Source organism: Nicotiana sylvestris, chromosome 1, assembly GCF_000393655.2.
Source record: "Nicotiana sylvestris chromosome 1, ASM39365v2, whole genome shotgun sequence".
Taxonomy (NCBI): Eukaryota; Viridiplantae; Streptophyta; class Magnoliopsida; order Solanales; family Solanaceae; genus Nicotiana; species Nicotiana sylvestris.
The window spans coordinates 188,275,680-188,419,858 of NC_091057.1; the positions used below are offsets into that span (position 1 = coordinate 188,275,680).

Below are 144,179 nucleotides of genomic sequence, written 5' to 3' on the forward strand. Positions count from 1 at the left end.
GGTGCGTCAGCTCGTATTATTGTATTTGGATACTTGAGATAGATCTGCTAGCGTCCGTAGACCTTGGAGTCCCCTTTCTCTTCCCTTTTTTACTATTCATTTCCTTCGAAACAGTTGTAAATATTTCAGACTCTGTTTGTAGAACTTCTTGTTGCTCGTGTATTTGTGACTCCGGATCTTTGGGAGTAGATATTATTACATGACTTATGCTGGTGTTGTAGTAAATCGAATTCCTATCTCTCGTGTTTTATCATCATTTGTTTAAACTGTTAAAATTTGGCTATTTGACTACCTCACATCGGCTTTCCTAGCAAGTGGATGTTAGTGGTATCAGAGCACTAGGTAATCTATATCTCACGAGTCACGAGCAAGCTTAGTAGAGTTTGAGGGATCGGTACGGAGACGTCTGTACTTATCTTTCAGAGGCTATGGAGTTTAGGAATAAATCTTACTTGTTTTCTTCTCTATCGTACGATTTTATTTTATCATTAGTAATTGAACCCTTCTATTCTTATTCTCTCGCAAATGGCGAGAACCCGCACAACATTGGTAGCCGGAAAAGAGCTGGAGCCCCCAGTGGCAGCTACAACCAGGGGCAGAGGTCAAGGTCGCGCTAGAGGCCGAGGCAGATGCAGAGCTCAGTCTAGAGCTCGAGTAGCAGCACCCACAGTGGAGGCTCAGGTAGATTTTGATGAGGAGGTTCCAGCTCAGACCGTACCCGCCGGACCAGCTCAAATTTCGGAGGGGTTCATAGCCACTCCAGTGCTTCAGGACTGCTCTAATCTGTTTAGTGGGCCTTATGGAGAGTGTGGCCCAAACCGATACATTCCTGGTGGCACCAGCCATCTCTCGAGCTAGGGGAGGAGCACAGACTCCCGTTACGCACACCCCAGAGCAGATGACTCCCTGGTATCAGACTCTAACAGCCCCGTCAATTGGGGTGGCTCACCTAAGGGTGTTTACCGAACAGGCACGATCGGGCTGGACACGGAAAAAAAATATCCCGTAAGATTAGTGGGGTAGGCTGGTAATGGGCTGAGATATTTTGGGTTTTGGTGGGCCCGTCCGGGTTCGAGCTTATCGGGTCTGGACCGGGCCAGGTTTATTTTTTTATATTTTTTTAGTGTTTTATGTTTCCTTATTCAATGTAATTGTTACTAAAGTGTTTGCAAACTTTTAAATAATAAAATAAGTATTTAAGGCATACAATTAAATTTTTAAGCTTTAAAATTTAAAGTTTTAAATTTGAAATTTGAATTATAAAATTTGAAAATTGAAATTAAGTGGAGACATAAAATTATTTAATAAGACCAATATGTAAGGATCAAACTTCAAATGTTTTTATTTCATATTTTCATTGCGTAATAATACTTCAAATTAACTTGTCCAATACACTAACACGTTAAGCTTAAATAAGTTTAACAAATTCAAAATAACACAAATAGTCTCAAATCAACTTAAAATATAAATTGATAGAGGACACTCAACACAACCCTTGATATGCCTCCTTAAACCAGCTGTGCCCTGCCACTTTTGATGAATATTAAAGACTAGACCACAGTTCTTGCACTAAACTTTACGAACTTCTTCATTTTCTTCTACCGTCTCAAAGTATTCTCAAATATGTGGGCGCACTCTAGAAGCACGAGGCATGATTTAACTTGAACCTAAAAAAATGGTAACCACATTTCACTTGATAATTGTAATATTGTAGTGGCTACTATAAATAACTGATAAACTTGAAATATTAATTAATTGAGAACTTGAGATCAATAGGCAATTCAATAGTCAAGAGAGAATTTCAAGAGAATTAGAGTAAACAAAGAGAACGAATTGAGAGAAAAAATAAAGAAGAAGGCGGGCTATTATAGTTTTTAAAGGTTAAAAATGTAATTTATCAATTATTAGGGGTGGGGGGTCTATTTTGTTAAGGGGGTAAGCCGAAATGGCCAAATTTGCAAAAAAATGGTTGTTACCCAACGATAATTATTTGAAAATTTCCAATAGTAACCGAGCTGGACCGGGTTGTAGCCCGGTAAAAATCCGGTAGTGGGTAACCGGGCTAACCAGGTTTTGGGGCACCGGTTACCAAAATATATTCGTTCCCATCTGGCTCCCCTAACCCGTCCCACCCCCTAGTGTACCGGGGTGAACCGGGTCGAACCAGACTGTCATTGGGCTGGCCCGACCTGATTAACATGCTTAGGTTCAGCCGGTTGTTGCGGCATGCTTCGGTGATAGGTCCACAATGTCTTCTGAGGCTTTGTTGAGGTTGGACATTTTTACCAACACTCTGCGAGAGGATTACCGCAGGCAGTTTGAGCATCTTCAATATGGTAATATGATTGTTACCACGTATAAGACTCGTTTTGTGGACCTAGCTCACCATGCTATTATCTTTCTCCCTATTAAGAGGGAGAAAGTGAGGAGATTTATTGATGGGCTCACTTGCACTATCAGGCTTCAGATGGCCAGGATGTCATGTTTCTCAAATTAAAAAGTAAAACTAAAATATTAAAAAAAACAAATACAACAAAACAAAAATAAAAGTTCAAACTTGCAACCTATTTATATGTACACCTATAGCTACACCGTTAGTTTCCGGGCAACTATGCCAAAATTTGATCACGCCCAACTCTAGTCCTAAAAAGTATAAGCGGTCGCTACAAATATAATTAGGTCTAAAAGTCTGGAGTCGAATTCCACAGAGAACTAAAGCTTAGCTATATCTGTTTAATATCACTAAAAAGACAAGTTTGAACAATTTTCTAAATTATAAAGATTGAGATTTATATTTCTAACTAATTAACTAGCAAATACTAGAAAGCGGTAAAATTATCAACTAACTAGACAAAGGGTTGGAGACTAAATTAAGGAGGTCTAGAGTTATGATTTCCCCAATTGTCGGAATCTTTCTAGCTATGTTCCCTACAATTGGGCCAATTTCTCTACTGATCGTGAGCACTTTAGGTGTCGTAATTCTCTATCGAGCAACTACAATAATTTACTAGACATATTCTCTCGAACTATGCTAGTTGGATTTATCTAACCGCTCATTATGACCACGTCAAGGCTTTGTTATTTCTAAACCTGCCTTTAAACCCACTGTATTAATTTCTTGCATACGTTAGGAGTGACGTTGTTCAACAACTACCTAAATATGTACTCTCTCTTGAGTAGTACACATTAAATAGGCAGAGTCAATTGATGATCATCCAATCAATAACAACAAACACATAGTTGAACAAGTAGAGAAATCCAATAGCTCAATTATATAAAAATATAACAAGTATTTATCCTACAAAAGGTTCCATCAAAACCCTAGAAAACGAATTAGCTATTCATAATAGTATGCAAAAATATAATATTATAATTCATAACCAATAATGGAAATAAGAAAAAGGAAGTGAAAAACTCGGGGAAGAATTTCCGTCTTACTTTCAGTGTGTTCCTGCCTCCTTAGGTCGAATTTCCGGACTCCTTGGCCTCTTTCGGTCTAAAAACAAGCTTCTCCTTAACTTGGGCGAGTTTTTTGAGTTTGTACAGGGTTAGGATAAGTTTCCCACGCTTTACACTTTAGCCCCTAAACTTCTCGACCTTCTCCAGATCGACTGCGGTCAGACCGCGGTCGTTTTAGACTATTATGTTTTGCGCCTTTTTCCACCGCGTTCTAGCCGCGGCCCTACCACAGTCGCGGTGGACTGTTGCCCAGTTTTTCTTCGCCTTTTCTTGCTCGTCTTCATCCGGGCTCTTCTCGATTGGTCTTGTATCTATATATTTGACCCCAAAACCCTCTATATCCTCCTCCTAACTCGGAGTAGCTCCTGCAAAGCATAAAAACCTCAATTAGAGCATTTTGTTATCATTTAACACTTAAAACATCAATAAAATATGGCTAACTTAGAGCATAAATAGCATCTACATCGCATAATATATGCTACTATTAATGCCAGTCAGCTAGGGATCGTCCTAGAGACATAGTTCAGAGTGGTGGGGCCCAACCCCGATTTTATGCTTTCCCAGCTAGGCACGAGGTTGAGTCATCTGACGTTGTTATCACACGTATTGTTCTAGTTTGCCATAGAGATGCTTCAGTTCTATTTGATCAGGCTCTACTTATTCCTACGTGTCATCCTATTTTACTTCATATATGGATATGCCTCATGATTCTTTGAGTGCTCTTGTGTATGTGTTCACATCTGTGAGAGATTCTATTTTTGTATATTGTCTCTATCTCTTGTGTGTAGTTACTACTAGAAGTCTTGAGACTAGTGTAGATCTCTTACTTCTTGATATGGTAGATTTTGATGTCATCTTGGGTATGAATTGACTGTCATCTTATCATACTATATTGGATTGTCACGCCAAGACGGTGACCTTAGCCATGACGAGGTTGCCTCTATTAGATTGTAGGAGGACTCCCCGCCATTCTACCAGTAGGGTTATCTCTTATGTGAATGCTCGTTGTATGGTCGAGAAGGGGTGTATAGCTTATTTGGCTTATATTCGCGATTCTAGTATAGAGGTTCCTTCCATGGATTTAGTACTAGTTGTTCATGAGTTTCTAGAGGTATTTCCTACAAATTTACTAGGGATGCCACTCGACAGAGATATTGACTTCTATTTTGATTTGGCTCCGGGCACTCAGCCCATTTCTATTCTAGCATACCGTATGGCCGCACTGGAATTAAAGGAATTGGAGGAGCAGTTGCAAGATTTGCTTGATAAGGGATTCATTAGACTTAGTGTCTCGCCCTATGGTGCACCTGTGTTGTTTGCAAAGAAGAAAGATGCCTCAATGATGATGTGTATAGACTATCAGTAGTTGAACAAACTCACGATTAAGAACAAGTATTCATTTTCGAGTATTGATGACTTATTTGATCAGCTTTAGAGTACCAAGGTGTTTTCTAAGATTGATTTGAGGTCTGACTACCATTAATTGAATATTAGGGCATCTGATGTCCCTAAGACGGCTTTTCGGGCTCGGTATGAGTTCCTATGATGTCATTTGCAGCGCTCTTCGCGAATGCGTCATGTGTCTTGCGAACACGATGAACACCTGACGTCCAGTCATTTAAACTTCCAAAAATCAGGATTACACCCATATCTCACCATCTTTTCATTAGAGCTCGGCCTAGAGGCGATTTTAAAGAGAAAATTCATCATCATTTCATAGGTTAGTATACTTAACTTGTTTTCTTCCATTTTTCATCAACACTATTAATTTATAACCTTAATTTGTGTCCTTTCATGGTAGAAAACTAGGGATAGATTTGGGAAGAATTGTTTTTTTTTTGTTTGTAAATTTGAGATCGGATTTTAAAACTAATCACATAACCGGGCTCGGAGGTGAATGGATAATTAAGTTTTGGTCCGAATCTCGGGTTTTGACCAAGTGGCCCCAGGATTGACTTTTGTTGTCTTTTTCAGAAATCACTAAAGTCTGAATCTTTTTCACTCGTGGGTAGTTTCTAAAGTTTATTTTGAATTTTTTGAACGATATTTGGTTAGATTCGAGCGATTTGGAGGCTAATTCTAGAGGAAAGGCCCCAGTTGAGCTTTGATTTGATTGCAAAGCGAGGTAAGTGTCGTGGTTAACCTTGACTTGAGGGATTATGACTTGTTGTCTATTTTCTACATGATTAAATGTGTGAGTACAAAATATATATGAGGTAACGAGTACTTATGCATTGTTGTTGGGTTAAAGCATGCGGATGGAACTTGTTTACTTGTGTTTTATTGCTTCTTTAATTACGATATCTATGCTTAGGATAGGATATTACTTATTTGATCATTCTTTCTATATTTATTGCTTATTTGGTAATTGCTGAGTATTTTGGAAGTTGAAGTTGGTACCTTAGCATCATATTTGATGTTAAATACAAATCTCCGCATTATTTACTCACCGAAATTATATTATCTTTGTTCCATGGTAAGAAAGATTATAAAAATTGAAGGGTGATGTCGTGCCATTGTACTTACCTCATTTATTGATTTATACATAGTGAGGAAGAGAGCTAAAGCACGAAGGGTAATGTCGTGCCATTTATATCATTTATTCATTATATTGTGGTACAGAATATAGTAAAGCACGAAGAATGATACCGTGTCATTTCATATTACTTATGTCATCATTTCATGGTATGGATGAGAGTAAAAGCACGAAGGGTGATTGATCACGCCCAACTCTAGTCCTAAAAAGGATAAGTGATCGCTGCAAATATAATCCGGTCTAAAAGTCTGGAGTCGAATCCCACAAAGAACTAAGGCTTAGCTATATCTGTTTAATATCACTAAAAAGACAAGTTTGAACAATTTTCTAAATTATAGAGATTGAGATTTATATTTCTAACTAATTAACTAGCAAATACTAGAAAGCGGTAAAATTATCAACTAACGAAACAAAGGGTTGGAGACTAAATTAAGGAGGTCTAGAGTTATGATTTTCCCAATTGTCGGAATCCTTCTAGCTATGTTCCCTACAATTTTGCCAATGTATTCTCTACTGATCGTGAGCACTGGGTTGTTGTTGTTGTTGTTGTTGTTGTTGTTGTTGTTGTTGTTGTTGTTGTATGTAGGCAACCTCCGAAGCAGGATGCGGTCAAATTTTTCAAAAAATGCTTCGCATGGGATTTTCAAACGGGCAAAAATCGCTCGTATTTGCTCACTTGTCTTTGCCCGAAAACCTTTCGCGTTTTCGAGCAAAGAGGGGCAGCTGTGAGCACGTGATTTTTGCCCTATATATGAATAATTCCCAAAATTCCAACAAAATAATTTTTCTTTATTTTTACAATTCTTGTGAATTTTGGTGGCATTTTGTGATTAATTATTGGCATCTTATTTGCGCATGCTAATTCATATAAAATACAAAGAGTATGCATTTGCATTTATGTTTTAATTTTTATATTTAGTATCAATTAAGGGATAATTTGTTTAGAACAAAGCATGAAAATCACAAAAAAAATAGTTCACTTTTGCATTTTTAAGGATTTTTATTGTGAATTTGTCACGAAATAGTTTTTGAACAATTTTAGAAATTAATTAATCTTTGTTTTAAAACAATCAGGATTTCATGTTAGTTTTACATCTGTATAAAAATTAAAAAAAAATTAAAAAAATTGTAAAAGCAAGAAAAGAAAATGAAAAAGAAAATAAGATTATAAAAAGTGGTCTTATTTAAGACCCAAAATTTGGGCCCAACGCATTGAAACATTTCAGGCCCAAACGCCTCAAAAACATTTCAATTCAGTCCAGCCCAAGTCCCTACCCAGTCTGCCCCCCCTCTAGACGAAACGGCATCGTTTCGGGGTCCCTGGATCAGGACTGTTGGATCTCATCAATCCAACGGTCCGGAACTAACAAGGTTCTTAGTATTTAAGTGTCTGAACCTTTCCCCTACCCCTATTTGCCTCATCTTCCTCACCCCACCCCTTCTCCTCAAACCCTAATCCGCGCCGCCCCTAAATCCCTCGCCGGCGGTGAACACAAACTACGCCGTTCACTCCGAGGTTAACACCACAGATCCCCCTCACTCTCCTCTTTCCATTGCACCCATTGGTTAACCTCGAACAAGGCCGGAACTCCTCAAATCTTAATTTGAAGTTTTCCGGCCAAGTAACAAGTTCGTCCAAATCAGCCCAAAATCATACCCCACAACCCCCGACCCTTCCTCAACACTAATCCATGGTTGTTTTCTTTCAAATCACTGTGAAACGGCCCGAATCTTAGATCTAAGAATTTCTGGCCAAACCCTAAAACCAAATCCTTTTGATTTCGAACCGTAGTATCCTTAACCATGTGTTCTCTTGTAAGAACACATGGTTAGGGATGTTACGCGTCAAAAATCTGAACGGATTCAGATATTTCTGACTGGCCGGAGTCCCTATTGCCTCTGTGAGTTTTTTTTACTGCTTCTTTTTACTCGCATGTTTGAAGTATTCTTTATGGTTTTGTTTCATTAATTGTTCTGTTAATTTTATGGTTTAATTGTATTAGCTTAAGTTCTGCTAATTACTGTTGATTCTGAGTTTGATATTTGGTTGAATGATTGTAAGTTCATGGTTTAAGAATTAGTTTAAAGTTCACTTAATATTAATCATGGTAGCTTAAGCTCAGTTCAATCTCGTTTAGCCTGTTTGAGTTAGTATAATTGAACAGAATTGGTTTTGGTTAGTCTAATTAGTTAGTTTCTGATTGCTAGTTAATTAATTTCAGTTAGTTTCAGTTTGGGCTAGGGTATTGGGTATAGCTGTTAAGGATGAGGGTAGGTTCAGTGATTTTGAAAGGCTTTCAGGGGTAATCTGGGTATGGAAAAGGGTAGTTCTGATAGGAATAGTAATATCAAGGTATAGGGAAGGGCAGTATAGGTATTGTATGGGTAGAGGAATACCTTAGAGCCTTCTAGAATGGGGTACAAGTGTAGATTTTAATAATTGTAGTGCAGTTACTTGTTTATCAAGATAAAACTAGAGGGACCAAACTGAAAATAGGGAGGGACTGATTGGCAAATCAGAACCTAATCTATTCTCTTTGGGGTTGCTTATAAAAGGGTATGAAATGCCTTGGGAAAAGGGGTCTGCTCTCCATTTTCTGCCTTGAGCATTGAGTTCTCAATTTCAGTTCCTCCTTGCTTTTTTTTTTATTTCAGTTAGCATTTTAATTCTAAGATTATTCAGAAAAACAAAAACATCAACAATGGAGAAATCCGAAATAACTTCACAGTTTCATCACTAGTCTTGGATTTCAATTTTGGGTTTTGGGTTTAGCCTTACTCCAAAGGTGCTTGAGTGCAGCTGTGAGGGTCAGGGGTATGTTTGAAGTATGTTAAACTGATCTGTGGAAGTCTGCTTATATTTCTGGTTTTTCAAAGCAATCTGTCTGTATTTCTATGGTATAACATTGCTGGGTTTGTTGTTGCTGCTGTTGAAAGTAGCTGATTCCTCTCCTTTTCCCTATTTCCATTTCACTTCCCAGGTATATTTCCTTGACTGGCATCTATGTAACTCCAAGTTGAAGTGGAGAAAATGAGAATGCTACTGGAATTTTGTTGCCTTTGGAAACATTGTCTGTTGATTGCCTTTTCATAGTTTAGATTGTTTAAATTGTTTGACTATTAATAATTGATTTAGTTGGTGTTGATTCGAGCCAATAACTGATTTGTATAATCGAGACTGATGAACTGTCAAGCATGAGTTTGATCATTTTAATTAGTAAGTGAGCATTTGGTATTTAAATTCATGTATGTAGTCAGGGCTGTGGACTGTTTAGACTGTGCACTTCATGTTTATGAAATTGTAGTTTTCAATTTGTTTAAGTTCCACAGTCTGCTGAAGTTAAAACTGCAAAGTTGTAATTGATTTTGAGTTCAATACACATGACTGCTTTTAATTTTGGACTAATATGAATTGTACAACCAACAGCTTCATACTGGGCCATGTTTGGGCCAGGCGTACTAGCAGGCAGCCCAGATTTGGGTTAAATGATAAATCGAACTAGGGCCTAGTTGCATCAAGGCTTGAGAAATTAAGTTTAATCAAAGGGTGCCCAAAGATTCGATCCCTGGGCTGTACGACTGTTAATTAAAATTTTGGGCCTGCCTTATACCTAACGCCTAGCGTTCTAAAGGCCTGTGCCTGCAGCATGTGCAATGGCAAGATTTTGGGCCTTAGGGGCTCAGATTCCACTTGTTTAGCATTTCTTCTTGGGTGTTCAAATTCCAATTCGACAAAGTGCTGGCTTTAATCAATAACAATTTAGATTTGGAAAGGTTTGTTTAATGAATTTCACCACCTTCCCCAAAATAACAATACGTTAGAATCTTTAAGCACGACTTACTTAAAGTACCTTCTTAAACTCGGGTGCGCATTGATGCGACCCAAATCCAAATCTCGACGAAGTCAAAATGCGTGGACAATCACGGGTGCATTGATTATGACGTGGTTTGAAACGTGTTTTCATGACGTCGTAATTCCTAAAAATAAATAATGATAGAAAAAATGTTCACAAATTGAGACGAGCCTCACCGCACAAATAAATAAATGTGGGGCCCTTAATAAATGGTTATTAAAAATGATTAGAATTTGGGAGGGCCATTTAGCGAACTTCACGGCTTTTCCCCAAAATAATATTACGTTAGAATCTTTAGGCGCGATTTTAATTAAATAACATTCTTAAACTCGGGTGCACATCGATGCGACTCAAATCCAAATCTCGACGAAGTCGAAATGTGTTGATAACCACGGGTGCATTGATTGCGACGTGGTTCGAAACGCGTTTTCACGACGTCGCAATTCTTTTTTAAATAAATAATTATAATAAAAGCGGTTCAAAATTAAATAAAAGGCACATAAGCTAGCATGTATTGAAATTGGATAAAATCAAATACGACAATTAAGCGACCGTGCTAGAACCACGGAACCCAGGAATGCCTAACACCTTCTCCCGGGTTAACAGAATTCCTTACTCAGATTTCTGGTTCGCGGACTGTTAACAGAGTCATATTTTTCCCCGATTCAGGATTCAACCGGTGACTTGGGACACCATTAATCTCCCAAGTGGCGACTCTGAATAATTAATAATTAAATCCCGTTCCGATTGTCCTTTAAATGGAAAAATTCCCTTACGCCCTTCCGGGGGTGTAGGTAGAAAAAGGAGATGTGACAAATAGTATCTACAACGCATAATATAGGCTACTATCAGTGATGCCGTGTCATTTTATATCATCGGTTCATCTGTCTTCATTGTTGATGATTTATTTGGATGTTACGTGATGTTACTCCTACTGTAGTTATCGTATCCTTCCCCTTTTGCACGTCCCCTCCTAGTTTGTACATTATTAATCTCTCTGTTTGTTATTGCTTCGTATATATACTTGCACATGTTTATTTACGTAGGTGTCCTTCTGCACTTCTTATGTAGATTTTGGTATTGGTCCGATTGGTGCGTGAGGTGTGTCAGTTCGGATCATTGCATTTAGAGACTTCAGGTAGATCTGTTGGCATCCGCATACCTTGGAGTCCCCTTCCTCTTTTACTGTTTATTTCTTTCGAAATAGTTGTATTTATTTCAGATGTTGTTTGTAGAACTTCTAGTTGCTCGTGTATTTGTGGCTCCGGATCTTTAGGAATATGTATTACCACATGACTTATGCTGGTGTTGTAGTAAATTGAATTCATATCTCTCGTTATTTATCATAAATTGTTTAAACTATTAAAATTTGGCGATTTGACTACCTCACGTTGGCTTGTTTAGCAAGTGGATGTTAAGTGTGAGCATGTAATTTTTGCTTCACGAAAACTACTCCTAAAGAAATCAAAAAATAAAACAAATTGCCTTTGGGTCCAACTTTCCCTTTTTGCAAAAATAACGTGAATGAGCCCTTTTCAATAATGACCAAAGTCCCTTTTGAGCTGCAATTATGGTGGAATGACTTAGGCAAACAGGGGCAAGATGATGTGAGAAAATATTTGAAAGACCTTCCGGATTTATTAAACATTTAGCCTCGGGGGGATATTATCAGGGCATTGGTCGCCCATTGGGATTCGACACATAATGTATTTCATTTTTCTGACTTTGAACTCACCCCAACATTAGAAGAAATAGCGGGGTACATTGGAAGTGATCAAGCTCCATTGAGATTCAAATACTTGATTGCTCCTAGGGCCATTACTGTACACCGATTCCTGGATTCCTTGAAAATACCCCGAACAGTTTATCACCCAGATTTTGCAAAGGGTTTCTGCAGCTTCCGCTTCATGTACGATAGATATGGCCATGTGGGCGGGTTCAATAATCCAGACTTTAAGCTTTGCAGTAGAAATAGCCGACAAAAATGGGAGGAACACAGACGAGTGGCATTTATGATAGCTTTTTTGGGCCTCGTAATATTCCCGAGGAAAGATGGTAATATTGATTTGAAAGTAGCGGGCGTCCTCAGTACTTTGCAAACTATGGGGAAAAGCACTTTAGCACCTATGATCGTGGCTGACATTTTCCGAGCTCTCACTGCGTGCAAAGCTGGGGGCAAATTTTTTGAGGGATGTAACGTGTTGTTACAAATGTGGATGACTGAGCATTTGTGCCCACGCTCTTAGTTATTGAGTTATGGTTCGGTTGAGAAAACTTGTATAGGAGAATTTTGTACGAGAATCAAAGGGGCTAGTCTACCTGAAGGAGTCACGGCTTGGGCATTATTATTTCGGAACCTCAAGGCTAGCCAGATACAGTAGGTGCTTGGATGGTTGTCTGTCGAAGAGGTCATATATATGCCAGCAGCCCAACTGCATTTTCTGTTGATGGGACTCAAAAGCATACATCCTTATGCACCATATCGGGTTCTGAGGCAACTCGGGAGATATCAAGTAGTACCAAGAGATGAAGATCTGAGTACCCAGGTGGTCGAAATTAGTCCTGATGGTCGATTCCCCGAGGAAGAAGTTCGTCAAATTTGGAGTGAGTGTCAATATCTGATGGCAAACACTTGTGTGTCTGATAGGGTCAAAGGGGAAATTGCTCCAGGGTATCACGAGTGGTTCAGAGGTGACATGGCATGTGGGAGACCGGCTAAAAGACCTCATCTCGAAGATTTCGCCAAGTCATCCCAAGAGCAGTGGGACTGGTTAGCAAAAGAAGAAAGCTATCGAGTTGAGATTGGTAAACTAAAGCAGCAAGTTGAAAGTTTAAAATTCGAAAACAGTGTACAGGTTGCCGCAGATCAAGGGGAAAAGAATAGACTAGCCCGAGAAAATGAAGCACTTAGGGCCCAAATCCGACAGTTGAAGATAACCATCGATAAGCAACCGAGGAGCCGATCCGATGAACAATTGGTAAAAAGATTGGAAAGCGAAGTCAGAGAATGGCGGGATGAGTTAGAAAAATCTGAAAATGTCATGGCAGAACTTAAAGCACAGTGGGCAACAAGAACCGAAGAGCGTCGTCAATACTTGAATCAGTTGAAAAGGGACCATGAGAAAATTGTTGCCAATTTAAAGAGAAAAGTGGTTGCCCTTGAGGGTAAAGCGGTTAGGCAGGCTAGAGATTTTGAAACTGAAAGTGGACATTGTTACAACTTGTTGGCCCAAATGGAGGCAGAAGTGCAGCAGCTGCAAGACCAGCACTTGCAAGACTCACGAGCTTTAAAGACGTGCAGCGATCAGATAAGACGCTTGCTCATAGAAAAGAAGCAAACAAAAGACAGGATTAGAGCCATTGCTCATGCTATTGTCAGGAGATGCCGGGTTTGTGAAGACATGACCCGTACTACTTTTATCTCAGCAGTGATGATCTATGTGAAGCGAACCATGAATGAGTTAGAGCAGCTTGAAAGGGATTTGGATCCTAGACCCGCGGCGAGGCCGAACGACGCCCCGCGGACACCTAAGTTTGAAGCACTAGAATATGCATAGTCCGTGTCTGTAAGTTTCTACCGTTTCGAGTCAATCTTTTGCACGTCCGTTATCTTTCTGGATTGAGTATGTTTGCAGTCTTAGAGTCTATTGGTTTGCTTTTAGGTTGCGTCTGTTAGCTTCTTTCCAAAAAAAAAATACGTTGAGTTTGTAAGAATTTGTTTTATTAATGAAAGTTGACAATTTTATTTTCACCCTTATTGTTGCATTTATTTGCACGAACTATGCTTGGTCTGATTCGTGCGGGGTCACGATACGTATGCAATCTCCATAGGATTCGACCATAACCGTAAAGAAAATAAAAAAAAATGATGAAAAGGAAAATAGAAGGAAAACCGAGAAAGAGAAAGAAAGAAAAAGAGCGGAAAAACAGAGAGAGAAAAGAAAAGCACAAGAGAGGGATAAGGTGAAAGAATGGTAAAAAGAAACAAGGAACGAAATGTCAGGATGACGCATGCAATCGAGCAAACGCATAATAGAAATGAATAACTGTATAAGTGCATTCATGCCAACGTGCGGTTATTAAATCTGATAAGACCTAATCGCTAACAAAGTGGTTGTCTAAATGTGTGAGCCCAGGCAGGTGGTTAGTTGATTGGCAATTCTGGAAACTCACCCGTACAACACACGGTCGAAAGATCAAGTAAAAATGACAGGGCAGGATTCGGAAATCAGCATCGTAGACCCTTCGAATGAGGTTGAGGTAACAGATGTGGGTGCTATGAAAGAAGAGATGAGGAAATTAAAGGCACAAATGGCTAAAATGCATCGGGCATGGTCTCAAGGACATCCGGCACCACTATATCCTGCTAACCCATCTTACATTCCACCCCTAGCTCAAGCTCAGGAGCCTACCACTCCCCACGCTTCTTTAGCTTTCCCTTATCAGGCCCAGGGTTATGGTACCACTTCATACGCTCCCCCAGCTCCACCTCTTAAACAGAACCCTCCACCACCCATGGTTCCCGTCTTTGTGGCACCTCCCCTAGCTCCACTACATAGATCATCCAGTGAGCCGTTATTCCAAGCTCACGACACCCAATATTACCCTCCCGAACCCACGTTCAAAGCGCCTGAGCCATATACCTATTCTCCCCATTTTGAAATCCCGGGAGAAGTTGAAAAACTAGTTAAAAATGCAGAATAAGAGGAAGTGATTCGTAAAGTCAAAATCCTGGAGCAATCCTTCAGGAACATGCATGGTTTAGGTAACCAAGTTAGCGTCGCATACAAAGATTTGTGCCCTTTTCCTGATGTCCAGTTGCCTGTGGGGTTTAAAATGCCAAAGTTTGACTTATATGAGGGGCACGGTGACCCAGTAGCCTATCTGCGTGGTTTCTGTAGCAAAATGAGAGGTGCTGGGGGAAAGGATGAATTGTTGATAGCATATTTCGGTCAAAGCCTGAGCGGGTCAGCGCTAGAATGGTACACGAGGCAAGACCCCGATCGATGGTATACATGGGATGATTTGGCACAAGCATTCATTGGCCATTTTCAATATAACCTCGAGATATTCCCCGATCGTCTGTCATTGTTGAAACTGGAAAAGAAACCTGGGGAAAGTTTTAGAGAGTTTGGTTTCCGATGGAGGGAACAAGCTGCAAGGGTTGATCCTCCCATGAGGGAGAGTGAGATGGTAGATTACTTCTTGCAAACATTGGAACCTACCTATTTTGGTCATCTAGTGACATCTGTCGGAAAATCGTTTAATGAAGTGGTAAAGATGGGAGCCATGATTGAAGAAGGATTGAAATCTAACAAGATATTGAGCTACTCGGCGTTGAAAACAACCACCCAGGCCATCCAAAACGGTACTGGTGGTGTGCTTGGGAAGAAGAAGAAAGAAGAAGTTGTTGCAGTTGAAGCTAGTGCTTGGTCCAGGACCAATAACCCTCCACTCTACTACAACCAACCCAGACCCCACCACCCAAACTACCAATATACACCATATGGCCCACCGCAACACTACTATCCACCACCAGAACCACACTTTTCTATTCACCACGCCCAGACTTACACTCAACCCCCAGTGCACTCGCAGTGGCGTACACCAAGTCCCCAAAATACACATCCACCCTCACAAAATGCCTATCCACCGCCCAGGGCAAACAAACCAGGAACCAGCTTCCGCCCGAACCAAGCTTTTAGAGGTGAGAAGGCCCCAAACAGAAAAACATTTACTCCATTGGGAGAATCTTACATTGCTTTCTTCCATAGATTGAAACAGTTGGGAATGTTAACCCCAATTGAATCCAAAACACCAAATCCCCTTCCCAGAAACTAGACCATTCTGTTAGCTGCGAGTACTACTCAGGGATGCCGGGGCACGATACTGAAAAATGTTGGAAGTTGAAAAACGCAATACAAGAGCTCATTGATAATCGTCGTATTGAAGTACAGGCTCCAGAGGCCCCGAACATCAATCAAAATCCGTTACCAGCGCATTATGAGGCCAACATGATCGAACTGATACATAAGGGAACAGAGCCTAAGAAACCTTCGCATGTGGTTATGGTGATTCGTTCTACGGAAGCCAAAGAAAAGACAATGAGTGCAATACCGTGGTACCAGTGGTTCAGTTAAAAGCAATAAAAGATAAGCCAGTGTTGGTAATGGGAAAGGGACCGTTTGTGGCTGCGAAAAAGCAGGAGCCAGTCAAGATAGTGGTACCAGGGTCAGTATCTGCGCCCGTGGTGGTTGTGAAGGGAGCTTATGTAGAACCGGTTGTCATAAAGCCGGTAGTCCAGTTATCCATGGTTGATAGCAAAGCCGTACCGTGGAGATATGACAAGGTAGTGGTGACATACAAAGGAAAGGAAATTGAGGAAGAGAGTTGTGAAGCACAAGGACTAACCCGGTCGGGGCGTTGTTTCGCTCCCGAAGAGTTGAGAAAGGCCAAGGGCTCTAAGGACAATCCAGTGCCAATCAAAAAAGCTGTGACGGAAGAGGAGGCATAAGAGTTTCTGAAGAAGATGAAAGTACAAGATTATTCCATTGTTGAACAATTGTGAAAAACACCGGCTCAAATCTCGTTGTTGTCGTTACTAATTCACTCTGATGAGCATTGCCGAGCTTTGATGAAGATATTGAATGAGGCTCATGTGCCCGACAAAATTTCAGTGAACCATCTAGAGACGATTGCCAACAAGATCTTTGAAGTGAACAGGGTAGCATTTTCTGATGATGAATTGCCTATGGAAGGCATAGAACACAACAGGGCTCTCTATTTGACGGTCAAATATGAAGGTTCAATGGTTACTCGGGCACTAATCGATAACGGGTCGAGCGCTAATATTTGCACGTTATCCACATTGAACAAGTTGAAGATCGATGAGGATAGAGTCCGAAAAAATAGCATTTGTGTTCGAGGGTTCGACGGAGGGGGAACAAACACAGTAGGGAATATTGTACTCGAATTGACTATTGGCCCAGTCGAGTTCACTATGGAATTTCAGGTGTTGGATGCTGCAGTATCCTACAATCTTTTGTTGACCATGGATTCATGCGGCCAAAGCCTTGCCCTCCACGCTGTACCAAATGGTCAAATTCGAGTGGGACAGACAAGAAATTGTGTTACATGGGGAAGATCCCACATGCGCCATGAATGATGCCCTTGTACCCTTTATAGAGACTGAAGATGATAGGGGGCCATGGGTTTATCAGGTCTTTGACACGGTTCCGGTGAGCAGGGTGCCCGAGGGGAAAAGCATGCCATGTCCCAGGGTGCCAGCTGCGACCGTCATGGTAGTGTCAGAAATGCTGAATAACGGGTTCGTACCCGGGAAAGGTTTGGGGGTCGAACTTCAGGGCATTACTCAACCTGTGTCTTTGCCCAAAAATCTGGACACCTTCGGGTTAGGGTTCAAACCAACAACGGCAGATGTCAGAAGGGCCCGTAAATTGAAGAAGAAAGCTTGGGTGCTTCCTAAACCAATTCCTCGATTGTCTAGGTCCTTCGTCAGGACGGATATCAAGAAACAGTCATTGGCAAAGATGTCAGGTTCGTTAATTGGGGAAGAGGGGAATTTGGATAAGGTGTTTGAGAAAGTATTTGCTGAAGTAAACATGGTTGAGGCCGGGGAAGGGTCAAGCAGAGCAGACATACAGTACATCGGACCACATGCTAACATCAACAATTGGGAAGCTACTCCTCTTCCAATTCGGAGGGAGTCGTGGTAGTGGGTTTTGTTTTCCTTTTGTCACCTGGATTATTCCAGGGTTTGTAATCCAGTTGCTATGTTCCGTCCGTTTGGACGAGTTAAAACCTTGTTGTCTTTACATTTAATGAAATGCAATTTTCTTCGTCCCTAATTCTCTTTCCATTTTCTTTTCTTTTCTTTTTGTACAGTTCTTTTTATGCTGATATCAATGATATGACGTGCATGAGGAATCTTTGGCCCAGTTCTAAAAGCTAATCTAGCTCAGAAGTAATAATACAAGAGATCGAGTGTGATGATGGGGTGGATCATAACAATGATGAAGCTTATGAGGAAATTAGTAAAGAATTAAGTCATTTTGAAGAAAAACTCAAACTTAACCTAAATGACACAGAAGCAGTTAATCTAGGGGACCAAGACAATGGGCGGGAAACTAAAATAAGTGTTCATTTGGAGCCACAACTCAAGGAGGAGATAATTAAAGTATTGCATGAGTACAAAGATGTTTTTTCATGGTCATATGATGATATGCCGGGTCTAAGCACCGATTTGGTGGTTCATAAATTACCCACTAATCCGGCACTCCTACCTATCAAGTAGAAGTTGAGAAAGTTCAAAACGGACATAAGTGTGAAGATCAAAGAAGAGATTACCAAGCAGTTTGAGGCAAAGGTCATTCAGGTTACACGGTACCCCACTTGGTTAGCTAATGTCGTGCCTGTGCCAAAGAAAGATGACAAGACCAGGGTGTGCGTCGATTATCGAGACCTTAACAAGGCAAGTCCAAAAGATAATTTTCCATTGCCCAACATCCATATATTGATCGACAATTGTGCCAAACATGATATTGGCTCTTTTGTGGATTGTTATGCGGGTTATCATCAGATTCTAATGGACAAGGAAGATGTAGAAAAGACGGCATTCATCACACCGTGGGGAACATATTGTTATCGGGTCATGCCGTTTGGTTTGAAAAATGCTGGGGCAACTTATATGAGGGCCATGACAACTATCTTCCATGATATGATACATAAGGAAATCGAGGTATACGTGGATGATGTGATCGTGAAGTCTAGACAGCAATCCGACCATGTCAGAGATTTGAGAAAGTTCTTTCAAAGGCTTCGCAGGTACAATCTTAAGCTCAATCCTGCAAAGTGTGCTTTCGGGGTGCCATCCGGGAAGTTGTTGGGGTTTATAGTCAGCCGGCGGGGTATTGAATTAGACCCGTCAAAGATCAAAGCTATTCAGGAGTTGCCACCTCCAAGAAACAAAACCGAGGTGATGAGTTTGTTGGGAAGATTGAACTATATCAGCAGGTTCATTGCTCAGCTCACGGCAACTTGTGAACCAATTTTCAAGTTGTTGAAGAAAGATGCCGCAGTCAAATGGACTGACGAATGTCAGGAAGCTTTTGATAAGATAAAGGGGTAATTGTCAAACCCACCCGTGTTGGTTCCGCCAGAACCAGGGAGGCCTTTGATTTTATATCTGACAGTGGTGGACAATTCATTTGGCTGCGTACTGGGGCAGCATGATGTTACGGGCAGAAAGGAGCAGGCTATCTACTATCTCAGCAAGAAGTTCACATCTTACGAGGTTAAGTATACTCATCTGGAAAGGACATGTTGCGCCCTAACTTGGGTGGCACAGAAGTTGAAACATTATTTGTCATCTTACACTACTTATCTTATATCTCGCTTGGACCCGTTGAAGTATATTTTTCAGAAACTCATGCCCACAGAAAGGCTCGCAAAGTGGCAGATCTTGCTTACCGAGTTCGACATTATCTATGTGACCCAGACTGCCATGAAAGCACAGGCATTAGCCGATCATTTGGCCGAGAACCCCGTCGATGAAGATTATGAGCCTTTGAAAACCTATTTCCCTGATGAAGAGGTGATGCACATTGATGAATTGGAACAAGCTGAGAAGTCAGGATGGAAACTTTTCTTTGATGGGGCTGTAAATATGAAAGGCGTGGGAATAGGAGCAGTACTTATTTCGGAAACAGGTCAGCATTACCCTGTTACAGCTCGACTTCGTTTCTACTGTAAAAACAACATGGCAGAATATGAGGCGTGCATATTGGGATTGAGATTAGCTGTGGATATGGGTGTACGGGAAGTCTTGGTCATGGGTGACTCGGACTTACTGGTACACCAAATTCAAGGGGAATGGTAAACACGGGACTTGAAGCTTATACCGTATCGGCAGTGTCTGTATGAGCTTTGCCAGCGTTTTCAGGCCATAGAATTCAGACACATTCCAAGGATTCATAATGAGGTTGCTGACGCTTTGGCGACTTTGGCGTCAATGTTGCATCATCCAGATAAGGCTTCTGTCGATCCATTGCAGATTCAGGTCCGTGACCAGCATGCTTACTATAATGTGATAGAAGAGGAAATCGATGGAGAGCCATGGTTCCATGATATCAAAGAGTACATTAGAGTGGGAGTATATCCAACGCAGGCCACCGGTGATCAGAAGAGAACGATTCGGCGATTGGCCAGCGGGTTTTTCCTTAGTGGAGGAGTGTTGTAGAAAAGAACTCCAGATCTCGGGTTATTGAGATGTATAGATGCAGGGCAGGCCACAACTATCATGATTAAGGTACATTCCGGAGTTTGTGGACCGCATATGAGTGAGGATGTTCTAGCAAAAAAGATTCTCCGAGCGGGTTATTATTGGCTCACGATGGAGCGGGACTGTATCAGTTTTGTGCGTAAGTGTCATCAATGCCAAGTACATGGAGATTTGATTCATTCTCCACCATCAAAATTACATACGATGTCCGCACCATGGCCTTTTGTTGCGTGGGGCATGGATGTTATTGGGCCAATTGATCCAGCAGCCTCAAATGGGCACAGGTTTATCTTGGTAGCTATAGATTATTTTACAAAATGGGTGGAAGCTAAGACGTTCAAGTCTGTGACTAAGAAAGTTGTAGTCGATTTCGTGCATTCAAATATCATCTGTCGGTTTGGGATTCCAAAGGTAACCATCACAGATAATGGGGCTAATCTTAATAGTCATTTGATGAAGGAGACATGTGAGCAGTTTAAGATTACTCACAGGCATTCTACTCCGTACCGTCCCAAGGCAAATGGTGCGGTCGAAGCAGCCAATAAGAATATAAAGAAAATACTCCGGAAGATGGTTGAAGGATCTAGACAGTGGCACGAGAAATTGCCTTTTGTGTTGCTAGGATATCGCACCACCGTTCGTACCTCGGTGGGGCGACTCCTTACTCATTAGTATACGGTACCGAGGCAGTAATACCCGCAGAAGTGGAAATCCCATCCCTGTGAATCATTGCGGAGGCTGAGATCGATGATAATGAATGGGTGAAAAGCCGTCTTGAGCAGTTGAGTTTGATTGATGAGAAGAGATTGGCATCGGTGTGTCATGGCCAACTGTACCAACAAAGAATGGCAAGAGCCTACAACAAGAAAGTACGTCCGAGGAAATTTGAAGTCGGGCAATTAGTACTGAGGCGGATCTTGCCTCATTGGGCTGAAGCAAAAGGAAAGTTTGCTCCAAATTGGCAGGGACCATTCGTAATAACCAGAGTGTTGTCTAACGGAGCATTGTATTTGACAGATGTGGAAGGAAAATGTATAGAAATGGACATCAATTCCGATGCGGTCAAGAGATATTATGTATGATTTCTTTATTTTCTGAATGTATCTGTTTGTATTTGGCATATCTTAAAGATTGAAATTATGAAGGCATTTTGTCCTGCTATCCAAACATTATTATCCCTTGTTATCCCCTTTGAGCCTTACTTATTTTTCATACCCCTCTTTCGGAATCAACGACACTATCAGGGAGCACAGGTGCCGAACATAAAAGAAAGAAGAGAAAAACAAAAAGGAAAAGAAAGAAGAGAAAAACAAAAACATAAACAAAGGAAAAGAGAAACAAAGGAAAGGGAAAAGAAAGAAAAGAAAAGGAAAAGGAAAAAAAAGAAAGAGAAAGAAAAGGAAAGAAGGAAAAACACAACAACAAAAGTTAAATAAAATGAACTACGTTTGACTTGATCCCAAAAGGGTACGTAGGCAGCCTTACTCTGAGGTTCAGTCATACCAAATAGAAATCCAAAAATCCCCAAGCAAGAAACTGGGGCAGAAGTTGTGATTGTTATGAAAGTTGGATTCCGAAAGTTGTAATTTGAACCCATTCGAATTGTTTTGAGCCTTTTATACCTTTCTTTCTAACCCAATCCAAAAGCCTACATTACGGTCCAAAGAAAGACCTTTTGATCAATTTCTAAGAAATGCCAGGTCGAGCAGGTGACGGTAATTCGTATCAGTGGCGACACTCTAGTTCAAGCAAGAAAAAGCAAAAGTAAAATGAGAGAGTCTTATTGGTGAAAACTTTCACGGGCACCGTAAGGCGACGGGAGCTGAGAGAAAATAAATGAGAGGGCCTTATTGGTGGAAACCCTCGCGGGCACCTTGAGGCCAAAGTGAGTTGGAAAACGTTTGAATGGCAAAAGGTATGTGGGTGGAAAATGTTTCGAGGCACCGTAGTGAAGCAAAGTTAAGATCTGGGTAATCCAAACAAGTTCGAAAGTTTTAGGCAACAAAGTATGGCGATTGAAAGCCGGTTACTTGGACAGATTGGGCCGATCAATTCGAAATGCATGTCATAACCATTGGTACTAGCTGTCTCGCTCAGATAAGTTTCTTTTCCTTCTCTTTTTGAAATAGTCATCTGGTTTTGGATTCTTCTTATCCTTAACTCAAAAATCGTCGCATTTCATTTTCTGTTGAGGGTTTTATCTAGCTGAGATATTCCAGCGCTAGTTTTGGTCAAAGCAAGTAGAAAGGACTTCAAAGCTCACTACCGGTTTCTAGAATTGCAAAACACAACGTGGTCAGAGCATGTCAAAAACAACTTGATGTCAAGTGGAACACGGGGAATTAACGGAAGTTTCATCGGTGAAATGATTGGGAAATGTCGGGGGAAAGGCAAAAGCTTAAACAAAAGGTCAGAAAATGAAATAACGGCATGGGTGTAAAACATTTAGGTCACCGGATGTTGGGAAATTTAAAAGTTGGTCAGAAAGTCAAGCGGTTCAGGGACAAGGCGTGGAAGGCAGTCAACACAAAGCAAGCCAGTGGAAGGATTTTTCAGCAAGAAGGCCATCAACTAACCACCATTTTAAACTGACAAAATTTTCTTTGATTGTAACAGGGGCAGAAAGTTAGTCGTCGAAAAGGAATTCTCCAAGAAGGAAAACAAGCAGTAATCAGGTTTGATCGCAAAGTGTGGTTTGATTAAATACGAGATAATTTTGAAGTGCATAAGGGGAATGGAATTTGATTGCAAAGATGTCATGATTAGAATAAGTGCAAGTTGTCAGGACCTTCCGGGATAATAGGACGTAGTTCATATACCCGAAAGTCAGGAGTCCGCCTGGAGAATAGAGACATACAATTTAATTTTGGTAATCAGGAGTCCGCCTGAAGAATAGAGACATACAATTTAATTTTAGTAATCAGGAGTCCGCCTGAAGAATAGAGACATACAATTTAATTTTAGTAATCAGGAGTCCGCCTGAAGAATAGAGACATACAATTTAATTTTAGTAATCAGGAGTCCGCCTGAAGAATAGAGACATACAATTTAATTTTGGTAATCAGGAGTCCGCCTGAAGAATAGAGACATACAATTTAATTTTAGCAATTAGGAGCCCGCCTGGATAATGGAGGAGTAGTTTCAATTTTAGGTTCAAAAGTCAGGAGCCCGCCTGGAAAATGGAGGTGTTAAATATTTTAGCAGTTGAAATCAGGAGCCCGCATGGAGAACAGAGGTGATATAATTCAATTTTAGTTTTCAATCAATCTCTTTGTTTATTTTGAAGACAGGAGCCCGCCTAAGGGAATGACAATATGGATTTTTATCGAGAAAGCACAAGACAATGAGGCGACAAAGAAACACAAGACAACAAGGCAACAAGGAAGTACAAGAGCAAGTTTGAAGAATTTAGATAGGATTTTTGGTAATTCATAGAGCATAGTTGGTTTAGTTTCTTTTATCTTTGACATGATGTAATGAGGGAGGTCAGCAAGCAGTAACAGCAGCAAGCGCAGTGCAATCACAGTTCTTGGTAGTCCCAGCTACCAGACACTCCTGAACTACATTGACCTGATTCCTGTTTAGCCCGGGATATGTAGGCAACCTCCGGACAAGAGGGGTTGTTTTGATGGTAAGCAACCTCCACTTCCAACCAAGAGGTTGTGAGTTCGAGTCTACCCAAGAGCAAGGTGGGAAGTTCTTGGAGGGAAGGATGCCGAGGGTCTATTTGGAAACAGCCTCTCTACCCCAGGGTAGGGGTAAGGTCTGCGTACACACAACCCTCCCCAGACCCCACTAAGTGGAATTATACTGGGTTGTTGTTGTTGTTGTTGTTGTTGTTGTTGTTGTTGTTGTTGTATGTAGGCAACCTCCGAAGCAGGATGCGGTCAAATTTTTCAAAAAATGCTTCGCATGGGATTTTCAAACGGGCAAAAATCGCTCGTATTTGCTCACTTGTCTTTGCCCGAAAACCTTTCGCGTTTCCGAGCAAAGAGGGGCAGCTGTGAGCACGTGATTTTTGCCCTATATATGAATAATTCCCAAAATTCCAACAAAATAATTTTTCTTTATTTTTACAATTCTTGTGAATTTTGGTGGCATTTTGTGATTAATTATTGGCATATTATTTGCGCATGCTAATTCATATAAAATACAAAGAGTATGCATTTGCATTTATGTTTTAATTTTTATATTTAGTATCAATTAAGGGATAATTTGTTTAGAACAAAGCATGAAAATCACAAAAAAATAGTTCACTTTTGCATTTTTAAGGATTTTTATTGTGAATTTGTCACGAAATAGTTTTTGAACAATTTTAGAAATTAATTAATCTTTGTTTTAAAGCAATCAGGATCTCATGTTAGTTTTACATCTGTATAAAAATTAAACAAAAATTTTATAAAAATTGTAAAAGCAAGAAAAGAAAATGAAAAAGAAAATAAGAGTATAAAAAGTGGTCTTAGTTAAGACCCAAAATTTGGGCCAAATGCATTGAAACATTTCAGGCCCAAACGCCTCAAAAACATTTCAATTCAGTCCAGCCCAAGTCCCTACCCGGTCTCCCCCCCCTCTAGACGAAACGACGTCGTTTCGGGGTCGCTGGATCAGGACCGTTGGATCTCATCAATCCAACGGTTCTAAACTAACGAGGTTCTTAGTATTTAAGTGTCTGAACATTTCCCCCCTACCCCCATTTGCCTCATCTTCCTCACCCCACCCCTTCTCCTCAAACCCTAATCCGTGCCGCCCCTAAATCCCTCGCCGGCGGTGAACACAAACTACGTCGTTCACTCCGAGGTTAACACCACAGATCCCCTTCACTCTCCTCTTTCCATTGCACCCATTGGTTAACCTCGAACAAGGCCGGAACTCCTGAAATCTTAATTTGAAGTTTTCCGGCCAAGTAACAAGTTCGTCCAAATCAGCCCAAAATCATACCCCACAACCCCCGGCCCTTCCTCAACACTAATCCATGGTTGTTTTCTTTCAAATCACTGTGAAACGGCCCGAATCTTAGATCTAAAAATTTCTGGCCAAACCCTAAAACCAAATCCTTTTGATTTCGAACCGTAGTATCCTTAACCATGTGTTATCTTGTAAGAACACATGGTTAGGGATGTTACGCGTCAAAAATCTGAACGGATTCAGATATTTCTGACTGGCCGGAGTCCCTATTGACTCTGTGAGTTTTTTTTTACTGCTTCTTTTTACTCGCATGTTTGAAGTATTCTTTACGGTTTTGTTTCGTTAATTGTTCTGTTAATTTTATGGTTTAATTGTATTAGCTTAAGTTCTGTTAATTACTGTTGATTCTGAGTTTGATATTTGGTTGAATGATTGTAAGTTCATGGTTTAAGAATTAGTTTAAAGTTCACTTAATATTAATCATGGTAGCTTAAGCTCAGTTCAATCTCGTTTAGCCTGTTTGAGTTGGTATAATTGAACAGAATTGGTTTTGGTTAGTCTAATTAGTTAGTTTCTGATTGCTAGTTAATTAATTTCAGTTAGTTTCAGATTGGGCTAGGGTATTGGGTATAGCTGTTAAGGATGAGGGTAGGTTCAGTGATTTTGAAAGGCTTTCAGGGGTAATCTGGGTATGGAAAAGGGTAGTTCTGATAGGAATAGTAATATCAAGGTATAGGGAAGGGCAGTATAGGTATTGTATGGGTAGAGGAATACCTTAGGGCCTTCTAGAATGGGGTACAAGTGTAGATTTTAATAATTGTAGTGCAGTTACTTGTTTATCAAGATAAAACTAGAGGGACCAAACTGAAAATAGGGAGGGACTGATTGGCAAATCAGAACCTAATCTATTCTCTTTGGGGTTGCTTATAAAAGGGTATGAAATGCCTTGGGAAAATGGGTCTGCTCTCCATTTTCTGCCTTGAGCACTGAGTTCTCAATTTCAGTTCCTCCTTGCTTTTTTTTTATTTCAGTTAGCATTTTAATTCTAAGATTATTCAGAAAAACAAAAACATCAACAATGGAGAAATCCGAAATAACTTCACAGTTTCATCACTAGTCTTGGATTTCAATTTTTGGGTTTTGGGTTTAGCCTTACTCCAAAGGTGCTTTAGTGCAGTTGTGAGGGTCAGGGGTATGTTTGAAGTATGTTAAACTGATCTATGGGAGTCTGCTTATATTTCTGGTTTTTCAAAGCAATCTGCCTATATTTCTATGGTATAACATTGCTGGGTTTGTTGTTGCTGCTGTTGAAAGTAGCTGATTCCTCTCCTTTTCCCTATTTCCATTTCACTTCCTAGGTACATTTCCTTGACTGGCATCTATGTAACTCCAAGTTGAAGTGGAGAAAATGAGACTGTTACTGGAATTCTGTTGCCTTTGGAAACATTGTCTGTTGATTGCCTTTTCATAGTTTAGTTTGTTTAAATTGTTTGACTGTTAATAATTGATTTAGTTGGTGTTGATTCGAGCCAATAACTGATTTGTATAATCGAGACTGATGAACTGTCAAGCATGAGTTTGATCATTTTAATTAGTAAGTGAGCACTTGGTATTTAAATTCATGTATGTAGTCAGGGCTGTGGACTGTTTAGACTGTGCACTTCATGTTTATGAAATTGTAGTTTTCAATTTGTTTAAGTTCCACAGTCTGCTGAAGTTAAAACTGCAAAGTTGTAATTGATTTTGAGTTCAATACACATGACTGCTTTTAATTTTGGACTAATATGAATTGTACAACCAACAGCTTCATACTGGGCCATTTTTGGGCCAGGCGTACTAGCAGGCAGCCCAGATTTGGGTTAAATGATAAATCGAACTAGGGCCTAGTTGCATCAAGGCTTGAGAAATTAGTTTAATCAAAGGGTGCCCAAGGATTCGATCCCTGGGCTGTACGACTGTTAATTAAAATTTTGGGCCTGCCTTATACCTAACGCCTAGCGTTCTAAAGGCCTGTGCCTGCAGCATGTGCAATGGCAAGATTTTGGGCCTTAAAGGCTCAAAGCCCACTTGTTTAGCATTTCTTCATGGGTGTTCAAATTCCAATTCGACAAAGTGCTGGCTTTAATCGATAACAATTTAGATTTGGAAAGGTTTGTTTAGTGAATTTCACCACCTTCCCCAAAATAACAATACGTTAGAATCTTTAAGCACGACTTACTTAAAGTACCTTCTTAAACTCGGGTGCGCATTGATGCGACCCAAATCCAAATCTCGACGAAGTCAAAATGCGTGGACAATCACGGGTGCATTGATTGTGACGTGGTTTGAAACGTGATTTCATGACGTCGTAATTCCTAAAAATAAATAATGATAGAAAAAAGGTTCACAAATTGAGACGAGCCTCACCGCACAAATAAATAAATGTGAGGCCCTCAATAAATGGTTATTAAAAATGATTAGAATTTGGGAGGGCCATTTAGCGAACTTCATGGCTTTTCCCCAAAATAATATTACGTTAGAATCTTTAGGCGCGATTTTAATTAAATAACCTTCTTAAACTCGGGTGCGCATCGATGCGACTCAAATCCAAATCTTGACGAAGTCGAAATGTGTTGATAACCACGGGGGCATTGATTGCGACGTGGTTCGAAACGCGTTTTCACGACGTCGCAATTCTTTTTTTAAAAAAATAATTATAATAAAAGCGGTTCAAAATTAAATAAAAGGCACATAAGCTAGCATGTATTGAAATTAGATAAAATCAAATACGACAATTAAGAGACCGTGCTAGAACCACGGAACCCAGGAATGCCTAACACCTTCTCCTGGGTTAACAGAATTCCTTACTCGGATTTCTGGTTCGCGGACTGTTAACAGAGTCATATTTTTCCCCGGTTCGGGATTCAACCGGTGACTTGGGACACCATTAATCTCCCAAGTGGCGACTCTGAATAATTAATAATTAAGTCCCGTTCTGATTGTCCTTTAAATGGAAAAACTCCCTTACGCCCTTCCGGGGGTGTAGGTAGAAAAAGGAGGTGTGACAAATAGTATCTACAACGCATAATATAGGCTACTATCAGTGATGCCGTGTCTTATATCATCGGTTCATCTGTCTTCATTGTTGATGATTTATTTGGATGTTACGTGATGTTACTCCTACTATAGTTATCGTATCCTTCCCCTTTTGCACGTCCCCTCCTAGTTTGTACATTATTAATCTCTCTGTTTGTTATTGCTTCGTATATATACTTGCACATGTTTATTTACGTAGGTGTCCTTCTGCACTTCTTATGTAGATTTTGGTATTGATTCGATTGGTGCGTGAGGTGTGTCAGTTCAGATCATTGCATTTAGAGACTTTAGGTAGATCTGTTGGCATCCGCATACCTTGGAGTCCCCTTCCTCTTTTACTGTTTATTTCTTTTGAAACAGTTGTATTTATTTCAGATGTTGTTTGTAGAACTTCTAGTTGCTCGTGTATTTGTGGCTCCGGATCTTTAGGAATATGTATTACTACATGACTTATGCTGGTGTTGTAGTAAATTGAATTCATATCTGCCGTTATTTATCATAATTTGTTTAAACTATTAAAATTTGGCGATTTGACCACCTCACGTCGGCTTGTCTAGCAAGTGGATGTTAAGTGTGAGCATGTGATTTTTGCTTCACGAAAACTACTCCTAAAGAAATCGAAAAATAAAACAAATTGCCTTTGGGTACAATTTTGCGAACTTTAAGTGAGATTTCGGATAATTATTTTTGTCTGTGTATGTTTAGTTTATTTTAATTAATTAAAAATACAAAAATATATGTTGCATGCACATTTAAGATTAAATTGTGCAATTCAAATTTAATTGAACCATATTTTGTTTTTAAGAGAAAGAAAATCACAAAATAATGTATTTTTGCATTTTAACATTTCATGTCCAAGTTATGTGATTTTATTTGATTGTGTGTGTTAATTGTTATTAAAAGTTAGTTAGTACTTTTATAAATTAATCTAGTCCTATAAATTAATTTAGGATTTTTGGAATTTTTAGTTTTATTAGTTTAAGAAAAGAAAGGCAAAATAAAAGAGTGTTAAGTCATATTTGGGCCAAATCAATTTAAAGTCCATCATCCCAAATAAAATTTTTCTTCCCCTTTGAAATTGAAACACAGATACCCAGCCCATACCCCATCCCCAATTTGGTCTACCCCATAGCCCAAATGACCACCCCTCTTCTCCATTTTCATTTTCATTTTCATTTCCAATCCAAAAACCCTAAACCACCCGCCCCCTCCTTCTTCTTCTTCTTCGAACCAACGACCACCCCACTGCCATCTCCAAGCTCCCTCGACATCTATGGTTGCCCTCCTTCTTCTTCGAACCAATGACCACCCCACTGCCATCTCTAAGCTCCCGTCGACAACCTACAGCCCAACGACCCTCCAGTCGCGAGCTCCAGCCTTCTCCATCGACGTTGTTCGACCACCTGAAACAGCCCGCCTCACCTTCTCCATAGCCACCCTCCAGTCCAAAACGAGACCAACCATCTGAGGTCGTGCTCAGTCATACGTCGAGGCAGTGCGTCGAGGTTCCATCTGAGTCCGTGCTTGTTAGTCAAGCGTCGAAACAGTGTTGTAAATGAAGCTGTGTTTCATCGGAAGTTCAGCATTGTTCGACGTCAGATCGTTAGCATAAAGGTCAGCTATAGCTCGTTCACAGATTTTTTTCTTTTTCTTTGGAGTTTCGTTTTCAGTGTGCGTACCGGAGCAAGAAAGTGCAGTAGTAAAGGTCATATCTCTTACCTCGAATCTATGTTATTCACGGATCTATTTATGGTTTCATTTTAATGTGGGTTCATTTTGATAAAGTTTTCGCATGAAGTATCCTAATGCATATTCGTTGAAATTATATGTGTATGCGTTTTGACGACTTTCCTACTGTTTTGAGTTCAATTGATGATTGTGTTTAGTGATTTGGATATACTTGTTTGTTCTGTTAAGTTTGTTCTGATATGAATCTGGCCTTGTTGAATTGTCCTAATGTTGTTGATTGGGAGTTAGTTTCATGTGTTTAATTAGTCAATTGTTAGGATTTCTCAATTAAAATTGGTTATAACTGCTATAGTTTGGTTAATTGATTAGGGGGAATGGATATAGCGGATGGGGTAGAATGGTACAATAGTTTTAGGGGTATTTTGGGATTTAAAGTTTAAAAAATGATTAATTTGAGTGCTCTGTCCACTAAGCACTAATAATATTAAAATAAGGCACTGTTTAATACATAGTGGGGGACAAGACATTTGCTAGTGGGGAACAAGACATTTGCTAGTAGGAAACAAGACATTTGCTAGTGGGGAACAAGGCATGCAAGTGTGGGGAACAAGGCATGCAAGTGTGGGGAACAAAACATAATGGTATGAAAAGCTTAAAAATGATTGATTAAAATATGTTGCCCATACCTGTTTTTGGATTATAAATAGGGTCATTTCAAGAGAGAAAGGGGGCTGATTTTTGGAGAGGAAAAAATTAGTTCTCTTTCAATCTTTTTTTGAGAGAGTCTAGGTTGGATTTTTAACATTTAAAAGTTCAGTAATCTGAGAGTAAAAGACAGGCTGGTTTTTAATCCAAAAGGTTCAGTGTTTGGAGAGCTAAGAAACTGAAAAGTGGGTCTTTTCTTTTACTGCTGAATATCATAACTAGTACTGTTGTTGTTTCATTGGTGTTGTTGTTTGGTATTTCTAGGGTTTCAATTGGTTCTTCCTGAGTTTGCTATTGGTTATTGGCTACTATTTTCATTGGGTGTTGCTGGAACTTTGCTGGTTCCTTCCTTTTTGATCTGTCACTGGGTTGTTCTGTCACTGCGTTGCTGTGTTATTACTGTTGCTGACTGCTCCTTCATCTTCTTGTATTTCCATTATCCAGGTACACGTTCTAAAGCTCTCAAATTTAATGGAAAGGAAGTAAAGAGTTGTTGGAATGGATTTCTGAATTTCCCCAGTTTCTTTGTGTTTAATTTGATGTATAAGCAGTAGTTCACTTGATATTTTATAGTATGTATTGGAATGGCTTTGGAATGCACAAGCTGGACTGATTGAATCTATTTCTACAAACATGGAACATCAATTGTACTTAATCTTAGTTGGTGATTACTAGTTATGAAATATACTGTATTTAATTATTTGTTTCTAGTAGTCGTGAAATAGTTTCAAACAGTTTATGTCACAAAACGGGTTCAAATAGTTTATGGAAATCAGCATGTTGGTTTAATAGGTCTAATTCTGAAATTGCGAGTTCACTTGAGTAAATAACATCATTTTAAATAGCAATGTAAATAATGTTAGTAACTAATGTTAGTGATTAATGTTAGCTTGATGTCAGTTTTTAAGCATTAATGCATTTTTCAACTAATCGTAAAAGAGCTCAAAATGGCTTTGTATTCCACATAGTTAATTCCAATAATCCAATTCATATAATAAAGCTAAAGTTGAACTGGATCAAAATGGTAGCTGGTTTGTTAATATTTACAACGGCTTGCGGTGGATCTTAAGTTAGGGAGCAGGTTCAAACTAGAAGGTGTTTCCTTTTGTTTGGACCCGGACATGAACTTGAAGCCCGAACTTTTAATGCTAATTGATTAGGATTTTCTTTATTCTTAGAGACAAATAAATAGAAAATCATAGTCGCTTTAGGATATCCTTGAATAAAAATGAGATGAGCCTCGCCGAATAAAAAATACAAAATTGCGGGGTCCTCAATAAATATTTGTTTTAAAATACTTAGACTTAGGGACGGGCCGTTTAGCGAATTTCACGGCCTTCCCCAAAAGATAATAACGCGCAAGTCACTTCCGGCGCGCTTTAAATAATTTACTCTCTTAAACTCGGGTGCACATTTATGTGACCCAAATCCAAGTCTCAACGAAGTCGAAATGTATCGCTAATCACGGGTACATTGATTGTGACGTGGTTCGAGATGCATTTCCATGATGTTGCAATTTCCTTTTAAAAATAATGAATGAGACGAGCCTCGACAAACAAAAATACATAAGCTGTGGGGCCCTCTAGACGTGTTGGTAAAATTACTTAGATTTCGGAATAGGCCGTTTAGCAAAATTTTACGGTCCTACCCAAAATAATGATACGCTAGTCGCTTTAGGCGCATATTTAATAATGTTATATTCTTAAACTCGGGTGCACATTTATGTGATCCAAATCCAAATCTCAACAGAGTTGAAATGTGTCAATAACCACGGGCGCATTGATGTGACGTGGTTTGAGATGTATTTTCACGATGTTGCAATGCTCGGTTAAAATAATAATAATAAAAGCGATAAATAGTTAAAATTTGCACATAGGATTCAACATGTATTAAAATCAGATAAATAAGCCGAATATGACAGTTGGGCGACCGTGCTAGAACCACGGAACTCGGGAATGCCTAACACCTTCTCCCGGGTTAACAAAATTCCTTACTTGGATTTTTGGTTCGCGGACTGTAATACAAAGTCAATCTTTTCCTCGATTCGGGATTCAACCGGTGACTTGGGACACCATAAATCTCCTAATTGGTGACTCTGAATTAAATAATAAATCCCGTTTTGATTATCCCTTAATTGGAAAAACTCCCTCTACGCCCCTGCGGGTGCGGGTGAAAAAGGAGGTGTGACAGCTCTGGCGACTCTGCTGGGGACAAAACCCAGAATCTCTGGTTCAGGGTTCAGAATTCGAGCTTAGATAATTGTTATAATTGGCTTTGTTTATTATCTGATTTTTACATGTTTGGGCCTAATGTGCTAAATGTTGCTTTTACCGCATTGATATTATCTGAACAGTATATAAACTGTGCCAAAACCCTTCTCTCCTTACCTCCAGGGATGTGCTTGCTGGTCGAGACTCCCTATTCTGTTAGTGTCATACCTTGGAATAAGAAAAAGGCCGGACAAGTTACAAAACCGGTCGATCCTGCGGGTCCCCGGTACGTAGCCCCCTCCTCGACTCGAGTTGTCCGCTCGGGTACACAGTCTAGAACAAATACCCAAGTTACGAACCTAGAATAACTCAGCTTCATGACGGATCCCTAGTAGGAACGTTTGTTTGCATCATGTGCATTTGACTTTGGAGGCTCAACACAGGGGTTGGGTCTGTCTAGGATAGGTGTACCAAAACGACAAAAGACCATCCTGATGCATCCAACTTGCTAACTGTGCATTTGTTTGCTTCGGACTCGCATGCTGACCAGCTTTTGAATACTTTGAGGAAAGAGAGATAGAAGTAGCTAATCGCCTGTTTTGAAAAAAAAAATAAAAAATCAATGACCAAATAGCATCGAAACTCTGTCGAATTTTTGAGAAAATGAAAAAAAAGGTTTTGTTTATGAAAAATGGTTTTTCATTGAAAAGTCTTGTTTTCAAAAGAAGTTTGTTTTATCTACCCGTACTACGCTGGTTTGATTCTCACAGGGTGCGAGATACGTAGGCAACCCTCATCGGATCCAACCTTCCCTTTTGCAAAAATAGCCAAACATGTCAAATTTTAATTGTCAACATAAATAGTGATGCCGTTTTTGGCACAAATAGTCGAATGTTCCCGAAAGGGACGCCAGAGGGCTGACTTTGCATAAACGGACACTTTTATTCATTTTTGAATTTTTGACCGGTTGACTCACCCAGCTTTAAAATCTTCGTTCCCGAAGTGCTGAAAAGCCGTGTGCAGAGCCGGATCTTCCTTTTAAGCTGTGAAAAATTAAAAAAATAGTCAATTTGTTGAGTCAAATGAATTTTATTTCTTAATCACCTTAATAAATGTGCAGGATGAGCATGATGCAAAATGAACCTTTTTTAATAGTGACTAAAATCTCTTTCATGTTGCAGCTATGGTGGGATGATTTAGGTGGTGAAGGGCAAGATGAGGTCAAGAAATATCTAAAAGGTCTTACGGGTTTACTAGAAATCTAGCCTCGGGGGGATATCATAAGAGCTTTGGTCACCTGCTGGGACCCGACACACAATGTCTTCCACTTTTCCGATTTTGAGCTCACCCCGACTTTGGAGGAAATAGCCGGGTACATCGGAAATGCTGAAGTTCCGTTAAGGCAAAAATACCTGGTTGCTCCAAGAGCTGTCATTGTTCATCGGTTTTTAGATTCGTTAAAGATACCCAGGATGGTCCATAACCCAGATTTGGCCACGGGTTTTTGTAATCCGCGCTTCATATACGATAGATACAGTCATGTCGGAGGATTCAACAACCCGGGTAACAAGTTATGCAGCAAAAGTAACCGTCAGAAATGGGACGAGCATAGACGAGTGGCTTTTATGATAACCTTTTTGGGCCTTTTGGTATTTCTAAGGAAAGACGGAAATATTAATCTGAAAATAGCCGGGGTCGTCAGTACCTTGCTCATTCAAGATAAAAGCACTCTTGCGCCTATGATAGTATTTGATATCTTCCGAGCTCTCACAGCCTGCAAAGCAAGAGGGAACTTTTTCGAGGGGTGTAACTTGTTGCTACAAATATGGATGACTGAGCATCTCTGCCACTATTCCCAGCTCTTGAGTTATGGTTCCTCGAAGAAAACTTGCATAGAAGAGTTCTACACAAGAATCAAGGGGGTCGGTCTACCCGAGGGAGTTATGGCGTGGACATTATTCTTTTGGACCCTCACCGCCAGCCAAATCTAGTGGACACTAGGATGGTTGCCTGTGGATGAAATCATATATATTCCAACCACTGGACCCCATTTCCTTTTGATGGGACTCGAGAGTATTCAGCCCTATGACCCATATCGAGTCTTGATACAATTGGGGAGATGCCAAATAGTTCCGAAAGATGAAGATCTTAGTGGCCAAGTAGTCGAGATCGGGCCCAACGGACAATTTCCTGAAGCAACAGTCCGACAATTTTGGAGCGAGTGTCAATACTTAACAGCCAATACATGTATACGTAATCGGTCCAAAGGTGAAGTTTCCTCAGGATACCTTGCTTGGTTTAGGAAAGAAATCGAGTTTGGGAGACCGGCCAAAAGGCCTCATCTCCAGGAGTTCGTCCAGGAGTCGCAAGAACAGTGGGATTGGTTGGCTAAAGAAGAGAGTTATAGGGCAGAAATAGGCAAGCTGAGGCAACAGATTAGAGACCTGGAATTTGAAAATAGTCTGCAAGTTGATGCCGATCGGGGAGAAAAGAGCAAATTGGCCCAAAAAAACGAGGCGCTGAAAGCCCAAATCCGACAGATGAGGAGAGATACTGACAAATAACAAAGGAGTCGGTCGGATGAGCGGTTAATAAAAGGGTTGAAAAAGGAAATCGGTGAGCGCCGGGATAATTTGAAGAAATCTGAGGATACCATAGCATAACTCCAGGCACAAGGGGCAAAGAGAACGAAAGAGCGCACATAGTACTTACAGCAGACAAGGAAAGATTATGAAAAGACCATTGTCAGTCTAAAAAGGAAGGTGACCACCCTAGAGAGCAAGGCGACTCAACAAGCCAAGACTTTTGAAACTGAGAGTAAACACTGCTATAATCTGATGGGCTCGATGGAAGATGAAATACAGCAGTTACGGAAACAACATCTACATGATTCTCGGGTTTTACAGGATAGATGGGATCAGATAGAACGCCTACTCCTAGAGAAAGACCGAACTAGGAACAAGATTCTGACTATTGCTCGTGCTATCACCAGGAAATGTCGGGAGTGTGAAAACATGACCCGTACTACCTTCTTCTCGGCGGTGATGATATTTGTGAAGCAAATCATGCATGAATTGGAGTAGCTGGAAAGGAACCTTACACCTAAACCCGCGGCGAGGCCGAATGACGCCCCGCGGGCACCCAAATTTAAAACCTTTATGTGTTCATAGTTTGAATCTGCATTTTCTTTCTCTTAGAGTCTGTTGTCGGTTAAAGTCTGTCTTTATTTCGCATCAGGGTATGTCGGTAGTTATTGAGTTCGTACTTGGTTTGGTTTCGAGTCTATTATTTTCCTTTCCAAGAAGCGTCTAGTTTGTAATAGAATGTTTATTAATGAAAAATCGAAAATTTCCAAAAATTATCTTTTTGCTTTTCGCACTTATAGGGCAGAACTACGCCCGGTCTGATTCATGCGGGAACATGATATGTAGGCAATCCACATAAGATTCGACCACCACTAAAAATAAAAAGTGAATAAAAGAAAAGAAAAGAAAGAAAATAAAAGGAGAGATAAAGAAAGTTTTAGACGAGGCACAAACAAAGCAAGCCGGAATGACGCATGCGGTCGAAGCAAAAACATGTTAGAAATGGTTAAACTGACTAGGAACATTACATCCCCCAACATGAAATTACAATATGTGTTAAACTCTAACGCTAACAAATTTGTTGTCTATCCAGAGATTTCGAACCAGTTAGTTTGTTAGAACGTTCTGGCAGATTACCATTACCAAACAAGATCCAAAGGGCCCGTACTAAAAAGTATGACTAGTTTAGACCAAAGTGTCGAGGATGAAAGGACGAAGAATCAAATGCTGAAGGAGAAAATGGATAAGATGAGACGGGAGATGAAAGAAATGCAGTTGGCCTTAGCTAGGGTACAACAGGTGCCTAACCCTCCTGTTCTTCCCACTCTCCCACCCGGATACACGTCGGAATACCCTTCCCCCGGCCCTTCGACAAGCTTCCCCAGTCACCAATACTATCAGGGAAGGAATGCCTATGATCCCCAAGCTTCACAACCCAATCAAAACCCTCATCCACCAAATGTTCCTGTTTTCGTGGCACCCCTACCAGCCACGCTACAGAGATCATCCAGCGAGCCGTTGTTTCAGGCTCACGATAACCAATATTACCCCCCTGAACCAACTTTCAAAGCATACGAGCCTCATACTTATAACACTCCCTTCGAGATCCTGATAGAAACTGAAAAGCCGGCTAAGAGCCCAGAGCAAGACGAAGTGCTTCGAAAGTTTAAAAGTTTGGAGCAGTCCTTCAGGAATATCCATGGGTTAGACAACCAAGTCAGTGTGGCCTACAAAGATCTGTGCCCATTCCCCGACATTCAATTGTCGACAAGGTTCAAGATGCCAAAGTTTGATCTATACGAGGGGCACGGTGATCCGATGGCACATCTACATGGTTTTTGCTGCATGATGAGAGGAGCAGGTGGTAAAAATGAGTTGCTAATAGCTTACTTTGGTCAAAGTCTTAGTGGGTCTGCACTGGAATGGTACACAAGACAGGATCCGAGCAGGTGGTACACCTGGGACGATCTAGCACAAGCATTCGCAGGTCACTTCCAGTATAACCTTGAGATCGTCCCTAACCGTCTCACATTGCTGAAACTTGAGAAGAAGCCGGGAGAGAGCTTTAGAGAATTTGGGTTCCGGTAGAGAGAACATGCAGCAAAAGTTGATCCTCTGATACGAGAGGGGGAAATGGTGGACTACTTTCTACTGACTCTAGAGCCAACTTACTTTGGTCACTTGGTGACGTCAGTTAGCAAATCTTTCAACGAAGTAGTAAAAATGGGTGGTATGATTGAAGAGAGACTTAAGTCCAACAAAATCTTGAGCTATTCGGCGATTAAAGCAGCCACTCAGGCCATCCAGAGCGGCACGGGAGGTGCGCTCGGAAAGAAGAAAAGGGAAGATGTTGCAACAGTCAAGGCATGTACTTGGTCCAGATCCAGAGGTCCCCCCCACTACCAAGCTAGACCCCATCACTCAAATCACCCACACATTCCATACGGCCCTCCACAACCCTACTACCCATCACAAGAGCCACATTTCTCTGTCCATCACGCCCAAACTTACACCCAGCCTCCGGTTCACCCGCAATAGCATGCGCTGGCTCCCCAAAATACATATCCACCTCCACAAAACACATATCCACCTCCATAAAACACATATCCACCACCAAGGGCCTACAGGAATCCTTCAGGACCAGGTTTTCGTGGGAATCATACTTTCAGGAATGAAAGGGTGCAGAGGCAGAGAACATTCACTCCGTTGGGAGAAACCTATACTACTCTATTCCACAAATTGAGGCATTAGGCCTATTGAGTCCTGTGGAGCCCAAATTTCGAAATCCCCTTCCCAAAAATCTGGACCACTCGGTAAGCTATGAATATTGTTCGGGGGCTCTCGGGCATGATACTGAGAAGTGTTGGAAGTTGAAGACTGCCGTACAAGATCTTATTGACACAAATAGGATCGAGGTCCAGGAGCCAGAGGCACCTAATATCAATCAGAACCCGTTGCCGGCACACCATGAAACCCACATGATCGAACTAGTGCACGAAGGAGGGAAGCTCAAGAAGCCCTCACAAACGGTAATAATGATTCGTGCTAGTCCGAAAGAAAAGTTGATCAGAGGAAAAGCGGCAGTACAGTCGGAAAGGGTAGAAGGCAAACCAGTGTTGGTGATAGGGAAGAGTTCGTCTGATATTGCCAAGAATCCAGAGCCGGTCAAAGTAACGGTGTAAGGGATATCAAGCAAGCCAGTAGCCGTGAAGGGGGCATGCATAGGACCAGTTGTTATTAGTCCAGTAATGCAGTTGCCGAATGAAGCCCATGTTCCGGATAAGATCTCTGTGAACCATCTCGAGAAAATAACAAACAAAATTTTCGAGGTCAACAGGGTCACTTTTTCAGACGATGAGTTGCCCGTGGAGGGTACAGAACATAATAGAGCCCTTTATTTGACTGTGAAGTGTGAATACTCGGTAGTCACTCGAGTACTGATTGATAATGGGTCCAGTGCCAATATCTGTCCTTTGGCCACATTGAACAAACTGAAGGTCGATGGTGATAGGATTCACAAGAACAATATCTATGTTCGAGGGTTTGATAGTGGTGGTACAGACACAGTGGGGGACATCATACTTGAATTAACAATTGGTCCAGTCGAGTTCACCATGGAGTTTCAAGTGTTAGACGTGGCAGAGTCATATACTCTTCTGTTGGGGCGACCCTGGATCCACGCCGCCAAAGCAGTGCCTTCTATATTACATCAGATGGTCAAATTCGAGTGGGATAGGCAAGAGATCATAGTACATGGGGAAGACAATGTGAGCGCTGTAAGTGATGCCATCGTGCCCTTCATAGAGACTGATAATAATAAGGGACCGTGGGTCTACCCGGTTTTTGATACGGTTTCAGTGGATAAAATTTCTGAAGGCAAGGACCTTCCACTTCCCAGGATCACAGCTGCAACTGTCATGGTAGCCTCGGAGATGTTGAAGAACGGGTTTGTGCTAGGCAAAGGTTTAGGGGCTGATCTCCAGGGTATTGTTCAGCCGGTTTCTTTGCCCAAAAACCTGGATACTTTTGGGTTGGGGTTCAAGCCTACAACGGCGGATGTGAGGCAGGCCCACAAGTTGAGGAAAAGAGTCTGGGTCCTTCCCAAGCCAATCCCGCGCCTATCCAGATCATTTGTCAGAGCAGGTATCAGAAAGTTGTCGGTCCCGAAAGTTCTCGGACCACTGATTGGGCCAGATGGAGATTTGAATGAGGGCTTTGAAAGGTTGTTCGCCGATGTCAACATGATAAAAGCTGGAGAAGGGTCCAGTAGGTTTGATGTACAATTTGTGGGGCCTAGGGCAAATATCAACAATTGGATGGCTACTCCCCTTCCTACCCGGAGGGAGTCTTGGTAGTGGGCTCTGATTTTTCTTTCTTGTCTTTATGGATTATTCCAGGGTTGTAATCCAGTTTTTGTTTTGTATTCGGCAAAGTGTGAAACTATGTTATCTCGTATTTTAATAAAGTGAAAGCCTTTTTCTTCTTATTTTGTTCTAATTTTGTTTTCTTCTTTTCTTTTTTTGAACAATTCTCTTTATATTGGTTCTAATGACATGACATGCATAACGGATCTTCAACCCAGTCTAAAAAATCAATATGATTCTGAACTAATTGTACAAGAAGTCGATTATGATGATGAATTGGAATATGATGAGGATGAAGCCTTCGAAGAGATAAACAGAGAGTTAAGTCAGTTTGAAGAGAAATCCAAGCCTAACTTAAATGACACAGAAGCCATCAATTTAGGGGATGCGGATGATATCAGGGAAACTAAAATAAGCATCCACATTGCACCGAATATCAAGGAAGAACTAATCAAAGCACTTATTGAGTTCAAAGACGTTTTTGCATGGTCGTATGATGACATGCCGAGGTTAAGCACTGATTTAGTGGTTCACAAATTGCCTATTAACCCGGTATGCCCTCCCGTCAAGCAGAAATTGAGGAAGTTCAAAACAGATATGAGTGTGAAGATTAAAGAGGAAGTAACCAAGAAGCTGCAAGCAAAGGTTATTCGGGTCACTCGATATCCCGATTGGTTGGATAATGTGGTGCTAGTGCCGAAGAAAGATGGGAAGATCAGGGTGTGTGTCGATTACCGCAATCTGAACAATGCAAGCCCAAAGGATAACTTTCCATTACCCAACATCCATATCTTGATCGATAATTGTGTCGGACGTGAGATCAGGTCTTTTGTAGATTGCTATGCTGGGTATCATCAGATTCTGATGGATGAAGAAGATGCGAAAAAGACGGCTTTCATTACACCATGTGGAACTTATTGCTACTGGGTAATGCCATTTGGTTTGAAGAATGTTGGGGGCAACGTACATGAGAGCAATGACTACTGTGTTTCATGACATGATACACAAAGAGATCGAGGTATACGTGGACGATGTGATCATAAAATCCAAGCATCAGGAAGACCACGTAGCAGACCTAAGGAAGTTTTCCAAATACTTCGAAGGTACGATATTAAGCTCAACCCGACCAAATGTGCATTTGGTGTTCCATCTGGAAAGCTGTTGGGATTCATCGCCAGTCGGCGAGGCATTGAGTTGGACCCATCAAAGATCAAATCCATCCAAGATTTGCCACCGTCGAAGAACAAGACAGAAGTAATGAGTCTGTTGGGAAGGTTGAATTATATCAGCAGGTTTATTGCTCAACTCACAGCAATTTGTGAACCCATTTTTCGGCTATTGAAGAAAGATGCTGCGGTAGAATGAACGGCAGAATGTTAGGAAGCATTTGACTAGATCAAAGGATATTTGTCAAATCCACTTGTGTTGGTTCCACCTGAGCTATGAAGACCGTTAATTCTTTATCTAACGGTCCTAGAGAATTCATTTGGCTGCGTACTGGGGCAACACGACATTACAGGAAGGAAGGAGCAAGCCATCTATTATCTCAGCAAGAAGTTTACAGGCTATGAGGTTAAGTACACTCAACTCGAGAAGACATGTTGCACCCTAACTTGGGTGGCCGAGAAATTGAAGCATTATCTGTCATCATATACTACTTATCTCATTTCACGCTTGGATCGACTGAAGTATATTTTCCAGAAGCCTATGCCCACAGGGAGATTGATGAAATGGTAGATATTACTCACAAAATTCGACATCGTCTATGTGACGAGGACGGCCATGAAGTCCCAAGAATTGGCTGATCACTTGGCCGAGAATCCTGTTGATGAAGAATACGAGCCCTTGTGGACGTATTTTTCGGATGAAGAAGTGATGCATGTAGATGAGTTGGAATTATCTGAGGAACCAAGTTGGAAGCTCTTCTTTGATGGAGCCGCAAATGCGAAAGAAGTTGGAGTATGAGCGGTACTTATTTCTAAAATAGGATATCATTATCCTGTTACGACACAGCTATGTTTCTATTGTACCAATAACATGGCTGAATATGAGGCATGCATTTTGGGCTTACGGTTAGCTGCAGACATGGATATCCAAGACGTCTTGGTTTTTGGAGACTTGGACCTTCTGGTGCATCAAATTCAGGGTGAATGGGAAACAAGGGATTTGAAGCTCATACCATATCGACAATGCTTGCTTGATCTTAGTAAACGATTTCGATCAGTGGAGTTCAGACATATCCCAAGAGTTCATAATGAGGTTGTCGATGCTTTGGCCACTTTAACATCGATGTTTCACCACCCATACAAAATTCATGTTGACCCATTACATATCTAGGTTCGTGATCAGCATGCTTATTGCAACATGATAGAGGAAGAAATGGATGGCGAGCTGTGGTTTTATGATGTCAAGGAATACCTCAGGATGGGGATATACCTGGAGTAGGCCACCGGAGATCAAAAGAGAGCCACTCGGCGATTGGTAAATGGATTTTTCCTCAGTGGAGGAGTGTTATACAAAAGAACACCAGATTTTGGATTGCTGAGATGCATAGATGATGGTCAAGCCACGACAGCAATGACAGAGGTACATGCGGGAGTTTGTGGGCCACATATGAGCGGATATGTATTGGCGAAGAAGATTCTTCGAGCAGGGTATTATTGGCTCACTATGAAGCGTGATTGTATCAATTTCGTGCGAAAATGCCATCAGTGTCAGATACACAGAGATTTGATTCATTCTTCGCCAACAGAATTTCATACAATGTCAGCACTATGACCATTTATTGCACGGGGCATGGATGTCATTGGACCGATTGAGCCGGCAGCTTCTAGCGATCATAGGTTCATTCTAGTAACCATCGATTATTTCACCAAATGGGTTGAGGATAAAACTTTCAAGTCGGTAACCAAGAAGGCAGTGGTGGATTTCGTTCATTCCCATATCATCTGTAGATTTGGGATCCCCAAAGTGATCATCATGGATAATGGTGCTAATCTTAACAGCAATATGATAAAAGAGGTATGTCAGCAGTTTAAGATTACGCACCGCAATTCCACCCCTTATCGTTCCAAGGCGAATGGAGCAGTTGAGGCACCCAACAAAAACATAAAGAAGATACTTCGGAAGATGGTAGAAGGTTCAAGACAATGGCATGAAAATCTACCATTTGCATTGTCGGGTTATCGCACTACTTTTCATACTTCAGTAGGTGAAACTCCTTATTTGTTGGTATACGGAACTAAAGCAGTGATACCGGCAAAGGTTGAAATCACATCCCTCCGGATTGTCGATGAGGTTGGGATTGATGACGATGAATGGGTCAAAGCCCGATTGGAGTAGTTGAACTTGATTGATGAAAAGAGATTGGCAGCAGTATGTCATGTCCAATTGTATCAAAGGAGAATGTCAAGAGCCTACAACAAGAAGGTGCGCCCCAGAAAATTTGAAGTGAGGCAGCAGGTGTTGAAACGAATCCTGCCACATCAGGTCGAAGCAAAAGGCAAGTTCGCCCCGAATTGGCAATGGCCATTTTTTGTAACCAGAGTGTTGTCCAATGGCGCTCTATGTTTAACAGATATCGACATGGCTATCAATTCTGACGCAGTTAAGAGATATTATGTATGATTTCTTTTGATTGTAATTGTTGATTGTTTGTAATTGGCATTTATCGGAGAATGAAATAACGGAGGCAATTCTTTCTTCTATCCAAACACTTTAACCTTTGCTTCCTCCTTTGAGCCTTATTTATTCTTTCATACCCCTCTTTTGGAATCAGTAATGAAAATGAAAGAAAAAGAGAAGAGAAAAATAATGATAATAAAGACAAAAGAAAGTCACAAGAAAAACAAAGGAATTGGGAACTACGTTTGACCTGATTCTTCAAAGAGGATACGTAGGCGCCTCACGGCTTGGTCATAGTGTAACAAAAAAAACAAAAAAAATCCCTAAGCTAGAAAAATTGTGGCAGAAGTTGTGTTTATAATTTTGGAAAAGAAAGTTGATTCCAAGAGTTGTAATGTTTTACCCATCAAAATTATTTTGAACTTTTTTTACCCTTTTTCTTTTAGCCATACACAAAAACCCATATTGATGTCCAAAAAAGACCTCCCGATCAGTATCCGAGAAGTGCCAAGTCATACAAATGGAAGTCGGGAATAACACTCTGATCCCCAGTAGAGAAGAAGATCATAAGCTGGAAATGAATCGATAGCCGAAAGAATCCCCAACAGAGAGAGTCATATCGGTAACACTCCAATCCCCAACTAATAAAATAAAATAAAATGAGAGAGTTTTATCGGTGAAAACCTCCACAGGCACCATAAGGCGACGGAAGTTGAGAGAAATAAAATGAGAGAGTCTTATTGGTAAAAACCTTCACAGGCACCATAAGGCGACGAGAGTTGAGAGAAATGAGAGAGTCTTATTAGTGAAAACTCCTCGAAGGGCACTATGAGGCGACAAGACAAGATTGGCAGAAAGGATTCGCATTTGGCAAAGAGTTGAGTGCCTGTTTATCCCCAGCAAGTTGAGGCCGTCCAAAAGATTGATTGATACAAGTAGACTGGGTTGATTAATCCGGAATGCACGACATGATCGTTGGGATCGGTTATATCATTCAGATAGGTTCTTTTCTTTCCTTTTCCCCAGCATTTGTTCATAAAGACTTCTTCTTTCTATCTTTTTAAAATCATCATTTTTTCATTTTTGGTCTAAAGACTTTATCTCCCCAGCAGTTTTGTTTTTGAAAAGGATTTTCAGAGCTTATTACCAGTTGCCAAGATGGTGCAAAAGCACAATATGGATAGGACGGGCCAAAGATAATGCAATGGAACGAGAAAGACGTTCGTTGCAAGACCAAATGATGGATTGGTCTAGGATTCCAGGGGAAGTTGGAGAAAAACAGAAAAAACAACAGTGGAAAAGTTATGGATCAAACTCCAAGAGGATCCCCAGCAGATTTGCGAGATGCAGGAACAACTCCGACATATTATCGACCAAGTTCCGCGATGGTCGGACAACACAGAGCGGGGAAGGAAGAGAAAAGAAAAACCATCCCCGGCAGGAATATCATCCTCAACAAATAATATCATCCCCAGCAAGTTTTGTAATAAAGCGCAAAGCAGGGAAAGAAAAAAGGGAAAAACCATCCCCAGCAGGAGTGGCACGACCACTCACCACGTTTTAAATTAACAAATTTTTCTTTGATTTGAAGCAGGGAAAGGAAATGTTATTGACAGCGGGAAGACATGGCCACAAAGAAGATTATCAAACTGGGGCAGAAAAGTTTCTCTCATTGCGAAAATTTTCTTGAAATCAGATACTCACTTGGGGAAGATGGAAGATAACACAAGTTTTGAAGGAAGTGGAATCCCCAGCAATTTGCGGGAGAAGGCAATACAAGTTTTAAAGAAAGCAATCTTGGAAGAAACAAAATAACCCAAGTTTTAAAGGTAGTGGTCTTTGAATAAGTATCATCCCCACCATTGTTAAAAGGAGGAAAGTAACTAGTCTTAAAGAAGGAAGATAATTCCCCAGCAGTGTTATCCCCGGCAGGTTTTAGAGAAGTGAAAATACCAGTTTGAGGGAAGTAGTTCTAGTGGAAGGAAAGAGCCAGCTTTAAAGGAAGTAGTCATTGAAGAAGGAAAATAACATATTTTTGAATAAAACACCGGTGTTATCCCCAGCAGTTTTCAAAGGAATGAAACACCTGTTTAGAGGGAAGCAGTTCTAAAAAAGATAATTGCAAGTTAGAAGGAAAATGGTTCAGAAGGCAGGAAGGAGCAACAACAATAAAACGCATTTTAAGAAGTGGTAGAGTCAGGAGCCCGCCTGAAGAACAAAGGTATTATATTTTAAAGAAGTTGTTGAAATCAGGAGCCCGCCTGAAAAATAGAGGTATTATATTTTTAAGAAGTTGTTGGAGTCAGGAGCCCGCCTGGAGAATGGAGGTGTTACATTTTTTAAGTCATAATTGAAGTCAGGAGCCCGCCTGAAAAATGGAGGTGTTATATTGTTGAGTTGTAGTTGAAGTCAGGAGCCTGCCAGGAGAATGGAGGTTGTTGTCATTTCAAGTTGAAGTTGAACTCAGGAACCCGCCTGGAGAATGGAGGTGATCTGTTTTAAAGTCAAGTTGGAGTCAGGAGCTCGCCTGGAGAACGGAGGTGTTACATTTTAAGTCATAATTGAAGTCAGGAGCCCGCCTGAAGAATGGAGGTGTTATATTTTTGAGTTGTAGTCGAAGTCAGGAGCCCGCCTGTAGAATGGAGGTATTATGTTTTGGGAAGTAGTGAAGTCAGGAGCCCGCCTGGAGAATGGAGGTATTACATTTTGAGTTGTAGTTGAAGTCAGGAACCCGCCTGTAGAACGGAGGTTGTTACATTTCAAGTTGAAGGAGTCAGGAGCCTGCCTGTAGAACGGAGGTTGTTATGTTTCAAGATTGAAGGAGTCAGGAGCCCGCCTGGAGAATTGAGGTGTTATATTTTTAAGAAGTTGTTGAAGTCAGGAGCCCGCCTGAAAAATAGAAGAGTTATATTTTTAAGAAGCTGTTAAAGTCAGGAGCCCGCCTGAAAAATAGAGGAGTTATATTTTTCAGAAGCTGTTGAAGTCAGGAGCCTGCTTGTAAAATGGAGGTTGTTATCATTGCAAGTTGCAGACGAAATCAGGAGCCTGCCTGGAGAATGGAGGTATTATATTTTTAAGAAGTAGCTGAAGTCAGGAGCCCGCCTGTAGAACGAAGGTTGTTATATTTTAAGATAAAGGAGTCAGGAGCCCGCCTGTAGAACGGAGTTTGTTATATTTTAAGATAAAGGAGTCAGGAGCCCGCCTGTAGAACGAAGATTGTTATATTTAAAATTGATGAAGTCAGGAGCCCGCCTGTAGAACGGAGGTTGTTATATTTTAAGTTGACGCAGTCAGGAGCCTGCCTGTTAGAACAGAGGTTGTTATATTTGAAGTTGATGAAGTCAGGAACCCACCTGGAGAATGGAGGCCGCATTATCTTTTTTAAAGTCAAGTTGGAGTCAGGAGCCCGCCTGTAGGACATAGGAATAAATTTCAAGATTGAGGTCAGGAGCCCGCCTGTAAAACGGAGGTTGTTAAATTTTAAAGTTGTTGCATTCGGGAGCCCACCCGTAGAGCGAAGGTGTTACTTTTTAAGTTTTTAAAATCAAGAGCCCGCCTGCAGAACAGAGAAATACATTTCAAGATCGAATCAGAGGTCAGTAATGCGGAGGGTTACAACACAATACCCCCAGCATGAATCCCATCGCAAAAATCAGAAGGAAGACTACAAGAGCAAGTTGAAAATAGATAAGATGTTGTAATCCCCAGTTTAGTCTAGCTTCTTGTTTTCTTTTGGCCCGGTGTAATAAGGAGGTCGGAAAGCAGTAGTAACAGCATACAACAGCAGTAACAACAAAAATGCAGTCCCATGATAGTCCCAGCTACAAAAACTTCTCGAACTACATTAACCTGATTCCCTTCTAGCCAGAGATATGTAGGAAACCTTTGAAGCAAATGTTCGGTTAAATCTTTTCAAAAAATGCTTCACACGGAATATTCTAACAGGCAAAAATCGCTCGTATCCGCTCACTTTATCTTTGCACGAAAACTTTTTGTGTTTTTGGCCAAAGAGGGGCAGCTGTGAGCACGTGATTTTTGCTTCATGAAAACAACTCCCAAAGAAATCGAAAAATAAAACAAATTGCCTTTGGGTATAATTTTGAGAACTTTACGTGACATTTCGGATAATTATTTTTGTCTAATGTTTAGTTTGTTTTAATTAATTAAAAATACAAAAATATATGTTGCATGCACATTTAAGATTTAATTGTGCACTTAGGAATTATTTGAACCATGTTTTATTTTTAAGAGAAAAAAATCACAAAATAATGTATTTTTGCATTTTTAGCATTTCATGTCCAAGTTATGTGATTTTATTTGATTGTGTGTGTTAATTGTTATTAAAAGTTAGTTAGTACTTTTATAAATTAATCTAGTCCTATAAGTTAATTTAGGATTTTTGGAATTTTTAGTTTTATTAGTTTAAGAAAAGAAAGGCAAAATAAAAGAGTGTTAAGTCATATTTGGGCCAAATCAATTTAAAGTCACAATTTTTCTTCCCCTTTGAAATTGAAACCCAGATACCCAGCCCATACCCCATCCCGACCCGGTCTGCCCCATAGCCCAAACGACCACCCCCTTCTCCATTTTCATTTTCATTTCCAATCCAAAAACCCTAAACCACCCGCCCTCTCCTTCTTCTTCTTCGAACCAACGACCACCCCACTGCCATCTCCAAGATCTATCGACATCCACGGCTGTCCTCCTTCTTCTTCGAACCAACGACCACCCCACTTCTATCTCCAAGCTCCCGTCGACAACCTACAGCCCAATGACCCTCCAGTCGTGAGCACCAGCCTTCTCCATCGACGTCGTTCGACCACCTGAAACAGCCCGCCTCACCTTCTTCATAGCCACCCTCCAGTCCAAAACGAGACCAACCATCCGAGGTCGCGCTCAGTCGTAAGTCGAGGCAGTGCGTCGAGGTTCCGTCCGAGTCCGTGTTTGTTAGTCAAGCGTCGAAACAGTGTTGTGAACGAAGCTGTGTTTCATCGGAAGTTCAGCATTGTTCGACGTCAGATCGTTAGCATAAAGGTCAGCCATAGCTCGTTCACGGATTTTTTGCTTTTTCTTTGGAGTTTCATTTTTATTGTGCGTAACTGAGCAAGAAAGTGTAGTAATAAAGGTCATATCTCTTACCTCGAATCTATGGTATTCACGGATCTATTTGTAGTTTCGTTTTAATGTGGGTTCATTTTGATAAAGTTTTCGCATGAAGTATCCTAATGCATATTCGTTGAAAGTATATGTGTATGCGTTTTGACGACTTTCCTACTGTTTTGAGTTCAATTGATGATTGTGTTTAGTGATTTGGATATACTTGTTTGTTCTGATATGAATCTGGCCTTGTTGAATTGTCCTAATGTTGTTGATTGGGAGTTGGTTTCATGTGTTTAATTAGTCAATTGTTAGGATTTCTCAATTAAGATTGGTTATAACTGCTATAGTTTGGTTAATTGATTATGAGGATTAGATATAGCGGATGAGGTAGAATGATAATTTCAATAGTTTCAGAGGTATTTTGGGATTTCAAGTTTTAAAAATGATTAATTTGAGTGCTCTGTCCACTAAGCACTAATAATATTAAAATAAAGCATTGTTTAATACATAGTGGGGGACAAGACATTTGCTAGTGGGGAACAAGGCATGCAAGTGTGGGGAACAAGACATGCAAGTGTGGGGAACAAAACATAATGGTATGAAAAACTTAAAAAGGATTGATTAAAATATGTTGTCCATACCTGTTTTGGGGTTATAAATAGGGTCATTTCAAGAGAGAAAAAGGGTTGGTTTTTGGAGAGAAAAAAATCAGTTCTCTTTCAGTCTTTTTTTGAGAGAGTCTAGGCTGGATTTTTAACATTTAAAAGTTCAGTAATGTGAGAGTAAAAGACATGCTGGTTTTTAATCCAAAAGGTTCAGTGTTTGGAGAGCTAAGAAACTGAAAAGTGGGTCTTTTCTTTTACTGCTGAATATCAGAACTAGTACTGTTGCTGTTTCATTGGTGTTGCTGTTTGGTATTTCTGGGGTTTCAATTGGTTCTTCCTGAGTTTGTTATTGGTTATTGGCTACTGTTTTCATTGGGTGTTGCTGGAACTTTGCTGGTTCCTTCCTTTTTGATCTGTCACTGGGTTGTTCTGTCACTGCGCTGTTGTGTTATTACTGTTGTTGTCTGCTCCTTCATCTTCTTGTATTTCCATTATCCAGGTACACGTTCTAAAACTCTCAAATTTAATGGAAAGGAAGTAAAGAGTCGTTGGAATGGATTTCTGAATTTTCCTTGTTTCTTTGTGTTTAATTTGATGTATAAGCAGTAGTTCACTTGATATTTCATAGTATGTATTTGGAATGACTTTGGAATGCATAAGCTGGACTGATTGAATCTATTTCTACAAACATGGAATATCAATTGTACTTAATCTTAGTTGGTGATTACTAGTTATGAAATATACTGTATTTAATTTTTTTTCCAGTAGTCGTGAAATAGTTTCAAATAGTTTATGTCACAAAACAGGTTCAAATAGTTTATGGAAATCAGCATGTTGGTTTAATAGGTCTAATTCTGAAATTGCGAGTTCACTTGAGTAAATAACATCATTTTAAATAGCAATGTAAATAATGTTAGTAACTAATGTTAGTTCTCAAATGTTAGTGATTAATGTTAGCTTGGTGTCAGTTTTTAAGCATTGATGCATTTTTCAACAAACCGTAAAAAGAGCTCAAAATGGCTTTGTATTCCACATAGTTAATTCCAATAATCCAATTCATATAATAAAGCTAAAGTTAAACTGGATCAAAATGGTAGCTGGTTTGTTAATATTTACAACGGCAGGCGACGGATCTTAAGTTAGGGAGTTGGTTCAAACTAGAAGGTGTTTCCTTTTGTTTGGACCCAGACTTGAACTTGAAGCCCGAACTTTTAATGCTAATTGATTAGGATTTTTCTTTATTCTTAGAGACAAATAAATAGAAAATCATAGTCGCTTTAGGATATCCTTGAATAAAAATGAGATGAGCCTCGCCGAATAAAAAATACAAAATTGTGGGGCCCTCAATAAATATTTATTTTAAAATACTTAGACTTAGGGACGGGCCGTTTAGCGAATTTCATGACCTTCCCCAAAAGATAATAACGCGCAAGTCACTTCCGGCGCGCTTTAAATAATTTACTCTCTTAAACTCGGGTGCACATTTATGTGACCCAAATCCAAGTCTCAACGAAGTCGAAATGTGTCGCTAATCACGGGTACATTAATTGTGACGTGGTTCGAGATGCATTTCCACGATGTTGCAAATTCCTTTTAAAAATAATGAATGAGACGAGCCTCGACAAACAAAAATACACAAGCTGCGTGGACCTCTATACGTATTGGTAAAATTACTTAGATTTCGGGATGAGCCGTTTAGCAAAATTTCACGGCCCTACCCAAAATAATGATACGCTAGTCGCTTTAGGCGCGTATTGAATAATGCTATCTTCTTAAACTCGGGTGCACATTTATGTGACCCAAATCCAAATCTCAACAGAGTTGAAATGTGTCAATAACCACGGGCGCATTGATGTGACGTGGTTCGAGATGTATTTTCACGATGTTGCAATGCTCGGTAATAATAATAATAATAATAATAAAAGCGGTAAACAGTTAAAATTTGCACATAGGATTCAACATGTATTAAAATCAGATAAATAAGCCGAATATGATAGTTGAGCGACCGTGCTAGAACCACGGAACTCGGGAATGCCTAACACCTTCTCCCGGGTTAACAGAATTCCTTACTTGGATTTCTGGTTCGCGGACTATAATACAGAGTCAATCTTTTCCTCGATTCAGGATTCAACCGATGACTTGGGACACCATAAATCTCCTAAGTAGCAACTTTGAATTAAATAATAAATCCCGTTTCGATTGTCCCTTAATTGGAAAAACTCCCCCTACGCCCCTGCGGGCGCAGGTGAAAAAGGAGGTGTGACATTAGGCGCCATCACGACTTCGACTTTGAGATTCTAGGTCGTGACAAGTTGGTATCAGAGCACTAGGTTACCTAGGTCTCACGAGTCACGAGCAAGCTTAGTAAAGTATGGGGAGCGGTACAGAGACGTATGTACTTATCTTTCAGAAGCTATGGAGTTTAGGAACAAATTTCACTTCTTTTCTTCTTTATAGTGCGATTTTATTCTTTCATTGATAATTGAACCTTTTTATTCTTGTTCTCTCGTAGATGGTGAGAACCCGCACAACATAAGTGGCCGGCCAGGAGCTGGAGCCCCCAGTGGCAGCTACGACCAGGGGCAGAGGTCGAGGCCGCGCCAAAGGCCGAGGCAGAGCTTAGCCTAGAGCTCGAGTAGTAGCACCTGCAATAGAGCCTCAGGTAGATTTTGATGAGGAGGTTCCAGCTTAGACTAGACCCATCAGACCAGCTCAGTTTTCGGAGGGGTTCATAGCCACTCTAGTGCTTCAAAATGCTCTAGTCTGTTTCGCGGGCCTTATAGAGAGTGTGGCCAAGACCGGTACATTTCCGGTGGCACCAGCTGTCTCTCAGGCTGGGGGAGGAGAACATACTCCCGCTATGTACACCCCATAGCAGATGACTCCCCAGTATCAGATTCCGGCAGCTCCGCCAATTGGGGTGGTTCAGCCAGTTGTTGCGGCACAGGCCGGTGATAGGCTCGCTATGTCTTTTGAGGCTTTGTTAAGGTTGGACAAGTTTACCAAGCTTTTTCTAGTTCATTTCAGTGGTGCATCTTCTGAGGACCCACATGATTATCTAGACCGCTGCCACGAGGTGCTGCGGAACATGAGTATAGTTGAGACCATCGTGGTCGATTTTGCTGTGTTTCAGATGATTGGTCCACCAAGAGGTGGTGGAGAGATTATATGTTGACTAGACCAACTGGGACGCCTGCACTTACTTGTTAAACAAGATTATAAAAAACAACTCCAATATTGTATCTAAAAGCTTTCGTATCATAAATAGCTTTAAAATATCAACGTTTGATGAAAGATATTGTCATATAACCTACAATTAACTATGATGTTATTTGATTCTTGCTCTTGAGAAAGAAGTAAGGTTCTGCATATATTTGAGAAAGATGAATTGACACTTATACTTGCTTAGAATTTTGTGAGTCTATATCCTACTACTTTTAGTTTATTAGATTCATGAACTTATTTTATATTCAATACACTTCTTAAATATTGGGATAATATATTTTAGTATATTCGGATCATTTTAGGAAAGTACAGGGACAAAACGACACTAAAGTTCATCATTTTAAAATTTTTGTGTATGACATGTACATTAAACGAGAAAAAACGAGGTTTGATACTCCACAAAACAACAATTAACCTTGAGAGATAATTATATCAAGGCGTAATTGATATTGTTAAAGCTGAAGAATATGGTGAAGATAAAATTGATCAAAAAATGATTCTTCTAATATCGTCTATTGGACCAATTGAATTTTAAAATATAGAGATATACCCAAATTTAATTGATAGCATAATGGCTAAAACAACAGAGATAAAATTGGTCGGAGTATGTCTTTTAACTTTATTCATAAAACATCTTAATGTTACTTGAGAATCCTAGCATTTGGTGTATTTAAATTTACTTTATAATATGTATCCAATACCTATTTTTAATAAATCAACTTGCAAAATAAGCATGCGTGGCAGATGGCATTAAATGCACTTCCTTCCTCGAAAACCATCTTAAAATCACAATGATGCCCGCATTCGCAGAGCCCAAGGATTTTTGGGAGCGCGAAGCTTCTTGCCGTTCATCTGTCTATCTCGCTGGCGGGAGATTCAGCCGTTACTAGGGCTCTCTGTCGACATTGCCGGTGTCAATTCCTTCAAGGTCTATCAATCCCTTAGCTCTAACGTATTGCTTTGTTTGATTCTGAAAACTATCCAATCCCGTTAAGACCTCCTGACCCTCTCCTTTTTTTCTCTTCGTCTTGAACATGGCGCAACTTTAGTTGGTTTTGACATTATCTCATCTGAAGCAACTATAAAGATTTTGTTTTTCCTCATTTTTTATTTTTTCTATGCTAAATTAGGAGTTCGGCTAGTTCGAGGCTGGCAGCGGTTAAGAAGCTAGTTAAGCTGCTTTCAGGTTTGAATTCAAATCATTTTTCAAGTTAACTGTCTCACAAATCAAAACGGTGTTAACGTTATTTAAAAGCTAATTTTAGGTAAAATAGTCATTTTCTTTTTCTGGATTGAAAAGTGGCTTCAAGCCGAAGATTCACATTCGCCGCCCGGTTGTTCTTGCAGAAATTATTTTCGTTTCTTGCCATTTTCTGGGTTGTAAACAAGCATTTCGAGACAGACATGGTTGATTGTAAGATAGAAGATAACAAAGAAACCCTGCCAGAAAAGGGGGATGCCATTTCCAGTAGCGGCATCACAAATGGCACCGTGTCAAAAAAGGACATACTTGCAGAAAAAGAGAACTTGGGCGAAGAGTTGGTGACTGCAGGGAAGGAGCTGTTTCAAGATGTCGGTAGTTGCACAAAGAGGGAGACCCCAGACTTCAGCATACTTGATGCTACGAGTTCTCGGGTGCAGAATGAAGAAGGAGACTCAGCAGACGAAAATGTTTTGTTCAAATCTCCCACCGTTGCCTCCAAAGCTGAAGGCGATGTAAATGCTAGTGAATCTCAAGGTCCTCGTGGCTGCAGGGACAGTACTAATCTTGATTCTACTGATCAATTGGACTCCATCGTCCAGAATGAGAGTCTTATGGAAGTTAGAGCGGATGATGAAGAACTTAAAAAACGGAAAGATGGGGTGACTGAAGGGGAGGTAAGTGGTCGGGCAACTCAAATGGAATCATGTACGATATATGTTGCTGGAAAAAAAGAACTGAAAATTGGAGTGAAGAGGTGTGCCTCACTCTTAAACAATAAAGAAATGGAGGAGAACCTGAAGCGAGGAGCGATTCTGAAGCAGGCATCAACGGAAAATGAAACAAAGGAGGGATCGGATGATTTGTTGAAAGAGACAGAGGTGCTATCAGCCAATAAAATAAAGGATGAATTACTAAAGCCCGAATTGGATGTTGAACATGATATTGATGTGAAAACTCCTGGCAAGACCTTTCTGCTGGATATAAATCCCATGGGGGGCGATGAGTCTGGAACAGAGGAAGAGCAAGCTGCATTTATGAAAGGGCTAGAGACTTTCCACAAAGAAAGGTGCTTGGAGTTCAAGGCCCCGCGGTTCTATGGAGAGCCATTAAATTGTCTCAAGTTAGTTATTCACTTGTTTCAGAATCTCTATTTACTGTGTTTCTTGAACTTGGTCTAATTATTTTTGTTATCATGTTTGTCAGGTTGTGGAGAGCAGTGATCAGACTTGGTGGTTATGAGCAGGTCCGTATAGATTTTCAATACGCTGCTGTACCGTTACCATTTAATTGACAAACTTGTGTAACTGGTAAGAGTCAGAATAATGCAAATTTGGGGTGAAAAGAAGTGTTTTGGATTGAAAAGGATCTGTGATGGTTAATGGCTAAGTGAAGGTTCAAGAAAGGGGCTGGAAAATATTAACTGCACTGGTATTTCTGAGGGCTAGGCAAACAGTATGAGGAACTGAAGAAAGAGGAAAAGAAAAAGAATAAGCTCTAGTGGTTTCCTTCAGTTTCCCTCTCCCTTTCTCCTAGGCGAGTGGAATATTGAAAAATAACCAAGGTTTAGTCACCGCTGTAAAGAATGTATATAGAGACCTAAAGAGCGTTCCATACAAACTCATTACATAAGAAATCCCCTGCAAAATAGAGAAGTGGGCATATTAGGTTCAATTTGTCGCTGGAATAGTGGGGAAATTGGTGGGGAATTGATGGATCTTTATGGGAATACCAATTGGTTTAGTTTTGATGAATAAAGTGCCTACGTCAGAGGATAAAGACTCTAGGATTCAGACCTATATTTCCACAAGAATAAACATCTAGCACAAGGTTGTATAAGCGCCAAAGAAGTGAGAAAAAACTTCATAAATCTGTAAGAAATTAACCTTAGTAAATTGGAACTAGTTTTCCTACAGGGGTCACTATTGTTGCTCCATCTTCAGTTAGTTTCCTTTTTTTTTTCTTCCTGTGGTGAGACAGAGTTGTATTGATCTTGTTGATGGATAGTCGTGTTGACATGGGTACCAACAGGTGCCAAATGTGTTATAGTACAAAAAGTTAGGAGATTCTATGGGAACCCTTGACTCCTCTAATAACAAGTTAGCAAATATGTAAGAAACATTAAGACTTTAACCTGTTTTGTGTTTAGTCATTTTATATCGGTATTTTAGTTGTAGCAAGAATAGGAAAGTTCTGCGGAGCGCTCCTTCGCTGGTGGTAATCTGGTGTATTTGGTTGGACTATGCTTTAACCTTTCAGGAGTGGTTTCTTTTACTATACCAGTATGATTGAGATTCGGGTTTCTTTTCCTCTACGCTGTAAGAATTTAGGCCTCTTTCATGATACTTGACTTTTTTTAAATGGATTAGTGGATTGGAGGAGACTTCTGCTTATTTGATGCATTAATTTTTTACTTGGCTTTAGTAGAACTTTCGTTTCTTATTAAAGGGCCTCCAACTTTTTGGCTCATGTTTGACTTTTGTTAAGTGGATTAGTGGACTGGAGGAGACTTCTGCTTATTCGATGCATTAATTTTTTACTTGGCTTTTAATATAGCTTTCTTTTCTTATTAAAGAGCCTCCAGCTTTTTGGCTCATGTGTTCCATACAAGTTTACTGACTACAATTCTAGAAACATATTCGAGTTAAGGAAAGACTACAAGAGCTTTATCTTTGGTTCTGCATAGAGATTACTATATGGGGTTGAATTCTAGTATTTCATGCTTACAAACTTCTGTTTCTTTCCTAGCTTTAAAAAATCCATTGTTGGCTTATGATGGGGCGGCAGTGCTTTATTGATCAGTTATTTACTATTTATGGTTTTACAGGTAACATCATGCAAGCTATGGCGGCAAGTAGGAGAATCATTCAAACCCCCCAAGTAATGACAAACTCATATTTATGGTTTGCCTATATTGTTTAGAATTAGGGTTCTTTGATCGTATTGGGCAACATGGAGAGACGAGAGCTAGGCGATATCTCCAATGGATTAGGATATTTATCAGTTCAGCGGTCCCTAACCACGCGGTCAAATGCATGGCTGTAGTAGAATTTGAATTATGAGTTAGTTTAGATGTAGAAAATTAAGTTGATATTGACAAGAAAATCTGAAAGCTTTGGTTGGGCTAATGACTTGTTAGGCTACAAAAGTATATTTCAATCTTTTGCTCATTTAGGTTGCAACAGCTGTATCTAGTCAATCAGAGGAAGGTAGTTTGGTAGATAGCTCTGCTATATTGTGCTTGCTTCCACATTTGTTCAAGACAAAACACTCATTTTTTTTCCCGGTGATAAGAGTATTTCTTAGAACATCAAATGCGGAAGCAAGCAATGCGTTCTATTAAACTGAAGAAAATCTTAGATCTTATGATATTTACCAATCCGGAATGCCTTTTTGGGAGGTTGACAAATTCTTGGTGCAACTCTGTTTGCAAATGAGTTAGCAGACTGAGGCTGTCGTGCAAGCTTGACTTTGAAAAGGATCATGGTCATTTCAATTGGGGTTTTTTGACTTTGAAATGGAAAGAATGAGATTTGGAAAATCAACGAGAGTCCCACATAATTCTTTCAAAGCGCAAGGGATATACGACAACGGGATCCTTTATCTACAATGATGTTTGTTATAGAGTTCTGTATAAATAATCCTAGTCCCATATGTAGTAGGAGTAGAATATGTATTATCTATAGGGCTCATTGTATCATTTTTAATAAATCAATAAAATAATTTTTCCGTGTATTATTTCTAACATGGTATCAGAGCAGTGATTGTGAGACACATCCAGGAACCAGAATACAGCCAACAGTCACCGTGCCTTACTGTTCACTCCATTAACATTTGTTTCTTTCTGATTCTTATGTTTTATCTAGCTCTCTCCTGCATGACATTAGAAGTTTCTTTAGTAGTTGGTCTCTTAAAATGGAACTGTCTTGATGATTTATTGTTTTCAATCTTGTGCAGGACTTGTACTACTGTCCTGCACAAGATTCTTTAGTAGCTCTCTCCTGCGTGACATTAGAATTTTCTTTAGTAGTTGATGTTTCTTAAAATGGAATTGTCTTGATGATATATTGTGTTCAATCTTGTGCAGGACTTGTACTACTGTCTCTTGGACATTCCGATGTTTTTACGAGAAGGTTAATCTAAAACTGTTTCCTTGAATTTTTATTTGTCTTCAAATTCTAATTGCCGGAACTTTTTTGTTTAGATAGTGTGTTTAGGGCACTCAAGATTTGTACAAGCTCAATCCTTTTTAAACGTGATATAAAGCGAGTGATCATGAATACTTCAGTTGACTAAAGTTTTCATTTAGGTTAGGCCAACATCTAGTTGTACTATGATTATAACATCCCTGGAATCTAATTCCGATGGTTATGAATTATTGCTGTGGAAGGTTTGTTGTCTTTGGATAAAGGTTCAATAGGGAAGAACCATGTGTACATGGATTAGATTCTGATGGAGATATTCTTATTCTCCGGGCTGGGTTTGGCACATTCCCAGTGTTCAGGTGTAAAATTTTTTATTTGGTTGATTATCGGGCACATAGATAGGCATTTTAGGATGATAAAACAAACAAGGGATGTCCTATCTGAAAGAATAGGTTGACTTGGGAAAATGTTCTTTCTCAAACCAAGAACGGGAAAGAAGACAAAAAATCCTATTTTTTGTTTGCGGTTATGTCTATATTGCACCTTCATCCCTTCATATAGCTACAATGGCAACCCTTCTTCTAGTCTCTTCTTTCTCTGTCCATTATCTTTTGATAGGCAAGTATTTGTAAAAGCAGTACAAAGAAGACACTGGAGATCTACTTTACACTGATCCTTGTCGTAAACCAATTCTCTTGGATTAACTTTCTTGTATCTGGTTCTAGGTACTTCCTTGGATGTATAGCTTGGTTGCAAATGGTAAATGGCTCAGTTGAGCTGACTTTCAATGGACAAGGATTATATTGGTCCTGGCTCTATTGAGGCTCCTCAATGGATATGCCATCCTCTATCTTCCCAACTGTCATGACCCAAACCGATGGGCCATGACGAGTGCCCGAGTCCTACCTGTCGAACACCCCTAAGCATGCGTCTAAGATATAAACATGAATTAAGGGTAGGTCATGTATAATATCTGTCAATAAATTACTGAATCATGTGAATAACATACGCGGGAAAACATGTCCGAAAGACATGTACATATATATATATACGGAATACGGTTGGGCGACTCGACAAGGCCACATACTATCCATATACATGACATCTGTCTACAAGCCTCTAAGAGTACATAAATGTCATAAAGGTCGGGACAGGGCCCCGCCATACCAATCAATACATGTCCAAATCATACTGACCAAATAGGCAACTCCGGAACAAATGGAGTGCTCCAACACCTTCCGCTGAGCTGATAGCCTACTTGGAAGACTGACAACCTATTTCTCGGGACTTGCGGGCATGAAACGCAGCGTCCCCAGGCAAAAGGGGCGTCAGTACAAATAAAGTACCGAGTATGTAAGGCATGAAAAACAGTATATAATGGACATGAAAGAAACATGGAGTAAAAGACTCAACCTGTAAGTCTGAATAACTTTGTGAATCATGAAACATTTATAATGTCATGCGTATGTGTGTAAACATCATCAAGCTATTGTGGTTGATGTGTCATGCCATGCATAGGTATATGCGTACATAACATAATCAAACCTCTGGGGGCATCCCATCATATCGTCTCGGCCATTGTGGCCGAAATCATCAACGTATACCACTTGATCAGGTGGTAGTGCGTATATAACGCCATAACCTTTCCCCATACTCCATATACATATAATATACACGTATATAACGCCATGTGGTCATATGTTAATGTGCATGTATAAATGAATGCAATGCATAAGAAGTAAGTCAATAAGATCTCTCGGAATGTCATAAGATCAATATGCGTTCGGATAAACTTTATCAACTTACGTATTTTTTGAGACCCATGAACAGACGATATAATGATAGGACATATGGGGAATCAAGAACATAGGCACCCCTAGTACTTCTATGAATAGAGTCATTTATGAAAGTTGCACGTTTGCTCGTTTCATTTTTATCATATGGATCATGCCAAAAGGAAAGAAGGGATTACCTTGTCGTTTACCTAACCACACGATGACTGTCCAGCCCGTTAGTACTTCAATCCACAACAAACAACAAGGGACCATTGTTAAGCTTATGGAAGCTAGAACTCAACACAAATGTGCGACTAGCTCGTCTACGAAATTTTGGACAACACCTCCCCTTATTCTTTTCATTCTCCTCAAATCAATCAACATGTCCAGAATATCAACAACAACAACAACAACCCAGTAAAATCCACAAGTGGGGTCTGGGGAGGGTAGATTGTACGCAGACCTTACCCCTACCCTGGAATATCAACAAACATATATATATATATATATATATATATTTCTTTTTTTCTAACCTCATATTCGTTACAATACATCACCAAAACAGTCCACACCATCTCACCCAACAACCAATTTCTAACTTGCACTTTCCAAGCCTTCTCTTCTTCCAAACACATCAACCACAATAGCAATAGTATTCTTAAGTTATTTCTACTGATTTCCAGCCATAAAACATCAAGAATTCAACTCTAAAATAGTCCAGCAACTACAACACTTCAACATGAAGTTCAACCTACTTCACAAGTTTCTTTTAACAAATCAACTAGATATAGATAAATGATCTTAAATACAGATAGGAGAAGTTAAACCTTACCTTGGCAGCAAGAATACTTGTCCAACTAAGCTTTACTTCAAGCTCAAACAAGCTCTTTACCCCAAACAACAAAGCAGAGAGAGATAATTAGGTGATCTTGATCTTCCAAGAGAGAAATCACCTTACCAACTTGTGGATTTGGTCTTGAACCCGGATAACTTTGAGAGAGATCTTGGGATAAATTTTGGAGCTCCTTCACGTCGCAATAGAGTGAGAGGGATGGTGAATTGTACTTCTAAGTGAAATTGAGATATATCTATGTTTATATGGCCCCACTAATGGGCTTGGGCAAATGGGTCTTGGGCTGCCCCAAGACTTATCCATCTCTATCCTTTTCCATTCCCTTTTAATTTGATCCACAAGCTCTAAGTAGGTGATGTACCTACTTGTCACCTACTTAATCATATTAAGTAGGTGATTCATGTTGGTTCTTTTTCCATTTTGAAACATGCGTCTCATCCTCATTAAATAATTTAGACATGTGTCGAGTAGCTCAAGCAAGTAGGACGGAAAGTAAGTTGGTGAAGCAGGCACGTCAGGTAGGCAAGCATCTCGTTTTTATTTGTCCAAAATCTCCTTTCTCGCGTTTAAGTGCATTCGTCCTCAACCTAGTCATTTGTATGCTGAACGGAAATATGGATGTAATATCATTAAATCATTATATACTTTCAAAGAGAATCTCATTTTCGAGCTTACATCAATTGACTTACGGTGTACTTTCATGTACGAAACATAGGGTGTAACACCAACGATTCATGGATATGTTTCTTTGGGATTAATGAAGGGTAATAAAACACCTGTATACACACCCTTTGATGTACTAAGATCCTTGTGAGAAGACAAAGGATTAAGAGTTGTTTTTCCTCTCTTCTTCCTTGTAAATATGGGGACTACACACCTTTTGTGTAGTTATTATTGATATACAAATATGTTACCCCCCTCCAACCAAAAAAAAGGAACACTCGTACATAAGAATTTTACCAAAAAGTAGAAAGCCTCACAATAATATATTATTTTCTACGAGGCCACTTATTTATTTACTTTTTCTTCATAAAAAAAATATAAATTTTTACGAACCCAATCTTCTAGACATAAGAATTTTGTGGGTAGGTGCAGCAAAAGAGAAATAAAGGATAAAAGGCTGTTCCTCAAATGGACAAAATCCTTTGTTCTATTATCAACAACAAACAACAACAACAACAAACCAGTGTAATTCCACAAGTGAGGTCTGGGGAGGATAGAGTGTATGCAAACCTTACCCCTACCTTGTGAGGGTAGAGAGGTTGTAGACCCGCAGAAAGATGAAAAAGAAGCAATAGCAATAGCAATAGTAGTAAGCAGTAAACAACAACATGATAAAAGATTAACCGAAGCGGAAAAAACAAGAATAGGGATAAGAATGAGAAACATAAACTCAAGGTAGTAAAAGAAAACCGAGCATAGGAAAATATAAAAGCAATTTAACACTGCTGGTATGGGAAAGAAATACGCTCCACTATATACTATCTTTCTACCCTAATCCTCAACCTCCACACCCTTCTATTAAGGATCATGTCCTCGGTAAGCTGAAGTTGCGCCATGTCCTGCTTAATCACCTCCCTTCAATACCTCTTTGGTCTACCTCTACCTCTCCTCGTACCCTCCAGGGCTAACTTCTCACATGGTCTCACTAGGGCAGCTGTGCCCCTCCTCTTCACATGCTCGAGCCATCTTAACCTTACTTCCCGCATCTTGTCCACCACGGAGGCCAATCTCACATTGTACCGAATAACCAACATTCTCATTTATGCCATTTTATCTTCTGGACATGGGTTTTCTGACTGCCCAACACTCTGTCCCATACACCATAGTCGGTCTAACCACCACTTTGTAGAATTTACCTTTAAGTCTGGTGGTACATTCTTGTCTCACAAAACACCGGATGCGAGCCTCCATTTCATCCACCCTGCTCCAATACGATGTGTGACATCATTGTCAATCTCTCCATTATCTTGGATGATGGACCCAAGGTACTTGAAACTCGCTCTCTTGGGGATGACTTGTGAGTCAAGCCTCAAAGTCCACATCCGCTTCATGAGTCACGCCGCTGAACTTGCACTCCAAGTATTCCATTAAAAGCTCTTTTTTTTCTTTTCCCATACCATCCACGTCAGATAAAAATATCTTCTATGACTGTTCCTGTCATCATCAGACACTGAATACCAAACTATCTCAGTATTTCCCACCCTAAGTGAGATGCTACCCAACAATGTAAACGGAGGTGATTGACGTCTTCTCTCGAGCTTTTGCACATGAAGCATCCTCAAATTTTCAGCCTTCAATATCAACCCCCTCGTACTTAGCCAAGTGAAAGAACACACCTTTTTCAGTACTCTGCTGATCCATACTGAGAGTCAAGAGATATGGAAAAGCGGACTCCTCCAAATCAGAAGCTTCTCATAAGAGAACTTAACAGAAAAGAAGTCATTATTCCCTCTCCTCCTTCTCCAAATATCTTGCCTATCTTGTGGAATTCTTTGTTTGCTATCAAACTTTGGAATTCTGTGACATCCCAACCTTGTAAGTTCTTCCTAAAACTCAAATCCCACATAAATTCCTTGGTTGATCTTATCCAAATGACCAACAAAAATCTCAGTTATTAAAATTAAAAGATTTGATTGGCAGTCATAAAGTCCCAATCTGCACCATTTTCCTTGAGAATGGCCTGTTAGGACCTTTCAAGATTATTACTTTAAATTCCAATAATGCTGTGACCCAAGTGAGGACATTAATATGATGGGACAAAGAAGTTCCGATAATGCTGGCCTATGTGCTCAATTTCCTTGAACAAATTGTTTTTTCACATGCCTCTCCCAATTTTTCTGCCAGTTTGAGGCTCCAAACTGTCATTTTCCATGCTTCAAAACTGAATGCCTATCTCCACGTCCCCTCATCTCTTTTTCATTCATGTTTAACTAGCTAGGTCTTTTAGTGCTTGTTGTTTTCCTCCATCTCTTATTTCTAGCAGAACGAGCCTTTCAAAAACCTTGTTTATCAGGAACTCCTTAGCATTTGCTTCACCTATCCAAAAACATAAGAAAATGACTCATTGCAATATCTACTGGAACGGCTTCAAAGGAATTTTCTTTGGGATGCGGCGGATGGAACTAGAAAGTTTCATCTGGTGAATTGACAGACAGTCACTTCCCCAAAGAAGTGGGAAGTGGGGTGGACTTGGAGTAAAAGGTCTTAGGGTATTTAACAAGCTTTGTTGGGGAAGTGACTGTGGAGATTCGAGGTAGAAGAGCATGCTCTATGGAGGGAGGTCATAGTAGAAAAGTACGATTCCACGGGAGGGGATTGGAGGACCAAGGCAATCACAACACCTTTCGGGTGTGGCATGTAGAGGAGCATCATGAAGAATTGAGAAGCATTCAATGGCAACATCACTTACAGGGGGATGAGAGGAGAATCAACTTTTGGAATCATAGGTGGTGTGGAGAGGATACTCTGAGGGTCTCCTTCCCTCACGTCTTCAGAGTTTCAAACCAGAAGGAATTGATGGTCCAACAGATTCGTAAGGAGCATGGAGGGGTAGTATGAGACCTCTCATTTAGAAGGAACATGCAAAATTGGGAGATTGCGGAGCTCCAAGATTTGTTGACACTGCTATATTGGCAAGACAGGCCCCGACCATCTTGTGATTCCGAAAACCAGCTATAATACAACAGAGGCAACAGGAATATTTGGCTAGTTTTGAATCTGGACAACAACTGCAGAATGCTAACACTCTACTCCAACAGCAGCAGCAAATAGGGAACACATCAAGAGCAGCAGTCGTTTCATCAAATTCAAGAGAACAACAGGACATTACTGTAAGCAATATGACTGGACAACAACAACTTGAAAGCACACCAAGTACTGCAATAATGAACTCAAATGCTGGACAGAAACAACAGGAATCCAGTACTCCTATGATTTCTGAGGAAGATAGAAAATTGCTTGATGCATTGGCAGATTCTACACATCGAAACTCAGTAAGTTCAATGCAAATTGTTAGCACAGGAAATGTGAGTAAAAACAAGAATAAAATGCAAGTCATAAAGCAACATCACAACACGACAGCTTTGGCAAATACACAACAAGGAAATGTTTTGATGACACAGGACCTCGTCGACAACTATCCGCATCCAGTGAATGTGGATAGAGATATGTATGAGGAAGGAGAAGAAGATGCTATTTTGAAAGAATGTCGTGCACATGCAGCAAAACAAGGTGATTTATCTCCTATGCATAACGGCAAAATAATGAAAGCACATACAAGGAAAAATAGTTGGGATGAGAAGGTCAGTGATTTTTCAAATGTTAGGCGACCTCCAATGAGAGTTGCCAAACAAAAGAAGGCTGCCCCAACTACCTCAACGAGGTCAAACCGTTCAAAAAAGAAGTCATGATTTTTGAAGACATTTTGAAGAGCTGAGACAGTGATGACAAAGAATTACAAATTGAAGAATTTACAAGTTTGGGCAAGAAGGGACAACAATTTAATTCCTTCTTCATTTTATTCTACCATTATGTTAGTATACTCATTTGTAATATCATCACATAGTATGTTATAAACTCTGTGATGATCATTGAATATTTGGTACTCTCCAGTTCTTATTTTTTACATGCATGCTAGTAGGTGAGGCTATTTTACGCATCAATAGGATTAGTAAGATAAGGTTTAGCCCGGTTTGAGTTGCCTTGGTCCTATGCCTTTGGAAAAATATCCACACGGCTATGAGATTATATGCCCTCGTGAGACTTTGCAGGCAGCTGCACCATGAATCCTCTACATGAGGCTGCCATAGGCTTTGTGAGGCGCAGAGGAGTGATTATATAGCCAAGACATATGGGTAACAATACCGGTGCTATTGTCCCCCTTATTTGTACTATTCCTAATTGTTGTATTTTCTTTTCTTTTTATTAATAAAAAACTAGCCCTAGGCGCTTGCCTAGCGGATTGCGGAAAAAAAAAAGAGAGAAAAAACTAATTTTGCGGACCTGACCGGGAAAAGGAGAATCTTTTGTGCAGGTTCATAAATAATTATAACGCTTTTCAGATTTATACTGTTCCTTCTCACCTTCCCAAAGGAAAAACACTAATTTTCTGAACCTGACCGCATGAGGGAAAAGGAGAACTTTTTGTGCAGGTTCATAAATATTTATAACCTACTACTGGTTTTCTTAGTTTCCGGTCAAATACCGACTGCCACCACAATCTGGAGTATTCGTTTTTGCCACATATGCCCCTCTCTCTATTATGTCCAATGCTTTATGACGGATACATGAGTAACCTCCTAAAGAAGATCCCATGTTTATTCATGTTCCTCATCTGTACTGGTCCCGTTCGTTGGTCCTAATATGTTGGTATTAAAGAAGTGTTTAAGAGTTATTCATAACTCTTTTGTTGCTGTATTTTTATTTTACCTTACTGCATTTAGGCTGATGAGCTGTCGGCTTTTGCAGGCCCTACTAGAATATGAAAAGCACAAAATGCGTAGTGGTGAGCTTCCATTTGCTGAAGCTGCTTTTGCAGAACCGACTAGTTCTGGAATCCAGGTATTACTGTTTATCCATCTTGCAAGATGTTATTAACCCATGAGTAACCTCTTTTTTTTTCTTGGGGTTTTGGGGGTGGGGGTGGGGGTGGGGGTGGGTGGGAGGTAGGTTCACTTTCTTTAGTGGAAGAACATTCTTTTTTAATAGTAATTGGTCTAGAAAAGTAAGAGGATGACCTATAAACACCTAGTTGTTATCATCAATTTTTTTTCCTGTCGATTTGTGTGTTTAAGTGAACAATTTCTCATTTCAATCTGTAGCTATCGTTTTGATTTTTTGAAGTTGGAAATAATAGTATTTCAAGTGAAAGAACTCCTTTGCTCAATTTGGGAATTATTTTCTTTAGTCTACAACGCAAACTGCCGTGTTTAATGGTTTATTTTACATCAGCCATTGCAGAACTCTTTTCTACAATCTAGCTTTCATTGGATTAGAGATGCAACTCTAGTTATGTGCTTGAACGGTGAAGGTGTTGGTTTATGTTTAGTCAACAATGACATGCCAATTGGAAGAGTTGGTGGAAAGAGTTGGTGTGGATGCTAGGAGGAAGCTTCCTCCTTTGATGTCACCCATGACATCAAGAGGAGGTAGTTTGATGTCACCAATGACATCAAGAGGAGGTCTTTACCTCTATAAATAGATGCACTCCTTCATTTGTAGAAACCATCCCAAAAATAATACAACACATTGTAGTGAGTAGAGAGTTAAGAGAGAAATTCTCTTAAGTGTAATTGGGAACTCTCCCCTTCCTTTGTTAATATTAAAAAGGCAACTGTTCTCTGGTGGACGTAGGATTATTTTGATCCGAACCACGTTAAATCTTGTGTTCTTTCTTTTACGTTTCCGCTAACAATTGGTATCAGAGCAACAAGATTCTTTAACGATCCAAGGAGGAAGAACAAGCAAAGATGAGTTCCATGAAGTTTGAAATTGATAGATTCAGTGGACACAACAACTTCAATATCTGGAAGATCCAGATGATTGCGTTACTGCGGAGGGAAGGTTCAATCCATGCTATTGACGGAAAGTATCCTAAGGATATATCAACTCCCGACAAGGAGAAGATTGAAGGGGATGCATTGAGTGCAATCCAACTATCCCTTGCACCTAACGTGCTTTGTGAAGTGAGTACGGGTACCGAAGAGACGGCCAAACAGTTATGGGAAAAGCTAGAAGGGCTATACCAAGACCGATCAGTGACAACAAGGATGTTGTTACAACGGCGTCTTCACACATTTAAGATGGGGTCAGGTACTTCGTTACAAGATCATTTAGATGCGTTCAATAAACTTGTCATGGACTTACAGATTGCAGGAATTAAAAAGGAGGAGGAGACGCTTGCATGTGCTTTGCTATTTTCATTGACTTCAGGATATCGTGATATTGAGAATTCAATGATGTATAGCAAGGAGCCTATCAAGCTTGAGCAAGTATGACAGGCACTTAACTCTAGTGATGTGCGGAGGCACATTGAAGGAGATAGAGATGACCAGGCAAGTGGGCTCTTTGTGAGAGGCCGGACTAGCCAACAGGGAAAGAGCAAATCAAAGCACAGATCAAAGTCTCGTGTGAACAAGAAGAATACAGAGTGTTGGGGTTGTGGCAAGAAGGGGCACTTTGAACGAGACTGCCCAATGTCAAAGTCCAAGGAAAAGGCGAGTGCATCCACAGTTGAACAGGTACATGATTTTGATAATGATTATGTACTAACAACATCGTGTAATAATAATAGTAGTTATGGAAACAAATGGGTGTTAGACTCTGCTTGCACTCTGCATATGACGTTCCGAAAAGACTGGTTTAGCAGCTATGAGAAAAGTGGAGGAACCGTAGTAATGGGCAATAATGCAACTTGTGCAATAGTTGGCATTGGCTCAGTTCGGGTTCGCTGCCATGATGGAGTCGTGAGGACTATTACACAAGTCCGTCATGTTCCTGATCTGAAGAAGAATTTGATCTCCCTGAGTACTCTGGATGAACAAGGCTACAGGTACATGAGCGAAGCAGGAACTATAAAGGTGACTAAAGGTTCTTTAGTCATGCTGAAAGGCAAGCTGGAGAACGGCCTTTACACATTGGCCGGAAGCACCATTGTTGGCTCTGCAAATGCATCTACAGTGCAGTTATCTAATGATGACAAGGCAAGACTGGGTCATATGAGCGCACGTGGACTGGAGATGTTGAGCAATCGTAACCTTTTGGAAGGTGAGAAGATCAGCACACTTGACTTCTGTGAGCACTGCGTTCTAGGGAAGCAAAAGAAGGTCAGCTTCAGCACTGGCAAACACAAGACAAGAGGAGTGCTAGACTACATCCATTCAGATTTATGGGGTCCCTCTAAACTTCCATCGAAGGGCAAAAAGAGGTATCTTCTCACTTTTATTGATGATTTCTCACGAAAGGTTTGGGTGCATTTTTTGAAGGCAAAAAGTGATGCTTTTGAAGCATTTAAAGAGTGGAAGATTTTGGTTGAAAATCAAATGGAGCGGAAAATCAAGTATCTTCGCACAGACAATGGCTTGGAGTTTTGCAATGAAGAGTTTAATGAATTCTGCAAGGTTCATGGGATCTCAAGACATAGGACTGTCAGGCATACCCCACAGCAGAATGGAGTTGCCGAGAGAATGAACAGAACTCTTCTTGAAAAGGCTCGTTGTATGCTCCTACAAGCCAAAATGTCCAAAGTATTTTGGGCTGAAGCAGTTCACACTGCTGCTCATATTGTCAATCGATCTCCAGCATCGGCAATTGACTTTAAGACTCCGAATGAGGTATGGTCAGGTGAACCCTCTAACTATTCATACTTACGAGTATTTGGGTGTCCAGCTTATTATCACGTTAATGAAGGAAAGCTTGAACCAAGGGCTAAGAAGGCCATATTCGTAGGGTATGTGGATGGAGTAAAAGGGTACAAACTTTGGTGTTTGTCTTTACTCAAATTTATAGTTAGTAGAGATGTCACCTTTGATGAATCCTCTATACTTGATCCCCGTAAAGTTTCCGTGGAGTTTTCAGGAAACAAGAACGACGAGCAGGTGGAGCTTCCGGTGGAGCTTGCCAAGGAAAAGGATCAAGAGACTCAGGTTAAAGATGAGTCAGAAGATGTAGACCTTGAAGAACTTGCTGTCAATGAACCATACACAATTGCAAAGGGGAGGGAGAAGAGGCAAACACGAGAACCGGAACGCCTTATAGATCAAGCAAACTTGATTGCATATGCGTTCGTAGCTGCACAAGAAGAGATTAAGGATCTGGAGCCCTCCTCGTATATTGAAGCAACTTCTTGCAAGGATGCTGTACAATGGCGGTTAGCCATGACTGAAGAGATGGAGTCTCTTCACAAGAATCAGACATGGGTCTTAGTGAAAAGACAAAAGGGGAAGAGGACAGTTGGATGCAAGTGGGTCTACCGAAAGAAAGAGGGAATTCCTGAAGTGGAAGATGCTAGGTTCAAGGCGAGATTGGTTGCAAAAGGATTCAGTCAGAAGGAGGGAATTGACTACAATGAGATTTTCTCTCCAGTCGTGAAGCATAGCTCAATTCGCGTGCTACTAGCATTGGTTGCCCAATTTGACTTGGAGCTTCAACAGCTTGATGTCAAAACTGCTTTCTTACACGGTGATCTAGAAGAGACAATCTATATGGATCAACCTGAAGGTTTCCTAGCTGAGGGAAAAGAAGATCACGTATGCCAACTAAAGAAGTCTTTGTATGGTTTGAAGCAATCCCCTAGACAGTGGTACAAGAGGTTTGATGCATTCATGACTACACATGAATTCTCAAGGAGTGCATTTGATAGCTGTGTGTATCACAAGAAGATGTCTGGTAACTCAATGATTTATTTACTGTTGTATGTTGATGATATGCTTATTGCTGCTAACAACATTACAGAGATAAATGCTTTGAAGAAACTGTTGAGTAAGGAATTTGACATGAAGGATTTAGGAGCTGCAAAGAAAATCCTTGGTATGGAGATTTCAAGAGAAGACGGTGTTGTACATCTTTCTCAGAAGAGGTATATTGAAAGGGTTCTCAAGAGATTCAATATGCATACGTGCAAGCCTGTAAGTACACCATTAGCTCCTCATTTTAAACTTTCAGAGTTACAAATGCCTCAGTCCGAGGATGAGGTGGAGCATATGTCAAAGATTCCTTATGCCAGTGCAGTTGGTAGCATTATGTATGCTATGGTATGCACACGTCCAGATATTGCTCAATCTGTAAGTGTGGTAAGTAGATACATGTCCAGCCCAGGAAAGAGGCATTGGGAAGCTGTCAAGTGGATATTGAGATATCTCAAAGGAGCTTCTGGTGTTGGTCTGACCTTTCGAAAAAGTGGTGGAGGTATTTCAATTCTCGGTTATGTAGATTCTGACTATGCAGGAGATCTTGACAGAAGAAGGTCCACAACTGGATACATCTTTACCCTCGTTGGCAGTGCCGTTAGTTGGAAGTCGACTCTGCAGTCGATTGCCGCTTTGTCTACGACAGAAGCAGAATACATGGCAGCAGCGGAGGCGGTGAAGGAAGCTATCTGGTTGAAAGGTTTAGTAGCGGAATTGAGTTTGGTTCAGCTGGAATCAACTCTTAGATGTGATAGTCAGAGTGCTATTCATCTAATGAAAAATCAGAGATTTCATGAGCGCACTAAACACATTGATGTCAGATTTCATTTTATTCGAGATGTTGTTGAAGAGGGAACTATCAAGGTCGTGAAGGTTATCACAGACGATAATGCTGCAGATATGTTGACCAAGATAGTCCCACTCGCTAAGTTTGCACACTGCAAGGACTTGGCGGGGGTGTGCATCAACTGATGCAACTCCGAAGAGAACAGTTGTTAGGTGGAGGTGGTATGTTCAACAATGGTTTGATTCTTCTTGTTTCTTACAACGGGGTTGCCCCGTAAGCTTAGAAGTTTTGACCAGAGTTGTTCACATGCACGCTCGAAACAACCAAGGTGGAGATTGAAGGTGTTGGTTTATGTTTAGTCAACAATGGCATGCCAATTGGAAGAGTTGGTGGAAAGAGTTGGTGTGGATGCTAGGAGGAAGCTTCCTCCTTTGATGTCACCCATGACATCAAGAGGAGGTAGTTTGATGTCACCAATGACATCAAGAGGAGGTCTTTACCTCTATAAATAGATGCACTCCTTCATTTGTAGAAACCATCCCAAAAATAATACAACACATTGTAGTGAGTAGAGAGTTAAGAGAGAAATTCTCTTAAGTGTAATTGGGAACTCTCCCCTTCCTTTGTTAATGTTAAAAAAGCAACTGTTCTCTGGTGGACGTAGGATTATTTTGATCCGAATCACGTTAAATCTTGTGTTCTTTCTTTTACGTTTCCACTAACAAACGGTGTGATTCCCAACAGTTATCTTTTCCTTTTCCGCAATTTAAACCAGATTCTTGTCACTGATGGTGTAATGAACAACAGTTGTGTTTTTCTTTTCGTAAATTCAATACAGAGTTTGTCGCTTCTTTCTTCTAAACACTGCCCTTGGCTTCATTTTGGAGCCATTGCCCATCACAAAACTTTTCGACCCTTAAACATCCTGTCTTTTCTGCCATTTATCTGCACTAATTTGGACCCTGAAAGCTCTATAAAAAATTTCCCCCTGTCACTCTTTTGGATTTTTGTTTCAGCTTTATTTATTAGGAAAATATGCTCTGGGATGATTTATCAAGTGTTCCTTTGTTTGGATTTGTTGATTAGAAAGGTGAAAGCCATATACTCAAATACACTTTTTTTCCCTATGTATAACTTAAGCTCATGTTTTATGAGGAGACAAGTGCATTTTTGTATCAGATGGAAAATTTTAATTTCTTATAGGTTTGTGCATATTTTGATGGATGTATAGTTGTATACTCTTTGCCTAGAGGTGTTGCAAAGTAGTTGGTTTTGCAATTTTTACAAGATCAGGCGGGTTTCAAGTTCCCATTTCTCTTACAACAAAAGGCTTGTGATCTTCTCAGTAACCTGATTGTTGAGACAACAACAACACTGACCCAATAAAATCCCACTAGTGGGGTCTGGAGAGGGTAGTGTGTACGCAGACTTTACTCCTACCCCGAGGGAGTAGAGAGGCTGTTTCTGAAAGACCCTCGGCTTAAAGAGACGAAAAGAGACAACATATCAGTATCATCAACAGAAACCATAAAAATAATAACATCATAAAAACCAGAAAATAGATGAAAAACAAAAGCAATAACCAGTAAATAGACCCGACGCTATGAAAAACGGAGTGAGAATACAACATTAACCACTTGCAGTCTAAGACTAAAATCCTATCAGACTAGTCTCACATTGGTACGAAGTAGAAATAGGCTTAACTACCTCCTAACCTACAACCCTAATGCTCGACCTCCACAGCTTCCTATCAAGGGTCATGTCCTCTGAAATCTGAAGCCATCTCATGTTTTGCCTGATCACCTCTCCCCAATACTTCTTAGGCCGCCTTCTACCTCTTCTCACACCTCCTTACCGGGGTATCTAGGCTTCTCCTCTGTACGTGCCCAAACTATCTGAGCCTCGCCTCCCGCATCTTGTCATCCATGGGAGCCATGCCCACCTTCTCCCGAATATCCTCATTCCTAATCTTATCCATCCTAGTGTGCCCTCACATCCACCTCAACATCCTCATTTCTGCTACTTACATTCCTAACCTAATTGTTGAGAAGTATAATTAAATAAATAAATAAAAGGTACAATTTAAGTTGGGCTGCTGAAGTCCAACACATCCCCAAGACGAGCGTCGTAGAGATGCGGATGCTAAGATCGGTTTTTTGATGAGGGGGTCACACAATTCTACACTGATTTTATTTAAGTATTAGAGCTATGAAGTTATGGATGTAAAATGAATTTTTCTGGAGTAACACCATCTATGTTGCTCAAACTCAAGTGCGAGTATCCGTTCTGGGTGTTGTAGAGGATACAGAATCTATGGTAGACATGTTAGGCTTTTTGTAATTAGGTAGATCAAGATTGACCTACTATTCCCTCTACATATGGTTATGCACTGCCTTAGTGCATTTTTATTAGTACAAATGTTACCATTATCAAAAAAAGTATCCGTTCTGGGTTCGAATGTAGAGGTTGGATTCTTCATCACATAAATTTTCGGATTCGGGGGTATGGCTAATAGATGTATATTATGATATACAAAGTATGTATTTCAATTAGTTGAAGTTATTGAACTAAAACTAATAAAACTGTATTATTTATAAACACCAATATTTTATGCATAAGATGATCGCGTAATGGAAAAGCATTCTTTAACTTTATATATATATATATATATGCGCGCACACACATACATACAATACCCAAAGATCAAACCAAATACCCAATCAATCTATACTTTTCGGTCATGGAATGTAGTCACAGTACCCAAGGTAAGTTGACCAAATCCAGTATGAATCCCACACTCACACCCACACCTATGTCGTGACGACACGGATGCGGCAAAGATTTGAAAGAGCCCGCGTAACATAGATTAGAGCTATAGATGTGATATAGATTGCCCAATGCAAATTGGACTTCTTTTAATTTTCATTTCCTAGTGGAGCAGGGTCTATATTCATGAGATGGTGGAGTTGTTGTACCAATTAGTAGAGTTTTCCTTGATTTGGAACTTACAAGCTGTTGGGATAACCTGAAAAGCCTGCAGGTTGATGAGCTAATGTCATTCTGCTACGAGTCCGATATAGCATAGGACTGATCTTGCCTTCTGATTCTTAAACAACAACGACAACAATTGCGCCTTAGTTAACATCTTTCGTTAAATTCAACTCATATCATCATCATTAACAAAATAAAAGTGAACATGAACGTGAAAAATAAGATATATATATATAATAATAATAATAGTAGTAGTAGTTCTCTACCAAGTCTAACTTATTTCCAAACTAGTGGATATTATCTATATGAATCTTTGTGTTCCATTGTGATCTATCTTTAGCTAAGTTTGCATTGATTTCAAGGATTTGTAGGTCTTTTGAGCCAACTTACTTCCATGTGATTTTAGGTGTACCTCTTCCCTTTTAACACCTTCATTCACCATAGTTTCACAACTATGGACCGGAGCATCTATAGGTCGATGTAGGACATGACCAAACCACCTCAAACGACCTCTCATTTTTATCCTCAATGTGTGCTACTTGCACCTTCTGGCAAATATGGTTATTTTTAATCTTATCTAATTTTGTGTGACCGCACATCCATCTTAGTATCCTCATCTCTGCAACACTTATCTTGTGGATATGTTGGACTTTAGCATCCCAATATTCACTACCATATAACATAGCCGGTCTTATAGCTATTCTATACAACTTACCTTTCATTTCGGTAGACATCCTTCTATCACATGACACCCTAGTAGCACTTCTCGGTTTCAACCATCCGGTTTTAACCTTATGAGTAACATCTTCATCTATTATTCTATTCTCTTGGAGCAACGAGCCTAAATATCTAAATTGTTTGCATTTTGGCACCACAATCTCATCTAATTTCACCTTAACTTCACTCTTTTCAGTCTTATTTCTACTTATCCTAAAACCTTACTCTCTAAGGTGCTTCTCCATAGCTCAAGCTTTTGGTTGACACCCTCGCTAGTTTCGTCAATTAGCGCAATCTCATCGGCAAATAACATACACCTCAGGAATCCATCTTGTAATACGTTGGTTAGCTCATCCATAACTAGGTAAATAAGTGGTGGCTCAATGAAGAACCCTGGTGTAAACCCACGACCTTTTATCTCTTGTGCGTTTGAAATCTGTCTCCTACTATTCTGTGTTAACTGTGTTTTTAAGATCCAGTGTGTCCTTATTATGGAAAATAATGGTGAGACATAGGTGCATTTGGATCCTGGTTGCTACATCATAAAGGAGCTATGGCCTTCCTTCCACAAGAAACTAATTGTAGTGGCATTTCTATGTTTCCATAATTATCTCTTCATGCATCATGTACTATTAGAACTTCTGTTGTTGCAGGGGAATCAAGCCTCCGGATCTGGTAGAGCGAGAAGAGATGCGGCAGCTCGAGCGATGCAAGGTTGGCATTCTCAACGTCTTCTTGGTAATGGTGAGGTTGGAGATCCTATCATTAAGGTCTGTGAAGATGTCTATTAGTTTATTCCCCAAGAGAATAGCAAATGGGTCATCTCAAATGGTGCTGTTAATGCTGCCCTTTCCTTTCCATTCCTTGTCGCAGGAGAAGAGCACCGTGTCTATGCCAAAGCGTGAAAAGCAACTTAAAAGCATTGGTATCGTTTGTTAGCACAATCCTTTTACAGACAATCTTAGTTGCGACCTTTTTTTTTTACACTGAACTCCCTTTCTCAATTAAGGTTTGAAGCGGAAAAAGCCATCCCCCATGGAGCAGGTTGCCAAAGTTACATGCATGAAAGTATCAAAACCGCAGTTAAGATTCCGGGTTTCCTCTAGATTCTTAACGGACTCGTTGCTTACACATAAATTCAGGTGGCTTGCATAATGGAAATGCAGGTTACTAGTTTGAATGCACATTTCGATATTATTGTGAACAATTCTTTCTGTGAAAGGCATGGATAATCACATTAAGAATTATCCTTGTTTTCTCGATTTATTGATATTTTGCTGAGTACAACCATGTTTCTAATTGGAATGTGCTCATTGTGCTACTGTCGTGGAGCTTCTTTGATATCCTTGTAAATTTTTTCACTCTGTTACAGCTGCTTGTTGTGGAAGCATCTTTTATTTCCTGAAGACTAATAAACACCTTTACATCCCCAAAATTTGCAGTTTGGAGACAATGGTAGCGGATATTGGCCCTCCAGCTGACTGGGTGAAGATCAATGTGCAGAGAACTGTACGTTTCTCTTTCTCCACTGGCATGATTCGTTTTCTAATGTGGTGTCTTGTATTTTCTCCATGGGGACTAACTTCCAATGTAAAATGATTTGTACAGAAGGATTGTTACGAAGTGTATGCTTTAGTTCCTGGCCTTTTGCGTGAAGAGGTAAATCCTAACATTGTTGTTTCTCCTTATTTTTGTTGATCTCCTGTGTACCAGCTGGGGAAGCTGTACCCGATGACTGTTGGATATAAAAATGTTTGAATATTACGTTTGTCAGTGAGCGTAGTCCATAACTTGTGGTTATATTTTATCTGGACTTGCCATATCAGAACAAAGTGTATTTGTCAAATGCGTACTGTTGCTTACTGCTTTCAGTTGTGACCAATTAAGATTCTCACGTATCTTGTGTTCTGTGTCAATACTGAACTGGACTATCTCTGTAAATTTCACTCCGGGCAGTTAATTGATTGACTAATCTCCTATCACGTTTGTAATGATTATTCGATCATTGCTGATGCAAAAGCAGACAATTGCAATTCTACCATTTGCTGTAACAGGAAAGATTATGATTTTTCTTCTGGTGTTTTGATTAGTCGCAGCTGTCATTCGCAGCTTAACCATTGTTTTGATATACCTCTGGGTGTTTTTAAAAAACTTTTCAGGTTCGCGTGCAGTCTGATCCAGCTGGGCGCTTGGTTATTTCTGGCCAACCTGAACAGCTGGACAATCCTTGGGGTGTTGCTCCATTCAAAAAGGTTTGTTTTTTTTTATGAAGGAATAGGTTTTCATTAAAGGCATCAAGAGGTTGTGAGTTCGAGTCAACCCAAGAGCAAGGTGGGGAGTTCTTGGAGGGAAGGATGCCGAGGGTCTATTTGGAAACAGCCTCTCTACCCCAGGGTAGGGGTAAGGTCTGCGTACACACTACCCTCCCCAGACCCCACTAGTGGGATTATAGTGGGTTGTTGTTGTTGTTGTTGTAAAGGCATCAAGAAGATGTTTACAAAAATTTACAAGAAGGAAAAAGGTGACTGCTCAGATACAAAGATTAATCTATAACTAGAGAGCATACACCTTCCAAAAGTTGTTCACAGCTAGATACAGGAGATTGGTTAAGCCAGCTAAATAAATCCACTAAACATTTAGCTTTAAGAGCATGATTTGAAGTTGAGATCCCATCAAAACACCTACGGTTTCGTTCCTTCCATATACACCAAAAGATTGGTGGCAATTGACTTGAGCCTTGGGGTTTGCTCCCTTTCAAGGTCTCAAGTTCGAAACCCACTGGGTGCAAACAATTTCTGAGGGCCATCGGACTGGGTAAAACCTGAATTAACCGTGGTGCACTTGCGGGAAACTCCTTGCCGAGGGCCTGTGCACCCCCGGGAATAGTCGGAGCTCATAGAGAGTCGGACACCCGGTGCAAATCAAAAAAAAAAAAAAAGATTGAGGCAGGTACCATTAACCATGTCTTTTTGATGGGTTTTCCAACTTTCCAAGAGCACCAACTTTCCAAGAGCACCAACTTTCATAGGCATCTTTGATGGAGCTAGGCATGACCCAGGCTATCCCAAAAATTGACAGGAACATGTTCCAAATGTCTGCTGCTACTGGACAATGCAAAAACAGATGTCTCACACTCTCGAGGTTCGTTCTGCACATGTAGCATCTATTTACAGTCTGGATGCCTCTCTTGCTTAGATTGTCTAGGGTAAGACAAGCTTCATACAAAGCTAGCCAGCAAAAACAGATCACTTTGGGAGGTAACTTTGTCTTCCAGATTAGCTTCCATGGCCAGTTATCAATCAGTTCTTTGTTGGAGCACAAGAGAGCATATCCTTTCTTGACTGTAAAATCACCCTTGATAGAGTCGCCCCATTGAATACTATCCCTGGCATGTGGATTGATAGTGACCCCTGCTAATTTAGCATATAGCTCCATTAGTTCAGTCAGCTCCCAGTCTTGAAAATTTCTTCTGAAGAGAAGTTCCCACACATTGTTGTTCCAGTTCCGATCTACATAGGATCCCTGATTGCTTGCTATTCTATATAGGTTGGGAAACTCATCTCTTAGAGCCATAGGTCCCAACCACTTGTCCTTCCAGAATAATAATTGCGATCCATTTCCCAACTTGAATTTTGTATTGAGCTCAAATTCCCCCCATAGTTTTGAGATGTGCTTCCAAGGTCCTGTTCCATGAGGTGAGTTGCTAAGTCTAGTACACCGATTATTTTGCACTCCATATTTTGCTATTATCAGTTCCTTCCACATTCCAGTATTCTCCCTATTGAATCTCCAGTGCCATTTCATGAACATACTTTTGTTGTGCAATGCTAGATCTTTGATTCCCAAGCCCCCAAGTTTCTTTGGTAAGATGACTCTAGGCCACTTAATCAGGTGAAATTTATGTCCTTGGCTATTTCCCTCCCAAAGAAATGATCTTCTAATCTGGTCCAGCTTCTTCTGTACTGTACTTGGAATTGGAAAAAGTGACATGAAGTATGTTGGGATACTGTCCAATACACTGTTTATCAGGGTTACTCTCCCACCTAAAGATAAGTATTGCATCTGCCATGAAGCTAGTCTCTTTTCAAAATTTTCATTACTCCATTCCAAATAGCATGAGACTTGTATTTTGCACCTAGTGGTAGTCCAAGATAGACAGTAGGAAATGAGCCCACGTTGCAACACATCAATCTAGCAAACTCTTCCAATTCAGGGACTTCATTTACTGGATAAATGGTGCTTTTTAACATGTTCATGTGAAGTCCTGACACTGCTTCAAAAACCATGAGAGTAAGATTCAAATACATGACTTGGGATCTTTCAGCTCCATAGAAAATAAGAGTATCATCTCATATAACAGATGAGAGACACCTATAGAGGTCTCGACTTCATTTCCAACTCTAAACCCCTCCAGCCATTGAGGTTGAGTAGCTTTGTGTATCATTTTGCTTAGTCCTTCCATTGCTAAAATAAATAGGAATGGGGACAGAGGGTCTCCTTGCCTGAGACCTTTCTGAGGAGAGAAGAACCCCACTGCCCCACCATTGATCAAGATTGAAAACTTCACTGTGGTAATGCAGTATCTTATCCACCTTATCCAGCCTTCCCCAAATCCCATTCTTCTGAGCATGCATATAAGGTATGACCATTTAATCTGATCGAATGCCTTCTCAATGTCAAGTTTGAAAATCAAACCAGGTTGTCCTGATTTTAGCCTCCAATCAAGTACTTCATTTGCCATCAGTGCAGCATCTGTTATTTGCCTTGATTTGTTTGTTATGTACTCATGCCGTTGATGTAGTCAGATGAGTCATAAGAAATAACCTCAGCTATGCTTATCATCTGTGTATTACCCAAACAAATTTACCACTGCTGTTTAGTGTTGCTTTGTGGCAATGAAGTGTGTGCTTTAACTGCCCTCAGCAATCTAATAAACATATTCCTTAATGTTGGTGGAAGAAAGAACCTTTTATATCACTTATCAAACAGGCTTATAATGCCATTCTCCTCACCTATTTATCCGAAAAGAAAAAAGAAACTGCTTGCATGGTTTGGCACCATGTTTTTCTTTATTTATGATGCCAAGAAAATTTTACCGATTCTTATCTCATTAAATGAATTGAAGAGAACAGGCCAGAGAAAGAGAAGTTTGAGAATGCATGAGGACTATGCGTCTCAGCCCTTGTGCATTTATACTTTATAATGTAGCCTTATCTACAATAATTTTAATCCCTCTAACAATATTTTAAATGAGTACATAATTCTATAATATATTAATTTTTGACTATTCCAGACCATATTGTATGACCAAAATCAATGACTCCATATCTTGTCGGAGCTTGCAAATAATATGCTCCAGGCCTGATACTACATAGAGTATTTCTGGCCCTCTTAAGTGATTTCTAGAAAAAGTCTTCAAATTACTCATCTCTGTCTGCAAAGATTGTAATTGTATCTTTATATGCTATCTTTTCCTGTACAAAGGGGCAATCATCTTAATAATGCTTGGTTCTCTCATGAAATACTGGATTAGATGCAATATGCAAGGTAGCTTGATTGTCACACATGAGCTGCATAGGTGATAATTCATGGATGACAACTATATTAACCTAAACAAAAAGACAAAATGTAATTCTGCAGCGACCAGCCACACTTTGTGTAAGACCCACTATTGAGCTCCGATGTTCATTGTTCACCCACATAAAGTTATTATTTTTGTGAAATCTAGCGAGGAGTTTTAATTAGACATTCAACTCCTTGTCCCATGAACCATAATTCAACTGCATCAGAATTCTTTCATTAAGTAGCTTTCAGTTATAGTAGTAAGGTTAGCGAAGTCATTAGGAACTATAGGGGTAAATAGTGGTTTCTGTTGAATCAGGAAGTTTTTCATAGGCCAACATTTTTGGGATATTGTTTTGAGAGTTGAAAGACGAAATATATTATGCGAGGACGTGTAAACTGGATGGAAGATCAGCAGCTTACCAAGAAATCCATTGCTAAAAGAAGTTACAACTCTTTCCCCTAACACCTTGATATTCTGAAGAGAAGTTAGAGAAGTAAACAGTTTTGAAATTCATGAGGAAATGTCTCTTATACTTAATATACCGTGTAAGATTTTTGTACAACAATTCCTAATCCCCATTAGTGGAGACACCTAATGCCCTTTGATAATGTGCAACGTTTACTTCGCAATGAAGAATTTCCTTTTTACTAGGCACCCGTAGCGGTCAATGAAATGGGTTGAGAATCATAAGTTCTAAGGTCAACGAAGTGGGTTGTAAACTTGTAATCCAAGCCTTGATGGATTAATTCGCCGATACCTATGTTGGTGGGAGATAGCAGATAACCCGTGGATTAGTTGAGGTGCAAAAGCTGGTCCCGACGGCACGGTTTTTTAAAAAAAGACTTTTTTTTGAGTAATTCTTCTTTTGATTTATTTAGGAGGCTATTATGATCTGGACAGTGCTATGCTTTCATTTGTCCTGCTTTCCTACTTCGTTTCTATAATACTTCCAGCTCTGCCGATCATTATTAATTCTCTGGTATTTTTATTGTTTGGTTTGTTTGTTATGCATATTCATAATTCCTGTACATATTTTGCTTTGGCTTTGCAAGAATGTTGTGGACATATGTACATAAATATAATTTGAAGTCTAAGTTTGGCTTGAAAGTGGCCGCGGGGGTCAAATCTCAATCCCCAGAGGGTTAATATTCCATTGCCATTAGACACATATATGGTGTATTTGGGTGCACATTTTTTGTTGGTTCTTTACTTTCCCATACCACCTCTACACTAGGAATTTTCTTGCCATGTCAATAAAATTGTTACTTGATGACTAGTTTCTTGGGCAATTGGGAGTCATCCATCCACATTTCTGGTGAATTTCTAGTTAGAACTGTTCACTCGAATACAAGAGAAAGGAGAAAAGGAAAAAAAACTGGGAGAAATCATGTTTGTCATTAACATTTATAGGTTTTTATCTTCTTTCAATTGCAATTTTAACGTATGAAAACTAGTTTCTTTTTCAGGTAGTCAGTTTACCTTCAAGAATTGATCCTCACCAGACCTCTGCTGTGGTTACTCTGCATGGGCAGCTCTTTGTGCGTGTACCATTTGAACAATCAAATGTTTAGCCGGAGGTGAGTGGCCTTATACAACAACAGATGACACCCTAGGGCGAGTTGTTTGGGAAATGAAGGTGTTGAATTCACCCGTGATACAGAATTTGGTTTGATAGATTTATGTTTTTTAGTGCCGGGTAACTCGTAGGTTTTATAATTTGCTCTGGACGGTGATGTATGTATTATAGCAGAAAGCAGCTGTCACGCTATTTCCTCTTATCCCATCTCGTATGGTACCTCATCCCAGTCTGTTAGTTTTTGTACAAATTCTTGCCACATCGCCAGCTGCTCGAGTAATATGAGTATGTGAGATCTTTCTGAACCTCGAACCATCTGCCCTCATCCGTTGGGCTGCATGCTTAACCTAAATAAGCACATACTTGAGCTGAAGTACAACTGGTAAATCACTATGTACAAGATACTGCTGCATCTGCCAACCTAAGATTAAATAGACGGAGTTGATTTTGAATCCTTCAGGCATAGAAATCATTTTAAACATTGTGTTACTTCAGAAAACTTAATTTAATCCGCTTTACATCCATTTTTGTAGTTTGATTTTCTCAACTATTTTACATATCAATCAATTATGTTGATTTAACTATGAAAACATGTTAACTACTAATGTCACCCGGTACCAAAAGAAAAAAGGTTGAATTCCCAAATAAGATAACTATAAAGCTGATACTAGTCTCAGTAGAGAGTAGAAATGTATTCTCTATTTGCTTCGTCATAAAATATCTAGGTAAATAAATGAGATGACACAATCAAATCAAAAGCTGTGTCATGTTACGTATGTCAAACCTTAGTGGTCTCAGTAAGATTAACAGGGAAGTTATAGGAATTTCTCAAAGTAAAGAGCTTCGCTTGAGTTCATGTATCTAGGAACTACGTGAAACACACTTCCAACTATCCTTTCTCAGCTAGGAATGATTTAGAACATAATAAAATAACAGATGGTTAGTTAAGAATTTCTAATTTTGGCGAGATAGGACAAAGTACCAAAAACTGCACCAGGAAGGCATTTAAATAAAGTATCTGCTGAGGTGATAAACAAGGTTCATAGGAATGTTAAATATGAACGAGCCTCTAGATAGAAAGATTAATGCTTCCAAAATTTCATATTCTGAGCCTAGAAACAAAATTTTCAGACTGCCTAAAGTATAAACAAAATCAGGAAGTAGCAATATTTATGGTCAGTTAAATGGCTAAGAAATGGCCAAGGCAGCCTAGCATAGCTCAGTAAATGGTGTATATAATATATATCACAAATTCATAATAATGGGGCCAATACAGGATTGAAAAAAATGACTCAGCTCACGCTGAACTTCTCCTGAGCTATGCTCACTCCGAACAAGATCTACCATTAGTGGGAACAACTGAGAAATGTATCTCCTAGAAGAATCGCTTTGCCAACTGCAGAGAATGCGTAATACTGACAAAACCAAGGGAGTCCTTGCTACCAGCTCTTCCTTCTTAGCTGAACCCAAAGGAAGATTCCACAGGTATGTTGCCTTAACATCTGGTTTCCTCTTGACAGAGTTCAATCCAGCACAGTCCAAGTATACGCGTAGAATTTCTTCACATACACCCACAAGTTCCATTTCTATATTTCTCTTTTCAACCAATGATGAATTGTTAACAAGCAGCCCATGCAAGAAGTTGAGGTAATTCTGGTAGGACTCATTTTCAAAATACACCAGCGGAGGTTCTGGTATCTCAAGGATAGAGCATGCTTTTTGCAGCTTCACTTGTACACCTTTCTCGGATTTCAATTGCTGGGCATGAGAAGTAACAGATGAATAAATACCAAGGAGGATATTGATAGTATCAGTTGATACTGATCGCCGACACATCTTGTAGAGATCAGACGACACCTGCACATCAAAAAACAGCAGCACAATGAATAAGAAAAGCACAGCGAATCATACTGTTCTCTAATAACAGTGCATTTAACATAACTCTTTTGTAACATTGGGAACTCTGAAAATATCTCTCCAGACAGTTCATAAATAACGAAAAGGAAGCAGGGAAATAGACCAAAGTTAATGCATGAACTATGTTTATTCCTTTTTTAAAACTTTCAATCATGATAATGTCCGACCTACTGGTGATGTATAGGTCTATGTCGGGACATAGCCAAATTATCTGTCTACTTCCTCTCGTTCTATCTTCTATGCGTGTTACTTGCTGTTTCTGTTTAATGTGATAATTCATAATCTTATCCAATCTAAATATTTCCATTTCTATCACATGATCATGTGGATAGTATAAGTTCAACATTTACTACTATATAACATTATTGGCTTCATAATAGTTCTAGAAAATTGTTTTTCCTTAAGGACTATATCCAACAAAAGCAAAAAGTAGTGCTTTTTATTTTTCTTAAATCAGGTAAGGTGAATTTTATTAACCATGCATCCAGTAGATGCATTCAAATTACAAGAATAGGGTTTAGCTCTGACAAAGTCCCAGAAAATAGAACTATTTACATTACAAACTTAACATCCAGTCTAGCTTTCGATGTGTGTTGAGTTGAGATTCTGTCAAAGCACCGCAGGTTTCATTCCTTCCAGATTGCCAAGCGATGAAGGCAGGAGTTAGTTATCTGCCATGCGCTTTTGATGGGCTTTCAAGCTTAAGATTTGTCCTATCTTTCAAGCCAGCATGCTCAAGCCGTACCATGAAGATAAGGATGATTCTAGCATGGGCCAGTCCAGCCATGCGCCCATCACTATCACTGCCTCCACATGATAGGGACATTGAACCAATTATTGACTACCCGGCCACACAGAAAAAGGGACAAAGCCTACCACCATGTTCCTTATTCATTAGAAGGGGCGAGCACCGGAAGGGGCCATATTGATATGAAGGCTTGTGGCAATTCAAGTATAAGGTCAATGCATTCATGGAGCAAGCATTGCGCCGCGATCGTCACGAAATTAGAGGGGAGAGAGTATGATAACCTGCCACATAATCACGCCGCATAGGCGCGATTCGGCATACAACAGTTCTACGCAAGAAGCTTGCAGCATTTTAGCTATCTTGGTGGTCTATTCCGGAAGGATGGAGGTTCCACTTGGAAGACAAGAGTAGGTCCTTATTTGTAGATATGGAGGTCCTTATACACAATTATAAATTTATAAGCCCTACTTTATTCGACACTACCCCGAGGAGAGTTGTATAGGTATTCCGTAAGGATGGAGAGGTTCCCTTTGGAAGACGGGAGTCGGTCCTTATTTGTATACAATTATAAACTGTATAGGCCCTACTTCATTTGCACACTACCCCTAAGAGAGTGCTCGTTTGTATCAAGCAATCAGGCAAGTTCTCTCTAATACAAAGCTTCCTTTGGCAATCTCTCTTGTGCTATCTAGCGCTACTAATATCATTCTGACTTAACCTTGCAAGTTGTGTGCACGTTGTTAAGTGTCTCGCTCCGTGTGCTTTGTTTAAGACTAAGGACATTACAAAAGGGACTCACTGACAATTGTAGCAGCTTCTTACTACGACAAGGTCTCCATTCTTCTCTGTTTCAGATCCTTGGTGTTTCCAATCATCCATTTAATCAGAGCCCCAACTCAGAGGTGATACAGAAATTGTTCGTCAATAGGTGGAAAACCACAGCTGGCCTCAAGGTACCTTTTGCCCATATTCTTTTCGTGTTTCCTTGCATGCAAGAAGCCATAAGAGTTAAAGCTGGAGATTGGTTTTGGAACGGTAGACATCTCTCTTGACTGGTGGTCCCGGAGATGGAGACTTCCTCACTGATGTCGGAACACAAATGGGTGAAAGCTTTTAGGATTCCACTGCATGGTTGGTCCTCAGATACCTTCCGCAAGATTACGCAAGATTGGTGATTATTGTGGGGGATTTGTCGGAATAGACGAAGATACAAAGAATAGGATGCATTTTTTCTGGGCTCGAAGTTGCGTTGCACGCATAAAAGAAATTATCCTCAACAAAATTGAATTGCCGCTTGGAGATCAAAAATTTGAAATCTCAATTTTAGAAGATGCCCTAGTCACCATATCTGCTGGAATAGGAACCGTTGTTCCCTGAAAAGGGAAAGAGAGAAGACCTCTGCTAGGGTTTCATCGAGCCAAACAAAGGGTCCCGTTGTCGCTTCAGTCAGGGGCCACATGGGTGAGAAATTTAATTTGAATTCAGGTGAGCAACAATTAACCAAGACAGATGAACTGCCCCCTACTAGGTTCGAATACAAATTAATAAACCAGGGGCCATATACAAATTAATAGAAAAATATTCTATGCGGAACAATTGACCAGTGAAACAACACCAAATAGGACAACAAACAAGTATACTCAGAGAATGGCAGGGAAGGGCGGAAGACGGACCTGTATGATGCGCAACTGAGCCGCTATATGATCCTTCATTCTTGAAACAACATATCGTGCAGTATGCAGGTTGTCATCCTCTGATTCGTCATTTATTAATCCAGCCCCAGTAGAAAACTCCATATCATTATCGGACTGACTAATGGGTATCTCAATGCCGTCCATTGTTCTCAAAAGCTTAGAAAAATTGGGTAGAGTGGAATTTGAAGCTTCTTTCAGAGCTAGAAAGATAACCTTCCAGTCCTCTTCACGAAATTTGCCTCCCAAATCACCTGCCAAACGCATTAAAGAAGCTACCCCAGTGGTTGCAGGATCTTTGCCAGAACCTTTTATAAATCCAACCATTATAGACACAACACTTGGCAATTCAGACCTCACCATACCAAAGAAATTAACATATAGATCCACCAAACATTGAGCTGCCACCACAGAAGTTTCAGAGTCCCATAAGCATCCATCCAGTGGTATATATCTGGATTTAAATGAAGACTGGTCGTACTTCACTTGAGCTTCTGCGCTATCGTTTACTGGACTGAATATTGGGTAGATTACAGACTTGAAGACATTAATCCAGAATAGGCGTGGAAAGAGATGGCCATGGTCCTTCAAGATATTGAAAAGAACTTCCAATGCACTCTTTCTGATGGCTGATCGGGGATCTGAAGTCAATCTTGATAACCCTGAAACAGGATCAACAATGACTCAAAAAGTTTAACCTGGAACCCTCCAGTAATTATACACAGGGATAATTGCTACAATAGAAAAATGCAACTTTTGAAATTCCTCCAGAAGTTCATATAATTTAAAATTACATGTGCACTCCACAATTTAGATTCTGAAATTCATTTCCAGTTCACTCATAATCAAATTTCCTCTGGTCCTCCCCATTTTTAAAGGTGAGGATTATGCAGAAAGGATGGTGAACTAATTTGACTAAAAAAAATTGGTCATTCCACACGTGTAAGAAACCCCCCGTTGCATTAGCCACTTGTCACTGCATGATACAACTAGGCAGGTTCACCAATAAGAATTGTTTAATGTTCCAGCAAGGCAGAAATAGGGAAAAAGAAAAGCAACAAGACACCTGTGAGCAGAGGCTCCCAGAAAGACATATAATCATCTTTATCTGTGAAGAACATCCCATCTGAAGCCTCATCTTCGACCACTGGAATAGATGAATCATTATTGTTGTTTTTCTCGTTGCTAACAAGGCCCCCTTCTGCAAGTTTGACAGCACAGAAACGGAGAAAAGCAATAGCATTGAGGCTAACATCACTGTTGAATCTGCTGTTTGTGAAGGTGATGAGGCATCTAACACAATCAGTAAAAGTCAATGTTTCAGTCTCAGTAATATAACGAAAATATTCCCGTACAATCTTTTCCATGGTTTCAAAGGCCAGCAACACAATATTCTTCCTTTCATCTGCAGCAGCAGCTGTAAAAACCTGCAAAGGTGCATATAAAGACCTATCATATCCCAGGTTCCATTTCTATACCACATATTAAAGACTTAACAAAAAGACAAAAATTGTCATACAGTAAAATATTAGTAGCTAAATCACATAAATAACTAAGCGCATCAAAGAGGATATATCTCACATGAAACTCAGTTAGGAAGTACAAGTAGATTCCTGGAAAAGAAAGCTCACACCATAAAAGGGACAGAGGGAATAGAATGCTAATAAGCAAGAGAGCAATAGAAATAGATACTGAAAGACGCTAACAATCATTTATGTACTAGATGATACCTGATAAGGATAAAGCAAAACTCTATAAAAAGTTGAACTAAAGATGTGATAATTACCATAAAAACACTCTTCCACCCGGATTTTACATTATTGACACGACTCAGAACCATTTGGGAAATACAACGAACTATCAATTCCCTGATTTCAGCAGAATTGCTTTTCTGCATGACAATAACAAATGGTCTCAAAAATTCATTCTGAAAGTTGTAATTCGCCAGTTCCTCTCGTTCTAAAAATTTCATAGCAAGTTGTCGCAATGAATCCATGACAAAAATTGCAACTGAAAGATTTTCTGACAAACCAACAGCCACAAAGAACTCTGAAAGAACACTCCATATGTGGGACCACACTAATCTGATACGGTTCATGTTATAGTGCCTGCATAATCAAGATCATACTTTCATCATATTCACTTTATAAAAGTTTCTTTGTGAGGTAAAAATTGATGAGTTCAAGGACAGAATCTTACGCAACTTCAACAATTTTTGTAAGGCTAAATACACGGGGATCTGTTGGAGACTGTAGTTCTGACATCGAAACTTTGCAAAGGGCCTTGACAAAAGCAACTATTGCTTCACTGTTCAGCCTTTGGCTATGAGCAAATATGTGATTTAGTTCAAAGTTGCCGATCTGATCAAGTAAGTTTAAGTTTGAAATGAAGTTATTTATCTGTTCTGGAGTCACCAATACTGGAGAGTTAGCTCCAACAGTTGCGCTGTCATATGAACCCCCTCGAACAACAGCAGCAACAGTTGGATTTTGGAGTGTCCCTTTTTTCTTCAGTGATGGAAATCCAGCTGACTTCAATGTCTTTTCCTCAGATTCAGAGTTCGAGGTAGTAAAAAAAGAGGAATCAGATGGTGCACCCTCCCCCAGCAGCTGCAGATGCTCAAATCGAGACAGACACGTCAAAAAATGCTCCCAAGCTTCATGAAGATGATTCCCATCTTCAATGGCAATCGACATTATTGTCTGCATGCAATTAGAAGGATGTTATTCTGCATGAGTTTCAAATTAGTAGAACTGTTGATGGAATTATTATTTTTTTTGGATATGGTAAAGGTTTCATTAAATAAAGTACCAAGATGGTACACAAAATTACATGAAAGAAGGCTCCAACATAGCCAGTTACAATAACTTCCCAAGCATCTCAATAAAGTCCAAAATTGATCTACATCTCCAAAATACTAGTCTTACACCAGAAATAGAAATTATGTAGACATTTATTCTTAATTCTAGAGATATGTCTTCTTTGCCCTTCAAAGCATCTCTTGTATCTTTCCAGCCATAAAGTCCAAAAGATGCATAAAGGAATTGTCCTCCAAAATTAGTAGAACTTTTGATGGAATTGAAAGTGACTTGTACAATTGAGGAATAGTTTCGTGCTTTTGGTCTTTTATAGTGCATAGACAAGGTTCTTGTTTGTATCGAAAATGATGTGTAGTTTGTAGAGCTTACTCTCAACCTTTTGGTGCACTTGTTGTATACAGAATTTTTTCCCATATTAATATAATTATTTTACTTCATAGAAAAAGAAGATATGTGGCGTGCGTGTATTATTATGTAGGGTTACTCTTCATTTGTTGCAAGTTTGCTACCGTCTGAGCATAAGATGGTAAACTGACATGACAGAAATTGAGGGAGATGGAAATTACTTTCATTGCATCAACATTTTTTTGTTTCATATCTGCAGCACAATGAAGATAAGTGAACTTTGCCATAGATGTGACAAAAGCATCTCTCTGCGTCTGCATACCCATCACAGCTGTAATGTGCACAGCATGCCTGAACCCCAGCAAACATTGAGAAGTGGCATTCTTATCATCACTCTGGTCTAGGGTGACACTGAAAGCAGCAAGCATGGGACCCCAGCAGACTTCTACCATAAATCTCAATATAGCTGGATCTGCAATGACATAATAGATAGACCTGCAACAGGACATAATATAATTTTATGCATTCTTTTCCATCTGAACAAGAAAATCCATGATAAGAAGACATATGAGGCCAGCTTGAGAAAACTAAATCATATGTATGGGGACTATAAGGCACACAATCCTTTCAATAGTCCGTATATGTGATAGTTTCGCAATTCTACAGACTGCAGCGACTCATCGAAAGAAAATATCAACCCGTACGCAGATGATAAAGAAAGAGTCAGATTCCTATCGTCTGACAATTGGTACATATGCAGCCAGAAAATAGATTCAAAAGTCAACATGTGGAATTAAATCTTACTCCGATTTTCCAGATTTTGCTTTAAACTGCTCTTGAATATGCCTCACAAGAACCCCATTGGCACCCAGTGGTTTTTCTTCTCTCTGTTTCCATACTAGATTCAGTATACCATCCAAACCCAAAAGCTTATTAAGACTGTTACCCTGCTTGTTTTGCGGCACAGAAGAATCTGCATTCATCTTTATCTCATTTTTCACTATTTGGTCATAGAGAGCACCCAAATAATCTTCAGGTAAGTCCTTCCCATCGTCAATCCCTCGATTGTTCCGGATGAAATCAGCTTTTGTCATCTAAATGGAGAAATACAACAGTTAATTCCGAAGAAAACCAATCACATTATTTTACAAGTAACATCTACATGTGTAACTAAGTTAAGATGACCAAGTGCATAGACTAAATGTAAAAGACTAAAACAGACAAAAAAGATACTCTCCAACCCAGTAACTATGTGCTTTCAAAGTCTCAAATACTGGAAAATGAAGATGTTGCCTCCCCCATAATTGGTTGCAGCACTATTGGTAACCCATATCAGTCAATATCAAAAACAATTGGTAACTCATATCCGTTACTTGTACACTATCCGTGACTTGTACACTATCCTTTCATGCAAAACTCAAGATCGCCGTTGAATTTCCTAATACAAGATAATTAATTATAAGCTAACAGAATGACATTTAACATTCACTGGGAAGCTCTATCTGGTTTGACATAACTTTTCTTAATATTCCCTTTGATAAGGGACATCATTCTTGTTAATATTATATAAAAATCACAAATACGGAAAACTTTTTAGAAGTCTTCATTTCTAAATTCATATTCACAAACAGAATCTATTACATGTAGAATTCCAACTTTTATACGTTGTAAAGAAATAACTTTAGTTTTGTAGTAAAGGTTCAACTAAAAATATTGTTAATTAAGGTAGTAGCAAATTCATCCAAATATAGCTTTACAAGGTTTTAAATTCTTATAGTCCATACATATTGACACAATTTGACCTTTTAAGCTTATTTTAGCTAAGCATCACTATCCTTGAACGTTCTACGCCATCTTCCTTATACTATGGATCTTTTTCATAAGTAAATAATTTTAATACTAATGGGAAAATCTACCGTATACTAGCAGCATACTAAAAAGTAGAGAATCTACAACATAATATGATTCTCTAAGAATGACACTCAATCTTCTATTGGCGCATTTAAAAGAAACTAGGAAGGAGAGGCCATTCCTCAAATGCACATAGTTGTTTTCTGTCCTATCAAAAGCTCTCTTATTTCTTTCCTTCCATCGGTCCAACACATAAGTGTTAGTGGGGCAACATTCCCGACTCTTCAAGTTCTGTTTCTCCTTCTGAATTTCCCACTGGCCAGTGCCTCCTCCATTGTGCCCGACATTGCCTACTGCATCCCAAACCATCTCAAAACACAAGCAAGTTGTCACCCAATGATGTAGGAGGAGGTGGTCCACATCTTCACCTAGACATTTGCACTTGAAGCACCCGTTGGCATATTTTATCCTCTTTTACTCAAATTCTCATCTGTCAATATAGCTATGAATTTATATGCACAAAATCACTAACCATCTTATTTCAGGGGTTTTATTTTATATTACTCCATTATTTTTCATTCACTAGAATTCTTATTATATACTTTAATGCCGAGTAAAAACTCATAAGGAAGGACAAGAGGCTTGAAAAGCCCTTTTATCTATTGGGGTTCGCCATTAGCGTGTTGCATGTTATGTACTATTTAACCTATTCCTAGAATGTCAAATTTGCATAGTCTATTGATCTCTCACTACATTAAGCTGACAGCACGGTAAATTGGTTAAGTTGTTTTTGTTTTCTTTATAATCGTGGTGTCTGGGCCAGCTTGCGTGCGCCTCTATGGAGCACCTGCTACCTCCAACCAGTACAAGTAACGGATAACTCTGTCCATAATGGCTTGGACAAATGGGAAGAAATCGCCTAGTGATTTTGCCTCCAAAATTGGCTAAGTTGTTAATACCAAAGAATGGAATGAGTGACTGAATGAATGAATGACAGACACCCCAGATTGAAAGCTATTGAGATGTGCATGTGGCACCTTCAATCAACCATTACACAATTCTCCTAAAAACAATAATGAATGGGATAAGCTCAAAAAAGTTCAAGGTGTATATATAGCCAACTCTCAAGCACATTATGTCTTTTATTCAATATTGGTTTTGTGCTCTTCTCATAGTCATAAGTCACAACTCTTATACTCTAATCCTTGTCCAATATGGCCACTAATAATATTATTGGAAACTTATATACTGGACATATTTTTCTTTCTTATTGTCATCCTCAAGAAAACATAGACAAATTCAATACCAACCTCTCGAATAAGAATATATTTGTTCAAGGACAATATTTTGCAATGACTACAGTACTAACTTTGAGCTTTGGCCCATTGCAAAAGAAATAAAGTTTAATAAGTTGTATTTTATGAACTAATCTATGTGATCGGGTGACACAGGTTCAACAAGCCAGTAAGCTAGTCATTTGGTTGGGTAGTGAGGAGATTTAGTAGGCATTTCAACATAAAAATTGTGATTTATGAAAAAAGTAATTTTTGGAGTTGAAAAAAGATTTGGAACTTGAAATTGTGTTTGGACATGAAAATATTGTAGTTTTGTGAGGAAAAATGAAATTTTACATGAAAAAGTGGTAAAACCCTCTTTTTCAAATTTGGAAACCCATCTTCAAATTTTTTTTCAAAATTCAATCCAATGTATAACCAAACAAGTTTTGGAAAAAAAAAAAGAATCGAAAAAAGGAAAAATTCTGTATGGACAAACAGGTCCTTAAACTCTGCACACAATTCCACATTAACTGATACAATATTTGGTTGCTACTTTTTATTTCCATAAATAATACTTGCATAAGTTGTGCTGGAAAGCTATTATTATTTCACGTGGAAAAGAGTGTGAAGTAAGAATGTGGCCATCGGTAATACATGAATATAAGCACTAAATTACAAAACTAACCCTCATAATAATAGAAAACTTTTATTTTGTTGAAAAAGTAAAACTCATATTTTAAATTATAGATTGTGTACTAATTTGTAATATAACAAACTAACCAGGAATTTGTAAACATCTAACCAAGAATAAACCCCATATTACAATCCCTGTATTATTTTAACTTTTTTTGGTAATTAAATTTTCCCAAATTTTCGATCCATGCATTATTAATTCATGTAACTTGTTTCAAACCAAACCATCCCTAAGGGTAGAAATGAATGAAAGTAGCAGACAATAATGGGAGAATTTAAGAAAACATGCACTGGATCATACACCTAGGAGAAAAACACTTCAGAGAGATTCCCAGGGTACCTTATCTTTCACCATGCTATTATGTGCATCTGTATTGAGCATTATCACAGAGTAAGCAAGCACATAAGCTGTTTCTGCACTGGTAAAAGAGTTTGGGTTGCATTTACAATAGCGCTCCGCAAACTTCTCCATTATACGGTCAATCTTCTGAGCTTCACCAGGTAATCTAAACCCTCTAAGGAAATATCTGATTGATTCACCAAAGTCCATACCTTCAAAATTAAAAGAATCGACATATGCATGCATAACTTTCAGAGGAAACTCCTCTCTTTCACCCAAATAATCACCAATAATGGATGGATTTAATCCGGTCGCGTTCTTCAGAAAAGAGGCTACATCTTCTGGGGAATTGCCAAGCTTTTTGGTGCTCATTAAAAAATCAATCCCCTTTGAAGGCTTTCTGTTGAACAGGGAAACACCTTTCTGCATTTGATTCATTAGAGTTGTCAGTACTTAACCATACCTCAAGTACCATGAAGTGAATGAAAGCAGAGAATGAAGATAGTGGAATGTGCAAACAAAGATGATAAACCTGTATTTCTAATTTATAAGCACGGCGCTGCTCCAAGGCAGCAGCACCAGAAAATTCAGAATTTGCTTCCGGATGCAGCTCGTAGTCAATAATATTTCCCTCTTCACAAACACTGGCAGCGGCTTCTGGCACTTCATGATCGGACACCTTATCTAGATTGGGCTCCCCTACCTTCAGTTGTTGGTCCATCCACGTCCCCATTGACTTTATAATTGTAACTAAGCATTTCACTGATTCAGAACGAAATGTAATATCTTGGACTGGAGACAATGTAGTAGTGGAACCAGGAGGTGGACCAAGAGCAGTTTTAAGAAGACCATTAACAGTCCTGCAAATATCTGATGGAATTAAAGCTGTTTTAATTCAATTTAGATGAAAATAACATAAGAATTCAGTGACAGGAAACATATATGAATAACAGTATAATACAACAGCAAAAAAGCATGTGCATTGCTGCAAAAGAGAGCCAAGCAAGGATAAGGAGGTCGGCTTCCTGTCTCATTAAAAGTGACTGTTTAAATAGTTGCATTCACAAGTTCTTGGCATACAACAGTATCACAATACTTTGTTCAAAATCGCCAATGAGCTAAGGACACAACCTTACTCTTGATCTTAAGGTTGAGTTCATATTTGTTATCGAACTATGGGAGAATAAGATATTCATCCTATAGCTGATATCCGACACGGGAAAATATGAGAGAGATGTATTGATGATTTGATAAAGAAATGCCTATTTATACACTATATTCTCAACATATATAACTGCTAATTTTTTTAAAAGAAAAATACTCTTTTTTTATGTAACCGAGAAATCCCTAGAAACCAGTGGCAAACGGTTCAAAACTCGATAGATAACCTTTCTCGACTTAAATACCAGAGTTTTCTATGCAGCAGGGTTCGAACCCATGATGTCTGCCTAACACACATCACGCATTGCACTCTTACCACAAGATCAAAGCCCTGGGGACAAATTAAAAAGAGAGTAACTTTATAGTTTATTTTACGCGCAATCGCCTAATATGTACTTTCAATTAGTAAGGTTTTCTTAATTGTAACAGCTTATAGGTGTTAAGCTTTCAGGCAACAAAGGGACACATAAGCCTCAATTTTTAATAGAACCTTAGATTTCCAGATAGAAGCAGCAGAAGGAAAACTCCTTAGAGATTGTGAACAACACAGATAAGAGAGGAAATGCAAGTGAAAATGCCCGACGATTCTAGATTCCAATATTATTGATAGAAGTTCAGATAATGGAGAGAAATTTTTTCCAATACAGCACAAGATGATTCCCCATATGCTATTTGCTGATAATATTGTCCTAATTGACTAAAACAACGAGGGTGTCAACCCAAAGCTTGAACTACGGAGAAGCACTCTAGAGAGTAAGAGATTTAGGATAAGCAGAAGTAAGACCGAATATATGCATTGCAAGTTTAGCTAGCATAAGAAATGCGAAGTTCAGGTGAGATTAGAAGGGATTGTGGTATCTAAATGTAAATTCAAATATTTAGGCTCGTTGGTCAAAGAGAATGAATGATATGTGAAGATGATACAAAAATAATCAAAATTAGATGGTTGAAATGAAGAAGTGCTATCGAGGCATTATGTTATAGAAGGATGCCCACCAAAGTGAAAGGTGGGTTCTATAAAACAAATACAAGACCAGTAACGTTATATGAGAGTGAAAAGTCGGATGCTACAGTCCAACACATCCACAAGATGAGTGTTGCAGAGATGAAGATGCTAAAATGCATGTGTATCAATACAAGATTAAAATTGTTCGCATTTGTTGGAAGGTGCAAGTAGCACACATTGAGCATAAAATGAGAGGAAGTCGTCTAAAATGGTTTTGTCATGTTTTGCATCGACCTCCAGGTGCACCGGTCTCCTTAGGTGCAAAACCATGGTGAATGAAGGCGTTAAAATTGATGGGTAGACCTAGAGGCTAGAGCACACGCCACAATGGAAGGAAAAGATCTATAAACCCGATACCACTTAGGTAGAATATGTTTTACTCGTATTAGTACATTTAATTCAAATGGTATGCTTTCTATGAGTTTTTTAGCTCTATTAGAGATTATTATGCTGGTAGGAAATATAGAGAACTTCTAAGTACTCTATATTTTGCATAATGTTGGCATGAGATTATGCAAGGACATTTTGGACTCATATAGAAGCATAAGAATAAATGTTAATTGGTAATTGATATGTAATTTGGACTTTATCATGCATAGACACTCTACATTCATACAAAAATATTCGAGTAAACGTTACTTGGTGCATATCTCTTTTGTATGTGAAAGTGCATTTGTATTTGCTTTGACTTGTTTAATTGAAAAGGCATGCTTATTACCTTCCTCTTTGATTGAGCACCTTACTACTGATATTTGTTGTTCTTTGATTGTTTCTTAACTATTTCTCTGTTATTGTGTATGCCTATGAGCTGCAAAGGTTATATAAAGTGAGTATTTTTTTACTAAAACTCGTCACTACTTTGTTGAGATTAGTCCTGATACTTACAGAATATACGGGGTCGATTGTACTCATACTACACTTCTACACCTTGTGTGCAAATTTTGGAGTTGAGCTGTTATGGAAGTCGAAGGCTATCATTGAAGATGTACCAGTGTTCCTGTTACAAGCTTGAAGTTACCATTTGTTCATGGTAGTATAGGACTTATATTTCTGTTTATGTGAACTCCAAACAGATAATGTATTTTCTTCACACCAACGTTGTACTTCTTAATCTTAGCGGCTCATGATTTGTACTATCAGCTTTTGGGGATATTTGAATTAATTTTCGCATTCTTATTTTATTATGTATTTGATGATCTTCCGTCCGAGCTGTGTTATATGTTGATTGGCTTACCTAGCGAGTCGGGTTAGGTGCCATCATGAGTTGGTGGGATTTTGGAGCGTAACACTACAGTGTTATTAAAGGCGCGTTGAAGCCCTGAAAGTGAGGCTCAAAACATGTTGAGTGCTTCGCCTCGCTTAGCGGACACTTCAGTATTGTCATCAAGGCTCTAAGGCATACTTTTCCTTGCCAATGAGCGTAATCCTGAATAGGCGATACTAAACAATTGATATTTTACTTTATCATAAATTTTCTTCAATTTCTTAGTTCATATATTTGGTATGCATGCCTATAGATATTAGTCTTTGACTACACATATATATTTGTAGTTTTCTTCATTTGCGCCTTTCTTCATTAAAGTCCACACTTTACTTGCGCTTCGCGCTTAAAGCCCCAACAGACCTTAAAGGTTTTTTGCGCTTTTCGCCTTTGATAACACCGGGACACACATGGAGGTGCATGACAAGGTTTCGGGCAGTGGGTACCCAGAGGTAGGTACACAATGAAAAGGAGTCTCCTTGGCACGTGGAGGTGCATGACAGGGTGCTTCGCTTCGCTCAAGTTGCACTTCAGTGTGTGTACCAAGGCACTAAAGTGTGCACTTATTTTGTTATCTTAAATTGGGCATTATTAAAGAACAATAGTAATCGACAAAGAAGTGTATTAGTTACTAAGGAAAATATTATGAGTGAATTTATTAACTTTTTTCCTTGAATTACATATATATTTATTTCTTTCCTTCATTGCGCCTTTTTTTGCCGCCTTTGACAACATTGACGGCAAGGGAGCTTATCACTTGTATGTTGCGGGTGATTGCACAACAACTAGTCTCTCGCCTAAAGCTCTTATACCAAAGCTTCTTTGGTTTTTGCCTCCATGAAGTTTCCTGGACTATTGCCAACTCCACTTTCTCCTCCGCAATCTAACTATCTCCCCTATCTACTCTCTAATTCCTCCAAGATAGGCATTAGCAATCTTATTTACCCTTTGCCCACCCATAAACCTGTTTGTTCAACCTTCAATTATCCCTTCTTAGGAATTTCATCTTGCTAGCCATTTGGAAAGACAATATTCCTTTTGATAACTACCTCACCATTGCACCATCCTATTCCCAAAGTCCATCACCCTTAGCCATGTGACCTCGGATATGAGAGGCGCATGCCCCCTTCGCCTTTGCCTCCTATTACAGCCAACGCTATCAGCAAATAGTCTGAGGTTAATATGGGAAGTGTCTTGGAAACTAAATAAACTTGGGACAAGTCTAGACCGAGTCAAAAACTATTAGACTTGGAGATCAAGTTGTATCTCAGACTTGGATTTTCGGTTCATACCTAACAACAAAGAGAAACATTCTACTATAACCTTTTTCGGTTAAAGAATCCATCATATACTTTAAAGTCCAACCAAAAACATAATAAAACTCAAGGACCTCGACTCTGGATTTTTACTGTGAACATCAAAATCAACTAAGAAGCTTGAAAAAAGAGTGCAACATCAGAATAAATCTCAACAATCAACTAAGAAGCTTGTAAAATGAATGCAGCAGTGTCTACGACTGATGAAACAAACCATTACATAATATAATCCAAATACGCCATTAGTGAAATATATGATTGTTCTTCTTCAAAGTTTACTTGGTCACATACTAGAGGACATAGATTACAGTCATAGCAAAAAGTAGAGCACAACTAACAAAAAGTACCTTTCAAAAATGTTGGGAGCATCGACATCACAATCATAATTGACAAAGACATCAATGATAATCTGAGGATCCTTTGATACCTCCTCCAGCAAACTCAAAACAGTCATCTTCTGCAAGAAACTAGGCTGAAGCACATTCTCCAGCACACGTAAGATGAGCATGGGAAAAAAGATTCCAATTTCCGATTTCAACCCAGATCTATATTTTGATAATAAGTTCTTGAATATTGAACAAAGAAGTTGAAAGATCGTCATCACAGATAATGCACTGTTCTTCAACAATGACAAGCATAAAAATTGCTTGATAACATTGAGAAACCTGTATTCAGAGGACAATGTTAAGCCAGAAATATACCAGATACATCAACCTTTTTTTCGAAAATGCAGATACTTTAACATATTATTATCTTGAGTTCTTTAGAACCCAGTTGAGACAAATGACTTCTACACAAAGCTCGACTTTGCTACATTAAGAATAAAGAAGGGCGGATTTTCTTTATCAATCAAGTTGAATGTGTACAATCAAGAATAAATCTAAAAGAAATTTTAGCTTAAATCACTTTTCCAGCTACAGCAAACTCAGTTACATCAGGATTTACTTTCATATTCTTGTTTCATTACGAGTTTCAATATCTTAAGTGTTGTGAGAAACCTTTTTTTTTTTTGAGAAACTCTCTTACATCAACTTCAGTATTAGACGCAAGACCCGTTACAAGGATTTGTAGTCCAACTTTTACCAGTAATGATAATCTAAGACTTGCTATCCTACAAATGTTAATCTGTCAGTCAAGTTTTTACCATCTCTTCCTTCTCTCTAAAACTTCTGCCAGTAAGTAAGGAATCTTCTGGAGCAGAATGTCAAAAGAAGTGAGGGTTGTAACATGAACCAAGCCGCAAGCATGATAATATGGTGAAGACTCGAACTCTAAAACCAAGAAGAAGTTGGAGTTTAGAAGTCATACAGGGTGCGTACATGTGACAGAAGTCAGAAGGTTCACCCGAGACGTAGCGGATCCGCTTCTCATGCATGGAATGCCCCATTTGGGGTTAGATTTCTAAGGACCTTAAAATTAAAATAAACTTTAGTAAAGGACCAAGGCAGACGAGTACTGTAGTTAAATTTTGGATGAGAATAGCACTATGTGTAACCAAAAATGGGTTTCACTGGAAAAATAGCTGAGTGGACAAATTCGAAGCATCAACTACGACCCAAAAAAGTTGAGACCAATGTCTTTCAATCTGAAGGCAATGTGAGAACCACAATCGTTAGTCATCACTAACGTACAAAAAGACACTAGAATAGAGGAAGAAGACGACAACCAACCGCCAATGGCATAGGACGACCCATTTGTACGTTTGCAATACAAATATGAACACAGATGGGCCATAAAACGTAGGCCTGGAGCGGACTTAATGTAAGTGGGGGAAGCAACGTCCATTATGAAAAAGGGGAAGGTCCTTGAGCCTCATAGTGGCACATCAAGGATTATCACTTAAGGAATTCAAAATATATAGAAGTAAACAAAAGAACAAGCCAAGGGGATTCAACTTATACTATATATAAAGTGTTTTTTCCGGCGAAGGAGGTTCTGATGAAACCCCTTACGCCCCCAGCTCCCCCGCTGCTCGTCAAGCCTAGCTCTAATTGAACGCATGGCAAGGTTAGTGTTGTCGAGGACTCGCTTGATGCCAGCTTAACTTTTGAAGACTGAAGCTAAGCATAGATAAGTCGTGTGCTTCACCTAGAGACTTATCCTAAGGCATGCGTCAAATCGTCCACATACTCTATCTTGAAAAGGGTTGACTCTAACAATTAAGATAACTTGCAAAGCGTAAGAGATGAGAAACAGAAAAGTCAAAATTTAGTATAAGATAATCATTCGCTAAATTTTGAATTAGAAACTTAAATTTGTATCTTTGCATCTGAATTACAAATTTAAAATGGTTTGGAACTCGATAAACATGATTTGTACTTCGTATATTTCACTTAACAACAAATACTATTGCTACGCCTCAATCTCAAATCATATATTTCACTTGATTGAAGGTTTTTTCAATTTCTTTGTTCATATAATTGTTGTTTGTATTAAAAATAATTTTTTATTGCATCACATTTACCCCTTATTCATTATTTTTGACTTTTTCTAAATTAGGATTATTTGTGCCTTTCTGTAGTTAAATATGTGCCTTAGTTATGTTTTCACTTTGGCAACACAAGAAGAGAATGATGAAAACCCCATAAGACAAGGAGAAAGTGGACTACATAATGACAGGCCACTTTTAAAAAATTCTACACGATGAACTGAAGTTAAAATGAGCCTAAGAAGTGGTTCTGACCCATCAAGACAAAAGTCTAAAAGTGGAACTTAAAGCAAGTGAACCAGAATGAGGTACCCGGAGGCCATTTGCACTTCTGTGCCGCCAAGTTTCAAGGTTCAGAAAACCAGAGATGTAAAACAAGGAAACAAATGAACAAAAAGAAGAATTTCCTTCAAAGGTAAGTCACAACACAAGAATCCTGTAGAAAACTGGTTGTTGCCTCGACCGAGGCCATATTCGAAGACGGAGAGCAAAGTAGATCTGAAGGGGAGATTGACTTCAAGTCAATATGAGTGAGACAACCATATCACTTGACTAAGCTTGAAGATCTCGAAATGAGCTCAAAAGACAGTCTAGTTGGAGCTCCAATTTAAACAGAAACAACCAGAAAAAGCCTCAAAGCGAACATAAATCAACTCGAAATGACATGTAGTGAAAAGATACAAGAACCCAAGCTTCAAAGTTTACACCACAACTTCATGCAATCACGATAAGCTTGGTATCTGGTGGAATAGCCGAGATGCATAATGGTCAAATACTACAAATAATCCGTTTCTACGACACTTGTAGCTTCGTGAGCTCTCCCACTGACATCTTTTCATCCTTTATGTGAGAACTAACTACATTCTACACCACCAAAGATTTCTTTAAGGGCAGGCGAACTATCATATCAATCTATGTAATGTCTGTATATCAGGGGAAGCTAGACATTTATTTAAACCATCACATCTTGCAAGCAAAACTAATCTAAAAGTTCCAATTAGAAAGATCTATTGTCGAACTGGTGACAGAAGTTAACTCCTTGACTTAAGAGGGTCTATCATAAAAGCATAAGATGTAATTTCCCGGCCATATTAGTTGAATGAGTAGACCCTGCGTAACAAACAAAAAGAAATAGACGGCAAGAAATCAGCAGAACACAGTAACAGAATGACATAAACCTCTCATTTGAGCGCCAAATTGGACCAGCATTATCCATTATAACCTTTAGGAGCTCCAACGATAACACTTTCCCCCTTAACAAAATATTGTCATCTGCATGCTCCTGTGATGAAAATTTCATAGACAACTTGCATAAATTCTTGAAGAGCATGAAACCGTCCTCTCTAATTTTACTGTAACCACTCAGATCAGCTCCCTCACTAAGTTCCCCATCGGTGGGTTCACCCTTCTTTTTTTCACCCTTGTCATTCTCCAACTGCAAACACAATTTTGATTCAGCAAGGCCTTCCTTGGACTTGGCATCCACAATCTCATTGAGAAAGTTCTGAGCGAACTGTATAGAGCTGCCCTCATTCAAATTCCTATCCATGAACTCCAACAGTTCAGCCACAGAGACGGTCTTGAATTCCACCATCATGGAGTTCTCCTCCACCCTGGTGAAAACAATCATCATCATCTGAGCAAGGACGGACTTGGCGCAGATCTGATTGGTGCCATTCATGCCCCCGAGATAGACATTGTAACAGGACCTAACAACGTGGACAAGGCAATCACCTCTGACAAGCACGTAGGGAGATCGAACGACGGAGAGCAAGACCCTGAGAAGTGCAAGCTCGATTCCTTCGTCCCCAAGAGCGCCGCATTTGCAGACGGAATCTATAAGGCGGAAAATGAGGGAGGGAGGACTTGGGTTAGGGCTGGGGGTGTCGATCTCGCATCGGATCAAGCCCAAGGAGAATAACCTGAAGGCGCAATCTAGGGCGGGTTCGACAACTTTGGGAGATGCAGAGTCGAGAGCCATGATGAGGGGTTGCAAGACGAAATCAGCATCGGAAGGAGAGAGGCCATAGAGAGGGGTGCAGGAAGCTGGATCTACAGGGTCGTCAACAACGGAATCAAGCTTGTCGAGAGCGGACTTGCAGGCGGCGACGAGCTGCGAGTGTTTCCTCCAGGCGACGTTCTTGATGATCTTATCAAGGGACGGACCCAGTACCCAGCCACAGCGCGAAGGCCCGCCTAGCATTTGAGAAGCCGACATTTTGACTCACTTCTTCATCGGTATGTGAACTTTGCTATCCAGCAATGGCGACTAATTCTGGTGGGGTTGGGATATATCATAAGAAGGATGGCTTTCCGCGTACGAGGGAGTAATGCTCCTACAACTTCGACGCCTGGAACCAGACACATGCCTTGATCTGAATACACTTCTTTTCCGGTTAACTTACACCCACAACTCAAGTTAAATCCTTAAGTATTCTTGTGGACAAAAAACATACTCAAACGTTTTCAAAATTAACCAATTTAATCCTTCCGTCATTCATTCTTTCAAGACTAACGAATCTATGTATCTTAATGTCAATTAAGTTTTTTACCCTTTGTAGTGCATTCCATGTTGGATAAAATTATGATTACAATTAACTTTTAAAATTTTATTATTTTTTAAAATTATTACAACTAACTATTAGACAATTTGAGATTTAATTCTCAGCTTTATACATCATTTTTATTGAGAGACAAATGTCTTCGCAATTTGAAATTTTGCGGTGCCATAATGGTGATTCAAAAGGTTGGAGATGTGAATGGAGGCGGTGAGTGATCATAGAAATTTTTATCACATGTATATCGTCCGAGATAAATTTAGAGATGAAATTGTTATTTCGTCAAATAAGTTAGCATCTTTGTTGTAGCACGTTGGAAATAAAGCTTTTTTATTTTTGTCTTTTTTAGATGTAATAATTTGTAGTGAGTTTAAGTTAGTCACACATCCGTGAGCATATAAATTGAAGTCAAATAGCTCGTTATTAATCTTCTATTTGGTTTTGTTTTTTGTGTGTGCAAAATATAGCATATTATATTAAATGCATGAACATACGTACAAGGAACAGTATACAACAGATGTGCAGTGGTGGTAAAGCTACTACCACTGAGAGAAAGATGGATAGGACTAGGGGAAAGGTCATTATAGAATGGGGGTGTGAGCATAGAGTTCCTAGAGACAAAGCTGATGATGGTTAGTATATTAAAGTCGAGTATAGTGAAATAACGGACAACTACATATCTAATACGAAATGTCCTTGTATGTAACAATCTGGCCAGTTATTTTGAGTAATTTAGCCACGTTTCTCTATTTGTTGCTTCCTCTATATTTAATTATGGTTATGTGACTTGCTGGGGTAGTTGGTTTAGTTTCGGGTGAGTTTCGGAGTGAATTGAGACACTTAGTCCCAAAGTTGAAAGCTTAGGTTGAAAGAGTTGATCGGAGTTTGACTTTTGTGTAGATGACTCCATAATGGAATTTTGATGGTTTTGATAGCTTCATATGGTGATTTTTGACTTAAGCGTATGTCTGGATGTTGGTTTGGAGGTCTGTATGTCATTGGCTTGAATTGGCGAAAGTTAGAAAGGTTTGGAAGGTTGAGAGGTTTGACCGAGAGTTGACTTTGTTGATACCGTATTTGGATTTCGGTCCTGAGAGTTGGAATAGGTCTGTTGTGTCATTTGGGACTAGTGTGCAAAACTTGAGGTCATTCGGAGTTGATTTGGTATGGTTCGGCATTTGGTTTTAGAAGTTGGGAATTCATTATTTCATTAGGCTCGAATTGATGTATGATTCGTGGTTTTAGCATTATTTGATGTGATTTGAAGGTTAGAATAAGTTTGTATTGTGTTTTAGGGCGGGTTGGTGTGTTTGGAGGGAGTCCAGGGGCCCGGGGATTGTTTTGGATGGTCGTCGGACCATGTTTTGGACTTGAGGAGCTGCTGATATCTGGTGTCTAGTTTTCTCCTTCGTGATCCCGAGGAGAAGGACGCGATCACGTAGAGTGTTCTTGGAGGCAGGCAAAATGTACATCGTGTTTGCGAAGTGGTGACGCATTCGCGAAGCTTTAGATGGTTGTGATCTTCGCGATTGCGGTTGAGCATTCGTGTTCACGTAGTAGTGTGAGTTCAGCTAAGGTGCCAGGCATTAGCCTACGCGATCGCGATGTTGTTTCGGCGTTCGCATAGTTCTGGAGAATGTATGCTTCACGTTCGTGACTCTTAGCCTGCGTTCGCGTAAGGAAAATTTTGGTATGGCTGGAAGTTGTTCTTCGCGACCGCGTAGGATTGTCCGCGATCGCAAAAGGTAAGTCACTCGGTAGAATGTTAAAAATCCACTTCGAGGGTTAGAGTTATTATATCATATTTTGAGGTAGATAGCTCGGTTGGGCGATTTTGGAGGGGATTTTCATGATTTGGATCAGGGTAATTGTTTTTACTCAGATTTGTTCATTTTTCATGATTCCATCTTATTTTTTATCATTTATTTAGTGAATTAAACTAAAAATGGGGAATTTTTGTAAAACTTTCCTAAAGTGAAAATTGGGGATTTGAAGGTTGATTTGAGGTCAGAATTGAAAATTTTTGGTATGGTTAGACTCATTATTGATGGGTGTTCGGATTTTGTAAGTTTAGTTGGGTTCTTAAGTGCGGGTTTCGAGCTGACTTTATAAGTTGACCTTTTGATTTTTTTTAAAGATTGCAACTTTATTACCTGCAATTGCTTCCTATGGTTTGTATTTATGGTATTAAAATATTTTTGCTAGATTCGAGAAGTCCAAAGTTGGATATTCGTGGGAAAAGATTATTAGGTGATTAATTTGACTTGTTTGAGATAAGTATCTTGCCTAACTTAGCGTAGAGGAATTACCCCTTAGGAATTAGGTTGATTTGTGTTGTTTGAGTTATGTGATAGACGTGTACACGAGGTGCCGAGTGTGTACACGGGCTTATGTGTGGTACTTTGACCGGACTAGACTCTTAGACTATTTCATGCATTAAATTAAAAATTGTAATATCATGTTATATCTGTCATTTTTAAATTGCTCTTACATGATTTACATATTGTTATTACATGCTCTATTCTTTATTGTCAAACATGCTCTTATATGCTTTAATTGCTTTTGTTATCTCTCTTATTGTCTTGTTACCTCTTTTATTGTCGAGTTATTCTTATTTGGAGTTTGTTATTTCATGTTGTCCTTCCGTGTTGAGTTATTCCATGTACTTAGATATAGATACTAGTTCATACCATCTCTTTTATTTTATTGTTAAGCATATATTGTACTTTTAAAGTGAAAATTGTCATTCCGCGGAAAGCCTCCATTTTGAGTTGTTGAAGTTGAAGTTATGAAAGCTAATATCACATTGACGTTGAAATTGTTTATTTTCGAGATATCTTTCCTTGTTAAGTAATTCTCATTCATATTGTTATTATTGAGTGTTGGCCCAAGTAAAGGTTAAGTTTTGAAGATTGACAAAGGAACTCAGACATGAACCAGGTCCATCCCAGTAGTCCATCCCTCGGTTTCATAAAAACGGGCAGATTCGAGCATGTGGGATGCACGTGATGGAGATAAGCTTAATTTGGTGTATTTAATATCTCTTGATCGAAAAGGTTGCATTATTAATAAGGAGAAGGACTCCTTCATCAATGAGAACACTATCCAAGATAGGGAAGGGGTTAGAAGTTGAAATCAATTAGAACTCTTCCATCAAGGAAGAGTTGCATCAGAACTCTAGTTATTTCTTCATTTACTAACTCTATAAATTGCAGGATGTTCTCTCATTACAGGTGTTGCACAAAAACGCAGAAGTTAAACGTGAATTGCGAGCAAAATAACAAGTTTTTTTGCAAGCAGTTCGTGTGTGATTCAAGTGTGCAAACCTGAAACTACATGAACCAGATTGAAGAACAAGCTCCATAAAAGTTTTATGTGTCTTTCTTTATTTGTAGTTCAATTGTAGTAGGTGTTTTCATATTGTACTTTTCAGATTTATCCAAAAGCAATTGTAATATGTACTTTGAGTATTCAAGTTAGAGTTAACTTGAAGTTGTCGCAATAGTTAGAGACGGGTTGCTACGACGGGATTAGAGGTAATCCTTAGGTTTACAAAGAGTTTTGTAAATGATGTTTTGGCTCAATGATTTAGTGAAGTGTTGGAGAAAATCCTACTGAGTAGTAGGTCGTGGTTTTTTCACCTTTTGAGCCGGGTGTTTTTCACGTAAAAATACTTTTGTTCTTTAGTTTCTACATTTATTATTCCACAACAGTAGCATAAGGAACGCATAGAAGAACCAGGTCCTTCTACAATCAGTTTAAGAGAAAAATTGGTCATCACACAAATCACCCTCCCTCTTATGTGGTATTGAAGTCTAAAACATCAATTAGTATCAAAGCAGGTTATCCTTGAAGAGGCTAACACCTTAGGAACAGATCAAGATGAGCGCACCACTTGGAAACTGGGAAGGGCAATCCACTACTAGGCCTCTACTCTTTCTTGGTGGAAGAACAGGATGAAAGATCATATCATAGGAGAAGACTATGAACTCTGGGACATAGTCACTGATGGTCCCCTGGCAATTATAAAGAAGAATGTTGAAGGAGTGGAAGTGCCAAAGACAAGAGCTAACTGCACTGCTGAAGACTTAAAGAAATGAGAGAAGAATGCCAAGGCCAAGAAATGGCTTGTGTATGGACTGGGTTCGATGAGTACAGTTGGCTTCAAAGTTGTACCACTATCGACGCCCCCTTTTTCTATGGGTCAAAATCGGGTATACGACATTGGGAGGACAACTCTATTCCCTTTCGAAAATTGGGTTTAGAAGTTGAAGAATCGCCACCTAATGATTATAGTGCATTAGGGCACTTTTTAGAAGAGTTTGAGATGAAAAGACTAGAGATTAGGGTAAGGGCTAGAAATTATCCCGAGGGGAAGGTGTTAGGCACCCCTCAGGATCCACAAGTGTGGTTCCCGGCCATGCTATAATTGTGACTTTAAGAAGACAAGTAGAAAAATAAAGCAAAGGGCTTCACATAATTTTGCAAACAAGTTTAAGAGTTGAAGAAGTAGAGAGTTTAGAAAATTAGTTTTAAAAGAAAACTTAAAAATTAACAAGTAAAGGGGAAAGGGGTCCTAGGTTTACCGATAATATGGATCACATCAATGCAATATCCAGCAATCACTCCTCATAAAAGGGGTCACACGTGATATTAGCGCACCGGTCATCATATCCATATTCTACCCTTCCCACCCCGTTAAGGTATTAAAGCGCGGTAAGTTTCGTTACTTATTGCATGTTAGTACCCGTCCCAATCCTTAGTCCCAGATGCATTTAGGACTACTAATCCTAAAGGGAAAGGGGTTTGGGGGCCTTTTGAGAGTTTCAAAGGACAAAATACTAAGGCGTTAATCATAACACATAATACAAGTAAAAGTGGAGGCAGATAAGCAAGTAAGGCTCAAGTAAACCTCCTTAAATCAGATAAGCCATAGAGTTTAGCATGTCTTGCATGTACTGGTTTGGTCTTTAAAACTAAAGCGATAAGCGGACTGATTCAACACATACTTTTAGATAGGAAGTCTGCATTAGGCTCACTCGAATGCAGTTGTCAAAGACTGAGCCACTTTAATTAGTCAACTTTACCTTAAGTGTGGGACGGAACTACTGATTGTAAAGGAGTTGCAGAATAAGATAAGTTTCAGAAAAGATTGCAGACTTAATACAAAGAAAATGATTTAAAACGAGTTTCAGAAAACATACTTGTTTAAGAAAAAGAGTTGCTGAGTTTTAACAAAAGAACTGAATTGCAGACTGATTCAAAAGGTTTATCAGATAAGTATAAAGAAGTGAATTCAGATTGATTTGAAAAAATGTTTGTCAAATTATCAGGAAAGCAGTAAGTTTTCAGAAAATATGCACTGATTTGAGAATATTTATCAAGAAGGAAAAAGATGCACTGATTTGGTTGCAAGAAAAGTTTTAAAGGTTCAGAAAACGTGCAGAAAGTCGCTTGTTTTAGCAAAAAGGGTCAGTACTGTTTTAGACGAGTAAAACAATTCTGATTTGAAGTTCCTATAGGCATGATCTCTACGAGTTACTGATTTTAATACCTTTCAAACGTTAACAACCTTATAAACATGATATCTATATGTTGATTTATCATTAAACCTAACGGTTTGCCTAGTGTCATTATAAATGCAGAAATGCAAATCCCTATAGGCATGGTATCTATATGCATAGTTGCAGAAATCAGAAGTTAGATCCTATATGCATGGTTTCTACTTGTGAGATTGCATAGATTAACAGTAAAAGTCCTATAGGCATGATTTCTACCCTTTTGTGCATAAAAGTAAATCCCCTCCTCTTTTTACTAGATCTCCGAGTTTATACAAATTATTATAGACCAGAAAAATAAGACATAAATAAAAATACATCAGAAATTACAGCTACATCCGAGCAGCCTAATTCAGACTTAGTATCTAATAATATGAGATTGAACCACTTCCGGAAATCCAGATTTCCAAAGCTTTCTCTTATCTAGGGCATTTCAGAGATCCAAGGAGTTTCAAGAGGCAGTGCTTACACCCAAGATATTAATTAGAAAGAGTTATAATGCAGTGTGGAAGGGCCAGCCCTCAGGTGTCCAAGTTCAGAGGGAGCTCAGGGGGTCCCAAGGCAAGGTTCACAAGAGAGGGGCATAACTTAGTTTCTAAGAATGAGTGTAAGTGCAAGAGGGGGGTTAGGGAGTGCCATGGCAGGGTGGTGGTCATGCCTAGCCATTGGATAGGCTGGCACACCCCTGACCAGGCCTGTTCAGCTAATAAAGAAGAGCACAAACCTATTGAAGGTCAGACTATGGTCTGGATAGTGATTAGGACACTGCCAGACCAAAGTCTCAGGCTCAGAATACACATAAAGGGAAAGGGGAATGGGAATTGAAAGAGTTTAGGACTCAGGGAGTCCAGTCCATATACATGAACAACAATATCAAGTGTTGTCATGTTTTCTGAACCATAACTCAACATACAAAGGGTTTAGGGATGGGGATTCATATAGGAGTAGGAATAAACAAACTTGCAAAAAGCAGTAAAATAAACAAAGAGAAGACTGAAGCATAAACACATAAGAGAGAGGCAGAATTTAAACAAGAAGAGACATACCAGTTGTAGAAAAGTAAGCAGGAAGAAAAGCAGAATACTTGCAGCCAAAGCACAATCAGAGAAGAGGACTCTAGCTTATGAGTTCAGAGAAAAACTCGTGCTTTTAAGAAAAAACTAAAAGTATTTTAGAGAAGAAGTAGTGACTTATGTTGTGTGTGTTCGTGTCTTTGAAAGAGAAGAGTATAGGTATTTATAATTTTGAAAACGAGTAAAGAATAAGGTAACAAGTATAGCTTTAACACAAATATGGGCATGATCACAACCAGAATTAATTAACACAAGACTTCCCTGTAATCAAGGGATTATTGTTCAAACGGATACTAACAGGTAAATAAGAAAACAAAATCAGTCTGTAAGTAGAATGGTTGTTGCCATAAAAGGAGCAGTAAAATCATACAATAGGTATTTAAGTCCAAGTACAGGATTGTACTTATTTTTGGAAAGGGTTTAGTAAGGCCAAACCAAGAAAGAGAATCAATTAACCCTTAACAGGCGAGTAAGAGGGAAAAGTTTTGAAATCCGTTATGAGTTTGAAAATCAATCATAGAAGGGACTCAGTATATAAAGGAATGTACAAGTAATAGACATGTGAGGCCAAGCTATGGCAAAAGAAACGACATACAGTAGTAGCATAGAGTAAGCATTCGAAACATGATAGTCAGATTTCAGTGGTTTAGTAATAGAGAAAAGGATCAGAGGCATGCAAAGAGTCGAGTGAAAATCATAGTCGAGTTTGACAGGTAGCAAGAACTCAGAACCAAAAGAGTCACAAAAAGAAAAAAGAGAGTTGAAGTAAAGGAATCACATTGAGCAATTTCAACAGACGAAGAACTTCAGGAACTCAAATAGACCCCCAAAGAACTAGGGTTTTCAAAATCAGTCAGGTTTAGAGGCGATAAACAAGTGAAACAAGCAAACAAATTCAGAATCTCGAATAAACCCCAAAAATTAGAGTTTTCAACATGCTAACTTAGATAGAAAAACAAGGTAAACGAATGTTTACAAACAGACTACGAAACTCGAACAAAATCTCAAGAATTAGGGTTTTAAACATGCTAACTCATATAGAAAACAACACAAGCAAACACAGTAAAACATGTCAATAATCAGAGAAGAGATTTGAAATACCTTAACATAAACCCTAATTAAAGAATAAAGAGTTTTGAAAGCAAAAAAGTAAAGAAACTTTGAGAAAAATGCTTAGCAAGTTCAAAACATACATAGATCTGGAGCAGATCTGAAATAAAATCAGAGGAACCTTAGAGATTAGGGTTTCGTAAGAAACCCAGGTGATGAGGAAGGCTTTGAAAACCATCGATCTAAGCAGGAGAGTCGAAGGTCGAACTCGGATAGCCATGGCTGGCCGGACAAAGGTTGAAGACGACTGGAGAATAGTCATCAAGCAAAGGCTTGGTCGAAAACCTTTCAAGATCTGGTCATAGGACCTCAGAAACGAGCACATAGAAGCCATGAGAGGCTGGTATAGGCCTCCAATAAGCTTGGGAAGCCATGGATTGAGGTTTTAGTGAGAGGGGGCGGCCAGGGTTTGAGGTGAGTTGAGAGAGAGTTGAGGGAAAGAAGGGATTCAAAGGCGGCATCTCTGAAAGAATGAGGTAGGGTTTAGGGTCGTTTGGATTAAAAAAGGTAAGAAGCAACGGTGGCCGTTGATCTAAATGATCAACGACCGGGATTTAAAAGGGGTTATGGGCTGGGTCAGTTGAATAGGTGTTGGGTCGGGTTAGAGTGGTAATTGGGCTGGGTAATTTGGGCTCAATTTTGGGGCTGAGTTGGGTTGAATTGGGGTGCCAAATTGGCTGAAATTGGAATACAATTGAGGCTAGATTGTAAATAGCCACTTTTCCCATTTTGTTTTATAAAAATAGCAATAACGATTTTAAAAATAAATTAAAAGTATTGGGTAAACAAATATTATATAAATATTAATTTAAAATGCTGGGGTTAATTTTGTAATTATAAAATGCTATCAATTACAAAATAGGCTGTAATTGCAATTATATGCAATTTAACTTTAAAAATGCCAAATGAATTTGTAAAAATATGCAAAAATTACCTTAATTATATTTTGATGTAAATATGAGGATAAAATAAGTTATTCACCCAAAATAATAATTTTGGGAATAATTATTGGATTTTATGGTATTAAAATAGGCAATAAATTGGTTTAAAAATCATTAAAAATACCAAAACTCTTGGATGTGCTGATATATGCACATGTATGCTATTTTGGAAGTATTTTGGGTACAAAAATACCTAGGAAAAAATTGGGTATCAACAACCACTGCTAAGGAAATATGGGGCACTTTACAAGTGGCTCATGAAGGAACTCCTCAAGTAAAGAGATCAAGAGGAACACTGCTGTATTTTTAATATGAGAATTTCACCATAAATGAAGGGGAAACCATCCAGGAGATGTATACAAGGTTCACCATACTGAAAAATGAACTTAAGTCTTTTGGAAGGGTTATTCTTGAAGAAGACAAGGTTGAGAAAATTGTGACAATGGTTTTGCCTGTTACTTGGGAAAGCAAAATCACTGCTATTCAAGAATCAAAGAACTTTGCCACTCTTAAGTTGGATGAGCTAATTGGAAATCTCACTGCCTATGAACTTAGAAGGCAATCCATGAAGATGGATGCACCCAAGAAGGAAAGGAGCCTGACATTCAGAATTACTGAAGGTGCTGATCTAGAGGATGATGAAATGACCATGATCACAAAGGACTTCAAGAAGTACCTAATAAGAGGAAATTGTCCTTCAAGAAGTGGAAACTACATCAAACCAAGGGTTCCTGAAAAACAAACCAATGAGGGTTGTTACAAGTGTGGGAAGACTGATCACCACATAAAAAACTGCCCTCAATGGGAAATTGAATGGAAGAAGGAAAGAGCTGAACGAAGGAACAGGAAGAAGGAACGGGTTCAACCCAAGAAGAACAAAGGATCAACAAAGGCTATGGTTGCTGCCTGGCGAGAAAGCTCAGATGAGGACTCAGAGGGTGAAGATGGAGATGAACAAGCACTTATGGTAATTGGAGAATCCGATGAGGAATCTGAGGTAAGTATAATTCATCTCAAAGACAAGATTAAATTTTTATCTAAAGAAAGACTATTTGAGTTACTCCTGGATTTCATTGATGAATCTAAGGATAAATAATGAAAAGGAACAACTGTCTAAGGAGTGTGTGATTTTGAAAGTTAAGTGCAAAAATTTGAAACTTAGGGCTAGTGAAAGTAAAAGTAAAAATGGTGAGTTGAAGAATCGGGTTCATGAACTTGACACCATTATCCTAGAGCTTAGATCTGAAAATCTAAAATTGAAATTAGAACTGGTAAAAAGAAAGAGATCACACACAACTCACTTTAGAAGAAAATGTAGAAAAAATGAAAGATGAGTTGTACAAAAGAGATGAGCAAATAATAGTCCTTAAGGAGGATCTAAACAAGGTTAAGCATGAGTTAGACATAACCTGTAAATGGAATAGGTCCTCTGATGCACTTTCATGGCTACATGAACACCATAGTAGCAATAAGAGAGGACTTGGCTACGGGACCCCTGCACCTAAGTGGGATCCCAAAAGCAAGTACCTCATACTTCCTAAGAACATAATTTGCACACACTGTGGTAAACCTGGTCATTATAAATCTGAATGTATTGCAAAAGAAAAGTCTAGTAAAAAGAATAAAGAATTTGTTCAAGGGAAAAATAGGCTGCCAGGTTGGGCTAAAAAGAATTTGATTCACCTTTTTGCCTATAGAAAGGGACCCAAACTAGTTTGGGTTTCTAAGACTAACCCCTAATTTCCTTTTGTAGGTTCAACTGAAGGGGAGAAACCAAATATGGTACATGGATAGTGGCTGCTCAAAGCATATGACACGAAGCAAGAACCAGTTCCTTCCATTTAAGGACCTCCAATGATGTAATGTCTCCTTTGGAAATGTGAAGAATCATTGGGGTTGGAAAGGTAGGTAAGACCGATTCTCACTCTATTGAGAATGTCTACTTGATAGATGGCCTAAAATACAAACTAATAAGACAATCACAATTGTGTGATAGAGGTAACTTGGTAGCATTCACCTCTACCAAATATTTTGTGATTAATCTTACCACTGACAAGATTGTTTTGCAGGGAAAAAGAGTAAATAATTCATACATTGTAGATTTGTCCACACTTTCAGAAAATGAACTCACTTGCTTAAGTGTGTTGGACAATGATCCCCTCCTTTGGCACAAGAGACTTGGACATGCAAGTCTGAGTCAACTCAACAAATTAGTCTCCAAGGATCTGGTGATAGGGGGTGATAGGGATGCCTAACATCAAGTTCAAGTAAGACAAAGTTTGTGAGGCTTGTACAAGGGGAAACATGTAAGATCCTCTTTTAAATGCAAGAAAGTGGTAAGCACCACCAGAACGATGGAACTGGTCCATATGGATCTCTGTGGTCCAATGAGAACATTAAGCGGAGGTTGATGATTACTCTAGGTTTACTTGGACATTATTTTTAACATCTAAAGATGAAATATTTGACATGTTTACTTCTTTTGTTAGAAAAACTCAGAAACAACTAGGTAATCAACTTGCATCAATTAGGTCTAATCATGGAATTGAACTTGGAAATGCTAAGTTTGCTGAATTTTTGCATGCTACATCATAAATAGTTGCATGACTAGACCTCTTATTAAGAAGATTCCCTATGAGTCACTTAAAGGGAGAAAGCTAAATATATCTCATCTTAGGGCATTTAGATGCAAGTGCTTTGTGCACAATAATGGCAAAGACTCTCTAGGTAAGTATGATCCCAGAAGTGATGAGGGAGTATTCTGGAGATATTCTTTACATAGTACTTATAAGATATACACTAAAAAAACTATGCGTGTACAAAAAAAATGTATATGTTATTTTTTAAATACTAACATTCTTTCCGAGAGGCAGGAACAAGATAATGAAGAGATTGGGTTGATAAGAAATCCAAATGGTGAAACCACTATCCAACCTGAAGATGCATCACAAGAAGGAACAGATGATGGAACATGTCCTTCCACCCAGGGCAACATGACATGGGGAACTGACTAGAGAGGAATTGATCCTCGAACTTCGAGGGAACCTGTCCATGAACCTATTTCTCAATAACAAAACTAGGAAGGAACATCCAAAGAAATTTGACACCCCTATACAACATCCATGAAATTGGATATAGATGAACCTGGTTCATCTATTGATCAGAAGTTGTATAGGGGAATGATTGATTCTCTTTTGTATCTTACTGCTAGTAGACCTAACATTGTTTTCAATATAGGTCTTTGTGCTCAATTTCAGGCAAATCCAAAGAAGTCCCACTTGACTTCTGTCAAGTGAATATTGAGATACTTGAAAGGAACCACTGACCTTTGCCTTTGGTATCCAAAAGGAAGTAATTTTAACCTAGTGGGATATGCTGACGCTGATTATGCAGGTTTCCTAGTAGATAGGAAGAGCAGCTCAGGTATGACACACTTCCTTAGTTCATGTCTTGTGTTATGGGCTACTAACAAGAAAAATTTAGTGGCCTTATCTACTGCTGAAGCTGAGTATGTTGTTGCTGCTTCATGATTGTGCTCAATTGTTGTGGATCAAGCAACAATTGATGGATTTTGGTATTGAAGTTGGTTGCATCCCTATTTTCTGTGATAACAATAGTGCTATTAGTATGACTAAGAATCCGGTTCATTAGGGCTGGGCATATATCGGGTATAACCGATAAAATACTATTGGGTTATCGATATCAGGTTATTGGGTAAATGGTTCGATAACGGTTTAATGCTATTTGACTATTGGGCTATCGGTTCAGGTCTCGATTTGCCCAATCTTATTAACGGTTTAAAGATAGCCCAATAAATTTTAACAAAATTATTATTTTACTCACTAAGTAAATAAAGTCACCTTATGATTTCATTTTCTCAATTCTCTCGGCAGTTACTCTTTATCTTTAAACCTTAATCCTTAGAGTAAGTTTTAAACTTTTCTGAATTTCTCATCTTAATTCTTCAATTAAGATTTTTAGTTTTATACTTTAAAGAATTAATTGTTTAGATTTTTAGTATTTATATTTGTTTCTTTTGTTGCACTGATTCTTTAGTTTTACAAGATTAGGATTTTATTATTTTTCTATTCATTATGCCCGCCCCCAATAAGATAGTTAGTAAGATTAGATTGTTGAATATTTTATTCCTTACTCCTACTAACTTATAACTTTAAAAATTGAGATGATATTGAGATTTTCAAATGTAAATAAAGAAAGTTTTCTTTTTTAAAGTTGAAATTTAATCCATCTTTTCTTATGAGCTAAAATTCAGTACCTTTCTCTTAGAAGTCTAATCACGATTTCTATAATAAAAAAATGATTTTTTTGGATATTTTTTATTCTTATCGGATAAATCAATAGCCGAACCGATAAGGATCGATAACCGACAAACCAATACCCGATAACCAATATCTTATCGGTTTAGTATATTTATAAACCGACAATCGATATGTTGAACCGATAACATTCACGACCGGACTGAACCGACCGATGCCCACCTCTACGGTTCATCATAAGAGAACTAAGCATATAGATGTTAAACACCATTTTTTGAGGGACAACTGTGAGAAAGGCTTGATCACTGTGGAGTTTTGTGCTACTGACAAGCAAATTGCTAACATCCTCACAAAATCCTTAAGTAGAGATCACTTTGAGAGGAACAGTTTGGAATTAGGGATGATTAAGATCACCTAAAAGGACCAGTTCAAGGTTAAACGAAAAAAAATTAAAAAAATTGAAAAGAAAATTGGTTAGAAAGTCTGTAAATTGTGTATAATTAGATTAAATCTTGCTCAATCTCATACTTTCCATAGTATACTCTTGTGCCATGTGTTAAAATGACCCATTAATCTCTAATTATATTTTCTTTATTTTGGTGAATTTAGACTTACATACGAGAATTATCAGTGAAGAACCTAGTTCATCAAGATAACACGGTATGTTTTCTACACTCTACATAATTTGAAATAACTATATTTGGATCATGAGCAGAGTCCTACCAAATACCAAATTTCTTGTGAACTTATCTGTTACAAGTGAACCACTTACGTTCAAGACTCCTGACCGTATTAAACTACCTAGATTCTTTTAAGTCTGCTACTCAAGGGGAAGAAAGTGGTTCTTCCAAAATTGAACAGGTACCTTCTGATTCTAAAGAATCTCCTGAGACAATTTCTAAAGTCGTTGCAAATTTGGAAAATAGATTTGTAGGATCTATAGCAGGTGGTGAGACTACAGAATCTGAAGAAGTTGGTGGTAAAAATGAAAAAGAAAAAAAGGAGAGCAAGGGTGCTAGGAGTACTGTGAGGGGAAATGGGACAAGAGTGGCTGATTCTTCACCCACTCTTGTGAGTTTAACCAAAGACACAGGTGCAATGACTGTTTGGGGAGATGCACCTGGTTCATCTGTAGAGGAAACTCTCGTAGACCTACAGAAGAAAGTGACTGAAAGCTATAATCCAACTTCTTGATAGAGTTATTAAAGGCACCAAAACTCATACCATTCCCTATGACTTCATTCTCACAACTGTGCTTGCACATTTCAATATACCTATAAAAAAGTGGGAGGTTAGTACACACGTGGATCATTTTTGGGTTAATACTCTATTTGCTTGCGATTATGAAGTCAATGTCACTCCTAAATAACCTAGTTCATCCAAAAGGTACCAGTGAATAGCAAGGTCAGATCCTTGGTGCAAGAAAGTGGGGCTAAGGATACTGAGATTGAAAGGCTGAAGAAGAGGTTGGTTGAGGTGGAGACTAAGAGATATGCTCTCAGAACTGAGTTGGCAAGAGAAAAAGAGAAAAATTATGGCATTCTTCAAGGTATGCTGAAACTCCTCCAAGACAAAAACCAAGCACCTAGTTCTTCCCAGCCTTAAGCCTAGTGTAGATTAACTAGTGACCTAGTTCGGGATTTTTTGTTTCTTTTGCTCATGTTTTCAGTATTTTTATTTCTTCTTATGCTTTGTGGTAGAATCTTATCAATCATCAATGAAATTCAATGTCTTTTGCTCTAACTGTTTGTTTATATTTCTTTTATGGTTAAAAATTCTTAGCTTGATCTATGATGATTAATCCATGATTGCATTTGAAGTATCCCCAGTGGCCATGAGTAAGTTTTAAAATCTGGTTATCTCACATTTTATGCAACTTTTCAATGATGCCAAAAGGGAAAAAGGCTATGCTTTACACTTTGAAAATACCAAGAGGACAAAACAGTAAAATTCTCTGCCTTCTCTCTAGGAAGAGAAGGAATAGTAATTTCGTCATCATTTTCCGGTCATAACTCCGTCATCCGATGGTGGAACTAACCAAACTTGGTGTCAAAAGATACATAATTTCCTTACGAATAATACCCAATTGGTTTCAACTTCATATCTATAGTCAATTTTTGTAGATATTAAATTCAGTTTCACGAGTTACTGTAGCAGATAATGTTTTTCATTCAATTTCAGCGATTCAGCTAATTCCAGCGCTACTTTTCAGCACAACAACTTATTTTGGTAACGTGAAAGTGTTCTCTTCTCTTCTAAGATTGGTTTGAATTCTAAACTTCATTTTAAATCGAAATTACTGTTTTTTTTACAATTTGGACTGTGAAATTGGATTCACAGCCATAAGCAGTAAGTAACTTGAAGCTAATTCGAATTACAATAGCATCATTTTCTTGCAAAGCTGCTGCACCTTTGTCATGTAATTAATGTGCTAAAGAATTACAACTGTAATGAACACACAGGTAGGTGGCCAGCCACCATTGGTGGCTGCGCTGCCTACCCAACCTCCTTCAAACATTGCACAAACATCAGGGAACACAAATAACAATAAACAACCGATGGATTACTCCAAAATTCTGAAACCTTGCACTTTAAATGCTGCAATGCATGAGCAACAGGAAGTTGAGCCAATTCCCATTCAGCCACCTATAATATTGAATGGAGAGCATGTTATTCAGTTCATAGAAGCAGAAGTAGAAAAGATGGATATCATCGAAGGATTACAATATGCAATAGTTGGTAAATGTTCTTATGGAATCCCAGAAATTCAACAATTGCGTAAGTTAATACCAATTCAATGCGGAATTAAAGGTGAGTGTAACATTGGATTTCTAAGGGATAGGCACATTTTAATTAGAATGACGTTAAGGCAGGACTATCTACATTTCTCATCAAAAACTCATTACATAAAGGACAGGGGTGGCTATCAATATCAGCTTAGGCCATTGATTTACGACTCAAAGTTTAGAGCAGATGAAGAAACACCAAGGCAATGGCTTGGATTTCATTCCCAGGTCTATTGCCAACCTTTTTTATGAAGGAATGTCTATTTTCTCTAGCTACAACAGTTTGTAAACCTATGCATCTAGACATGGCAACAATTAATAAAACTAGACCTAGTTGTGCTAGGGTGAAGGTACTAGTTGATCTACTTGCAGATTTGCCTAAAAAGGTGAGGATGGACATATTCAATGAAGCTAATGGAACAACAAGAACTGAATGGGTGAGAATTTAATATGACATGCTGCCTAAATATTGCAGACATTGTAAACCTTAAGGGCATGATCAATTTGAATGTTGGAGGATACACCCTGAACTATATGTGGAGAAGGAGAATGCTAACAAAGCAGATACAGCTAAGAAGCAGGACATAGGGAACTCACAGCCTATAATGATTTTATCTAGTGGAAAGGTTGTGGGTAATGTGAATGTTACAGCAAAAAAGCAATGGAAGGAAGTGAAGGACAACAGAGTTAGAAATGTAGTAAATCAAAATACTAGTCTCAATAATAATGGAATGGAGATGACACCAGCTAAGCAGCTTGAAAACAATAAGAACAAGGAGGGTACAAGCACTATAGATAGACAAGCAGAAGCACAAAGAAACAATGGTCAATAATGAGGGAAAGCTAAATCCAGCATCACAAGCTTTTCATCTTAACTCATCGGGGATTGGTTCGACTAATGGTCTAGTCAATGGAAAGGAGGCATCAAAAGCAAAATACGACACTGCACAATGGGTAGAAAGAAGTTTCAAGGATAAAACAGGAGAAGTAATAGTGAAGATCAATACATCATGCCAGGAAATCCCATCACAAGATACATTAGTGAACAAGGAACTTAATAAAACTCCAAATTCTCATGTAGAAGGGTCAAAATCATCTACATTTAAAGAAAGAGTGCAAGGTTGTGGAGGCAGACTATGGGATGCATAAAGGGAATACGATTCAGATGAGAACGAAGTACCACTAGGAGCACAAGCTGACGAGGAACCAAATGAGAAGGATAAAGAAGAATATGAGCAAAGTGTAAATGAGCAAAGTGTAAATGGAGAGCTCCATGCCAATGATAACAATACAACTGGTAATTTTTTAATAATGGGAGGATCAGAAATTGTTGAGCACAACAATAATTATCAGATAGCAGAAGTCACAGAAATTAGAAACTATGAAGGAATAGGCCTAGAGGTAAATGATCCTGGAGGAACAGAAGACGATAAACTTCAGAAATCACAAGAAGACCCACAAGGACACAACACAACAGAGAAGGAGAAACAGCCAAAACAAAAAACAAAAATAGTAAATGTTACTGTTACATTGGGGAAAAAGCAGTTGTAGCTGTTAAAATGAGGAGAAGAGAAGGCCTTGGTCCCTAAAAAGAATGCATTTGGAGCTACATCAGGAGGGAAGGAAGACAATGAAGAAGGAGAAGAACCTGGTAGATCAGGATACGACATGGATCACGAATCAACTACCCAACACCTTATGAATGATGCAAGGCAAGGTGACTTATCACCTACGCAAGTGGAAAAGGCAAAATCAGCAGCAAAAGGTAAGAAGAATCAACAAAAAGATAATTTTGCAGCCCCAAAATCTGGGGTGCACACAAGGAGAACGCTAACTAAATCAAACAATCAGTGATGAATGCTATCATTTGGAATATAAGGTCAGTCAACATACAACAAGCCTTTGAAAGGTTGACAAAAATGCACAGGAAAAATCACTATGAATTTGTAGGATTAATGGAGCCAAAACAACAAGCAAAAAAACTGGAAAGGTACAGAAACAAGATAGGACTTGCACAAGCAATTTCAAATGTTTCCAACAAGATCTGGGCTTTCGTAGATGAGGTATTTGAGGTAACTGTTATGTACAATATGGTGCAACAATTAACACTACGATTGTTTTATACTGAATCGCATGTGGAGTTTGTCCTAACATTGATATATGCTAAGTGTGATGCAATTGAGAGAATAGAATTATGGGATTCATTATATGCAATGGCAAGGGATATGGATGCACCATGGCTTGTAGGAGGAGATTTCAATGTAATATGGGACGAAGAAGAGATGTTTGGTGGGTTACCTGTGTCATTGAATGAAATTGATGATTTTTGACACTACGTCAACACTTGCAATCTCTTCGACCTTGGATTTAAAGGTAGCATATTTACATGGTGGAATGAGAGAGCAAAGGAAGACTGTATATTCAAAAGGCTAGACAGATGCTTGGCCAATCTTCAGTTCCAACAAACATTTCCAGGAATAGAGGTACAACATTTGTCAAAGACTGGTTCCGATCATAGTCCAATGTATCTGAAGTGTGATATTGAGACTACACCAATTAAAAAGCCTTTTAAGTTCTTGAATTTTTGGGTGAAACATGCAACTTTTAAAGATGTGGTGAAAGAGAATTGGACAGCTGATTTCAGTGCAAATCCTTATATTCTTTTTAATCACAAGTTAAAAAGATTAAAGAAGGCCCTTTCACTGTGGAGTAAGGCTACATTTGGAGATATTTTCCAAAAGATAGCAAGCATGGAGGAGGTAGTGATGGTTCATGAAGCAGAATTTGAAGCAAATCCTACAGGGATGAACAAGGAAAGGCTACAAAAGGTTCAGCCAGAATTGATCAAATGTCTTGCACTAGAGGAGAAATATTGGAAACAAAAGGCAGGCATGACTTGGTTCAAGGAAGGGGATAGGAACTCTAAGTTCTTCCACGCACAAGTGAGAGGTAGGAGGAAGAGACTCCGACTTAACAGAATTCAAAATAGTGGAGAAACATGGATTGAAGAAGAACAAGAAATTGCAGAAGAGGCTATCAAATTCTACGAGGAATAGTTCACAGAAGCAGCTACTCCTTCAGCATTTGATATCGTAGAGCATGTTCCTATTCTGATTAACACTGAGCAGAATGCAGAATCGATTAAGCAGCCAACAAAAGAGGAGGTTAAAATGGCAGTACTCGGACTTAATGGTGATAGTGCTGGGGGGCCAGATGGTATGACAAGCAAATTCTACCATTCTTGTTGGGACATAATAGGGGATGACCTGTACGACACGGTGAGGGTTTTTTTCAATGGTCATGAGCTACCCAAGTGTGTAACACACACAAACCTAGTTTTGCTACCAAAGAAAAAAGAAGTTACCACCTTTTCTGATTTAAGATCAATAAGCCTCAGTAACTTTTCTAATAAGGTTATATCGAGGGTGGTATATGAAAGGCTAGTGAAATTTGTCCAAAGTCTGATATCGGAGGAACAGTCAGGTTTTGTTAAGGGCAGGAATATAGTAGAAAACATCCTTCTAACTCAGGAGATAGTGACCGACATTAGGCTTAGAACTAAGGCTGGACCTAATGTCATCCTGAAGCTAGATATGACCAAATCTTATGATAGATTATCTTGGATATTCCTAACCAAGGTACTGAGAAAGATGGGATTCACATAAAGGTTTATAGGGATTGTTTTTGGATTAGTTTCAAACAATTGGTATTCTATTCTAATCAATGGTCAAGCTCATGGGTTCTTTAAGTCCTCAAGGGGAGTAAAACAAGGTGATCCTGTATCTCCAACTTTGTTTATCTTGGTAACAGAAGCATTATCTAGGGGTCTCAATGAACTACCTACTAACCTGTATTTTTGTGGATTTGGGATGCCAAAGTGGAGTCCAAAGATCAATCATTTGGCGTATGCAGATGACATGATTATTTTCTCATCCTCAGATGAAACATCTCTGATGCTGATTATGCAAGTGCTGAATGCATATGAAGCTGCATCTGGACAGCTTGTTAACAAGACCAAATCAGTTGTGTACCTGCATCATTTAATAGACATGGAAGTGGTCAGCAAGGTGGAAAGGATCACAGGCATTCATAGGAATGATTTTCCTATCATATATCTAGGTTGTCCTATATTTTATGCAAGGAGAAAGCTGGAATACTATCAGCCCCTAATTACTAAGGTAATGGACAAACTGCAATCATGGCAGGGCAAGTTATTATCAGTAGGGGCAGGGCAGTTCTCATATCCCATGTACTACAAAGCATGCCTATGCATCTACTATCAGCTGTAAACCCTCCAAATTATGTGATAAATAGGTTGCACAAATTGTTTGCTCAGTTTTTTTGGTGTAGCTCTGTAGGAGGAACTAGTAGGCATTGGGCTTCATGGAATACATTATACATGCCAATTGAGGAAGGAGGAATATGTTTCAGGTCACTGCATGATGTAGCAAAGGCATTATTCAGCAAGTTGTGGTGGAATTTTAGAACAAAACCAAGCCTATGGAGCGCTTTCGTATGTCAGAAATACTGTAAGAAAATGAATTCTGTAATTGTTCCATGGAAAAGGGGGTCTCACATTTGGAGAAAAATGTTGGAATGCAGAGATCTGATTGAACATCAAATCTTTTGGCAAACAAAAAGGGGATCCTCACTTTTTTGGTTTGAAAACTGGACAGGTCTTGGGGCACTATATTTTTTGGTTACTCAGGACTTTGGCATTGATAAAACTGTACATAATGTACATGATGTTACCTTAGATGGTGAGTGGGATGTGGACAGGCTATTTGAAATGCTTCCTAAAGACTTAGCAGTACACATTCTAGAGAAAATCAGACCACCTTCACCTCAGCAGGTTCTTGACATGCCTTGTTGGATGCTGGAAACAAGAGGATATTTCAGTGTTAAGTCAGCATGGGATTATACGAGAAGAAGAGACGAACCAAGAACAACTTATAAGATGATTTGGGTAAAGGGATTGCCTTTTAAAATAGCTTTTTCCATGTGGAAAGTGTGGAAAGCAAAGTTACCTTTGGATGATTTCTTGAAAAGGGTAGGCTACTGCATGCCATCAAAATGTTGGTGTTATGTACAGCCTGACGAGGAATCTCTTCAGCACTTGTTTTTTAGATCAGAAACTGCAAAGACAACTTGGAAGTATTTTCTATCGAGGGCAGGAATAGTTGTGGAGGGACTTACATTGCACCAAGCAATCACAAAATGTTGGACTGCAAATGTGTGCTTAAGGCTCAAACCAGTAATGCAAGCACTTCCCTCATGTGTAGTCTGGGAACTCTGGAAAAGAAGAAATAGTATGAAGTATGGTGATGCTGTGACAACTAGCAGGATGATTTATCAAGTTTCATCAAATCTCCAGGCATTGGTGAAAGTGAGAAAGCCTGGGATGGACATTGTACCTCACAAATGGCAAGATCTATTAGCTATGATGGAAAATTTTACTCCAAAACTTAAGGTTACCAAAGTCATGTAGGAATTTCCAAGTGCAGGATGGCTAAAAGTTAATACGGATGGTGCATCGAGGGGAAATCCAGGCAGGAGATCAATAGGTTTTTGTATAAGAAATGAAAATGGTGACATAGTCAAGTCAATAGGGAAGGAGATTGAGGAGACAACAAACACAGTAGCTGAAGCGAAGGCCATGGTAGAAGCACTAAGGTTCTGCAGATTTCAGCAATACTCTCGTGTATGGCTTCAAACGGACTCAATGCTATTAAAAAAGATAATGGATGGGATCTGGAAACCACCATGGATCATATCTGAGCAGGTAGATGAAATGATGCAACTAATGAATGGGGGCAATTACACAATTACTCATATTCATAGGGAGGGCAACAAGCTGGCAGATCACTTGGCTAATTATGCTTTAGATCATGAAGAAATAGAATGCCAACATTTCTGGCATCTGGATGCACAAGGAAGGAGGTTAGTTAATGAAGATAAACTACAATGTCCAAGGCTAAGGGTGAAAGTGGACAGGAGATAAGAAGCAAAGAGAAAAGGAAGAGCATTCAATCCACTGGGAGGACATTAAAACAGGTGCAAAAGGGTTTAAAGAAAAATGGGATGGATCAATACTTCCATGTAGTTATGGAGAGCATGCGATTCTCCTCAAAATGGGAGCATGGAAAACATGATGGGCATTTCAAGTTCTGGACAGAAATAGATGCCAATTCGTTTGGAGTTTGCACCAGCATGCTAGGGAATTTCGAGGATTTGCAGGTTTATAATTGTTTAATGCTGGAAGATGAAGGGAACTCGAGAACTAGTCAAACGAGTGGAACAAACTTCACAATGCATTTTGGAAACATAAGACAAACCAAATGCTCGACAAAAGCTGGAAGCTCACGTTCTGAAGAATCTTACAAACACATGGGCTCAACAACAAGCGTGGTGGAAAAATCGTGTTCGAGGAAAAGCGGAGCAAACATTCGCAACTTTTTAGTTTGTTTATTGCACACCTGGTTAATTGGAGCATATGTACGCCTGCATACTTGGGAAGCTACAAATTAAATAAGTAAAGGAGTTCTAGAGGCTATCAAAAGGGAATAGAACCGTACATAAAGTTCAAAAAAGAAGAGGCTTTGGGAAGCATTCTCTTTGGGACCACTTGCTAAGCATATTGCTTTGTAAAACTTACGCTGGAGCGAGTTATTCAAGCAAAACTTGCAGCAAACGAGGAGCAGCATTTGCATTGGGTTTCCACAATCAAAAGCACGCCAAGCAGTTTTGGAATGCATATTGGAACATATTGGAATGCATGAAGCTTGGTACAGCTAATGCTGGAGCACCTTTAAATGCACGCATTATTTAAATGAACGCAGACCACGAGGATTAGCTCCTTCAAAGGAACGCATGCAGGGGTGAATGACACTTTTGAAGGAAACAAGAAGGCATGAGCATGGGGATTACAATGCACTTTTTTAAAGGGGACATCTTGAGCAAAACAATGGGCAACACCTCTTTAGCTGGAACATGGAGACATCGATAAACCCTTTAATGTGCGCACATGGTTTAATGTGGAAAGCATGAATCGTGAAAAAAGAGAGAGAGAAATGGCATAGCAGCTAACGGAGGAGCAGATCGCTGAGTTCAAGAAGGCATTTAGCCTTTTCGACAAGGACGACCATGGCTATATTACTACCAAGGAATTGGGAACAGTGAGGATATCACTTGGTCAGAATCCCACTGAAACTGAACTACAGGATATGATCAGCGAGATTGATGCTGATCAGAATGGAACCATTGATTTTCCAGAGTTCTTGAATCTGATGGAATATAAGATGAAGGACACTGATTCAGAGGAAGAACTCAAAAAAGCGTTCAAGGAATGGAAGAACAACCACACACACATGCAATTGCCTTTTCAGAAATGCTTGATACACGCATGGATGGTGGCAGTTGTGCACGTTGGAAGTTAATGCATGCTAGACATGAATGCTTTTGATATTGGAGCATGTACTACATTTGCACAATTCGAGAAATGCTAGAGCATGTGCGAGCACAGGGATGTTCCAGCTCGGTTTTCGATAAAGGCAGTAATTAAATAATGGCCAGTGTTTAAACAATGGCCAGTGCTCTCATCTTCGGCGCAGCAACAACAAAGGGATCGAACGAAAAGAGTATACGCGTGGGAATACGATGCTCCGATTAAGCAATAGCGATAGAAGAGTAAGCGCACACGTCTAGTTTCCTAGGAGGCACCACTAGGTCGGCATTCCATGGCTAATGAATTTCGACTATCTTAAGCTGGAACAACAGATTGGACGCGTGAATAATTCAGCAGTACCAACAAAAGAATAGACTGAACATTGAGATCGATAAGCCAAATAGAGTAATGTATGCAAACATCAGGACCTAAATTGCAACTGGATAGAAGCAAATGCGAAGGAGAAAGGCGTATACTAATGCATGAATTGTATGGGCTGGCTTTTAGTTATACAAAGTGTGATATCAACTTTGAGTACATTACTCAACTTTGATAATAGGTATTATGTAGTTTACAAAATTTATTTCGTGCACCTTTTAAGATTTCATGACACTTTGTTTCTCTTTTTATATATTAATAAAAACCAACCCTAGGCTATGCCTAGTGGATTGCTTAAAAAAAAAAGCAAACTCTGCCAAATTTTTGAGAAATTGCATCAGAACTCTAGTTATTTCATCATCTACTAACTCTATAAATTGCAGGATGTTCTCTCATTACAGGTGTTGCACAAAAATGCAGAAGTTAAACGTGAATTGCGAGCAAAATAGTAAGGCTTTTTGCAAGAAGTTCGTGTATGATTCAAGTGTGCAAAACTGAAGCTACATGAACCAGATTGAAGAACAATCTCCATAAAGAGTTTTATGTGTCTTTCTTTATTTCTAGTTCAATTGTAGTAGGTGTTTTCATATTGTACTTTTCAGCTTTATCTAGAAGCAATTGTAATAGGTACTTTGAGTATTCAAGTTAGAGTTAATTTGAAGTTGTCGCAACAGTTAGAGGCTGGTTGCTACGACGGGATTAGAGGTAATCCTTAGGTTTACAAAGAGTTTTGTAAGTGCTATTTTGGCTCAGTGAAATAGTGAAGTGTTGGGGAAAATCCTACTAAGTAGTAGGTCGTGGTTTTTTCACCTTTTGAGCCAGGTGTTTTCCACGTAAAAATACTTGTGTTCTTTACTTTCTACATTTATTATTCCGCAACAGTAGCAAAAGGAACATATAGAAGAACCATGTTCTTCCATAATCAGTTTAAGCGAAAAATTGGTCACCACACAAATCACCCTCCCTCTTGTGTGGTATTGAAGTATAAAATATCATTGAGATTCTTGTTCATATTGTGGTTGGGCTGTGGGCTATATATTGTGAAAACTGGGCTATAGCACATGAAAATCTGGGAATGGGGCTAAATTCTAGTTTTATGGCCCAAAAGTGACAAAAAAGAGGAAGGCCATAGCGAGACGATGACTATTGTTCCTCATGTCATTTTTGATGGCATGGGAAAATATTAAGCAATCTAGATATGGGGGGACTGGGCCCATGTGGAAGGTGTGGACTATAACACACGAAAATCTGGAAAAGGGCAAAATTTTAAGTTTTATGTCCCTAAAACACCTAAAAATGAGGAATTGTCATGGCGGGGCGGTGACTATTGTTCCTCGAGTAATTTTTGATGGCCCTAAAAAAATTTAGATGTTCCGTTATAGGGGCCCGGACCTATGCGGAAGGCGCGGGCTAGCACACGAAAATCTATAAATTGGGCGAAATTCTAGTTTTATGGCCCTAAAATGCCAAAAAAATAAGGAACAATCATGGCAGGGCGGTAACTATTATTCCTTAGGTCGTTATTGATGGCCCAAAACCTTTTTAGGCGATTCGAGTCCAAGGGCTCGCACCCATGTGGAAGGCATGGGCTATAGCATACAAAATTTTGAGAATCGGGTAGAATTCCGGTGTTATGGCCCTGAAACAAAAAAAATGAGGAACAATTATGGTGGAATGGTGACTATTGTTTCTTAAGTCATTTTTTGTAGAAGAGGCTCAGAGTACATGCAGTGTGGGGTGTTGATGATAGGCTATAATTACGTATTTTCGTCGCTTATTACACTCTAATTTACTGCACCTTAATTGAGTTTGAGCTTTAATCGCTAGTGTTTTGCACTAATTGTGTGTTTTATGCCTTGTAGGAGGGATTCCAAGCTATGTAGATGTTATGGAATGAATTCAATTGATTGCTTTGAAGTTTGAGTAAAAGCTCAAGGAATTAAGCCGAGATCGTGTTCGGGGGTCAACAGATGATAGTTAGAACAAACAAAGAATCGAGTAGGCATATTGCGCACTGTCTAGTAAAATAAACATAACATTTTCTTAGAACTCCATTTGGGCAGAACAATATATGGTTGGAAATCTAACTCCAAGGGCTACAACTTTCATGTTTTACATTTTTCCAAATTCCAATCGGAACAAGGTAAAAATTGCACGTCAATAGTGAGGCCGCGCTCAGGCCGCGCTCGTCGGACAGAATCAAAGTGGATATGCACGGTCTAAGTGCGGTCCAAGCACGACCGCGCACGTCCTATCCGGAAAATGTGTCCTTTTTTGCGTAGGAGAAGGTGTAATTGTTTGTGCCCAACCATACTTGGTATATATACATGGAAAACGGTATTTTGAAGACCTTGGACATACTTTTGACATAATTTAGACCTAATGAGGCTAAGGAGACCGAGGATTCGACCTAAGGAGGCAAGAACATATTAGTAGCAAGGCGGAGAATTCTTCTACAAGGTTCTCACTTCCTTCTTCCTATTTCCATTATTGGTTATGGCATTTAGTATTGTATTTAATTTTGCATACTATTATGAATAGCTAATTTGTTATCTAGGGTTTTGATGGAACTTTTTGTCTATTTGTTCATATAATTGAGCCATAGTATTTTCTCTATTTGTTCAACTATATTATTCTTGTGGTTGATTGAAGGGCCCTCAATTAGCTGTGCCTATTTAGTATGTATTACTCAGGAGAGAGTACATATTTAGGTAGTTGTTGAACAACATCACTCCCGACGTATGTGAGAGATCAATAATAATGGTGGGAAATAATTATAAAATGCCAAAAAATGTAATTTGGTCTTTTCGAGGCGGTGACCATGGTTTCTTAGGCCGTATTTGATTTTGGGACCAAATATTAGGCGATTCCAGGACGGATCCATCCGGGCCCAAGTCGGAAGGCACGTGCGATAGCACACAAAAATTTGGGACTCGCGCGGATTTGCAGGTTTTTGGCTGTAAAATGCCAACAAATGTAATTTGGTCATTTCGGGGTGGTGGCAATGGTTTCTTAGGCCGTACTTGATGTCCTGGACAAATATTAGGCGATTCCAGGACGGATCCATCCGGGCCCAAGGCGGAAGGCATGGGCGATAGCACACAAAAATTTGGGACTCACGCGGATTTGCAGGTTTATGGTTGTAAAATGCCAAAAATGTAATTTGGTCTTTTCGTGGCGGTGACCATGGTTTCATAGGCCGTATTTAATATCGGGACCAAATATTAGGCGATTCCAGGATGGATCCATCCGGGCCCAAGTCGGAAGGCACGTGCGATAGCATACAAAAATTTGGGACTCGCGCGGATTTGCAGGTTTATGGCTGTAAAATGCTAAAAAATATAATTTGGTCATTTCGAAGCGGCGACAATGGTTTCTTAGGCCGTATTTGATGTTTGGGACAAATATTAGGTGATTCCAGGATGGATCCATCCGGGCCCAAGGCGGAAGGCATGGGCTATAGCACACAAAAATTTGGGAATCGCGCGAATTTGTTGGTTTATGGCTGTAAAATGCCAACAAATGTAATTTGGTCATTTAGGGGCGACAAAAATGGTTTCTTAGGCCGTACTTGATGTTCGGGACAAATATTAGGCTATTCCAGGATGGATCCATCCGGGCCCAAGGCGGAAGGCATGGGCTATAACACACAAAAATTTGGGACTCGCGCGGATTTGCAGGTTTATGGTTGTAAAATGCCAAAAAATGTAATTTGGTCATTTCGAAGCGGCGACAATGGTTTCTTAGGCCGTACTTGATTTTTGGGAAAAATATTAGGCGATTCCAGGACGGATCCATCCGGGCCCAAGGTGGAAGGCATGGGCGATAGCACACAAAAATTTGGGACTCGCGCGGATTTGTAGGTTTATGGCCGTAAAATGCCAAAAATATAATTTGGTCTTTTCGGGGCGGTGACCATGGTTTCTTAAGCCGTATTTGATTTCGGGACCAAATATTAGGCGATTCCAGGATGGATCCATCCCGGCTCAAAGAGGAAGGCATGGGCGATAGCACACAAACATTTGAGACTCGCGCGGATTTGCAGGTTTATGGCCGTACTTGATGTCCTGGACAAATATTAGGCCGTACTTGATGTCCTGGACAAATATTAGGCGATTCCACGACGGATCCATCCGGGCCCAAGGCAGAAGGCATGGGCGATAACACACAAAAATTTGGGACTCGCGCGGATTTGCAGGTTTATGGCTGTAAAATGCCAACAAATGTAATTTGGTCATTTCGAAGCAGCGAAAATGGTTTCTTAGGCCGTACTTGAGGTCCTGGACAAATATTAGGCGATTCCACGACGGATCCATCCGGGCCCAAGGCGGAAGGCATGGGCGATAGTACAAAAAAATTTGGGACTCGCGCGGATTTGCAGGTTTATGGCTGTAAAATGCCAAAAAATGTAATTTGGTCATTTCGAAGCGGCGACAATGGTTTCTTAGGCCGTACTTGATGTCCTGGACAAATATTAGGCGATTCCACGACTGATCCATCCGGGCCCAAGGCGGAAGGCATGGGCGATAGCATACAAAAATTTGGGACTCGCGCGGATTTGCATGTTTATGGATGTAAAATGCCAAAAAATGTAATTTGGTCATTTTGAAGCGGCGACAATGGTTTCTTAGGCCGTATTTGATGTCCGGGACAAATATTAGGTGATTCCACGATGGATCCATCCGGGCCCAAGGCGGAAGGCATGGGCGATAGCACACAAAAATTTGGGACTCGCGCGGATTTGCAGGTTTATGGCTGTAAAATGCCAACAAATGTAATTTGGTCATTTCGAAGGGGCAAAAATGGTTTCTTAGGCCGTACTTGATGTCCTGGACAAATATTAGGCGATTCCACGATGGATCCATCCGGGTCCAAGGCGGAAGGCATGGAAGATAGCACACAAAAATTTGGGAGTCGCGCGGATTTGTAGGTTTTTGGCTATAAAATGCCAATAAATGTAATTTGGTCATTTCGGGGCGGTGGCAATGGTTTCTTAGGCCGTACTTGATGTCCGGAACAAATATTAGGAGATTCCAGGATGGATCCATCCGGGCCCAAGGCGGAAGGCACGGGCGATAACACACAAAAATTTGGGACTCACGCGGATTTGCAGGTTTATGGCTGTAAAATGCCAAAAAATGTAATTTGGTCATTTCGAAGCGGCGACAATGGTTTCTTAGGCCGTACTTGATGTCCTGGACAAATATTAGGCGATTCCACGACGGATCCATCCGGGCCCAAGGCGGAAGGCATGGGCGATAGCACACAAAAATTTGGGACTCGCGCGGATTTGCAGGTTTATGGCTGTAAAATGCCAAAAAATGTAATTTGGTCATTTCGAAGCGGCGACAATGGTTTCTTAGGCCGTACTTGATGTCCTGGACAAATATTAGGCGATTCCACGACGGATCCATCCGGGCCCAAGGCGGAAGGCATGGGCGATAGCACACAAAAATTTGGGACTCGCGCGGATTTGCATGTTTATGGCTGTAAAATGCCAACAAATGTAATTTGGTCATTTCGAAGCGGCAACAATGGTTTCTTAGGCCGTACTTGATGTCCTGGACAAATATTAGGCGATTCCACGATGGATCCATCCGGGTCCAAGGCGGAAGGTTCGCACACAAAAATTTGGGACTCGCGCGGATTTGTAGGTTTTTGGCTATAAAATGCCAACAAATGTAATTTGGTCATTTCGGGGCGGTGGCAATGGTTTCTTAGGCCGTACTTGATGTCCTGGACAAACATTAGGCGATTCCAGGACGGATCCATCCGGGCCCAAGGCGGAAGGCATGGGCGATAGCACACAAAAAATTGGGACTCGCGCGGATTTGCAGGTTTATGGCTGTAAAATGCCAAAAATGTAATTTGGTCTTTCCGTGGCGGTGACCATGGTTTCATAGGCCGTATTTGATTTCGGGACCAAATATCAGGCGATTCCAGGACGGATCCATCCGGGCCCAAGTCGGAAGGCACGTGCGACAGCACACAAAAATTTGGGACTCGCGCGGATTTGCAGGTTTATGGCTGTAAAATGCTAAAAAATGTAATTTGGTCATTTCGAAGCGGCGACAATGGTTTCTTAGGCCGTATTTGATGTCTGGGACAAATATTAGGCGATTCCAGGATGGATCCATCCGGGCCCAAGGCGGAAGGCATGGGCTATAACACACAAAAATTTGGAAATCGCGCGAATTTGTTGGTTTATGGCTGTAAAATGCCAACAAATGTAATTTGGTCATTTAGGGACGGCGAAAATGGTTTCTTAGGCCGTACTTGATGTTCGGGACAAATATTAGGCGATTCCAGGATGGATCCATCCGGGCCCAAGGCGGAAGGCATGAGCTATAACACACAAAAATTTGGGACTCGCGCGGTTTTGCAGGTTTATGGCTGTAAAATGCCAAAAAATGTAATTTGGTCATTTCGGGGTGGTGACCATGGTTTCTTAGGCCGTACTTGATTTTTGGGACAAATATTAGGCGATTCCAGGACGGATCCATCCGTTCCCAAGGTGGAAGGCATGGGCGATAGCACACAAAAATTTGGGACTCGCGCGGATTTTTAGGTTTATGGCTGTAAAATGCAAAATTGTAATTTGGTCATTTCGGGGCAGCGACAATGGTTTCTTAGGCCGTACTTGATGTCCGGGACAAATATTAGGCGAGTTCAGGATGGATCCATCCGGGCCCAAGGCGGAAGGCATGGGCGATAACACACAAAAATTTGGGACTCGCGTGGATTTGCAGGTTTATGGCTGTAAAATGCCAAAAATATAATTTGGTCTTTTCGGGGCGGTGACCATGGTGTCTTAGGCCGTATTTGATTTCGGGACCAAATATTAGGCGATTCCAGGACGGATCCATCCCGGCTCAAAGAGGAAGGCATGGGCGATAGCACACAAACATTTGAGACTCGCGTGGATTTGCAGGTTTATGGCTGTAAAATGCCAAAAAATGTAATTTGGTTATTTCGGGGCAGTGACAATGGTTTCTTAGGCCGTACGTGATTTTCGGGACAAATATTAGGCGATTCCAGGACGGATCCCATCCGGTTCCAAGGCGGAAGGCATGGGCAATAGCACACGAAAATTTGGGACTCGCGCGGATTTGTAGGTTTATGGCTGTAAAATACCAAAATTGTAATTTGGTCATTTCGGGGCAGCAACAATGGTTTCTTAGGCCGTACTTGATGTCCGTAACAAATATTAGGCGATTCCAGGATGGATCCATCCGGGCCTAAGGCAGAAGGCATGGGCGATAACACACAAAAATTTGGGACTCGCGCGGATTTGCAGGTTTATGGCTGTAAATTGCCAACAAATGTAATTTGGTCATTTCGAAGCAGCGAAAATGGTTTCTTAGGCCGTACTTGAGGTCCTGGACAAATATTAGGCGATTCCACGACGGATCCATCCGGGCCCAAGGCGGAAGGCATGGGCGATAGTACAAAAAAATTTGGGACTCGCGCGGATTTGCAGGTTTATGGCTGTAAAATGCCAAAAAATGTAATTTGGTCATTTCGAAGCGGCGACAATTGTTTCTTAGGCCGTACTTGATGTCCTGGACAAATATTAGGCGATTCCACGACTGATCCATCCGGGCCCAAGGCAGAAGGCATGGGCGATAGCATACAAAAATTTGGGACTCGCGCGGATTTGCATGTTTATGGATGTAAAATGCCAAAAAATGTAATTTGGTCATTTTGAAGCGGCGACAATGGTTTCTTAGGCCGTATTTGATGTCCGGGACAAATATTAGGTGATTCCACGATGGATCCATCCGGGCCCAAGGCGGAAGGCATGGGCGATAGCACACAAAAATTTGGGACTCGCGCGGATTTGCAGGTTTATGGCTGTAAAATGCCAACAAATGTAATTTGGTCATTTCGAAGGGGCAAAAATGGTTTCTTAGGCCGTACTTGATGTCCTGGACAAATATTAGGCGATTCCACGATGGATCCATCCGGGTCCAAGGCGGAAGGCATGGGCGATAGCACACAAAAATTTGGGACTCGCGCGGATTTGTAGGTTTTTGGCTATAAAATGCCAACAAATGTAATTTGGTCATTTCGGGGCGGTGGCAATGGTTTCTTAGGCCGTACTTGATGTCCGGAACAAATATTAGGAGATTCCAGGATGGATCCATCCGGGCCCAAGGCGGAAGGCACGGGCGATAACACACAAAAATTTGGGACTCACGCGGATTTGCAGGTGTATGGCTGTAAAATGCCAAAAAATGTAATTTGGTCATTTCGGGGCAGTGACAATGGTTTCTTAGGCCGTATTTGATGTCCGGGACAAATATTAGGCGATTCCACGACAGATCCATCCGGGCCCAAGGCGGAAGGCATGGGCGATAGCACACAAAAATTTGGGACTCGCGCGGATTTGCAGGTTTATGGTTGTAAAATGCCAAAAATGTTATTTGGTCATTTCGAAGCGGCGACAATGGTTTCTTAGGCCGTACTTGATGTCCTGGACAAATATTAGGCGATTCCACAATGGATCCATCCGGGCCTAAGGCGGAAGGCATGGGCGATAACACACAAAAATTTGGGACTCGCGCGGATTTGCATGTTTATGGCTGTAAAATGCCAACAAATGTAATTTGGTCATTTCGAAGCGGCAACAATGGTTTCTTAGGCCGTACTTGATGTCCTGGACAAATATTAGGCGATTCCACGATGGATCCATCCGGGTCCAAGGCGGAAGGTTCGCACACAAAAATTTGGGACTCGCGCGGATTTGTAGGTTTTTGGCTATAAAATGCCAACAAATGTAATTTGGTCATTTCGGGGCGGTGGCAATGGTTTCTTAGGCCGTACTTGATGTCCTGGACAAACATTAGGCGATTCCAGGACGGATCCATCCGGGCCCAAGGCGGAAGGCATGGGCGATAGCACACAAAAAATTGGGACTCGCGCGGATTTGCAGGTTTATGGCTGTAAAATGCCAAAAATGTAATTTGGTCTTTCCGTGGCGGTGACCATGGTTTCATAGGCCGTATTTGATTTCGGGACCAAATATCAGGCGATTCCAGGACGGATCCATCCGGGCCCAAGTCGGAAGGCACGTGCGATAGCACACAAAAATTTGGGACTCGCGCGGATTTGCAGGTTTATGGCTGTAAAATGCTAAAAAATGTAATTTGGTCATTTCGAAGCGGCGACAATGGTTTCTTAGGCCGTATTTGATGTCTGGGACAAATATTAGGCGATTCCAGGATGGATCCATCCGGGCCCAAGGCGGAAGGCATGGGCTATAACACACAAAAATTTGGAAATCGCGCGAATTTGTTGGTTTATGGCTGTAAAATGCCAACAAATGTAATTTGGTCATTTAGGGACGGCGAAAATGGTTTCTTAGGCCGTACTTGATGTTCGGGACAAATATTAGGCGATTCCAGGATGGATCCATCCGGGCCCAAGGCGGAAGGCATGAGCTATAACACACAAAAATTTGGGACTCGCGCGGATTTGCAGGTTTATGGCTGTAAAATGCCAAAAAATGTAATTTGGTCATTTCGGGGTGGTGACCATGGTTTCTTAGGCCGTACTTGATTTTTGGGACAAATATTAGGCGATTCCAGGACGGATCCATCCGTTCCCAAGGTGGAAGGCATGGGCGATAGCACACAAAAATTTGGGACTCGCGCGGATTTGTAGGTTTATGGCTGTAAAATGCAAAATTGTAATTTGGTCATTTCGGGGCAGCGACAATGGTTTCTTAGGCCGTACTTGATGTCCGGGACAAATATTAGGCGAGTTCAGGATGGATCCATCCGGGCCCAAGGCGGAAGGCATGGGCGATAACACACAAAAATTTGGGACTCGCGTGGATTTGCAGGTTTATGGCTGTAAAATGCCAAAAATATAATTTGGTCTTTTCGGGGCGGTGACCATGGTGTCTTAGGCCGTATTTGATTTCGGGACCAAATATTAGGCGATTCTAGGACGGATCCATCCCGGCTCAAAGAGGAAGGCATGGGCGATAGCACACAAACATTTGAGACTCGCGTGGATTTGCAGGTTTATGGCTGTAAAATGCCAAAAAATGTAATTTGGTTATTTCGGGGCAGTGACAATGGTTTCTTAGGCCGTACGTGATTTTCGGGACAAATATTAGGCGATTCCAGGACGGATCCCATCCGGTTCCAAGGCGGAAGGCATGGGCAATAGCACACGAAAATTTGGGACTCGCGCGGATTTGTAGGTTTATGGCTGTAAAATACCAAAAAATGTAATTTGGTCATTTCGAAGCGGCGACAATGGTTTCTTAGGCCGTATTTGATGTCTGGGACAAATATTAGGCGATTCCAGGATGGATCCATCCGGGCCCAAGGCGGAAGGCATGGGCTATAACACACAAAAATTTGGGACTCGCGCGGATTTGCAGGTTTATGGCTGTAAAATGCCAAAAAATGTAATTTGGTCATTTCAAAGCGGCGACAATGGTTTCTTAGGACGTATTTGATGTCCGAGACAAATATTAGGCGATTCCACGATGGATCCATCCGGGCCCAAGGCGGAAGGCATGGGCGATAGCACACAAAAATTTGGGACTCGCGCGGATTTGCAGGTTTATGGCTGTAAAATGCCAAAAAATGTAATTTGGTCATTTCGAAGCGGCGACAATGGTTTCTTAGGCCGTACTTGATGTCCTGGACAAATATTAGGCGATTCCACGACGGATCCATCCGGGCCCAAGGCGGAAGGCATGGGCGATAGCACACAAAAATTTGGGAACCGCGCGGATTTGCATGTTTATGGTTGTAAAATGCCAACAAATGTAATTTAGTCCTTTCGAAGCGGCAACAATGGTTTCTTAGGCCGTACTTGATGTCCTGGACAAATATTAGGCGATTCCACGATGGATCCATCCGGGTCCAAGGCGGAAGGTTCGCACACAAAAATTTGGGACTCGCGCGGATTTGTAGGTTTTTGGCTATAAAATGCCAACAAATGTAATTTGGTCATTTCGGGGCGGTGGCAATGGTTTCTTAGGCCGTACTTGATGTCCTGGACAAATATTAGGCAATTCCAAAACGGATCCATCCGGGCCCAAGGCTGAAGGCATGGGCGATAGCACACAAAAATTTGGGACTCGCGCGGATTTGCAAGTTTATGGCTGTAAAATGCCAAAAATGTAATTTGGTCTTTTAGTGGAGGTGACCATGGTTTCATAGGCCGTATTTAATTTCGGGACCAAATATTAGGCGATTCCAGGACGGATCCATCCGGGCCCAAGTCGGAAGGCACGTGCGATAACACACAAAAATTTGGGACTCGCGCAGATTTGCAGGTTTATGGTTGTAAAATGCTAAAAAATGTAATTTGGTCATTTCGAAGCGGCGACAATGGTTTCTTAGGCCGTATTTGATGTCTGGGACAAATATTAGGAGATTCCAGGATGGATCCATCCGGGCCCAAGGCGGAAGGCATGGGCTATAACACACAAAAATTTGGGACTCGCGCGGATTTGTTGGTTTATGGCTGTAAAATGCCAACAAATGTAATTTGGTCATTTAGGGGCGGCGAAAATGGTTTCTTAGGCCGTACTTGATGTTCAGGACAAATATTAGGAGATTCCAGGATGGATCCATCCGGGCCCAAGGCGGAAGGCATGGGCTATAACACACAAAAATTTGGGACTCGCGCGGATTTGCAAGTTTATGGCTGTAAAATGCCAAAAAATGTAATTTGGTCATTTCGAAGCGGCGAAAATGGTTTCTTAGGTCGTATTTGATGTCCGAGACAAATATTAGGCGATTCCACGACGGATCCATCCGGGCCCAAGGCGGAAGGCATGGGCGATAGCACACAAAAATTTGGGACTCGCGCGGATTTGCAGGTTTATGGCTGTAAAATGCCAAAAAATGTAATTTGGTCATTTCGAACCGGCGACAATGGTTTCTTAGGCCGTACTTGATGTCCTGGACAAATATTAGGCAATTCCAGGATGGATCCATTCGGGCCCAAGGGGGAAGGCATGGGCGATAACACACAAAAATTTGGGACTCGCGCGGATTTGCAGGTTTATGGCTGTAAAATGCCAAAAATATAATTTGGTCTTTTCGGGGCGGTGACCATGGTTTCTTAGGCCGTATTTGATTTCGAGACCAAATATTAGGCGATTCCAGGACGGATCCATCCCGGCTCAAAGAGGAAGGCATGGGCGATAGCACACAAACATTTGAGACTCGCGCGGATTTGTAGGTTTATGGCTGTAAAATACCAAAATTGTAATTTGGTCATTTCGGGGCAGCGACAATGGTTTCTTAGGCCGTACTTGATGTCCGGAACAAATATTAGGCGATATCAGGATGGATCCATCTGGGCCCAAGGCGGAAGGCACGGGCGATAACACACCAAAATTTGGGACTCGCGCGGATTTGCAGGTTTATGGCTGTAAAATGCCAAAAAATGTAATTTGGTCATTTCGGGGCGGTGACAATGGTTTCTTAGGCCGTATTTGATGTCCGAGACAAATATTAGGCGATTCCACGACGGATCCATCCGGGCCCAAGGCGGAAGGCATGGGCGATAGCACACAAAAATTTGGGACTCGCGCGGATTTGCAGGTTTATGGCTGTAAAATGCCAAAAAATGTAATTTGGTCATTTCGAAGCGGCGACAATGGTTTCTTAGGCCGTACTTGATGTCCTTGACAAATATTAGGCGATTCCACGATGGATCCATCCGGGCCCAAGGCGGAAGGCATGGGCGATAGCACACAAAAATTTGGGACTCGCGCGGATTTGTAGGTTTATGGATGTAAAATTCCAAAATTATAATTTGATCATTTCGGGGCAGCGACAATGGTTTCTTAGGCCGTACTTGATGTCCGGGACAAATATTAGGCGATTCCAGGATGGATCCATTCGGGCCCAAGGGCGAAGGCATGGGCGATAACACACAAAAATTTGGGACTCGCGCGGATTTGCAGGTTTATGGCTGTAAAATGCCAAAAATATAATTTGGTCTTTTCGGGGCGGTGACCATGGTTTCTTAGGCCGTATTTGATTTCGAGACCAAATATTAGGCGATTCCAGGACGGATCCATCCCGGCTCAAAGAGGAAGGCATGGGCGATAGCACACAAACATTTGAGACTCGCGCGGATTTGTAGGTTTATGGCTGTAAAATACCAAAATTGTAATTTGGTCATTTCGGGGCAGCGACAATGGTTTCTTAGGCCGTACTTGATGTCCGGAACAAATATTAGGCGATATCAGGATGGATCCATCTGGGCCCAAAGCGGAAGGCACGGGCGATAACACACCAAAATTTGGGACTCGCGCGGATTTGCAGGTTTATGGCTGTAAAATGCCAAAAAATGTAATTTGGTCATTTCGGGGCGGTGACAATAGTTTCTTAGGCCGTATTTGATGTCCGAGACAAATATTAGGCGATTCCACAACGGATCCATCCGGGCCCAAGGCGGAAGGCATGGGCGATAGCACACAAAAATTTGGGACTCGCGCGGATTTGCAGGTTTATGGCTGTAAAATGCCAAAAAATGTAATTTGGTCATTTCGAAGCGGCGACAATGGTTTCTTAGGCCGTACTTGATGTCCTGGACAAATATTAGGCGATTCCACGATGGATCCATCCGGGCCCAAGGCGGAAGGCATGGGCGATAGCACACAAAAATTTGGGACTCGCGCGGATTTGCATGTTTATGGCTGTAAAATGCCAACAAATGTAATTTGGTCATTTCGAAGCGGCAACAATGGTTTCTTAGGCCGTACTTGATGTCCTGGACAAATATTAGGCGATTCCACGATGGATCCATCCGGGTCCAAGGCGGAAGGTTCGCACACAAAAATTTGGGACTCGCGCGGATTTGTAGGTTTTTGGCTATAAAATGCCAACAAATGTAATTTGGTCATTTCGGGGCGGTGGCAATGGTTTCTTAGGCCGTACTTGATGTCCTGGACAAATATTAGGCAATTCCAAAACGGATCCATCCGGGCCCAAGGCTGAAGGCATGGGCGACAGCACACAAAAATTTGGGACTCGCGCGGATTTGCAAGTTTATGGCTGTAAAATGCCAAAAATGTAATTTGGTCTTTTAGTGGAGGTGACCATGGTTTCATAGGCCGTATTTAATTTCGGGACCAAATATTAGGCGATTCCAGGACGGATCCATCCGGGCCCAAGTCGGAAGGCACGTGCGATAACACACAAAAATTTGGGACTCGCGCAGATTTGCAGGTTTATGGTTGTAAAATGCTAAAAAATGTAATTTGGTCATTTCGAAGCGGCGACAATGGTTTCTTAGGCCGTATTTGATGTCTGGGACAAATATTAGGAGATTCCAGGATGGATCCATCCGGGCCCAAGGCGGAAGGCATGGGCTATAACACACAAAAATTTGGGACTCGCGCGGATTTGTTGGTTTATGGCTGTAAAATGCCAACAAATGTAATTTGGTCATTTAGGGGCGGCGAAAATGGTTTCTTAGGCCGTACTTGATGTTCAGGACAAATATTAGGAGATTCCAGGATGGATCCATCCGGGCCCAAGGCGGAAGGCATGGGCTATAACACACAAAAATTTGGGACTCGCGCGGATTTGCAAGTTTATGGCTGTAAAATGCCAAAAAATGTAATTTGGTCATTTCGAAGCGGCGAAAATGGTTTCTTAGGTCGTATTTGATGTCCGAGACAAATATTAGGCGATTCCACGACGGATCCATCCGGGCCCAAGGCGGAAGGCATGGGCGATAGCACACAAAAATTTGGGACTCGCGCGGATTTGCAGGTTTATGGCTGTAAAATGCCAAAAAATGTAATTTGGTCATTTCGAAGCGGCGACAATGGTTTCTTAGGCCGTACTTGATGTCCTGGACAAATATTAGGCGATTCCAGGATGGATCCATTCGGGCCCAAGGGGGAAGGCATGGGCGATAACACACAAAAATTTGGGACTCGCGCGGATTTGCAGTTTTATGGCTGTAAAATGCCAAAAAATATAATGTGGTCATTTCGAGTGTGTGAAAATTGTTTCTTATGCCGTATTTGATGTCCTGGACAAATATTAGGCGATTCCACGATGGATCCATCCGGGTCCAAGGCGGAAGGTTCGCACACAAAAATTTGGGACTCGCGCGGATTTGTAGGTTTTTGGCTATAAAATGCCAACAAATGTAATTTGGTCATTTCGGGGCGGTGGCAATGGTTTCTTAGGCCGTACTTGATGTCCTGGACAAATATTAGGCAATTCCAAAACGGATCCATCCGGGCCCAAGGCTGAAGGCATGGGCGACAGCACACAAAAATTTGGGACTCGCGCGGATTTGCAAGTTTATGGCTGTAAAATGCCAAAAATGTAATTTGGTCTTTTAGTGGAGGTGACCATGGTTTCATAGGCCGTATTTAATTTCGGGACCAAATATTAGGCGATTCCAGGACGGATCCATCCGGGCCCAAGTCGGAAGGCACGTGCGATAACACACAAAAATTTGGGACTCGCGCAGATTTGCAGGTTTATGGTTGTAAAATGCTAAAAAATGTAATTTGGTCATTTCGAAGCGGCGACAATGGTTTCTTAGGCCGTATTTGATGTCTGGGACAAATATTAGGAGATTCCAGGATGGATCCATCCGGGCCCAAGGCGGAAGGCATGGGCTATAACACACAAAAATTTGGGACTCGCGCGGATTTGTTGGTTTATGGCTGTAAAATGCCAACAAATGTAATTTGGTCATTTAGGGGCGGCGAAAATGGTTTCTTAGGCCGTACTTGATGTTCAGGACAAATATTAGGAGATTCCAGGATGGATCCATCCGGGCCCAAGGCGGAAGGCATGGGCTATAACACACAAAAATTTGGGACTCGCGCGGATTTGCAAGTTTATGGCTGTAAAATGCCAAAAAATGTAATTTGGTCATTTCGAAGCGGCGAAAATGGTTTCTTAGGTCGTATTTGATGTCCGAGACAAATATTAGGCGATTCCACGACGGATCCATCCGGGCCCAAGGCGGAAGGCATGGGCGAAAGCACACAAAAATTTGGGACTCGCGCGGATTTGCAGGTTTATGGCTGTAAAATGCCAAAAAATGTAATTTGGTCATTTCGAAGCGGCGACAATGGTTTCTTAGGCCGTACTTGATGTCCTGGACAAATATTAGGCGATTCCAGGATGGATCCATTCGGGCCCAAGGGGGAAGGCATGGGCGATAACACACAAAAATTTGGGACTCGCGCGGATTTGCAGGTTTATGGCTGTAAAATGCCAAAAATATAATTTGGTCTTTTCGGGGCGGTGACCATGGTTTCTTAGGCCGTATTTGATTTCGAGACCAAATATTAGGCGATTCCAGGACGGATCCATCCCGGCTCAAAGAGGAAGGCATGGGCGATAGCACACAAACATTTGAGACTCGCGCGGATTTGTAGGTTTATGGCTGTAAAATACCAAAATTGTAATTTGGTCATTTCGGGGCAGCGACAATGGTTTCTTAGGCCGTACTTGATGTCCGGAACAAATATTAGGCGATATCAGGATGGATCCATCTGGGCCCAAGGCGGAAGGCACGGGCGATAACACACCAAAATTTGGGACTCGCGCGGATTTGCAGGTTTATGGCTGTAAAATGCCAAAAAATGTAATTTGGTCATTTCGAAGCGGCGACAATGGTTTCTTAGGCCGTACTTGATGTCCTGGACAAATATTAGGCGATTCCACGATGGATCCATCCGGGCCCAAGGCGGAAGGCATGGGCGATAGCACACAAAAATTTGGGACTCGCGCGGATTTGCATGTTTATGGTTGTAAAATGCCAAAAATTGTAATTTGGTCATTTCGAAGCGGCGACAATGGTTTCTTAGGCCGTACTTGATGTCCTTGACAAATATTAGGCGATTCCACGATGGATCCATCCGGGCCCAAGGCGGAAGGCATGGGCGATAGCACACAAAAATTTGGGACTCGCGCGGATTTGTAGGTTTATGGATGTAAAATGCCAAAATTATAATTTGATCATTTCGGGGCAGCGACAATGGTTTCTTAGGCCGTACTTGATGTCCGGGACAAATATTAGGCGATTCCAGGATGGATCCATTCGGGCCCAAGGGGGAAGGCATGGGCGATAACACACAAAAATTTGGGACTCGCGCGGATTTGCAGGTTTATGGCTGTAAAATGCCAAAAATATAATTTGGTCTTTTCGGGGCGGTGACCATGGTTTCTTAGGCCGTATTTGATTTCGAGACCAAATATTAGGCGATTCCAGGACGGATCCATCCCGGCTCAAAGAGGAAGGCATGGGCGATAGCACACAAACATTTGAGACTCGCGCGGATTTGTAGGTTTATGGCTGTAAAATACCAAAATTGTAATTTGGTCATTTCGGGGCAGCGACAATGGTTTCTTAGGCCGTACTTGATGTCCGGAACAAATATTAGGCGATATCAGGATGGATCCATCTGGGCCCAAGGCGGAAGGCACGGGCGATAACACACCAAAATTTGGGACTCGCGCGGATTTGCAGGTTTATGGCTGTAAAATGCCAAAAAATGTAATTTGGTCATTTCGAAGCGGCGACAATGGTTTCTTAGGCCGTACTTGATGTCCTGGACAAATATTAGGCGATTCCACGATGGATCCATCCGGGTCCAAGGCGGAAGGTTCGCACACAAAAATTTGGGACTCGCGCGGATTTGTAGGTTTTTGGCTATAAAATGCCAACAAATGTAATTTGGTCATTTCGGGGCGGTGGCAATGGTTTCTTAGGCCGTACTTGATGTCCTGGACAAATATTAGGCAATTCCAAAACGGATCCATCCGGGCCCAAGGCTGAAGGCATGGGCGACAGCACACAAAAATTTGGGACTCGCGCGGATTTGCAAGTTTATGGCTGTAAAATGCCAAAAATGTAATTTGGTCTTTTAGTGGAGGTGACCATGGTTTCATAGGCCGTATTTAATTTCGGGACCAAATAT

At 40.0% G+C, this 144,179-nt stretch overlaps 4 protein-coding genes across 7 annotated transcripts; 3 read left to right on the forward strand and 1 right to left on the reverse strand.

Moving 5' to 3' along the window:
• Positions 1–52,975: 52,975 nt before the first annotated feature.
• LOC104225664 (AT-rich interactive domain-containing protein 6-like) lies at positions 52,976–81,559 on the forward strand. Of its 3 annotated transcripts, XM_070172669.1 has the most exons (14): positions 52,976–53,164; positions 53,367–53,422; positions 53,584–54,560; positions 54,644–54,683; positions 56,265–56,317; positions 57,525–57,570; positions 65,680–65,772; positions 74,766–74,882; positions 74,986–75,037; positions 75,122–75,194; positions 75,555–75,621; positions 75,721–75,771; positions 76,272–76,364; positions 81,145–81,559. In XM_070172669.1, exons 3-14 carry the CDS (start codon positions 53,641–53,643, stop codon positions 81,247–81,249), a joined length of 1,710 nt encoding a protein of 569 aa, XP_070028770.1. In that variant the 5' UTR covers positions 52,976–53,164; positions 53,367–53,422; positions 53,584–53,640; the 3' UTR covers positions 81,250–81,559. The 3 variants fall into 3 exon arrangements, with proteins under 3 accessions (XP_070028770.1, XP_070028775.1, XP_070028778.1); XM_070172674.1 differs by lacking the exon at positions 65,680–65,772; XM_070172677.1 differs by lacking the exons at positions 75,721–75,771; positions 76,272–76,364; positions 81,145–81,559 and having other exon boundaries at positions 75,122–75,278.
• LOC138889378 (uncharacterized mitochondrial protein AtMg00300-like) lies at positions 67,581–68,302 on the forward strand. Its single transcript, XM_070172682.1, has 2 exons — positions 67,581–68,137; positions 68,218–68,302. The coding sequence occupies exons 1-2, from the start codon at positions 67,608–67,610 to the stop codon at positions 68,222–68,224; spliced, it is 537 nt and encodes a 178-aa protein (XP_070028783.1). The 5' UTR covers positions 67,581–67,607; the 3' UTR covers positions 68,225–68,302.
• Positions 81,560–82,297: 738 nt separating the features above from the next.
• LOC104241735 (brefeldin A-inhibited guanine nucleotide-exchange protein 1) lies at positions 82,298–102,498 on the reverse strand. 2 transcript variants are annotated; one of them, XM_009796667.2, is made up of 11 exons: positions 101,286–102,498; positions 98,027–98,344; positions 93,468–93,795; positions 92,936–93,358; positions 89,579–89,868; positions 88,996–89,269; positions 87,810–88,312; positions 87,397–87,718; positions 86,677–87,037; positions 85,593–86,272; positions 82,298–83,111 (listed from the first exon to the last, which is right to left on the reverse strand). In XM_009796667.2, exons 1-11 carry the CDS (start codon positions 102,323–102,325, stop codon positions 82,500–82,502), a joined length of 5,151 nt encoding a protein of 1,716 aa, XP_009794969.1. In that variant the 5' UTR covers positions 102,326–102,498; the 3' UTR covers positions 82,298–82,499. The 2 variants fall into 2 exon arrangements, with proteins under 2 accessions (XP_009794969.1, XP_070028789.1); XM_070172688.1 differs by having other exon boundaries at positions 93,468–93,805.
• Positions 102,499–121,580: 19,082 nt separating this feature from the next.
• Positions 121,581–123,898, forward strand: LOC138878430 (uncharacterized). Its single transcript, XM_070158110.1, has 3 exons — positions 121,581–122,048; positions 122,160–122,659; positions 122,761–123,898. Exons 1-3 carry the CDS (start codon positions 121,581–121,583, stop codon positions 123,896–123,898), a joined length of 2,106 nt encoding a protein of 701 aa, XP_070014211.1.
• The last annotated feature ends 20,281 nt before the right edge of the window (positions 123,899–144,179 follow it).

Coding starts and splice junctions, on each gene's coding strand:
- LOC104225664 (XM_070172669.1), top strand. CDS start 53,641: ATGGTTGATTGTAAGATAGAAGATAACAAAGAAACCCTGCCAGAAAAG. Junction 54,684..56,264: donor GACTTGGTGGTTATGAGCAG/GTCCGTATAGAT, acceptor ATGGTTTTACAG/GTAACATCATGCAAGCTATG. Junction 75,622..75,720: donor AGATCAATGTGCAGAGAACT/GTACGTTTCTCT, acceptor TGATTTGTACAG/AAGGATTGTTACGAAGTGTA.
- LOC138889378 (XM_070172682.1), top strand. CDS start 67,608: ATGGGCAATAATGCAACTTGTGCAATAGTTGGCATTGGCTCAGTTCGG.
- LOC104241735 (XM_009796667.2), bottom strand. CDS start 102,325: ATGTCGGCTTCTCAAATGCTAGGCGGGCCTTCGCGCTGTGGCTGGGTA. Junction 88,313..88,995: donor AAAATGTTGATGCAATGAAA/GTAATTTCCATC, acceptor AATTGCATGCAG/ACAATAATGTCGATTGCCAT. Junction 86,273..86,676: donor CTGGGAGCCTCTGCTCACAG/GTGTCTTGTTGC, acceptor ATCCTGTTTCAG/GGTTATCAAGATTGACTTCA.
- LOC138878430 (XM_070158110.1), top strand. CDS start 121,581: ATGGCAGTACTCGGACTTAATGGTGATAGTGCTGGGGGGCCAGATGGT. Junction 122,049..122,159: donor CTTGGATATTCCTAACCAAG/GTACTGAGAAAG, acceptor GGGTTCTTTAAG/TCCTCAAGGGGAGTAAAACA. Junction 122,660..122,760: donor GGGCAGTTCTCATATCCCAT/GTACTACAAAGC, acceptor TTTTTGGTGTAG/CTCTGTAGGAGGAACTAGTA.